Source organism: Chelon labrosus (genome assembly GCF_963514085.1).
Source record: "Chelon labrosus genome assembly, chromosome: 4".
In the NCBI taxonomy this organism is placed as follows: domain Eukaryota; kingdom Metazoa; phylum Chordata; class Actinopteri; order Mugiliformes; family Mugilidae; genus Chelon; species Chelon labrosus.
In genome coordinates, this window is record NC_140340.1 from 8,687,476 (window position 1) to 8,813,609 (window position 126,134).

The 126,134-nt window shown below is 41.9% G+C and overlaps 3 protein-coding genes across 3 annotated transcripts; all 3 read right to left on the reverse strand.

Moving 5' to 3' along the window:
* Positions 1-18,600: 18,600 nt before the first annotated feature.
* On the reverse strand, positions 18,601-21,794 carry LOC311487388 (PAK4-inhibitor inka2-like). Its single transcript, XM_084543643.1, has 3 exons — positions 21,631-21,794; positions 21,476-21,509; positions 18,601-19,940 (listed from the first exon to the last, which is right to left on the reverse strand). The coding sequence occupies exons 2-3, from the start codon at positions 21,476-21,478 to the stop codon at positions 18,948-18,950; spliced, it is 996 nt and encodes a 331-aa protein (XP_084399769.1). The 5' UTR covers positions 21,479-21,509; positions 21,631-21,794; the 3' UTR covers positions 18,601-18,947.
* Positions 21,795-26,797: 5,003 nt separating this feature from the next.
* Positions 26,798-76,574, reverse strand: LOC311486527 (guanine nucleotide-binding protein G(i) subunit alpha-2). Its single transcript, XM_084542400.1, has 10 exons — positions 76,423-76,574; positions 75,724-75,892; positions 39,568-39,610; positions 37,202-37,343; positions 34,140-34,300; positions 31,358-31,486; positions 28,961-29,090; positions 28,657-28,810; positions 27,856-28,080; positions 26,798-27,753 (listed from the first exon to the last, which is right to left on the reverse strand). Exons 2-9 carry the CDS (start codon positions 75,839-75,841, stop codon positions 27,890-27,892), a joined length of 1,068 nt encoding a protein of 355 aa, XP_084398526.1. The 5' UTR covers positions 75,842-75,892; positions 76,423-76,574; the 3' UTR covers positions 26,798-27,753; positions 27,856-27,889.
* A 5,332-nt stretch (positions 76,575-81,906) lies between these two features.
* LOC311486940 (sodium-coupled neutral amino acid transporter 3-like) lies at positions 81,907-97,416 on the reverse strand. The gene is made up of 16 exons (XM_084542965.1): positions 97,274-97,416; positions 95,847-95,879; positions 95,574-95,667; positions 95,366-95,481; positions 91,561-91,634; positions 91,366-91,458; positions 91,092-91,173; positions 87,645-87,727; positions 86,224-86,282; positions 85,759-85,905; positions 84,876-84,955; positions 84,337-84,437; positions 83,886-84,010; positions 83,667-83,811; positions 82,906-83,009; positions 81,907-82,199 (listed from the first exon to the last, which is right to left on the reverse strand). The coding sequence occupies exons 1-16, from the start codon at positions 97,393-97,395 to the stop codon at positions 82,095-82,097; spliced, it is 1,563 nt and encodes a 520-aa protein (XP_084399091.1). The 5' UTR covers positions 97,396-97,416; the 3' UTR covers positions 81,907-82,094.
* Between the last annotated feature and the right edge of the window lie 28,718 nt (positions 97,417-126,134).

Genomic DNA, 126,134 nt, shown 5'->3' on the forward strand with positions numbered 1-126,134 from the left:
GCTGTTCATTAAAGTTGTTCATAGTAGTGGCGTTCACTTTTTCAGTTTCTGTTCACAGTTTAGTTAATTTTTACATTCTCATTTGGATGTTTTCATTACCTACATTATATTTTGTATTATATGTGTATTTTTATATTCTATTTTTAAGATTTTATATTTTTTATATTGTTTTTGATACTGTAGGCATTTGGGTGGACGCAAAAGAAGAATTTCATTGTTTTTTATATTATGCATGTGACAATAAACTCTTTGAATCTTAAATCTTATTCTTATCTGAAACAAAAGACATGACTTAATATAAAGATTACAAGCTGCAGTAACTTCTGACGGAAGGTGACCTAATGTACCAACAAGCCCTAATGCATTTAATCTGTTCAAAACCATAAATATAAAACCTTTATTTCTTTATGGACAGTAAAATGTTGGAATTGGGATATGAATCCCTGGAGTCTTGTCATCACCCACAAGAAATTTCACTCAATCGTGCCCTTGGTACTCAGTGGGCACCAGCCCCTCTATCTCTCATGTGTTGCTGTAGCTTTCATGAACGTGTAATGCACTTTTAATGAAGCTGCTAAAAGCTACTGATTGGTTGATTCAATTATTGCAAATTATCTCAGAAAAATCACTAATAGATTTGGAAGATTTGTGAGTTTATGCACCGAATGCTTTTGTGTAACACACGTGTGTTCACGGTGGCTGGTTTGGTTATTTCCTTCCTCCCCAACCAAGTCTGATTTCCTTAGCGTGTAACATGAAGCACTGTGTGTGTGCACTGGACGTAATGATGAATAAAAGGATTTTGAAGAACACGAGCATGTAGCTGCACGCTGGCGTTAGACGCTTAGTGTCTGTGGTCACATTTCAAAACTTGTGCTTGCAATGTGAAGAGAGGGAAATTATTTTTTAATTTTTTAAGGTCATATCCTTCTTGCGTCTGACTTCCAACAGTCAAAAGTGGACGGGTGACACATGTAAACACAAATATATGTCGAAACAGAGCTGCAGAAATAACGCTCAGCTCTCTTGTAAACATAGGAGAGTATTGATTTAGTGGATGGCAGTACATTCTCTACACCCAGCCGTTCACTAATAAACCCAGAGCCAAAAACCCAAGCTTACCCCTTCTTTTGTAGTTTGCAGTCTGGTGCCAATTATCCTGATTGGAGGGGCGGGGGTTGCTTGTGGGAATGTGATTATGTCCCGCCACCAAAGCCACACACCATCAGGTGTGGGGCCACATGAAAAACCTGAAATAAGAGATGGATAGAGACTGGGAGAGTCGGGGGGCTCCGGGACCTGACCATTGGTGCAGTCCAGCTGTGATGCACTCAGCAAAATTAGAGTTTTGTTCTCTTCCCGGCAAAACTAATTGAAATCGGATTCCTTCACAAAACGGTGCACCATTTTCAAGACTAGAAAACCGCCACTCCCATTTCCCTGATAGTTGTGGCAAAGTTTTACAAGAAGACCCATACAAGAGGTTCCAGAGGCAGAAGTGTTAACCACTCCAAAATATCTGGAATTAAGAGATATTACCACCATCAGACCAAGAAAAGCTATCTTCTCATACGTTTAAAATCATTTCACAAGAGTCTGCTTCAATACTCAACACTCTGAGTGGTGCAGTAGTGCTGATTTAAATTCCATCAGAAACACCATGATAAGCCACAGCTGTCACTTTCATCCAAATATGGTATTGGATACATAATGTAAAACCTTTCCTCTCTATATCCGCCTCACTTGCTATTGTTTAGACAAGCTGCCGTAAACGTCTGGCCATCGGGAGGACTGGCAGAATTTAACTTCGGTGTTTAAACTCAGCAGCTTTCAGCACTTCCCCAGCCCTCTCCTTATATAGACCTGGTAGACCATTGGTTTGCTTGGCTGCAGCATCTCACGTCCTCCAGAGCAGACAGTGGACCCCTGTGAAAGGGCAGCTATAGGGGTCCGGGAGGTCACCATGCGTAGGCGCCTTTTAGTTCCAGTGGACTCTTTGTGTCCCTTGTGCTCTTATTGCCACACTTCCCTCTCATATTAAAGTCCCTGCAGTTGTAAAACAGCAGGCCACACTCAGGACCAGCGTGCCACAACTGACCCTATTGATCTTCCTCGACTGCCATGACATCTGCTCAGGCCTAATTGAGAGAAGTTTCATGTGTACAACTGTCAGCCACTTGTGCCAGAGTGTCGTAAAACCTAATTCTGTGAATGGTGTTAACAAGTCTGTGTCGTTTGCTGACAGGCACCGGCAGGCATCTGAAGGAGTCGTCAAGTCGTCTTTTTCATATGAAAATTCACATTTCTGGTGCTGAATTCACTGGATATCTGTCCGTGCTGATCGTTAGCATCACCTGTGATGCTTCAAGACGAACATGCATGAGCAATAAATGAAGAAATTGTTTTACCTTTCCAGAAATACAACTCCATCAAGAGCCTATGCTACTGAAGGTTGAGACTATTCTCTGTCCGTTAAATGTGAAATTGGACTCAGTGGCTAGTTAGCTTAGCTTAGTATAAAGAGAGATAGAGGAATAGTAGAGTGGTCTTGTTGAGATTAACAAAAAAAAAAACAGTTTCCAGTTGTTAATGCTAAGCTAATGTAGCTAAGCTAATGTAGCTTGTGGTTCTACGCTTACACTGAAGAAAGATATATGACACTGGTACTGATATGTGATTGTGCGATTCCTTTAAAACTCTCCTGCACTTTGCAAAAAAACTATTCACTATTTTATATCGTTCTGTTTTCGCTGCTGCTCACTCTCTCATTATTTGTCTATTGATGCAGTATGCCTTTGCCATGTGAGGGAAAAGCCATATTTAATTCTGTTTCTGTTTTTTTTTAATGGTGAAGAATAACACAGTGGTACTCAAGGAGACTGGAGTATAAACATTGACCACATCACAGTCGACCTGGCCGGGGCACAACCCATTAAATAAGAAGTTTTTGTTAAAAAGAAACAGATCCTACGTAGAACTGACTGAGACACACATTTTCCATTATCCCTCTGACAGCGTATACATGCCATGCACTCACTCCACTGTACTGTACAGCATGCGGGTGTCAGGGGTCCCAGCACAGAGAGCCGACTGAAGGGCACACGTCACCTCAGGGTTCAGGGGTCAAGAGGAGCCACACTTCCTGTTGCCTGCGCCACCGAACCCCCTGCCGACGGCTTTACTGGCGCTCCCATTGTTCAGATTTATCATCCCTGCCACTGATGTGGCCTCTCACAGAGGCCATTAAAGACCAAAGAACATCACCCCAAACCAGATGTTCCACCTAACAAAGTCATCGGCGCGGTCTGTCACTGAAACATACAAAGTGGATGAAAGATGGTCTTGTGAATAATGTTCAGTCGTTGGCAGTCAACGTAAAACACTCCTGAAAATGAAAAGTCCTGTCTAGGTAATACTCTCCTGTTTTTGATTTTAGTGAGCATGTCCTCTATGAGAAGAATCATTTGGCCAGGTTATTATGAACTGAGAGACAATGTGGTTCTACCGCTGTGAGGGGCTCTTTCATCCCTGAATGATGCTTCAGTGTACCGCTTTAGACCTCTAAGTAACAACACAATAAAGTTCAGCAATCACAAAATTAACCAACAACGTAACAGTGACTACATCAGGGAAGAGTGAAAGTTAAATACATGTTCACCGATCAGCCACAACTTTAAAACCACCGACATGAGAAGCAAATAACATTGACCATCTTGTGAGAACTCAGTGTTCTGCTGGGAAACTTTTGGACATGGCATTCATTCATATAGATGTTACTTAGACATGTACCCATCACCTTGACCAGACCAGGCACCCCCACCCCATAGCAATGACACGCCTTGATGACAGCCTGACACATGGATCCAAATATCCCCCACTAACAACATTCTGTTTCCAGACACCACAGGACACCCTCAGACGGCCCATGTCCATTCTCTGATGAGTCACAGCTGTTTTGGAGGCACAAGGGAGACCTACACAATATTAGGAAGGTGGTCATAATGTTATGCCTGGTCGGAGTATGTATACTGTATATTTACATCAATCCAAGGTGGTACAGCGATATTCTTGAGACAAAACGGAGCCAAGAGTGTAGTTCAAAGGATGGTAACTGCTCTTTTGACATTGTGGGAGCTTACAGGGAACATGTCTGTCACCACAGAGTAATCATGGAGCCAAAAAAAAAAACCTCAAAAGAAAAAGATAAATTATTTTTAGGCCACAAATTTGTTGAATTATAAGCCGAAGTCGTATTACCTTTATTACTTTAACCAATAATGTCATTGCATAGAATACTATGTCTGCGATATCCTGCCATTGCCTTTACATTATCTCATGTTTCTACATGATGATAATGTAGAAAAAGTCACCAACATTGCGATGATCATGCTTTTACCGAAAATATAGAACAAAGACGTTAAAAGAATCTGAGACTAGACTGTCAACTTAGACCACCAACGTTCTGAGGAGAAGAACAGAATATAACATGAATTTCACACGTAATTTAGCTGTCGGAAACCAGTTTTGAGTCATTTGGGTGGTTGCATGACGTTCTGTGTGGTAACTTTGTGTCTGTTCTGGGAGAAAGAGAGTCCTCTGAGGTCAGAAGAAAGACAGAGAGGGGAAGATGATGAAAGAGAGAGAGGGAGACGCACAGAGAATGTGACGTTCTGGTGTGGTCTGATGATGTGACATGAAAGCTCTCTGTCGTTCAGAGGGGCGCCTGGAGTCAGAGCTCGGAGGATCACCTCCCCGCTGCTTCCTGCTGGGCCACGGAAGCACAATGCGGCTGCAGAGTCAGGGGGGGCTAATGATCACATCCCCTAACCCTATTAGGAGAGTGCATGTGGAGAAAAGCAGCTTGTACACAAAGGAGCGCAGTGTTCCACATGCACGTCTGATAACGACATTAGCATCTAATCAATGGCAGCACTTCAGGCGCTCTCATTGGAGATGATGCCCATTATACTTAGGATGACTGGGTGGTTTCTAATTTGCCTCGAACAAGGAACGATGCTCTCTAATTCTTTGACTTCCTTTGATGGAAAACAGAAAGTGGTATCCTCTTTTTGAGGGAGAGGCGTTTCAACATTTCGCTGACTTAACATTGAGGCCAATTCCCAAGTTGAAATCTTCACGGTGGGGTAATTGTCAATCAACACCTTGTGGTTTCACAGCTGTGATCTGACAGAGTGTGACTAAGCAAACACGGACGTATGGCCATAAAACAAAACACGATAATCAGCAACAAAGTCCTTGAAGGAATAGTTTAGCCTTTGTCTCTTATGTTGAACATTTCATGAACAGGAAACAGTTAATCTATGATAAGCTAAGCTAAAATATGACAGGATGGTCCTTTACTGATCCCATCAAGGGAAAATGTGCAGTGCTGCAGCAGCCAAAGCAACAGAAAAACAGGACGCATAACCAGTAAATCTACACAAAAGGATTGCTGTATACTGTATGTAAATGTTAGCTTCATATTTAGCATGCAGACACTGAAGCAGTTTTTCTGCTTTGCATCCAAGTCTTGATGCAAAGCAGAAAGACTGAACGGCAACATATCTGAAGCCGGGAGATCCCACACTTATCACCCTTGTAGTAAAAGCGGCAGCATGCTCGGAGGTTTACCACTCAGTAGGAATGTAGGACCGATCTTAATTGCCGCTGAGCCAATGTGTTTGAACTGCGCAAAGCTGCACACATTACTCAGCGCTGCAGAGCGACACGTCACTGAAAGCCAGCCAAGAGCGCCGAGGCGATCTCACTGTGTAAACACGAGCACAATCTGAGGTTTATTTGCTTTATTTTTGGCTGATGTATGTGTTTGTATTCAAATACAGAAGGTGAAAAGGCGGCGCTGATAACAGTAATGGAACAGAAATCGACTCCTGATTAGATCGCACAGACTTCAGTAGTGGTGATAAGATGATGCCAGAGGTGATGCAGCGCTGATTAACCTCCACTGCAACATGTACTGTGCATTTTATTCAGAGCTACTGTATGTGAGAAACAAGAAACAAGTCAGTCCAAGACTTTTACTTTTGTCAAGCATAATAGTGTGTTTGAGGGAGGGGTGGCTGCTGTGCAATGAGTGGGTTGTGGCCAGAAGTCAGGAGGTTCCACAGAGGTGACTGAGCTTCACAGCACAGTAATTAGCAGCACAGTGGTCAGCCTGTGTTGTCAGATGTAAAAGCTGCTGTACTGCTGGACCCTGCAGCTACACAGACGCTGCGGTGCCTTGGGTCACTGCGACTGTCGCAGTCATGGAGAGGTTCACATTACTTGCTGCTTCTGTGTCAGCGTGTGTGTGTGTGCCTTTGTGTCTCAACATCATCAATCACACAAGTCAGTGATTTGTGTGATTGATGTGATAGATAGATAGAGTCTAAACTCCGATCAGGCATATCCTAATATTGCCTCCCTCGTGCCTCCAAAACAGTTGTGACTCACCAGAGAATGGACATGGGTCTTCTGAGGGTGTCCTGTGGTGGCCGGCAACAGGATGTTGTTAGTGGGGGCCTTTTGGTCCTATGGGTTGAGGGGAGGGGCCTCTGTGGATCATCCCGGAGATACTTAATCAGTTTGGGATCTAGTGAATTTGGAGGCCAGGTCAACACCTTGTCCTGTTCTTCATGTTTTTTTTTTAGTTGATCCTAAAGCGTTTTTGTGTGTGTGTCTGTGTCAGGCTGCATCCTGCTGGGAATGGCTGCTGCCATCAAGGAGAGTCATTGCTATGGGGTGGGGGTACCTGGTCGGGTCTAGGTGGGTGCTACATGTCTAAGTAACATCCACATCAATGAATGCCTGGTTCAAAAGTTTCCCAGCAGAACACTGAATTGTCACAAGATAGTCAATGGTATTTACTCCAGTGGTTTTAATGTTATGGCTGATCGGTGTATACAACGGTATACAGATCTCAAAATCTACAAAGTGTGTATATTTGTATATGTTTATGTATATAAATATATATACATATATATAATATACAGTATACTACATACAATATACTAAAATATACTAAAATATACATATATAAATGCAATGATGCATACTTGCATATAGTTATTTTTAAGTCATCTGACGGTTATAACCAGTTTTGACTGAGCTCTTAACTTTCAGTGGGCATGTGACGGCAGCAGTGATACCTGTGACACTATTCCCACGCTACATACTGTTTGTCATTTTCCCCTCAGTCACAGGGCTGGTTCAGCTGGTCTAAACAGATCAAAAGAGTTCCCATATTGCTCCGCTTTGTGTGAAATGGTGATCCATCCCGTTTCCTGACTCATCATCCAAATCAAATCTTCTGTTATCCTGCCATTCAGCTTCTTGTTGAGGGACGGAGGGCGTGGCAGCAGGTAGAGGAAGGACGGATTGTTTTTAAAACTAATCCTTGGCGGCAGTTTTCTTGAGAAGCCTCGAGGCCGATGAATGTCCAAAACGTTCCTGATTTTACCGCCAACAGATGCAGGAAGTTTCATTCCAGCTCATGACTGGATAGTGATGGGACGTTACAACTGAATTAACGACAACTGAATGAAACAGTTTGGACATGTGATAGGCTCGGCCTGGCTAGGCACCGTTTATTGCTGTATTAAAATAGCCCGTAACGAGGAACTGGTTAGGACAAGCACAACCAAAAAATAGCTAGAAACAAAAAAAAAAACACAAAGTGCACTAGGAACAGATTAGAACGTTTCTAACATGGAGCTCAAAGACAAACTGGAAAAGTGAGAAGGAAACACTGAGACTAAATACTGAGGGAACAACGAGGCACAGGTGAGACACATCAAGGCGGGGCAAACAATCAGGCACAGCAACTACACGGGGGAAGTGAAGACATCAGAAATGATAAAATAAAACAGGAAATGCCCAAAACACAGAAACAGTTAAACAGGAAGCCCTGCGATAAACTGGCGAACTGTCCAGGGTGTACCCCGCCTTTTGGCCAATGACAGCTGGGATAGGCTCCTGCCGCCCAGCGATCCTTCACAGGACGAGTGGTTACAGAAGATGAATGAATGAATACAAGTTAAACATGACCAGGTAGAGCTGGATGTGTCATAGACTGCAGGATTCATTGATCACCTCTCAACTACTGCTGTCAGATGACACCAATCAGAAGTTCCAGCAACAAAGGTCACGTCCCAACTGCATGCTCTGCCCTAAAAACACCAAAATGCGACTCTCATTAAAGTGGTTTGATACAACTGACCACTTTTATTCATTTATTCATTCATCTTCTGTAACCGCTTGTCCTGTGAAGGGTCGCAGGGGTTCGGGGGGAGGCTGGAGCCTATCCCAGCTGTCATCGGGCGAGAGGCCTGACCACTTTTAGGGTTGGGCCAAGTCCAGAACTTCAGTTATTGTAACTGTTACGGCGCGTAACAGCTAACGTGACTAATGTGTACAGCTAAGTTGTTTAATTGCGACATGTCACCCGACCTGTCTCGCTTTCTTATGCACCGTTGACTCAGCTAACTGATTGCTGCTAAAGTCAAAGGCTACAGCAGCCGCAGCTTGAAATTCTGGTTATTAAACCGTGAGACGGGTTGATGTCAACGAGCGCTGAGGGCTGTTTTTGTGGTTTTACTTTGACCCTGTTCTGTCTATTAGTTTTCATTTCGGAAATATCTGGAATATTTTTCCCACTGATGCTGCCTATTAAAAGATTAGGCGACAGATTTAAACCACAATTTTTGAAGCTCTATGAAATACTCACGCTATTTATTGGCCAAACATCCTTAAATTCAGTGCTGTTCCCAGGCACTGGGCACTATTTTTGAACTGTTTTACACTGTAAAACAACAAAACACAAAACTAGTAGATGTGAAATTAAACTAATCTTTCTTGCAGCGTTAAAATAACAATATAGTAAAAAGGCTCCAAACCAGTAATCAGTGATTCATTGCATTTCAGGTTGCCCAACATAAAATGAGAAGACAGCCACAAGATTCACTTCTAATTATTCATTGAGTAATAAAGTTTACTATTTTGATCACACCTGAAGTTACACTTAACTAGAATACGTTTCAAGAGGTGCACATCTGCACATCAACAGCTATGACAAAGAAATAAAGAGACTTTAATGTGAATATGTTCAACCAACATGGACAAAAAGTTAGGTGTTAGAGGCCTGAGTCGGGTTTGTTTTGGTTCGATCTCAATAAAGATAATCTACCGATCAGGTTTGCCGAAGGACCAATAGTCACACTCAGCACTGAATCGGTTTAAATGGATGTAAACCTGCTGGAACAAGACAATGTGTGCAGTGTGTGCGTCAGCTGAGTGGGAGTTAGGGGTGGCAGAGGTTGGGGGTTGGGGCGGCTGGAGGGTGGAGGGTGGAGGGTGGTTGAGTCGGTGACAGCGCTAAGTTTAATATTTGACTCCATCAGCCGTGCCGAGGCGTTCACTCGGTCATGCGGTCCGCATTAGGACTGACAGCTTTGTTTAAAATCAACAGTAGTCCAGGTGCGGCGGCAGCCATCTGGTGCCTGCAGTAGCCCACCTCCACTGGGCCGTGTTGACACAGGGGCCATGAGGAGGTGAGCTGCTCTGCCAGGCAGGAGCTTTTACCTCTGCTGCTGCTCAGGATGGTTTAGTGGTGGGTGTGGGCACTCTGTGAGTACATGATTTGAAAACAGCTGATTTTAGGAGTTTAGGGTATATTTGCGTTAAGGTAGCCCATGTGGGTTTGTGGAGTTAAGGTTAGGGTTACAGTTAGGGTTAGGGTTAGATTTAGAGTTAGGTTTAGTGTTAGGGTTAAGGTTAGAGTTACAGGTGGTTTAGGCTTCTCCATCAATTTGACGCCATAGCCACAGCAAAAGCCCAGACCCGACGCGGACCCTAAGCCTGACATGAAATAACGACAACTGAATGAAACAGTGTGGACATGTGATAGGCTCAGCCTGGCTCGGCACGGTTTATTGCTGTATTCAATAGCCTGTAACGAGGAACTGGTTAGGACATGAATAACCAAAAAAAAAAACAGATTAGAACTTTTCTAACATTTCTAACGCCGTAGCCTGACATGCACCTCCCCAGAAATGTGATTACCCGTTGCAGCGACGTAGACCACAGGAGCTGCGATTGGTCCGCTTGGTAGTAGCGTATTTCTGCTTTAGTATTTCCGGCTGCTTCTCCATCTCCACAATTTTCAAATTGATTGTTTTGGATCTATAAAGATTGATCACACTGAGGAGATTAACTTTCAGTTTCAGAAAGTTTCAGTTACCATTGCTGAAAGTTAAGCAGGAAGTAGACAGAAAAATTAACTCAAATGGCAAAAAAGACAAAGCGCCAACTACCATTTGGGTGGCGTTTTTACAGAGTGAGCCAGACTGACGAGCACACAAGTATAACTGGCTTGCACCGGTGTAGGTCACATGCATAAGTTACTGCGGCTAGTCCCGTAGTACTTTGAATGAGCCTTTAGGGTTAGGGGTATAGGTAGGGGTTAGAGTTAGCTGCCAGTTTAGAACGGGTTCTGAATACTTTTTGAGTTTTCCAGTATATCTATATGTAAATAATCCAAAATGTTGGGAAATAGCTTTGACAAGAGATGCGAAGAGTTCATATCTGTACACAAAACTGTGCCTACACTTTCTTTCTGTGCAAAAAAATTGATTCTATTCTATTCTATTCTATTCTATTCTACAACATCATGTTTTCTGATTAATCAGTAGAGATAATGACAAAAGTCATAACAAAAATCCTTCTCTGTCTGACTCTCTATGAGATGATGGTGGCCTCTGAGTTGTTTGTGAATTCCTGTCCATGAACACCTTGTGCATTATTTGATAGACCTCCTGCAGTCAGTCTAAACTGAGCATTCATCATAGTATAAAAGATGTTATTAAGGGGCTTTACTGTTATTGAAAGACTTGAACTGGTACTCTTGGACAGTGCTCACAGCTTTTGAGAGGCTCAAGCTAAAAATTAAATGCAAAAAGGCCGTTTGCGGCCCTGGTTTAAGTCTCGACCAGCTGCACGTTTGCTCCTCCTCCTCTCTTTCACCGCATTTCCTTTCTATTTCCACTGCGCAGTGAGAAAGAAGGCAGAAGAAGCTGAGTTGCAGCTGGTGGTAGCTGTATACACTGGAGAGGAAATAGAGTGGTATTGATGTCTCATTTAACTCGTGTGACTCATAGTGGTTATATAAGAGAGGTTGAATGTTTTTCATGTTGTGCCCAGAGAAAAGGAGTCACGTGTGAAGATACTTTTAGCGTTTCTGTGAAGCATGCGAGGCACAGTGTTCATAATTTCTCGCGTTCTTATTTGTTTTCCCACACTCAAATAATTCTCTTCCTATCCGAGGTTCTGCTCTCTGACGCAATTGTATTGTCTTTACTCGCGTGATGACATGCCCTTCAAACCAAAGTCTCCTCAGCTGATCCTCTGTGACACATTAAATTTGAAATTACACCACACCAGTTTAAGGATCAACCTTTTCAGCTTTCTCTAAATGTCATCTCGCACAAAGTACAAAAGCTTTTATTATTTGACACAGTGGTTGAGCAGGTTCATGCAAAACGGGTGAACCTTGATCAACAGCTGTTTTTAACTGGGCCTGTTGTACAGGAGTCACGTTGGTTATACTGGTCCACGAAGGTCAGAATAGAAATAAGGTCAACGGCAGGATTAATGTAGACTTGTCCGCTTTGTTTCTTTACTCCAGCATTTTAGAAATAAATCTCTGAAAGCGTAAACAAACAACCCACGCAGCGCCATGGCTATAATTTGTGTGCGACTGCACGACCTCCGCAGACACCGTCTCTCATTTTTCTCAGCATTTCTATTTACATTCAGCCAGCTCTGGCATAGATCAGGACAAGAGGTCACTAAATAAGACCAGCCATCGTTACAAACGATCCATAACCAACACGGGTGTGAGAGCAAATCAGCCGTCACCAAGTGGCTCGACAGAACAGCAAAGCAAAGTCAAATAGGGGCAAAGTTGTATTGCATGTGTCTTATTATTATTCTTTTGGGCTGAATTGAGAAGATGGTATAGAAGATGAGATGTCAGCAGGAAGTGAAAATGTCAAAGAAAAAAAGAAGGAGGAGGAGGAAGCGGGAGACTGAGAGATCTTTGAGACCACACAATGTCTGCTTTCTGTCCGACTCATCAGTGCGGCCCGTCTTAGACCAGAGAAGGACTCTATTGTGCGGGCGTCTAGCGAGGGGTTCTCTGTCCGGGGCCGTGGACGGACAGTTAGTGGCGTGACCATGCTGTGGAGCACCGCAGGAAGACAGCTTATCAAGGTCACTCCTCTGACCTCAGTTTCCTGCCCGGCAAGAATGACCAATTGTGTGATCTGGCCTGCATTCTCATGACCCCCCCTCCTCACACTCAGACACTTCCATAACTCTGCTATTAAAATGCTTGTGTATTTTATCCCTCATCAGAATTTGCCCTCTCCTTCTCACAGTGCAGGGTTTATTATGTATCACCCCTCTACCTCTTCTTATCTCCCTTAAGTTTATCCGACCACGAGATGGCCTTCTCTCTCACACACACTGCTCATTCCTACGCCGGTTCTTGTGTTTGGGAAATCTGGGCAAGACACAGTTATCCATTGCTTTCCCACAGTTTGAATGCCACTCACATGGGATGCCCTCGGTCAGCAACGATGGGTCAAAAATGGGCAGCTATTAAACCCATGGACTTTCTCACACAAGTTCACATGCAGGTTACTCTGAGTAAAAGGCTCTTGGATGCTAAAAACCAAAGTGTCTGTTTTGATGTGCACATGCTTTATTTCTGCCCGGTCTGAGTCCGAAGGGACGAGCTCTTCAGAGGAGATGCCGGTTTATTGCCTCCAACCTTCTGTCCCTATTGTATCGAAGCAAACTGCTTGACGGCGTTTGTGTGTACGTAAGTGTGAATAGTTGTGTTTGGCAGCCAAAGTGTGCGTTTGTCTAAGCCGGGCTGTTAGACTTGAGGCCTTGCGGCTGTGTGACCGCTAACACACACACACACACACACACACAACGGGTCACGTGACTGTGAACGGACTCCGAAGGCCCCAGAGACGTTCGCGCACTCGCATCATCCAACTGCAAAGGAATGAAGGAATGCAGGGAATTCGTGGCTTTGGCGTCGTCCAGCGAGCTTTGGAAAGTTTGCGGAATTTATTGGTACCATGTTCAAAAAAAAAAGAAAAAGAAAAATGTATGAGTCTCACGAGCCTCTGTCCCATTGTCTCAAACAGTTGCATTTTCCAGGTGGATCTTGTGGTGCCTCTCCTGATAACTTCCTTCCTTCTTCTCTAAGGAGGTGCTGAAACTTGAGGATATAAATAGAAATTAATTGTTTCCAGAGAAGCTCTCGTGTCTTTTCTGATCTCTTCACTGTTTTTTCTGAGGTATGGGCCGCGGGCGTTGCTCGGGGAACGTGCTCGCCTCGGGCTCTGCAGAGAATCATGTCACTGAGCACGAGCACGAAATGTGGGTGAACCGGGACACAAGCTCGGGCAGGTCTGCACCAGTACATGCAGCAGGTTCGCATTAAGAATAGAAAGAGAAAAAAATTATAATTTAAACTACATTCCAGAGATGGTGGTTGTTCATTCAAGCCTGAAAATCCGCATGACACCAGAGAAGGACTCTTTCCAGTGATCCAACAGAAATCGAGATATGACTTCAGTGCATGTAGATTGTTCACAGTGGATGATAGCAAAGAGTTATGTGATTATTACTGTTATTGATTTTCTGCAGAAGCCATGCTGATTTGCAGAAAGCTGATATGAGTGTTGTCTGCAGTGCTTTTCTCGTGGTTCTCACTGCATCGGCACAGGTTCAGCAGGTATAAAACCCTTGTTTTACTCATGTCAGACCCTTTAAAAAGTTGCACTGATACCGATAAATTATTAAACCGTCGACTCATGACATATGCACAAAAAAAGCCTGCAATTTTATCCTCTAATGAGGCAGTTTTATTTATAGCGCGGGCCTGTGCGTTTGCTTGTAAAGCCGTGTGTTGCACCAAACAGAGGAAGCGTGGTTTGACCCGAGGGGCCTCGTTTGGCCATGAGAACCAAAGCAGAGAACCTCGGGGCTGTTTCGCCTGTGTCATCTCAACTGTTATGATTCCCATGAACCTAACAGTCCAGTTTATGGCAAGCTGAGGAAGAAAGCAGCTGTGAGATTTCTAAATAAAGGCTGACTTATGATTTCCAGATTCTCCTTGTTTAAATCTTATCCACGAGCACGGCAAGGAGGAGGATTAACTGAAGTGACCGTTGTTAAGTTCAGTGGTAGGCTACTGGTAATCAGAGCTGCAAATGTTTGCATAATATCAGGATATCAGAAAAAGAGCAGAATGTCTCGGGGAAGTATTTTTTAATCCTGTCCAGATCCTAACGGAGGAGTTGTGTTCGAGGACGAAAAGCAGGATTTGTCTAATGTAAAGGGAATGTTCTTCTGGTTTTATTTCCCCAGACATTTCAGAGCCAAATGAAGAAAGAAAGGAAACAAAAAAGAACATTAATCACAGTCACTGTTTGTCAAGCTGCAGGCTAAAGACCCGTCTTCACTAAAGGCTGTTCGAAGGTGATGCTCTCTCTCATTCTGTCTGTCTGTCTGCCTGTCTGTCTGTGGTGGAGCATTTTATTGGCTGTTATCTGACTCAGTGACTGATGTGGAAGCCAAATGCTGCAGGGAATTTAAACGTCACATAGTTTCATCGTCACCTGTCTGTAAGGTTTCATTACACAATCCACTCATCCTTTTCCCGAGAGCAGACAACTGTTGCACTTTCGGTTTCTCTTCAACATGGAACCCTTAAGGCACCTTGCTTGCTCTCTCTCTTAAATGGAAACCTGGATTTCTCTGGAAACATCCCGTAACGCCAAGCTGCTTCCAGCTGAGTGACAAACCGGCCGTGTGACGCCATTTAATTCTAACTTGCAAGTGACCGCTTCGGGATGCGTGGAATGAACAGCAGATCCACGTAATCAGAGTCAGCCGCTCTGAGGCAGTAAAGGTTGGAGGAACAAAACAGGGACTCTGTTATTCTTAACTAAATGAAAAAGAAGTCACAAGGCTCTTGTAACTAAACCTTTTTTTTTTTTTTTTTTTATCTAAAACAAGCGTTGAGTCTTGAGATTTTTAGCTTTTTTTCTGTTGTGACTAAACAGGAGTCACCTGGCCCGACAGTGATTTCCGTTTAATGTGGAGCGGGTGAAGAAAGCTGCTGTAGCAAAACAATTTAATGTGATGATTCAGAGTAAACCATGTCTACTTTCCCCCACTTCTGGTTGAGACCAAGCTCATCAACCTCCACACACGTCATACCTTCTCACTTTTCCCAAATTATTGAAGTATAATGTCAAAATAAATGTCAAACAGGAATCTTAAAAGCTCTACAGAAGCACATTTCTGCAGCCTGCAGCGTGAGAAATCAAAGCCACCTGAGAGATGCATTTAATGTCGTTTTTTTTTTAATATATATATATAAGCATGCAGAGAGATAGTCCTGAACACTGACTTTCAAGTGCAGCACGAACTCTAATTAGAGCTTGACTGTCGGTCAACACAAAAAGAATCACAGAGCTGAGGAGCTTGCCAAGCTCTAACACACAGCCCACCTTCTCCTTTTATTTACTAAAGGGATAACTACAGCAGGGGCGATGCGGAGTCAGGGATTAGCGAACATGAGTTCATGCTCAAGGCAGTGTACCAGCCAGGCCCAGAAATAAAATCCCCTGCCAGGCTTTTAATTAACGGGAGAGGTGTTGTGTGTCCGCCACGTTAGGCTGGGCCACCCGGAAACTGCGCGACGCCTCGTCAGACCTGCTCTCGATCATCCTGCGTGCCACGGACGCTGTTTACGGGAAATGATAGTAGCCCAGTCTGGCCTGCTGTAAGCAGACTGTGGGTGGCAGCCATCGTTTATCCTTTATAGTTTGAAAGGCAAGTCATACTAAATGTGCCTTGTATTGGCGGACACGTTGTACCAGAGTCCTCAGGGAAGCGGAGTGTCGGTTTAAAAGCAGTTTGGGATCCATTAACAGCAATGGTTGTGGAAAAGCTGTGAAAGCTGCCTAATTGCCGGCATTTACACTGAAATAGCTTGGCTTTTAGCGAGGACATTTGCATTTTAAATGTTAAGCATTAGGTGAATCACATCTGTGTCACGGGACGCTCAACTCATGTCCACACACCTGATAAATGAGGAGGGCTCTTTGTCAGGAAGAGAACAAAATGATGGCCAGAGGCTTGTGAGAAAGAGCGGGGGGTTTAAGGAGTGAATGAAAAAGTTGGAAAAGAAAATTATTCAGCTGAAGCTGAAGTCACCTGACCTTCAAAGGCTTCAAAAGCAACCTGACATGTCATGAAATTATTTGTAACAGCAGTAAAACTACAACATGTAAATGGGATGTAATATACACTGATCAGGCATAACATTATGACCACCTTTCTAATATTGTGTAGGTCTCCCTTGTGCCTCCAAAACACTTGTGACTCATCAGAGAATGGACATGGGCCTTCTGAGGGTGTCCTGTGGTGTCTGGTAACAGGATGTTGTTAGGGGGGGGGCTTTGAGGTCAATGGCCTCTGTGGATCATCCCACAGATACTTGATCAGTTTGGGATCTAGTGAATTTGGAGGCCAGGTCAACACCTTGTGCTGTTCCTAAACCCTTTTTGTGTGTTTCTGATACAATAAAATTATACTGTATTATTTTAATTTGTCTTTTGTGGTGGAAATACTAAAATACAGCGTACATGGTTAGATGAAGGGACTTAAATAATGAGTATGCAGGTAAACTGAGCAACTTTGCGCTGAAACAACAAGAAGAAAGCACAATGGTAAAAATGAACTGCCAGACAATTTACACTTTGGGAGGATTCCTGCTCCTGGTGGGGCCGCTACGTGACACTTCATAGTACAGGCACCGCAAATCAATGACTGCAGTTGTGGTTTTGTAGTTGAGGTATCATGCGACTGTTACTGTTTTGATAGATCGTGATCCTCTGTTGCGTAAAAGCACCACGGCTCGACACGTCACATCGGTGTTAAAACTCTTAAGCTGTAATCAGATGACTTGTTTGTTAGCTCCAAAACATCAGGCGGTTTGCCTCGAAAAATATTTCATCACTCAGCCACAAGTTGTTGTATCACACTGCTCCCAGATATTTATTTTTTAATTTTTTTTAAGGCTTTGCATAAAAGCCAGCATGGTGAAATCCAAAAAAAGATGATGTTTCCTGCTAAAAGATGCATTTAGGAGATATAATGTGTATTTGTGTCTATTGCTGCTGAATGTTGCTACCATAAATGATGCTTTATCTCACAGGACTCATTTAGTCCTAGAAGAAATCCTCCTTTTTGCACACATAGGCACACACACACATACTGTATGTGTTGGGTTTATTCTGGCAAGCTGCAGGGATGAATTTGAGTAATGGTTTTGATTCACTGCTTTCGATGTCCTCTCCTTCTCATCCCCCCTTCTCTCAGTCAAACCGAGAAGGTGATGTATTGACGCAGTCATCCAGCTGTAGGCTGCTGGGAACGAGCTTGCGCTTAAAAGGAAATCAGTACCAGAGCCGGAGAAAGCTCGGAAAAAAAGGGTCTCGGCTGATTCGCTTTTATGTTGTTGATCGACGCCGATTGTCACATTTTACAAACTCTCGCAGTCGTGTAACTGTTAAACTGTTCGCTGATAAGAGTTCATTAAATCTCGGCGCTGAGCCTCGGTGACATTCCACCAGGAGACTTTGATGAACAGGCCAATGGAGACAAACCAGGGAGAGAAAGACCCATCTCTCTTTTTTTAACCTCCCATGTCCTTGATATCAGACATGATTGGTGAGGCTGGCTGCAGTGGGGAGCATGGGAAATCCCTTTTTTGGGGAAAATATCTTTATCTTAATATACCCCGGCGCTGATTCTCCTGTGAATTGATGAACGAAGCAAATTTGTAAAGGCAAAGGTGAAGTGATCATTAGCTTATCTTGGCGCATACACCACTCCTCCTTTCTATCAGCAGCTTTTTCCTCTCCTCGGTGAGCCCAGTATTAACTGTGCCATTAGCCGAGGTGTGAGTTGTTACCAGCGTTGAAGCCAGACCACAATAAGAGCAGAGACCGGGTTAAATGAGGCAGGGAGTTATGCTTCATGAAGCAGAGGGGAGAGCAAACTTCTGCTCCGTCTGCAACCAGCTGCTTCGCCTCTCCTCCTCGCTTCTTCTTTCTGCACGGACACATGGGGAATTACCTCACTGAGCACACAGCAGTCAGTGTTGACACAGCCTCCGGTTCTGGCCCGTAAATAGATCGGTCGTCTCGTTTAAAGCGCCTCCAAGGGGTTTAACTTTTTTTGTTGAGAAAGCACAAGCAGATTTTTTTTTTTTTATTACTTTAGTAGTCCCTTGGTATCTAACAAAATGTCTAAAACAGACATTCCCTCATTAGTCCTGGAATGACTACAAGTCTGCACATCTCATGTATTATCATGTTTTCAATTAATCTTTTTTATTATACTCCAATTACACCGAGCCATGCATCTCCAGACCCCCCCTCCTCTCGTACATGTGCAGAGTATTACGTTTCTAATGAAAACAAATGAATCCACATTCATTTGCTTCACAGCAGAGACAGTAGAGGCCTCCTTTCACTGCCAGTCTGGCCGTCTCTCTCTCTCTCTCTCTCTCTCTCTCTCTCTCTCTCTCGCTGTAATGAGCTGTAATGAAACTCAGATGACTACGGTGGAGGCTTAATACGGATAAAAAACTAATGTTTAAAATTACATCAGCCCACACACACATCCTGTGTCACATGCATAACGTGATGACTACAAATAAGATCATGTCCAGTTTAAATAATGAGAACATCTTCTTTATTAATAGCTTATTAACAGCATGTAAAGGGTCATATAAAACATTCATATAAAAATAAAGTGACTCTGAGGATTGTCCGGTGTCTACATGAACTGTGTCAGATGTAGCCAATAATATCTTTGCAGATTATGGGCTGCCGGCTTCCCGACTTCATGAGGGCCGTAAAGTGGAAGATGTCCATGTCTAGCTCATTAATGCCCGAGTGGGACTGGTGGAAAAATGGGACTTTGGGCTGTGATGCCACAACTGGGCAGGACAGACGCTTCTCAGCATTGGCAGTTCTGTTAACGTGAGAAGAGTCTGTTGACCTCATCTTCACTTTGTCCTCCACGCTCTTAGACAGTCCAGCGAGTTTCTTCTTCATGTTGACAAATAAGCCTCTGCCCAGTCTCCGCCTGGGATTCGGCTTCAGCTCGGTGGGTTCGGGACACTCTGGCAGGTCCATCCAGTTCTGTATGAGGTCTGCGAAGCTGTTGTCCCCCAGAACCAGGGGTTGGCGGTTTCGCCCCCTGGTCAATAAAGAGTTTGTCCAGTCCTCTGGGTCGCCGACCTCAAACGACGTCCACCTCTCTAGACAGGCGTCGGAGGTGGATTTGGGTCGGATGCGTCCGCTCGGTGCTCTGTGTGTGCGGAGGCAGGCTGAAGATGACACGCGCACGTTCCTCGTCCTCCTGAGAACCACCCCGTCGTCCTGCCACGACGCCTCAGAGTAGCCCGAGTCAAACTCAAAACTCTTCTGACTGCAGGGGGAGCCCAGGCCCAGTCTGAGGCTGATGCCCAGCTGGCTGATGGAGTCGTCCTCCTCCTCCTCCTCTAGAGGGCTCGCCAGGCAGCAGGCAGAGTCGTAGGTGCTGGCCGTGCTGGCGTCGGACATCCGGAGACGTATGCGCTGTTCTCGCTGCAGGGCTCGTTGCTGACAGGCGCGCGCCACCGCGGAGTGGCGCACTAAGGCCGGGAGCTGGGTGCTGAGGGGGGCGAGGGGTTGTCTGGCTGCGGGGCAGGCTTTCCGTAGCTGTTTCAGGTCCTGCAGTGACCTCATCATGTACCGCATCTGCTCCCGCAGGCAGTCACTTGAGTCACGTAAGCAAAGCTGAGGAGACACGAGAGAGGAAGAGTCAAAAGCTGCCCAGTAATCATTTATTATGAAACATCACTTCGTTAAGCCTACAAAGGAAGATGAGTGGAAATGTCCACGCCTTGTTGTAGAAAGGGCTCTAATAATAGCAGTTCACAGAATCCACCTTATGGGCAAGCTCAGGCTTGCTCGGAGTAAAAGACTGAACCTATGAAGGAACACCTTCTCTCTTATTGTAATCCTTGAAGCCAGCTGACCGGCTCTTAAAAGAACACAGCTCCTAAACAAAGCATGTTTACCTGTCCGTTAATTTACTCAACCACGCCAACAACTGAAGTCGACGCCCTGTTTTCACTGACTCAGATGATTCATCTGGAAACCAAGACTGATGTTATTAAAGAGAGATCTGTACTCATGCCTGACCTTGGCTATTTATCTACGCGGGGAGACATCTGCAGTGTGTCAAGGAGAACGTGGGGTCTTGTGGAGCCCGATTTAGCTACAGGGGCCCTGCTTCTTTAAAGGTGCAGTGCGTCTGCCTATGAAATTCACCAGTGACACTGCGTGGAATATAATACTCGTGTTTCCTGCACTGGTTGGCCAACATCAGCCAGTAAACGGCGGTGGCTCATTCTCAAACTCAAACAGGAGATCATGTGACAGTGAGTGTGTGAGAGTTTACGATTAGGAATGAGTCAAAAAGGTGCAGTTTACTTTGCCGCTTGGGTTTAGAACATGTTACATGTACTTAATCCAAACAAGGAGCTCCTGAGTCTTTTAAATGGAAGGGGGGGAGCAACGCTGCAGCTTCCAGACTGTACATGAGACCTCCAGCTAAGTGTGACGCTGCCATAACAAATACGAGACTGGGCTGACAGAGAGGCGAGACATGCAAGCGCAGCCAGCGGAGGATAAAAAGCCTTAACGGCCGTAGAGGTCACATCCAACACCAGCCGACACAGAGGCACACTTATTTCCTGCAGTCTTGTCAGTGCACTAACCTCTGAACCTGCGTGACCCCTCTCCTCTGAATGTGCACTCCCTATTAAAGAATCTGACCCCGCTGCAGGACCTCCTGCCCCCATCGGGGTCCATCACAGCTCTGCTGGATGTTGCAAGAACAACGGAGCAGGAAATGCAGCACGGATTTAAAATAAGACAAAGCGGGGCCCAACCCATGGAGATCAGTGAACGTCCGTTAGACTGTGAAAACATCTCCACGTGCTGCATTCAGTTTGGGGAAACAATGAACTGTCACTGTTCAGGCCAAACGTGTACAAACTCATCACTCCACAGTCTGAAGGCATCTGAGCATCACTGACTGTTCAGGCTTCTGCTGCTGAGCTGCACTGGCAGATGTTGCCTCCATATGTTCAAACTGAAAGCCCCTCAACGTTCACTTCCCAATATGTTGGAAATGAGGCGCCAGATAAACGACAAAGCCACTCAAATAAGCCTCAAATGAAAGAGTTTTGGTCATGAAAATCATTTCATATGCAAAAAAATAAATAATAAAAAAAAGTAAAAAGTAAAAAGTAAAAGTAACTCACCATTTCTTTTCCTTTCAGCTGCACAGTTCAGTTCCTGCCAAACAAATGGTGGATCGGGTTTAAAATAAGATCATGAAGATGTATTACTACCTTCTTGAGGAATCAAAACAGCATAAATAATAATAAAAAAAATACAATGAGTGGGCTGCACTTACAGTTACTCCCAGTGTGGCAGACCCATTAAGATGGAAAACAAGTTTTGTTCGAAGATGTCGCGGGACTCGTGTCACCAGTGGCTCGGATTCAGTTCCTCTCGGCTCCAGCCGCTTGAGCAGAGACAGATGTGCTGACTGACTGAGTGGAGATCTCAGCCCTGTTCGCCTCCTTTTACAGCTCCGCGCTCAGCAGCCAGTTAAAGCGAGCGGAGTCTGAAGGAGCCAATCAGAGCGCAGGAAGCTCTCGCGGCTCGTTTTTTGCAAAACCCGGCAGTTCTGTGCGCAGCCACACCGAACTGCTAAAAAATGTAAATATCAAAATGCATAAAATGGACCTTTTTTCAACTGTTTCCCCCCACCTCGTTAGAATAATTGTATGAAGTCGAGCTATAGAGAATGAACCTACTGCTCAGACAGGATTTGATGCATCTTGCAGCCATTCGTAGTTTGGAAAACTTAAGATTCACTTCATATCGTGCATTTTATGAAAATGGTTATTGGCATCGTGCAAATAGTTTCCAAATATCACGTCACATTAACAGTTTAGTCGAGAAAATGAAAGGAGATGTCTTCACAAGTCTTGCTCCATCAAATCAAAAGATAAAACAAATATGCACAGATGATAGATGCAATTGTTTTTCTGAAAAAAAAGAAAAGAAAAGAAAAGGAGAGGATAACTTGTTTTTTTGTTGTTTCTCAGTTCCATTTGCTACTAAATCTTGTGTGAAATTGCTGACAAAATATCTATTTTACATATTTTTATCCATTTAATCCAAGCATTTACACTCGCTTTTGTCTTCTTGCACTGCCTGCACCCTGACATCCTTCCACTGAGTCTTTGTAAATCACCCGATAAGAGTGTAAACATGCTGGGGCCAAATGTAAATGTGAATGATCCGCAGCCTAACTGAGCGTTGAGCCTGTAACCCCGACGGCCCTTCGACACCTTCCATTCACCTTATTCATGCTGATGCACGTAGGTTCGTTGGGAGTCATCCAGATCTGATTGCCCGCAGTTCAAGTGCAGATTTGTCTCCTCTGCAGGTCCGGCATTAGCATATGAACACCTGTGGCATGCCCTAACCTGCTTTAGTGTGACCTCATTAGCCCAGATGAACAACACGTGAAGCACATCCTCTGACCTCATGATAGGAGAGGCCTCCGTAAACTGGGCAGAGCAACTCCATAAACCTCTTGTCTCCTTTGGGCCATACTTTGTGACATTAAACATCCTCAAAAACACACATTTGATCAAATTGAACCCTTTTCGCTTGTGCTTTATGGATGCATTTCTTCCAGTAAGCTTCCCTGCAGATGAAATTTCCTGCAAACTACAAGCTCTTACGTATACCAACATTATGTCTCCAAAGAAGGACCCCATTAAGGATGTTTTCCTCAAAAAGCCCTTCACCCTGCGGCCCATCAGCGTGCACTCCCTACACTATGAATGAAGTAATTACACAGTGCTCGTAATGGAATTGTGACCTTTATTATGAGCACCCCTGCTTTACTGAATGCCTAATGGATTTAATTATTGCACGCGCTGGTACTTGAACAAATCCGTGTCCATTAGAGGTAAACTGCAAATATTGTAGGGTGTACGGTCACCAGGGCTGAGAGCATAAAAACATAATGAGCTGTGTTTTGTCAGGCCTGGGTCTCTAATCTCTGGATGTGCAGGAGAAGTATTTATTTTCCCAGACGGTAGTGGTGGTTTATTACTGCGGCTCATTCCTAATTATTTTGAGCGCCTCGAACTTTGAGCACGCACACAACTGTTGTCAAACTGCACCGATAACGGAGCATCCTCTCAGCTTGTTTCAGGTTTATTTCAGCTGCTGGACAGTGAGAGTCTTCAGGCGTAGAGCTGCAGTGCCCTCTAGAGAAAGTAAGGCGGAAGAGAAACCGGGTAAAGCTGCAGCTACATATCTGATCATCCAAATAAAAAAAGTCACCACCAAATAATAAGGTCACGCACTCTAATATTTCATTGGACCACCTTTAGCTTGGATTACAGCACGCATTCTCTGTGGCATTGTTTCCATAAGCTTTTGCAATGTCGCCAGATTTATTTCCATCCACTGTTGTATTAATTTTTCACCAAGATCTTGTATTTATGATGGGAGAGTCTGACCACTGAGCAAAGCCTTCTCCAGCACATCCCAAAGATTCTCAATGGGGTTAAGGTCTGGACTCTGTGGTGACCAATCCATGAGTGAAAATGATGTCTCATGCTCCCTGAACCACTCTTTCACAATCTGAGCCCCATGAATCCTGACATTGTCATCTTGGAATATGCCCGTGAACATCAGGGAAGAAAAAAATCCATTGATGGAATAACCTGGTCATACAGTATATTCAGGTAGTCAGCTGACCTCATTCTTTGGACAACATAATGTTGCTGAACCTAGACCTGAGCAACTGCAGCAACCCCAGATCATAGCACTGCCCCCACAGGCTTGTACAGTAGACACGAGGCATGATGGGTGCATCAGTTCATCTGCCTCTCTTCTTACCCTGATGCCCCCATCACTCTGGAACAGGGTAAATCTGGACTCATCAGACCACATGACCCTTCTTCCATTGCTCCAGAGTCCAATCTTTATGCTCCCTAGCAAATAGAACCCTTTCTTTCCGGTTAGCCTCACTGATTAGTGGTTTTCTTAAGGCTACACAGCTGTTCAGTCCCAATCCCTTGAGTTCCCTTCACATTGTACGCGTGGAAATGTTCTTACTTTCACTATTAAACATAGCCCTGAGACCTAATGTTGTTTTTCTTCCATTTGATTTCACCAAACGTTTAAGTGATCGACGATCACCAACAGGATTTTTTTCAGACCACATTTCTTCCTCAAGGACGATGGTTCCCCACCATCCTTCCAGTTTTTAATAATGTGTTGGACAGTTCTTAACCCAGTTTTAGTAGTTTCTTCAATCTCCTTAGAAGTTTTCTCTGCTTGATGCATGCCAATGATTTGACCCTTCTCAAACAGACTAACATCTTTTCGACGACCACATGTGTCTTTAGACATGGTTGTTTAAGAAATGAGAAGCTACTCATTGCATCAGTTGGGGTTAAATAACTTGTTGCCAGCTGAAAGATAATCACCCATGCAGTAATTATCCAATAGGAGGCTCCTACCTATTTGCTTAGTTAAATCCAGGTGGAGACTTTTTTTTGTGTGTTTTTTTTTTGGCCAGGCTGTGTATCTTCTTCATTTTAGAGATGTGCACAACAAGTGATGAACTGTTGTGTACAAGTTTCTGCTGGGTATAAAAAGTAAACCAGACTTTATTATTAATAATACAGATTTTAGAATTATGGTAAAAATATTCCATAAAAATATTCGGTGGTTTATGGGAAATATAAACTTCCTCTACACAAGCAATTTAGTGTTCAAATCTCAGCCCTGGTTTTAAGACCGTTCTGGGAGCTAGTTTAAGTAGTTTCGGGTTCATACTCTGTTCACTCACACCATTACTCTCCACAATGAAAAGCCTGTTGTCAACACTATAAATGTCTCAGGCATTTTTAATGTGCTGGTAAGCCAACATTAACAGCTATGGCAGTCAGAGAATGAAAATCTAACTGATGGAGCGCTGAGCACATTGTAAGTAGAAGACAGACGCACAGGCCTTTGTGGATATGAATAGACTGAATGCACTTTAGGATCTTCGTCTATGATTATGCATGTGAATGCGGACCTAAATAAGAGTAATAAGTCTTTGGCCCAGTTACCCAGTAACAACTGCATTTGCACAGTTATGTTTCTGTATTTTTGCAGAAGCTCCATCTATGTTTCCAAGAAACTCCAAGCTCCAGTAGTGATCAGTCCTTTACATTATTATCCTCAACAATATCACCCTTTTTAATAATCTTTTGCACGGTATAAAATACATATCCAAGTTATAATGCTTCCAGTTCCCACGTCTTATGCCGTTGCAGTTCCAGTTTCATCATCACTTATATTTTATCTGTCTCAGAACAAGCCTTACTAATCTGGAGGACACTTGGGGAGGATAGGCAGGATGGATCTAGGGACAGATTGGTGAGCCTGAAGGCTGTCATTAGGCTAATCATCATTCATTATCCTCCTTATCTGTGTAATAAGTGTTACACCATGAACTCCCTCTCACCTACTTCCTATCTAAGACACGTTGAACTTTGAACATCTGACACACGTGCAGTTATACTTGGGACTGATACTGCGATGGACATGAAGGGACAAGTTGCTTCCTGTATTATGGATACTGTCCATCTCATAGTTTGTTCTTGTCATGACCTCTCTTCAGATGGTCTTCTTTCAGCTTGGATTTGTCCGACTGCCGATACGGGCATGGACGCTGCTAACAGCAATGTGTCCCTCATATCTATTGCCAGCAACTTCATTCAACAAACCTAAGCTCAAGAGCTGGACAACTGCAGGTCAAATGAAAGATAGACATTCGTTTCTGCATCTGGAAAACTTGTTGGCGTCATAGATCTTTAAATTAACTACCAGGATGTAATCTGACAATTTTGTAAGAGAAAACACAAGCATATCTGTGGGTAAAACTGAGGAGGAAGGAACCAATTGAGAATTGGTGCCGTGCCGTTATTAAAGTGTCCACTAGAGGGCAACCTCAGTCTATTTAAAAAGAAAATAAAAATGCGTCCATGAGGAAGTTTAAATCTGTGTGAAATCAAACACTGCATGACAAGCGTTTCAAACAAGACTGCAACTTTCAAACAAGACTGCAACTTTCAAACAAAGACATATCACACTGTTCCTTCTTGGAAATGAAAGCACACACATTTTGCTGCTTTACCTCCAACTTGGTCCGACATCACGGGTAGCTTGCGGAGGCTACTGTTTTTGGCAGCTCTGTACTTGTGCTTCTATTCTTAGTAGCATTTATTGTTTCAATGGAAAAAAGTTGAGGAGCACGACTGCACTATTTTTTGGTTACTCTGGTCCACATCTGACTGAGGATGTGGTGACTGAAATCCTCCAGTGAAGTCCAGTTCAGTGTCAGGCCTCCAGGTTGTTTCAAAATCTGTGGTGTCAGTGTATGTGTATTATGTCTTCAGCTGTAACTTGAACTCAGTTTGAATGTTTCAGGCTCTAAATTAAAAAAATAAAAAAAAAATAAAAAAAAAAACAGAGGAAAAAACAATATGCAAGAGTCAGGTGACGTCTACTTTTATTTAAATTAAATCATATAGGACTTTTAAAGGATTTTAATATTTACCAAAAACACTAACCTTTTTTTCTGAATTAGATTTTCGTCTCTCATTGATAATCACTATATATTCATAGGTGCTAGACAGAAAAATGGAAGAAAGATTTCGGCGCACAATAGTTCAAACGGTACTGAAAGCATATCTAGGAATCGGTTGTAAACAGAAGTCAAGGCACAAACATACTGCAACAGACATGGAAGTGGTACTATAAAAAGTGATAGAATGTTAGGTACACACATACTTTAAATATCGGTTAGAATTTTGCCGCAATTTTCCCCTGCAGGTGAAGCCATTTTTTTATTTTATTATTTTTTTTTTAAATCTTTTTAATTTTTTTTATTTAATTTTTCATTTTGTAGGAATGTTAGATAATTTGTGCAGAATACAGAGCTAATATTCGCCATGTTGAGACATGCAGGACAATATATAGTATGGTTATGAATGATGAAATGATGTAAACATTATAAAAACAAAAAGCACTTTCCTTTTATCATTTTATCATTTTTTGTGTCCATGCCTGTGCTTCATCTCTTAAAAAATAAGCTTCATGTGATTAAAAGTTTAATAATTTGCACATCAGAATCTCTAAAAGTAAAATGAATGCATTTATATAAAACAAGTCATTCCTTTCCCTCCTCTAGTAATTGAAAATGAAGAAAAATAAAAGAACAAAAATACAATAATAAATGTTGATTTTTGTGGTCATAGCCCAAAGAGTTAACAATAGGAGCAACTGGATCAGCAATCGCTGAAAATCTGCAAGGCTCGTCGAGGTTTTCAGTCTCTCTGGTGTCTTTATAAAAAGCAGATCAAAGCAGAAATCGTGGTTGGCCAGTGCAGTCATTCATGATGTGTGTATATTTTCCCGTCTTTATGGTCATCAGAACTGTTCAAGTAATCTATAAAACACACAAACACACAGATCCGTCATTTCCAACAAACTCCATTTTGTAACCTCTCAGAGGCTTGAATCACTTTCCGAATCATTTCTTTTGACTCACCTTGACTCACTCTCGCACTTTTTTTTTTTGTTTTTTAGAAGAGGCCACAGTCCTTCAGGTTGTTCTTGATGATGACGTCAGTAACAGCATCGAACACAAACTGCACGTTCTTGGTGTCGGTGGCGCAGGTGAAGTGGGTGTAGATTTCCTTGGTGTCCTTCTTCTTGTTCAGATCCTCGAATTTGGTCTGGATGTAAGCCTGAGCCTCCTCGTATTTGTTGGGGCCTGAGAGATGAGAGAAACGGGGGAGGTTAGAGGGTATGAAACTCAAGTAAAAGTAATGTGCTAGCATGGTGAGACACTTTCATTTGTTTCTTATTCACATCAACTCATTACAGCAGTTCCTTCAAATGGGTTCATTATGTATAATCATGCCTAGCTCCAGTCTCTGTGATCTCTTGTGGTCTCTGTGAAAGGACAGGCTATTATTGTATTCAAGTTACAGAGATATGCAGCTTTTCTCTAAAAAAAAAAAAAACAAACAACTTTTTCTAGTGATAAAAAAACCTGTCTGTACAGACTCACATAATTAGTTTATTGAAGATTTAGGAGGAATTCAAGTGTTTCTGCAGAACACTGATGTCACAGTGAAGTTGACCTTTTTTTTATACAAAAATGCATGTCATCTGGTTTTGTTTGTCTTTCACAATCCCTTGGTTGATAATAAGTCTAAAACAAGTCTCAAAATTAAACAATCGTTTGACTTTAACTCTCTTTTCAATCTGTAATCAAAAGAGCTGGAAATGACTGAGCTGCTTTTGTACAAAGAGATAAATCAGTTGAGAGACATTCACACAGTACCAGAGTACTCAGGGAAGCAGATGGTCAGAGGGCTGTGGGCGATCTTCTCCTCAAACAGGTCCTTCTTGTTGAGGAACAGAATGATGGACGTCTCCGTGAACCACTTGTTGTTGCAGATGGAGTCAAACAGCTTCATGCTCTCATGCATCCGGTTCTGGGTGGGACGGCCACAAATGTGGAGATAAAGAGATTATTAGTGAACACAACAAGGGCACACAAAGGAAATGAAGCCCCAGCCTCCCTCTTCATTTGAATTTTTTCCTAGGAATGGGTTCTCCTGTGAAACGCTAGATGCTTGACTCACCATCTCCTCATCCTCAGCCAGGACCAGGTCATAGGCGCTCATGGCTACACAGAAGATGATGGCTGTGACTCCTTCAAAGCAGTGGATCCACTTCTTCCTTTCTGACCGCTGGCCTCCAACATCAAACATCCTGCACGGACACACAGGGCACAAGCATGTTGTTTTTATGAGACACACGTCAGATGGAATTAAGCGCAGAAGAAACACTTTTTCAAGGTGACAGACAAGCCAAATGGCTTCAAGGTCTGGCATTCTGCCTCGTCCTCTCTTCAGGACCGAGTATTTGCAGGAGAGGCCTCGGCATTTTCCTGGCTTATGCTGGCATTTTAGTACAGTGCAGTTGCTGTGGTAACGGGAGGACTTCAGACAGGTTGAGGCATTGTGGCGGCAGTTTTTTTTCCCACTAAGATCATATATGACTTATTCATGAAGAATTGAATGGATGAGAAAGGATGTTAGTCTGCGTCAGACTGAAGATTTTCTTCATCCAATATTGAAAAGGGACCTTTACAGCTGAGGGTGGACTGTAACCATGTGTGGCATCTTAAAGTGACACGCCTTTTTCATGACACCTCGTCCCCCCTGCTGAGCAGCTCTCACGTAGCAGAATCTGGTTCATTAGAGCAGTACTTTGACTTCCACGGACAGACAGCTTCAGGCTGACTAAGCAGAGCTCCTTATAACAGTGACACACTTTAGACTGTTTACTTCAACAGTGCGCTCATTTCCACCACTGCTTACATAAGACAGATATATCCTGCAGTCCAGCACAGGAAGAGAGACTGTGGTAGGTAAACATATCTGGATGGATTTGGTTTATGTCCTCCACGAAGAAATATACATATATATGTATGCAATACATCAAGACTTAATAAATAAAATCTGAGTAAAATATTATACACAGCAGACACAGATTTAAAAGCACACAAAGGAACAGTGACACTTGTTTCTAGTTTCAAGTGTTAGTGTGTGGTTTTGCTTTAATAATGAGTATTACACCATTGCCAGCAATCTTAAATGCAATGAAAAAAGCTTGATGTAAAAACAAAATTCAATTCAATTTTATTTATATAGCGTCAATAACAATACAAATCGTCTCAAGACGCTTTACAAAAACCCGGCCTGAAACCCCCAGAGCAAGCCTGAAGGCAACGGTGGCAAGGAAAAACTCCCTTTTAACAGGAAGAAAAAAAACATTTCTGAGAAACATGGGTGAAAACTGGTATCCAGATAGACAAACAGGAATCAGTGTGTATTCCATAAACATATCTTTTCTTGACTAAGAGTGTTTTCCTGCTGAGGTAACTATATAGTCCCTATAAGCCCACACATATGCGTGTCATTGATGTGTTATTAGTGATATTTATCAGTGTGCACGTCACTGAAGGTTTTCCCCTTTGTTTCTGTGTGTGAGCAAGCTGCACAAATATGGAGTTACGTTTACCGTACAGTAATGGATGTGATGAGCTGTTTGGGGTATCTTCAGCTCAGATGCTCCACAAACAAGAAATACTAATGTTTGTCTCTCTGAGAATGTTATGACCTGGAGGAAACAATGTGTGCTGGGATATATATATATATATGAATGCACGATTTAGAAGCAAACAGATACGCGATTTATCAGCACAACTTTCAAATGGCTATCACCACTGTCAGCACACAGTGAAATACTATTTTCCTAACCCTTAACATATGTATGTTTGCATACTTTATAACTGCTTTCATACAGTTTGTACAGTTTAAATTGAGGCTGTCATTATAGTCAAATAAAGATTGATGCCCTGACAAAGAATTGAAGATCAAACTGGATTGCTTTAGTTCAGTTTTATAACTCTCCGATGCTTTTATAAGCATTCTCATTATGGAAATTCAAAATTGGGGAAGCTCATTCATTCATTCATTCATTCACTTTTTATAACCGCTTGTCCTTTGAAGCGGGGCGAGAGCCGGGGTACACCCTGGACAGGTCGCCAGTCTATCGCAGGGCTAACACGGAAAGACAGACAACCATTCACACTCACACTTATGGCCAATTTAGAACCTAACAAGCATGTCTTTGGACGGTGGGAGGAAGCCGGAGTACACAGGGAGAACATGCAATCTCCACACAGTCGGCCTGGAATCGGGGAAGCTATCTGAACAATTCAAATGAATGTGTTGTTTGAGTATCTCATCTCCTGTGCTAAGTTTTCGTCCCTAGGTGACTGTCAAACAAAATCCTGACTCATTAAAATACATGGCTTTTTGCTCAGGGCCACTTGAGCTGCCATGTGAATTATTAAGCCATTGACCTTTCGCAGGTGAAATTAAATGTTGAACTTCCCAATATAACCCGATGTGACGCAGAAGTGTTTCACAAAATGAGCTTAGAGAAGAACTGTAAAACAGGAGGCCTACTTGAAGTGCAGGTCCTTGAAGGTGAAATGTGTCTCCACGATGCCTGTGGTCTTGACTCGGGTCCGCAGCACATCTTGCTGTGTGGGGATGTAGTCTGACTTGGCTATCCTCTCCAGATCATTAAGGTAGCTGGTGGGAGGACATAGACATATTAAACATTAATCAAATTCGGACCACTGTCCTCTAACCTCACAAAGCGTAAATATTACGTTACGTTAATGCAAGGCATGCAGATCTTTCAGATTAAGTTTCACACTTTCCCCTCACAAAGACATGAGGAAACAGTGATGTCTGTTGCTGGAAATCCAGCAGCAATTTACAGAGACATTACATGAGTGGATGTGTCATCATAGAACAAAGCAAGACTTCTTCTTCTCCTACACTGAATTATGTAACGTCTGCAGCCAGCCTGTTTCTTACTTTTTAAATTTGTACCTCAGCTTAAAACGTTTTTAAAGTCACCATGAATACTTTATTAATATGAATATTACTACAAGCATCGTTAACTATTATGCTGTGTTGAATATCAGAAAAATAAATATCTCTGAAACATTATATTTGATGCCTCGCACATGCACAGAGGATTTAAAAGATGAACAAATACTTTACTATCCCAACCTCAAGGAAGGAAGAACGCCAAGTCACGTTTCAGCAACCGTTTTTAGCAAAAGTTTTTAAACCAATAACTACAGATAAAATGATTCTAAACCCAAATCTTTACAAATTATATTCAAAGCCTCTTCTAAACTGCAGCCTGAGGTCAGTCAAACAGATAAGGGATAATAAGGAATAATCCTGGTAGCTGTAGTGATGTCTCACATAATATATATATAAAAGATAGAGGACAAACTTATTTGCTCTCAGTCTTTCGGTTCAGTATTAAACCGCACAAAAAAGACAGTGTTAATGTATAATAAAGAGCTGGTGTAAATGTAATCCCAGACTATCCACAGGCAAAGTGTAAATATTTGAGCCTGAACAGCACTACTTCATACCACGTGCCTGACAGTTTAATCATAATCTCCGTCCCCGCAGTCGGTGACTTAGGCTGCTTTTGTAGCGCAGAGATGAGATTGGGCAGTGCTCAATTTGGTCATTGTCTACATAAACCCTGAAGATTAATTGGATTTGGTTCTCAATGCAATGTGACAGAGAGTCATCGTTTTTTTGACAGGAGATGTTGGAACTATCTCACCATGTTTAAATAGTGTACAACTACTACAACTTCTAGAGAACCAGAGTAGGACTAAAGTAGATCTGAGTCAATATATATATGTAGCTCAGCACAGAGCAATTACAGTACGAGAAAAGGGAAGAAATGTGTGAAAAGGCTAGAGCTTCTTCCTTCAAATAATGACAGCAGGAGCCATTATTTTCAGAGTATACATTTTTTTTGCTCAAACCTATGGTGTGAGAGAAGAGAGGTCTCTGTTAATTTGAGCTGTGCCATTTCTGTTTCTCTTGCCCCACTATCTTTCCCTTCCCTACTCCAGCTCTCAGCAGGTGCTCAAACATGGATTACGGTCTAGTGCCAGACTCATTTAGCCCTCTCTTGTAGCAACGTGCTCCCTCTGTGCTCTGCAAAGCCACGAGGATACACTGTGCATTGTCAACCCTCCCAGTTGCTAAATGTGAGGCCGCCTTAGCAGCATGTTTGCAGGTCCCCTCAGCCTTAACAGCAGCAGTGAAGCAGAGACTGCTGCTGTTATGATTATATTGGCCAACACAAACAATGAACTATAGTACTCCCCCTGCAAGTTAAATACTGCCTTGACTGCGAAGCAATCATTTGCGAAACACTTAACAACCCCCTGACAGTTCACAGCACAATCTGGAGGTGTCATAGTATTATCTAATGCCCTGTGCGTTAAACAGAAGTCAATGCAGTTACTTCCTGCAGCATTTTGCAGGCAGATGGTGGTGAACACGGGCGCATTTTCTCTAGACTTCTATATTAGAGCAGCAATACATCTCTGAGGATCAGAAAGATCTTCACCTCTCACATTCACCTCAGGCTCTCCCTCTTATTATGCTATTAGGTTAGAGCTATGTGGCCAACAAATGGAGCACTCAAGAGATGAGGGTCATTGAGGTTGGTAAGACCTGTGGAGAGGGGATGAGGCTGACTGTGCTGCTGCAGATTTAAACTGCGCAGGCTTTCTCAATGGTTTGCAAGATGATGCTGAGAAATGTTGTAGAATAATATACTTATCGCAATATTGTAAAGGAAATCTGATAAAGGACCTCAAAAGTAGCATTAATGAGCAAAGATAGTTGGGCATTTCTCCAGTGTTTAAAATGTAGATTAAGTGGTATGATGGTTCCTAAACATCCTGCTCCCTACTTAATTGTAGAGGCTCCACATTTGTTCTTGGACATAAACAGATAATGTCCTCTGAGGGTAATTGTTTAGTGGAAAAGTTGAGAAATCTATTTAATATTTTGTTGAAGGGGCATTTTGTAAAAGTGCTTACTTATTGCACATTAAAATCAATGTAAGATTGCTGCATAACAATCAATATCTTTTCAGCTTTGCTTCTGAAATAAAAGAAACCTCATTTCAGTCCCATTTACTGGTTAGATCTTTCATAGAAGAGAGATGAGAGAAGCCAACAACTCACATCCAGTGGTCGGGACAAACGTGTGTGTTAATTTCCGCGTAATTTTAATGTAAGTGTAAATGTATGGAGGAACTGACAGGCTAATCAAAATGTTTTCAAAGCTGAATTATGCAGAATTTTATGTTGAGACACGTTAATGTCTGTGTCAGTGAAGTACGCACTAAGCTGCAGAATCGTTGAGCTGGTACTCTCTGGCCCGTGTGAAGCAGCTCTGGACGCCACCATCAGCCCACAGTCGCTGGATGACGTTGGACAGGTCCTCTGGCAGGATGCCCTGCTCCTCTGCTGCTGCTGACAGTGCAAACAGTTGGCGGGCATCATCCTGAAAAGAAAAAACACACACACGAACAAACACATCATTAGTTACAGCAGGTCTATTTAAGAAACTATTTTTCTTCACTGAGCAGTAAACTGATAAGCATGATACCCCAGGGTTTTGTCTTACATTACTTGACTTTCGCATGGCGGCTCAGAATGCATTTATAATTTCTAATATATGTAATTTATAATGTGCCAGATACTGTGAATTCATAATTATTCATAATTACGGCAGGATGACTGAAACTATGACTACATAGTCCACCGGTAGTGAATTATGTTTTACTGTAGAGTGTATGGTTTTTGTAAAGAAAAAGAATTCAAGCTTTATTTGTGTAGTGTTCTCAAAATTAATCTCCATAACCAAGATATGGCCAAGATAAATCAGCAATGGTGAGTGGTGATCACCGAGCACCCTTGCCAAATTACAAACTTGCTGTTACTCTGGATATCTAGTGTGTGCTTGTGGTCATGTTTTCCTTTTTAAAGCACGGTTATCTTGATATGTTCCACCACTGGGTACTGTTAGTTTCACAATTTGAAGACGTGACAAGGACAAAGAAACCCATGAGTAAACCAAAAAGGGTGAAATGGCGTGACCAAAAATGATGATTAATCAAGCAACTGAATAATCATCCAACTGCACTACAATGAATGAATTTGTTCAAGTGCAGCAGCCTGGAAAAAATAACATCCCGTGGCAGAGAGTTAAAAAGCAAATTTTAAACGGCAAAAATTAATCAGGTCGAACGTGAAGCTACATGAAATAAATCAGAAGGGAGATGTAAACTTAGCTCTGCCACTTAAGTTTTTGGTTCCATACTAATCTGGGAGTACTTTGTATCTTGGCAAAACCTGGTATATTGGAGTTATGATAAAGCTTCTTTAACCACAAGAACTCTTCTTATATTCCTTTAAGGGGCAGTGTCACTGTTTTAACTCTCTGAGCATTTGCTTAGCCAGATGAAGCCGGGCCAGCATGCGGATGAACTATTTATGAAAACAAAATGTTGCTATAAGTGTGTAAATTTATGTGAAAACAATCACGTTTGCGACTACAGCTTACTCACTAGCAGCACGAGAAGACCATCCTCTACATCACCTTCACCGCACCAATCTGACCCTTCGTGTCAGACACTGGACAAGGGCTTACATAAATGTTTGATGTTGGCTATTGACAGCTGACTTCCAGGTATTAGTTAACCATTATCCAATACTATTTCGGCTGTAGGTCACAGTAGGTTAACAGTCGTTTACTGTGTAGCGTGGGGTACTAATTAAATCCCGTAATAACGCAAACTGTTCCACATAGATGTCAGAGGAACACAATGCTGAATACAAGGCCTGTTTGGCACGACGTACCTACACGCTCCTTGGCCCAACCAATAGTCTTGAATCAACATGAAGGCCAAAAACAATACACAACGATATACGTGTAACTGTAACACTACACTGATGCTAGACTGCAGTTGTTGTCTCTGACTTTTAATTCTGCAGTTTACTACTTCGGTCTTTGCACAGAGAAATAAATTCACCTACACATATGTTTTGATGTCTAGAAAAGTAAAAGGGCTAAACATACACGAGTAAATCACAGGAAAAATCTAGAACAGTCACATGCTACAGCCATGAAAATGCCTGAATAATCTTCATGTGCAATTAGTTAGTAATGGGTCAAGACAAATGCTGCAAATAATATAACTGCATAGTACTCCAGTCCTATTTGGTTACCAGTATTTTGCATACATTGCCATGCTTGGCAAATATTGAAAGCAGCATGATTCTTAAATAATAACAAAATAACTATGACTCCACAGCTTCCCGAAAGCATGCCCTCATATTAAGAGTCTCAGACTGAGCTAGCATAAAGAGATGGAGATTTTCTTTTTTAACTGAAATATGTCAAATGTTCCTGCAAACTGAAAGCACTAGGTGCAAAGGTAAAAAGGTGCAATCTGTCCAGTGAGACGTGCACTAGGCAAAAAGAAATCCATGATTAATTATGTACAGAAACTGCAAAGTAAAGAATTGTACTACAGATTTACAAAAATCAGTGTTTCAATGTCTGCATGTTTTTCAAAACATGGATCTGATTTTACAGCCAGAGAAAAATACAAGGTGAGTAGAAATATGAGGCTTTTAGCTTTTTCAACTTTTTTAGTTGTTGGGAGCCATCACAGCTTGACTACATAGCAAATGCCAGTTACCTACAAATTATTGTTGAGAAGATCTCTGAGGAAATATGAATCAAATCTTTTTGGAAGGCTATGTACAAAAACGAAAGGCACTTTCACTTTTCTTGAGAAATGACTCATCTCAAGTTGTGAGATTTTAATCATCTTCCTGGATGGTGCCCCACTCAAAGGTGACTCTTTACTCATATTTCCTTCTACAGAAAACACACACAGGAAGAGAAAATACACGAGACGGCAGGCGTCCATCTACGGCATTGGCTAATTTCCTAGTAAGACACACTCCACTTGAGAGAAACTCTTGATTTGCATAATTTCTGCCGCCTCTAATCCCCAAGGCTAGATAAGGAAGGTAAGTACAGAGGCAGAGTGCTGAATTTGGTTGTGATTAGAGGAGACTGTATCACTGAAATGGTACTATTCTTTAGAAGGTTTTCTGTGGGACTGTTTCTACTTTTAACAGCTTTATACTATTAAACAGAGAGATGTACCACCTTGTGTCTCCATTTAATAAATATATAACTCATATTTATTATGCAAGTACAAAAGAACAAAAAAAAAAAGGCGTATTGGGCATGGTTGGCTGAAGTGTCTTTAAAGTTTTACACTGGCTGATGGAAAAAGCCACAGAAATACTCTCCAGTACCTTTTCTTGTACAATTTCTGTCATTTCTTGCCGTCTGTGTAAAAATGAATGGATTTCAAAGACTCACCGCTCTAGCAGCCTCCTCGTAGTCAATCTTGAGGTTGGCCATGGCTTTGATGATAGCCATAATGGACTGGATTGTGTTGCTGTAGACAACTGCTCTGTACTGCTTACACTCATCTTCTGAGTATCCATCCTCGTGAATAATCCTAAAAACGGGGGGGGGAAAGGGTGATAACAAATATTGCATAATTTATATCTGTTTAAAAACTAAAAAACGTTGATAGCAGTCACCTCTGAGAGATAACCGTAACTGATGAACCTGGTTTGTTTGGTATCCGACAGCAGCTGCTAACACAACAGTAAGAATCTGCTGCCAAATATTTCTCTGAAAACAGCGTCGTCTTTTATTGACATAATAAACTCAAACCATGCAGGTTTAACTGATATTTCATCAGATTGTTAAAGCGGCATTTGTGATACTACTGGGTTGAGTTACTGGGATTTTTTTTTTATTATTATTTATCATTATCTCTTACCTAAAGGACACTAAAACAAATATTTACTTGCTTTGGCTGTAGAGCGAGAAATTACAAGAAAAAAGGCCAATGTTTGAAAAAGCATGAAGATTGACACCGAAGCTGCTGGTCTGGAAACCAAACAGAACCATCTCCCCTGGCCCGTCGCAGCCCAGGGACACAGCCAGGATGCTGAGTTGTTGTGTGGTGTGCTGAATGGGACCTCATTAAAATGCCCACTGTGAAGCGCTGCGAGGCACAGCCAACATTACTGAAAGCCCGTGGTGTTTTCCCCACAACCAAACAACAATGATTTTAAAGGTTTAGCAAAATCACCTTACACGGACTGGATCGTGTAGCAATTTTGAAAGCTAATCTCTTAACTCTATGCATTTGAGAATACCGCAACTTCTACACAACTGGTCTCTAAGCCGATATTGCTCATTTGAATTTATGCAAAGCTCTAAACATGCATCTGTTTCTCGTTTGGATGTTAACACAGTTGCAACTAGGTATCTACTTGCAATCTTCCTGTTCTGTTAGCTGCCACTCAACTTCCAAAGAGTCCATTGCAGACTTGTGTTTGCATCTGATTCTGAATTGTAAATCATGAACTGTGAGATAATAATAATAATAGAAAGAATAATTCCCTCCTAGGCCTGACTTCCAATCAGGCTGAACTGAAATCTTTTAAGAAGTCTGACATATCCTTCGAACTAAAAGACAAACAAAACTAAAGAAGACTTGGCAAAGATAATTATATTGCATGAACTGTGTGAGCTGCTTCCTTTTCATTTAAATATTTAATGACTGTCGGGTTAAAAATAACTTTGACGTCTCGGGGAAAATTTTCAATAGAATTCTAAAACAGGATCAATTGAAATCACATTTTTGAAAGCATAATTATCCTTTCCCCCCCTCACTTGTATGTCTCGTGTCAACCAGAAGGAAGATTTCTTAAGATTTTCTAAACTAGATTAAATTACACCCCCTTCACTAAAGCTATAGTTTTCTGTGACATCATTTGGAGTAAAACAGAACACGACTAGAATGTGAATAATAACATTTCAACCATAAAATTATTTGTCTGTCTTAAAAAGGTAGACGGTGCCTTAGGAGCAAGCTGTTCAGGGGACTGAAAATAAATAAATGAAAGAAAATTAGATTTTCCGATTTAAATTAACGTTCATTTGAAAGAGCCAAAATCAGTTCATAAAATGGTAAAAATTAAATTCTTGCATTCATTTTTTAAAATTTATACCGTTTTACCAGAGAACTCCCTGCGGTCTTAAGAGACTGCTTTTGCATGATTTGTCTCACCACGAGATTAGTCCACGTGTGAGGATCCAAAACACGAGTTACTACTCTGAGCTGATCACCAGCTGATGTGTGGCAGTATTTCAGCTTTAAAGAGTATGATCTGGTTAGCCACTGAAAGCCTGATGCAATATGTAAATATTTTTTGTACCTTAATGTGTTTACTTTAATATAGTTTCTCTTGTCTACCTTATTGTACTGTTGTTCCCTGCCACTGTAACACCTTAATTTCCCCACGGGGATGAATAAAGTCCTATCTTATCTTATCTCTTATCTTATGATTACAAAGAAGAGCTGGACAAAAACAAAGCCATGTACAAGATGTGACAACTAGAGGTAAAATACTATGAAAATACTACAAATCACTGAAAGCAATGACAAGATTAGTTTTGTGAAATATCTCTAAATGAATCAAATCAAGACCTTGCGTATCGGAACCCAATCGATTCAAGAAATCAGTAGCAAAACGTCTGTCCGTATATTATGTACTATTTTTATTTAATATTTAAATATTACTTATAGAATTACTTGTGCTGTTAAAAATATTAAGTTGGCATTCATGATGGGAGGAAAAGCAAAACAATGGGTGGTTACTCACTTCATCTGCTTCACAATGGTGCTCTTCCCTGACTCCCCAGCACCTGCAGAGGGAACAAAAACAGGCAGAGGTTAAAAATACGCTCCTGTTAGCTGAGAAATGTAAACAGGCAGCCAGCAAGGCTGTCTCACATCTGGACCCTTGGCTTATTCCCCTCCCTTTACCCCACAGCTCTGGCTGCAGCTCTGCATCAAATCTCTTCTCTCAGAGTCATCCTGAACCAGTGTGCTGTTCTCGCTCCCCGTAAACCAACTGCTATTCTTCAGCTTTAGCTGTAAGTCAGTCATTTCTGCATGTAGTGTGAGCTCAGAAGGAAACACATGAGCACATCTTACAGCAGGAACACAAAAAAACACCTGCCATCCTATTATGCTCTTTTTTCTTTCAAGATGAGTCACTTTATCACGGTTAATATTTTAATGGAAACATCACTCACTGACAGGATATGGGCTTTTCTTATCGTCCACTATGTTTATTCTAACAGCCTGAGGCGACCAGAGAGGCTCATCTGCCACAAGGAATCCAACACTACACACAAACACAGACACACACACACACACACACACACACACACACACACACACACCCAGGGGTGCCTGTCAGCGCACTCTCCACTCGTACTCGCCTGGGGTGAAGTCTTTCCGGGATGACCCCCAAAATACACTACTACGCAGCATGCAGCACGCACATGCACAGTGAAGCCCCTGGGTAGGAACGGGCCAAGATATTTTCCATGGACAGCTGTCAGCTCCTACTCCTCTACATGAGATCAGACTGGCTAATAGATCAGAACACAGTTTTCCTTGAGATAAACACAGTTTTAAGAAAACACAAAGATTTTGTAACCACGTGTAACTGGATCTAATGACTACAAGACCAAAAGGCAACAAAATTAAAGAGCCTCAGTGTCACAAGACCTACAAGCACATCGGTGACATCAGCCTTATGGTCACACCATGATAAAGCAATGCTTTGCAGTCTGTGGCACACTTAAGAACAAGAAAAAGGAAGTAAGAAATGCTCTCCTTTTCTCTCTCTGCCTCACTTTACTGGGTGTGAAGTGAAAAATGCAAAAAGATTCCGTTTGAGGAATGGGAAACAACTAAGATGCAGGTGGATTTAATAGAAATGGGCAGTGTGCACTCCTTTTAAATCTAGTTATTTTGTCAGGATGCCGATGGAATACTTAGCCATGAATAAATCATTTGTGTTATTACAGACTGCAGCAGTGGTATGAAGAAAAAATAGTATCAAAGCAAAATATTCCCTCAACAAACTCTGTTAAACTGTTATTATTCCACTATTTATTAGGTTTAAGCGCTAGAAATATAAAAATAAACAGAGAATTCATAATCTTGCACTAATCGGGAAATGTCTGAGTTTGTCCCTGGAGCCTCTGTGGCCCAGCTGCAGACATGCAAGTCACTGCCAGAACATACTTTAGAAACCTGTGAGCTCATGGATCTGACTGACCATGGACGAGGTAACACGTGCAGACTCTCCTGACACTTTGGAGTTTGTCCAGTGAAGCTGGAGCTGCTAACAATTAGAAGTGAGTGGCGATGTTTGACACACGCCACCTTGATGACAGTGAAGTCAGTGTGTATCCAAGTTTTCATGCATGTGCGTGTAGGCCCTGTCTGATGTAAAAATAATTTGACTGCAAAATACAGGCAGTGCATTTTGTTTTTGCTTATGTTTCTGTGCAGAAAAGCTGTGACAGGAACTCTGAACGTTGAATTTCCCTATTCATAATGCTGACAGTTAGACTGATACCACTGCTGTAGTCACTTTCACACAGGACACAAAGCTGCATTATCACCACACCTCCCTTGGACCACAGCAGCACAAAAAACAAACACACACGCACAAACACACAGACTTTTTCCACATGCCGTATTGATACTAGTACTTTCCAAAGATTATTTGGAAAACATTTTATGACTCAGCACTGACCAGAGTCTCTACAGTAAGCTGCAACTGGTGGCCTTGGTGACTGAGTACACCATGGACATCATCAAACACAGTGACAAACCAAGTGATGTTTATTTAACACAAACAGTACACAATAAAAAAAAATAAAATAAAAAAAAAAAGCCCTCTGAAAAAAGAAAAGGCCAAAATGAACACACTAAAACATTAATTTTGACCAAGGCAACCAAGAATCACACTACTTGTGCAGAGCACCAGATGCAGAAAAGTTTGTGGGGAAATAAATACTGCCCACTGCCTAGCAACTGGGCAGCGTGTATGCCAGTTGTGGTCGTCTCTGACTCACGTTAGAAAATGAGAGGAAAAAAAACAAAGAGAATGGGCAAAGAGAGGACTTTAAGTCCACTCTCCAAGGTCTCCTTCTTTTAAACGCGCTGGCTTCTGTAGGTCTGTCAAAGTTTTCTCACACATATATGTAAAAATGACCAAAAAAAGAGGAAGAGCATGTGCAAATCATCTGCTCCAACGTGTGCTGTGACAGAAGGTGGTATTAGCATGAAGACACGGTACGCAGCGCTAGGAAAAGCAACAGGGAATTTGTAACTCTCCCAGCAAGACTCAGGAAATTGTCCCGATTACTGATGGGTTACATTGTGACTGGCAGATTCAACGTGGGTACGGTGCCAGGTGAACCAGTGCCAGGGAGCGCACATGATTAACTGGGGTCCAGCTGCAATGGACGGACTGTTGCTGTCATTAACAGTGACAAATTTAGGTCAGTTGACAGTTATGCTGAGTGACTGTTTCTGGACACATTCCCTTCACACGTTAAATCAGCACATACAATGTTACACATGACCAGATTTAATCAAGTCCCAGGTGGCCACAGACTAAAGACCCTGCGCTAATTGCAAAAAGGGAGAGAATACATTAACCCTTCAGGTCAAATAAGATATCAAAAACCTAGTGCGTTGCTGCTCCAGGGTAAATGGTGGTTTTATATTTTTAACTGTTAGAGAGAAAGAGACGATAAAGAAAATTACAAGTGTTTGAATTTATAGACAACATGGGACACCGATTTTGTGTTCTGTACCTTATTATGATGCAAATGAGCACACCTGTAATTGGATATCAACTTCAAGTGAGCAGGTAGCTGCTTAAGCCCATCTGTGAATATAATACAATTACCATTTATTTAGAGCTTGATTTGGATCTCCCTCAGATGTGGAGTAGTCATAATAAACCAGTCTTACAAGGCTGCAGAAGGATTTCTAATGAGAGGATGTAGGAAATAGCATATACTATATATAAAAAAAAAAACATCCAAGGATTTTATAAATCAATATCAGGTCTATCAGGATGGATTTGAATTGGAAAAATCTTTTTTTTTTTTTTTTTTTTTAATGCCAGTCCTAGATTTAAGATTTTAGATTTGCTTGGGTCGAGCTATGCTGTATGCGAGTTAGGCCACAACTTGAAGAAAATATGGACCAAATACCTACAGTCACACACAGTAGCCACAATGCTTGAACAACCTGACCTCACTAACACACACAAATGACTTTCTTGAGTGACCGTTTCGATGCATCATTGGCCTTTAACCCGACCAAAGCCACATGTCCCTTGGTTGGTGAAATGTGATGATAATAAAATGCACAGTCACCTATCCTGGTCTAAAGAACTTGACTTGGCCTTTAGGTGTCATTTGCCACAAACTGGGCAGAATTTCCCAAAAAAATTATTATCTTGGTAAACCAAGATAAGGACTCATTTTTCTCTTTAACCATGAAACTGATGTGCTCATAAGGGTTTTCAGTTTTATGCAGAAACAGGATCTGAGAGGAGTGACAAAGCTCTATCTACTGCCACATTTGACCATTGATGAAACATGACGACAAGGTGCCAGCCATCTCCTCTGAGAGAATTCCTGGCATGCCCACATTGTCTCTTGAGTTTTGTTATTCAGTGAAGCATGATGAAACAGATACGTCTAGACATAATAGTAAAAAGAATGAAACGTACTTCCCACTGCTGTGTTTCAGGACTCAGGATCAACTGCTTGAAAGAGCCAACTTACATTTTCCTGCAATGCCTCAGGATCTTGAAGCCACAGCTTCATCAAGTTTAAAATGTAACGGTTTCAAAGACCTGCCTCCTGAGGTACTAAGGCTTTTACTATGTGTGTGAATAGATGTGCATGTGTTCGGAGCAAGTGTGACCTATCCTGGTGGGACTGGGAGAAGGACACAAAGGCAGCAGTGTGGGCCCCTGCTAGCTGAGAACACAGGCCCGCTGTTGATGTTTAGGCCTGGACCATTCCAATCAGTGCAATAGCTCACACAAGTTACTCACACCGCTCCGCCTCCTTTCAGTCAGCATGACAACTGCCTTCGCCAGTCCCCATAAATCTCTTTATGGGCACTCAGCAAGAGAAAGTGTTTGGGTGGGAAACATGACTGAAGATGTTGAAGATCACTACTGATGAGAGAAACATATGCTGAAGTATGCTGAAATAAGTGCAGACAACGAGCACCTCAAGAGTCAGAATCAGTTTGAGAGCCTTCACTTAATTACTAGCAAGAGTGAAATCCCAGCTAGTTTATTATTTTTATACACTCGTATGGTTTTCGTGTAATGCCTGAAGGTGCACTGGGAGCAGGCAGGAAATTTATCAGTAGATTTGCGAGTTCTTCGGGGAATACAGTAATATCAAGGAGTACTAGATTGTGACAAATGAAAGGTAATTGCTTGTTTAAAGAGGGAAGATGAAGTGAATCCAAAACAACACGGATATAAAACCTATTTAGATGCTTTCTTTTACTTTTAGATGTCCTGTCATAGATGATACTAAGAACTTGTTAGGTTTATGAGAGTTACACTGGGCTGACACTGGGGTAATAAAACAAACACCACTGTGGTATATTGGAGAATGTTCAAAGTGAATATCAGTTCGAATTATTTTTCCTGGCAAAACCTTCTGTGTTGTGTTGTTTTAACCTACATACTGTACTTATGCATGATATTATGTGCACATTTTGTAAGAGTGCTGTTTAATGCTACTCCCCCAATACGTTCACTTAATCGGTTTTTACAAGCTGTTCAAAATACTCAAAATATACTGCTTTTGTGTAATGATGCTGCGCTGTAATTGTGTCAGCCATCTGCATTGAATTCTTAGGCATGCACACTTTTTTACTGAACGTTACGTCAAGCATCTGCTCTGCTGTCCTAAAAGTGAATTTCTCATACTTTAATGAGACAACTGTTTTATTGACTTTGTGACCGTAGTCAAAGTTACAAAGAAAGCAAAGTGGGGCAAGGTTGAATAAAACATTGAAAAAAAGCATACGAATATGTTTTTTTTTTTTAAGACAGGCTCATACGTCTGGTGAATCTATTATGTGATGGTCCTCCGGTCCTTCGTGTTCTCACTTCAGAACAAATCTGTTTAAATTAATCAATATGTGACCCTTTGGTGACAGGCTGACCCGAGAAAATCCTGTGCGCACTGGTTTTAAAGGTCTGAAGGTCTGAAGACCATAGATGCAAAAGCACTGGATGTTATGAGGCTTCAAATCAATATCCATTTAGAGAAACTGAACACGTTTTAGCTTACTTTAATGCAGTTTTTCTTTCTTCCTTATAGTGCAGATAAATACTGGTTGCAGTGCAGGCAGAGCTTGTCTCACGGTTAGACATCACTTCTCACTCACTTGAGACTTCTCACACGCTCTATTCTCACTCTCAACAGCCTGAGACTGAAACATGTAGCACAACAAGATGAATTCACACGATTGCCCCACTAATATACACCATGCTATGCTGTACATGCAGGGTCAAGTCATGAAGAGAAAGAAAAGAGAGCTCAGAGAAGTACAATATATAGAAGAGGGTGGCATGGTTAGAGGGCAAAAAAACCCCCAATGAAATCAATGAGCTGGCAGCTTTAGCCAAGTAGGAACAAGTGAGACGACAATCCCTCACCAAGATATCGCTTATACAACAAAATGACCATCATTACTTTGCCATCTCCCCATGGCTTCACTGTCTTTCTTCCATAATCTAATTAATTTTATTTTCCCAAGCTCTTCCTTCCACTGTCCTCAGCCGCCTACACACCAACCGTGAGCGGCCCAGTGCCGCCTGTTCTCCTCAGCTACATGTTGAGAAATGTGCCAATCCGGACTCGAGAGCAGAGGCCCTCTGAGAGACACATGTGCTACTTCCTATTCTCAGAGCCAATCAAGGAGGAAATGGAAGCAGCTTGCATGAGCACATGTACGCTCGAGAAAAGCAAAGACACACGCGCACACACAGACATATCTGTATGTATGAAAGACAGGGACAGAAAGATTCAGTCTCGTCCAACAGATGGCTACAATGCCTCGGGCAAAGAGCAAGTCTGGACAGCACACTGACAACTGCTGCCAAAGCAGAGAGGGATGAGAGGCGAGAAGACCAATTCCACTTCCTCTATGCATATCGCGTAAATGCGAAGCAAGACTGATCAAGGGGGAGGAAGAAAGTGTTTTGTATTTCACATAAGGCACATGATGACAGTCTTTTGCAAGGACGCAAAGTCCCTTAACTAATTACTTGCCACAGTAACAGGAATAACCCATTAATCATGAAAAGCTTCCACAATAAAAAAATAAACAAATAATAATCTGTCCTATTCCTCAATGATAAAGCAGCTATAATTAGATGGTTTGATTAAGACTTGCAAAAACCACTCTGGGAAAAATGGATTGCGACATGTTTTTTCTGTTATGGAAAACCCCTTGCGCTGTGTCAGCAGCAAGACTCTGATCACGGTTATAGTCGATTAATCATTAACATCACCAATTCTGGAGGCACGATAAAGAAAGGGCAAACACATATAAGTAATGTATTTGATGGTGAAACCATACATTTAAAGAAAGCAATTCAATGGAACATGCGCTCTGTGGTAGCTGTGTTGCAACGCAGATTATTAATCTCAATCAGGAGAACTACGTGAGTAACACAACTGCAGAGCAATTAGGAAGTGTAAAGATCCTCAGAAGATCAAAAGAGCAGAATTCAACCTTTTTAAGGGCGACAGATGAACTCTATATAAATTCTAAGAAGGTAGTCTCCGTATTGTTTGTATATCGGCACAAAAAATATACTGAATACGCTCAAAGCACTATGCTATGACTTCCTTGAATGCAAGGATGCTGCACAGACATCCTCTTCCTTTAATTGAAGGCTGAGTTGTAGAGGCCAGCTGAGGCAGAAAATGCAAATAAAAGAGAGGATAATAAAACTAAGGTACGTGTCTAAGAAAAGAATAATGATGCTCATAGGAACTGTCAGCCTTGAAAGTAGAGGTGAAAATGTTCTCATTGCCTACAGGGACCTGTGAAACAAAATGTTTCCCTCTTTGTTTTTAGGGGATGTTGCAAGCAAAACACTACACCATCTATAATGTCTTAGCTTTTTACGAATGTTGATGAGTGATTAGTGGAGGAGGGAAACACAACACATTCCACACCTTTAACTGGCCATCTCATTTTGTGTAGATATGATTGCGAAAACACTATGTTCAATATTTTAGAAAGATAAGAGGATCTTCAGTAAGGTGAAGCGATGTGTCAGTAGTTTTCTGACAAGACAAGAAATGTGGCAATTTCTCCCACAGCAGAAAATCTCCAGTGTCAGTTCTTAGCCTTTTAGGGACCTTCAAGTTTCGCCCTGTCCTCCAAACTCGCTTTTTATAAGGAATTTTCTCAAATCCCCTAGCAACAGTTTCTCCTCTAACAGCCTGCTCTGCCCATGAAACATGCCCACACACAGACCTGGATAGGTGGAAAAACTGATGTAGAGGAGGTAATATCTCTTAACTACACGGTTTACAATGGGGAGGTTGGGGGCCTCAGGTCTATGTAAGTGCTATGTGAGGTGGAATAAAGCCGGTAGGATTCAATAAAAATCCAGGTGGGACTGTTTGGAAGACATTGATGGGACAGTGAGATGAGTGGTACAGCGAGCCATTAATCATTGGAGACAGCAGAGAGGATCAACTGAGGAGAGTGAAGGGTGGACAGAGGAGAGTAGGAGGAGGGAAAGAAACACAGACAGCCTGTAGAGACCGTGATGAGACACTGAAGTGAGGTCGCACTGCGAGGTGCCAAATTAACTACAGAGTCCAGTGATGGAAACAACCCTGAAATCCTCAAAACTGATCAGAGGACAAGAGTATAAATATCCAGCATGAAATCTCCAGCTGACCGGGCTCCAATCTGAGTCAGACAAAATTTATTGCAAATGACTACAGTCGTGTTTAAGTTGACACAAAAATAAGAATAAATAAGCGAGGTCTGTCCCATTTACGTTTTGGTTTCAATCCAGCGGTGTCTCCCGCCGTATTTCATCAGCTCTGAACTATTTGACAGAGCAGCAAGCAGGAGTGTCTATCGGGCCCCGTTACAGCGCCAGGAGCAGTAATCACGGCGCACCAGATGGAATGAATTCATAATTGATGTTGATTTTCAAACTGTTTGCAGGGACGAAGGAGAGCTGAGCAGAAAGGGTGTTTAAAATCTGCAGGCCTCCAAGATTTGCAACGATGAACTTCTAACTGCTGAGTACGGTAACAAAGCGCCGCAACTGTACAGTGTTTTTACAGCAAATAAAGAGGACAGTCTCAGCTGTTAATATGGTGAAACCCATTTATCCGATTACAGCTTGAATGTGAAGGTCATTGTATTGCAGCTTTGTGTTCTCGGTCTATAGAATTAAGACTAATAGGTACTAGGTACTAATAACTGTGTGCTGTTATTTAAATAAACTTAATACCTTCTTGTAACAATGAATTAGAAACTAAAACCCTTTACAAAGGCAAATTAACCTGTCCAAATATCAATTTTGACACCGGCTTCCACATAATTTAATCAGAGTTAACATCTTGCAGGCATCTGGAGAGGTCAGGGTCGGGGTTGTATTACATGAACTCTGACATATGCTGCTGCCCTAGCTTGATAGAGACCTGGCCAGCAGCAAGGGCACTGAAAGACAATCCCTGTGCACACATAAATACAAGCAGCTAGGAATCATATTCATCACTGAAAGCAGCACCATAAACTACAACCATAGGCAGGTGCTGATTTTACTCAACAGCATGTTATGTAACAAATACACAACACTAAAAACACTTTGCTGTGAAAATGAAGAACTTCACACAAATACACAATGTGACATGATTTCCCGTGCTTTGTACGTCATCTCAATTTTTCACATCAAAGCCTTCAGAATGTGGTCAGTGCAGCACGTCTTCAATTGACATCATAACTTTGCACCAGGTCTTCAGCTATGCATGTGAAAGAAAAGGCAAATGTTTAAACTATACCTGTGAATTGCGTTGCAATATACGCTGCAGAAATATGACTGTTTTATGCGGTCAAAATATATTTCCGTGCCAGCATTTCAAATCTGAGTGACATTCAAACTTCAATAAACATAAACAGAAGCATTTTAAGTGTGAAAATCACACCCTTCCACAGTGCAGTGACTAAAAATCTTCCTACGGTCTGCATTTGGTATAAACAGCTTAGTCACATCAAGTGCTTCATAGTTGATCTCCAACTCCAAATCAACCCGTATCAACAGGGAAGTCAGGACGTGTATTGCTAAATCGACCTCCCTGATAACAACTCTGATCATTTTCTTTCGTTAAACTGGAATATTTCAACCCTGTTAACCTCCAGAATCATTATTTCCCTTCCTTAGTCACCTCTAGAAACAGTCCTGAATTCACAGTGAATACATAAAGGACCACAGTGATGTGTCCTGCCTCATACTTCACTGTTTTGTGTCTCCCAGTAAGCCACTCCTCACTCATGGTACTTTCACAGAATCATTATTTGAGCTTCACTCAGCCAAATGAAGCTTGGAGTATAGCACATCTCACTGCCTTTAGCGGTTCACAGTAACACCCGCTGAAGCCTCATAGTGATGAGACACAAACATTTGAAGGAGTACTAGTATGTGATACAGTTGTATCACAGCACAAATTTCTTCTGACGATCCTTCACACAGAGCCGTACTGTGAGGAAATTGTTATTTTCGTTGAAGGCATACAGGGACACACAGTCTGATGGTCCTGCATCTACTGCATCATGGGCTATGGATAACTTGGAAAAGCACTGCTGATGCATTATACATGCTTCCATTACCAACCCCCCCCCGCACATATGGACACACATACACACTGACATGTGTACAGGCACAGAAATAGAAAAACGAAGGAAAAGGGCTCGATGAATTATGGACTGGTGCGTTGAAATATGAGCAACGAGCTGTGGAAGAACCGTTGTATAAATATTTGTATAGAAACCTGCACAGTAAAAAAAAAGCAGTAAGATAACAAAATTGTAAGCTTTAAACTTTAAAACAATCTCAATTCAAATCAAGTTGCATGGCTAAGAATTAAACAGTAAAGACTGTTTCCACAGTAGCTATATCAGCACATCTAAAACAGTTTCCTCAAGGCGACAAATATATCAGACAGGGTTTATGCTGTATGCTATATTGATGACCAGCCCATTTGTGTTGCAGAGTACACAGGTTTTTACCGTCTGTTGGAGCTTCTGGCACCAAGGTACGAGCTACTGTCTCCTTGCTACTATCAGCTTTGACTTTGCTCTGTACTGTACTTAATAGTACAGTCGCATGGTGCACGCATGATCTAGAAGAATATATATTTTATGAACCTCCAGGAAATGTTGTTTATTTAAGATCGGACTGGCCGATACTGAATATGTTCTTCAATGGTTTTAAAAGAGTAAGGGACAATCACATGTTATAAAACTGATTAACAAAATTATGCCTGCTGAAGTTGTTTCCACTGTGCACAGGGGATCTTCAGAGGCAGCTATTCCCAAATTATGTTTCATAAATGCAAGCATAGCAGAAAGTTATCAAGTATTTTAACAATATTGTATCTGACATTGGTTATTTTCAAAACCATAAGACACAGTGGTTTATTTAACTTCTTTTGTGCAAAATGTGACATTTATAAGCTACAAATAAATCTATGGATTCAGAAATGGAAACAGAAACATGAATCTGTTAAAATGACTAGCTATCAATTCAAATTTTTGGTTATATTTAAGTATAATACAAATTATGATAGAACGCAGAAACTTGTTGCTACTTGTTAGAATGTATGACCATTAACCAGATGACCTTGTTCTATACTACTTTCTTATTTATCTAACAGAGAGAGGCATGTGTTCAGCATTTAAATCATGGCAGTGCATCCTTTGACAGGGATCTTTGAAGTCAGTTCAAGTAATCGGCACATGCACTGAGAATCTTTTAGGTTTATGCACCTTTGTGTGGACATGGCAGCCCACAAAGTCACCCAGGCCTCCAGTCTGGTCGGAGATAATTACTCCAAACTGAAAGGCCATCGATCAAAGAGCAGACGAGGCGACCAAGGCTACCCGTGACGACTGACCCTCTCCCAGCCCTAGAAATCAGAAGCTGCTCTGGCCTTGAAGCCTGCAGACATGAAAGGGCCGACCAGACCATGGCATCTGACACGGGCAGAGCAAACATCATCGCTCAGCGTTTAATCCCAAACTGAAATGAGGAACTGTAACTTTGAGTTCATGTTTGACTGCGAGATAAAAACTGATCTCCTTCAAAATGAACTTTAAAGCCAAATAATAATTTAAATAATTAAAAATATAAATTATCATTCTGATTATACTATGCAGTATGATATGAGCAAAGCCCAACAATCAAGCTGACAAGGTGTTTATCTTGAGTTGAAGCAGAAGTTTGTCAGAATTGTATCTGACAAATTATTTATAAACGCAATATGCTTTTCTTTATAAATTGAAGAAAGCAAAGGTCGTTAAGATTTAAATCATGCAAGACGACTGAAATTTTAAAAACACTGTGTGGTCTTAAAAGTAGGCTTCGAGTGCTGTGGCTAACACAGAAAGTATTAGACCACAGTTTATTAGTATATTTCATGTTGTGAGGTGAGGGTTGACAAATTAGAAAAACTATTTTAACAGCTGAGTAGGAAGATTTAAGGTCTGTTGTACTATGAGACTGGATTTCTTGGTGTGCAACATGATGCTAATCACTTAATGATGTCACTTCAGTCACAAAGCACTCCCGCTGTGTTTCTTCCAGTGCCTTTAGTGAAGTCTTGAAAGATTATTTTGTCATATGAATAACAAAATATTCAACATTTCAAACATGGTGCAATGAAATGTATTTTGCTCATCAAGAAAACTAATAATGTTTTAGGCATCTTCTTATAATACCAAACATAAAATGATGAATAGAATGGTAAATCAGCATATCGGCAGTGTGCGGCAAGAGACTGTGAAGGGAGACAAAAACAAAAATTGGCCAAAAGAAGACCACAGAAAAAAGACAGGAAGTTTATTCCTTCTCTGTCACTGTAGAAACCTTAACTTGCAAGTTGAAAAAAAAGCACAGGAAACGAAAAGAGGAGGGGTAAAATGGGAGGTTCCTCAACAGTTTGCACATTTTCTTAGAGCATACAAGCCGAAACTTGCTTTGCTGAGGTTTGCATTGATGGCAGCGCGCATGGATGCAACGGCCTCTCCGGCTCCTGTGAGCTCTGTGTGACGTATGGTTATCAGATTTCACGCTGATTTGACTCTGGATATGTTGAACTAAAAGTAATGTGTTGTAATGGTGTGGTGAACTAAGGACGCTCTGTTGTACAGTGCTGCTAGGCTTTGGCTGGGAGGCTTAGTCACTGCTACTGAAATTAAGCCTATTTTAAATAACATGGCTACAGTTCATCAGCAGGTTAAATAGTTTATCGACTCTAATAGAGCGTTTAAACTTTTTTTCCGTTTCTCTGGTGACGGTTCCCTGCAATGAAGCAGCAAGCTTGCTCACATTTGCAGATTGACGCCACCCTAGTTTGTGTCTCTTTACTGACAATGTGTTCTGGCACAGGAAATATACATGGTCTGCTCTGTGCATGTTAAACAGTGGACTGGAACAAAATATGCTTGGAAGGACATTACCCTCACACCAAGGAACCTTGCAGCACACAAGCAGGATAACGTGCTAGCAGAAAATGACTTTAATGAATTTAAATCCCCCCAAATCTTTATTTTCACAATAAAAACGACTAGTCCTTGAATAATCTTGAGTTGTCCCCTACCAGCATGAGGAAGCCAAGATGCTACCATGTATCAACAAGACCAAACAGCAGGAAGGACTGCAGAGGACACTGTCTAACCACATCCCCAAATAGTTTCTCTCTCCTGCAGATGTATTAAATGTGTTACGCTCTTTCAGTCATTCAGACAGTTAATAGACAGACACACTTCCTTTTTACCAATTCCCTTGGACAACATGGCTAAGATTATCTCTGTTTGAAATGTCAAACAGACTCTTGCTATTGCTCTGTGCTTCAATTTGCATCCAAATCCTGCGTTGTCAAAAAGTTTGCTGAAACCTGACACAGCCTTTAGAGATTAGTTCGGTGTGAATAAAAGCATCTGTGTCGATGCTTACCACATCTCCGATAGGCCACACTGAAACCAGGGACAGTGCTGATCCGAAATGTGACACTTCAACAAAAGCTATATGCACTCATACTTCAGACCTCTTGTCGTCTTACGGTGAGAAGGATGTAGAGGAAGTATTGAGAGACTGATAGAAAAACCTAAAGATATTTGCTCATAGAAAACGCAGAAAGTGTCCTGTGCTGTTTATGACAGGAGTTTTACGTAATTTAAAAAACACAGAGATAAGCCACCATGCTCAGCCCACACCTAGATAGGGGTGCTGCAGGCAATAACAGTTTGAACTTGTCTAAGGATTACGTCCTTCTAGAATACAGTATGTCTCACTTAACAAAAACCTGCCTTGCAAATGATGTGTGACTCAAAATTTGTGGCGGGAGTGTTGAACTGCTACTGACCCTGTGCCTTAACCTCCTTGTGCATCAGTAAGCAAAGTTGGACTAATTTTGAAGATATTTCTACGAAATTACCTATAAATAACCTGTGTCCTTATCTCAGCACTCACTGTACCGTGATTTGAAACCTGTTTACTCATATGCATAATGAGCATGCCTTTTATTACTACATATGCTATAGATACTGTCTTACAATGTCTGCCCAGCCTCTTGTACCTCGGGCTCTTTCTCTGTAACTGACATTTTCAACCTGTTCCTACCACTTGAATATTTCATGGTTCACTTAAGTCCTGTATTTTCTGTCATAATAAGGGAAAGACCAGGAGATATTTATGTGCCTTGCCTTGTGTTTTACAACACGCATATGCACTTGTGGGACATTTAGAAAAATCTATTATTTGATACTACACACAGAATCATACCAAAATGGGTATGTCCTCATGCACGCCTGTAGTTATTCACTCCAATAAACCCAATAAAATAGGACAGAAATGGCTTTGCAAAAACGCGATCTTGACCCAACACCACTGGTACTAACCTCTTTATTGAAATTATATTAAAGACAACTGTGAACAAGGACGGCAGCAGTTGTATTCAGAGGGAGGAATGCACGAAAGAAAGCAAGAGTTTCATATGCAAAGTGGCACATGTTTTAGCAAAGGATGTGACATGCTCTCTAACTGTGGTACATTTCAACGCCACAACACAAACCTGCAGCAGATAAACTGGTTGCTAAAGTTGCCTAGGAGATTTGAGCCATTGTTAATGATGTTTACATTTGCCTTATGGCCTTATACTGACAGAGATATACAGCAGCAACAGGAGGTTCAGAAAAATAAATCTGTCACATAAATTAGCGGAAGAAGGACCAACAAAGGCGCAGTCATTGGAGGTTGCTAGCTTTAATTCTCATACTGTCTGAATCCCAAGTATTCATTAGGGCTGAGTATTCCTGTGCACAGGGCCTGGCGGTGGCTACAGATATCTAAGGGATGACTCCATAAAAATAAAAATAAAGATTCAAAAAAAATGTGTCATGGCAAATTTATCTCTGTTTACTATGCAGTGTGTGTAATTTTAATCAGAGTGTGTTTGTGTGACTGACTGAATGAATACTCCACAGGAATACGGAGCACTCCCACTCTCACAGAGAGCTCTTTGTGTGTGCACATTGCCCCTGAACTAGCATGTCTACCCAAGGCTCGCTGAAGCTTTGTCTGGCTTGCTTTCCTTTTGTTTATTCCACTTCCTTACAAGTTCCTCTCTCTGCAGCTGACCTGTGATAGCCGCATCCACTGAAAGACCGAAAGAGTGAAAGAGGCTCAGTGAGAGAGAGGTAAATTGATGTTTTGTACAGTGGCTGTTGTTTAGGATGAGCCAGGGCATATCATCACCTGCAGTAAGATTGAATTACCAAGCTTATGGTTAAAATGACAAAGAACACTTCAAAAACAGCACTGAAGTCATTTTGTAAGAGAAGTCCAAACTAATTTCTTTTTCTCACGCACTGTTTTTGCCAATACTCTGGCAGAGGTTTTGTGGCCCCACAGTGGGCTGATTTCATGAGTTCAAAGTTATTATTAGGTCTTTACAGTGAGAGCACATTCTCATACTGGGGGCAGAGTAAAAAAAGGTTACTGGGTCTACAATTAACAGCTGGACGGACGAGTTCGTGCACCATTTCAACTTTAAGCTTTATCTCATATCACTATAGTCCATTTACTTAGAATATGATGCCCTATAAAACTCCACAATATTAAACAAACAGAGCTGTCCAAGTTATTTACACCGGCCAACAATCCCACAATGCAATTTGCCACGTTTTGTGTCTAGTCATATTAGTATTTGAGTCGCAAAGTTTGTGAAACTAGAACGGAAAAAAGGCAATCATTGCAAATGTTTACCATAATTGTATTGCACATCCCCAAATCACAATGACGGATATTACTCATGACATAAACTGTGACAATACAAATCAGATATTTTCTATAAAACCAGACATCTGTACACACACAGGAAAAGTCACCTTCATTGCTGTCAGTGACATCCCTGCAGCAGGTTATACAGCCAAAACCGACCTGTTTGCTTTCAAAACACACTCTGCTCCAGTGATAATCGCCATAGTAACCAGAGCGCTGAACCCTAAGCTATCTGGATCTTTCCACACGTTAACAATTACGGTTCACTGGAACTGACATGCACAAGACTGCCATCAAATGTTGGGTCAATGATGACCAGACAAAGCAGATTAATTCATTAACACTGGTACTCTGGGAGTTGAACAATAGTAACATTTCCTTGACAACGCACACCGATGACAGGGCCCTCTGGCTTCATCCAGGAGATGGAGAAAAGAAGAGGTGGAGATATGGTCTCTTTGCTGAGTGCATGCAGCTGTTATTCAACCCTTACTTATCCAGGGCAGATTCCCTGTGCTTGACTGCTCATTTACTGAAACATCCGGCTCCTCAACCACAGTCTAATCTAATGTCCACCAAATGGCATGTGTGGAGAAGCCAAGGCTTAGATGTCTTGTTCAAGAACACCTCCACATTGGTAAAGTTAAAAGAGCTGCTCTTTCACTTCAGGGCCTATATCAATCAAAACCTTTCGATCACAAGCTCTCTTTTGGACACTACTGCCTGTGATGCTTTATCTGTAAGTAAGCAATTGTTTCACATTCACAGCCGGTCCTTTTTTAACAACAGTGTTTAGTTGTTTATTGTCCTTTACCCCAGAGGCAGAAAAAAAACTGCTTACTGCTTAAGAGGAAGTTTCTGTTAAACTAAAAACAAGAAACAGAGGAGAAAAAACAACAACAAAAAAACATATTCTCTACCCTAAACTCTCTTCTCTTGCTGACACATTCTTACTGGAAGTCAAAGCAAACTGCAGAAGTTGACCTTGTGAGAGTCAGACTGGGGCAGAAAGTCACAGGGCTTGAAAAAATTCATAGAATTTATGTTTCAGTTTATATTTTTAGGCCAGCCTAACCCTTTGTAAAACCTCAGCACAAACGTCGTGAGTAAGAAAGGAGGACTGGAAGTACTGTATGAAATTTAGTAATTTAAATGTAAGATGCAGAGACAGGTCTGGATTTGATAGATCCAATATGGTTTTATAAAATTGTTGTGCCATTTCTTCGATTCAAATTTTGCTGTATAATGTAAACTGAACCGATCCATGAAATCGTATATAAATACCCAGTAACACCAAGCCCTACTACCACCTTTCCTTTATTTCCACTTGTCCTAATATTTGTTGATTCTCTGAAGCTGTTCTTTAATTTTTCATGTCATGTTCCTCTTTTATTCCCATCCCCGTGTTTTAGTTTTTTGCTCAGTCATCCTCTTGTGATGTGTTGATGGTTTGTGTTTCCTGAAGCAGATCTGCATGTTGATGCAAATACAGGACCAATGTCGCCTTAAAACCCTGAAGGTACATTTGGGAACTGTACTGGTAAAAAGCATTGTAAGGAAAACTAATAATAACATGTTTGTTGGCACTGAACACATAAGTGAGTCCCTGCTTTACACGGGGTTTCTCTTCATTCTGACATTGTATTAGAAACATGCCAGTGAAACTGGCAGAAACAGACAGACATTATGAGGAGCGCCTTAAGGCACAAACTGGGGCAGAGTCAACCCATAAAGAAGCAAATACATTGGTTTCCCTATTGTTCTTAATCTGAGTAACATTCCAGTACCATCACTAATTAGAAAGTGATGATTTGTATGAACTGTCTGGTTTCACATGATTGTCTATTGTCTGTAAACTAAGCAAGAATACAGTAATAACGGTTCAAAATGAAACCTTTAAATGAAGGTGGAATTTGTACAAATGTGAGTGAAGCTGGAGTGTAAAAGCTGACTTTGTGTGTAAAAAGACTTGTGTAATGGTGCATAAGGTGAGCGATTTATGACCAGTACTCAGTGTTTGACAACAACCCATTTGCTGTGAAACTGAATTTAAAGGCTGTCAACTTTGTGATTTAAATTTCTTGTTAGAGAAACAGTACTTCAAGGTTCAGTTCAGTCACTGTCGAGGTGCCACATTTGTAGCAGAAGTCTTTGCTTTGTGGGAATAAAAAAAAAAAAAAAGGGAAATTAGACAGTTTAAAATTATGTCACACGTCTCTAATAATGTTTGGTGTTGTCAGTTGGGTTTATAAATAGTGAGTAATGCGAGTAATTTCGTGGTGTGTGTTTTTTAAGAGAACATTATATACAGTCCCAAAAGATGTTCAGCACGCTCCACTCCAATCTTGAAATACAAAATGGGCAAAGCATACATCCAGTGCAGTAGTTAATGTCAGCATAAACAGACTAGACTCAAACAGCTTAGTCATCCGTCTCTCTGCTCCTTTAATTCTCATCTCTTTTCATGTGAAAGGTCACGGTTTGATCCTCAGACGAATGCCGGGTTTCTATCATCCCTCATACTGCATTACTGATGCTATTAGTAATTCTGCTGTTGCTGTTGGACAGTGACCTTCAGAAACTTTCTTCAGCAACCTGTACACAGGTCATTTAAATGTATATGGGACGAGAAATCTGAGTGTTTCTTTGCAATTCAATAATCTGTAATAGTCAGTCTGTCAATTGCAAGATGTGGAAAACATAGGAAAGAGTCGGTCAGTTTTCTCCATATAGAAACATTGCTGAATGGTCAACAAACTGAACAGAGTAAGCTGAATGTAGCAGTCTAATCAGAATAAAGGATCAGATCAGAGGGAAAAGGGAAGCAGCTATGGGCTGTTTATTTTGGAATCTGGCAGCAGCAGCTCAGGGTAATAACTCACAGTGCTTCTGCGGTCTGACCCTGCTCACTTCCTGCCTCACAGGAAACACGCTGCACAGCTCCGCCCTGCCCTTCCTGTTCCCTACGCCTGTATTTATACACACAAACAGTTTGCACTGTTTGACGTTGGTTTCTTCTTTACTGTAAAGTAGTTCAGCTACCACCGCCTCACCCAAGTAACTGTCACATACAGCAAGTGATTTTATCTCACATTTTATCTAGTAAATGCAAAAAGCGTCAAAATTGAAGACTTCACATCTTGTAACAAACGCTAGTCTGCCTGGCTCTTCCCATACTGCAAACCTAAACTACCACGTCTTTGCTCCTGCACCACAACGTAAGACTGAGCCAATGAAAGCAAAGAGACTCACTGCTTCAAAAACACAAGGATTACACATGTGTCTGGGCAAAGGTGGGCTGTAATTGAGAAGTGACAGTGTTAAAAACAGTTCTCCTGTATAGACGGGAATGTTGTATTTAAGTTCCCTTGGAGAAAGCAGCAGGCCTTCCCCAGAATCCTCCAATGTCTGGATGCCTCATTTCCCCACAGTCTTTAATCAGACTGGAGTGGAAAGGGCAGTACATTTTTCAGCACTGGCCCAGGCCCACCATTGAAGTTGCTAAAAAATGGAGATCTCCCTCAACAGACTGTGTCATACTTGTGTGAATCTATAAACAAATCAAATCAAAGTCAAATCTGAACTGGAAACATTCAAGGGATTATTCCCCCCCCCCCCCCCACACACACTTCTTTTGAGCCTAACTGGTTTCTTTGTATGTGAATGCACAAAGTTGCAAGTCTGAATCCGCACAGTGTTTCACGGAGGCGAAAGAAGAAGGCAGAAAAACAGGAAATCAACCTGCTGCAACTGGCAGCAGTTGTGGGCAGGTTTGAGTCAGTACATGTCCTCCTGCCTTCAGCTCAGTCTGCTGAGACCGAAAGAAGACTGATCAATTAGCAGAAAAACAGACAAGCTTTGAATGATGAATCAACATCAAATTAACAAACTATGAACACTTCCTTAAGATAATTTACAATTTAAAACATTCAGCCTTCCTAAAATGCAGATCAAAACAAAACAGATCACACCAACCAAAGACTATTTCAAATATGCAGCCTATAGTAGTAAGTGTCTGGCGGTGCAGGCACTCCAATTAAAGTGGCACGCAGGCGTGACACGTCATCTCAGTGCAGTTGTCTGCTCTCTTCAGCTTCACCCACCGGCTGACAGCAAAATATGCAACACAGCCATTCAACACCCCAACACTTTGTTATCACCTCTGCTCTCCCTTTAAGCTCCTTCCTTCACCATAATGTCCATCATTCTCTTAATTTCTATTCATGCTCAGTTGGAGGATTCCTAAATTTGTGTCTTCCCGTCTATTTCTCCTTCCCTGTATTGCGTTTATTTCTTTCGCACATTTAAATAGAGACCCTACATCAATCTCCAGAGGCTGCCGAGATTCAGGTCTCAGTCAGCACATGTCTGACAAGGAAGACCTCCATCACTCATTCAAATACATACAACTGGCTGACAGCACTTCAGACGCTACCAGCTTATATTGATCTAAAAATAAATCAATAAATGAATGAATGATGATACCTGCGCAAAGTTCTGCCCACCATTACTTACACTGCCATGCCAGGTGTGAGCAGCACGACCAGTAATTTAATCACGGCCTAGAACATTTTAGGTAAACGACACCGCTGATGATCATATTTAGATTCGCTGTGCATGCATGCAGATGCATTCAAATGAGAGCAGAATCTAAATGTGATTTGTGGTTCACTTTCTTGCTCTGCTCATTTTTTAACCGTACCTTTTTACTGGTATTTATCTACTTAAGGATGTCACAAGCCCGGATACTTCAGTACCAAGTCGTTGGCAAAATACACGACTTGTTTTTCTAAGTTAGTAAATATACTGTAGGTACCGTGGACACCACTGTTGACACAACACTCAAAAAGGCTGATGCTATCTTGTTTTAATCCAACATAGCAATAACTCGCAAAGTGAGCCTTTAATAGACTACCATTAAGTCTGTCACAATACACTGTTGTGTTTGTGTGATAGCACAGTGTGCAGAAAGGGAAAGTTTTGTTTGTTGTTTTTTAACCTATCATGTTTAGTGTTAAGGACAGTGGGTATTCAGTGTTGAAGCTACCGACAACCCAGTTTCTGAGACTTCCCTATTGTGACAACATAAACACATCATTCCATCTATTTATATTCAGCTGATCCAGGCAGGCACATTTTTCCATTCTTGTCATCTCCTCCTCTTGTTGTTTAATCTTGGATTCTACAAATGTATAGTTTTCAAGTTCAAACATCATGCTAACCACACTGATTCCAGAAAGGAAATGGTGAGTGAAAGGAAAGCTGTCCCTTTTCCAACAAGTCGAGTCTATATTTAAATATAAATTAGTTTCCCAGTCCGGATTCGTGTGTGACTTCAGTCCAACACTCAGATCCTGCAGAGCATGAGCCATGTCTGCTCATTCTTGGTTTAACAGAAATAGTTAGCAGTGACCCTGGTCCCACCCTCTCTCTGTTCTCCTACTCAGTATTCCCCTTGCTAAAAAGAGCCCCAGTGTGGGAGCACACCAAACTGAGGCCCCTCAGAAAACCACATAATTACAAATCACAATAAAGCCTTCAGTGCTGTGTTCCAGCCAGAAGCTCAGCTGCACCCTGCTCTGCTCCAACTCGAGGTTTTTGCTTACAGCTACATGCCCCCACCCCCACCCCACCCCCACTACCCTCTCGACACTTTCTTTCAGTTTGCTTACCCGTGTACCCTTCCCTCCCCCATCTCTCTCTTTCTCTTGTCCCTGTACTGAAGCCTAGTTTCCACCCAATGTACCTGGAATTTTCCTAGTCCTATAAACTTTTTTCAACAAAATAAAAGGTTCCCCGAAGTCCTAAGACCTGCAAAGATAAGGCAAATGAAAAATGTATTTGCATAAAGCCATACAGCTGTCCCAGCTTTCTGAATCCATGTATAATATCTCCTTACTCTCTGCCCCCCCCCCCCCCCCCCCAAGTCTGCCAAAACTGGACAAACTATACCATAATTATCATGACTAGAATTCATTCATTCATCCCCAAAATGGTATCATTTCGGATTTGAATGCAAGAGGTGCAGCGTGCCTCAGCTCGATGCAGAGAAGAGATCGTTTGTCTGGTGCAGCATCCAGGTTTGTCATCAACAGACAATGTTTCTGCTCAAGAGCCTTGGGCAATGAATTCCTACTAGCTCTAGAAGTGTTCATCTGCAACTGATCCTCACCTTGACACCTGATAAAATTCAGTATGGGGATTAATAAAGCATCACACGGTAAATTCTGCTCCCGTTGAAATCTGAAAGTATAAAATTGGTCAGGACACCAGTGCCAACCAGTATTGTTTAAATCATTTCACCTGCTGTTTGTAATTTAATTTTATGTGTAGGGCAGAACTCTGTAGTAATCATTTTATAATTGCTCTGACTCCAAACCGTTGACACAGACGCACATCAAAATAATAAAATGTATATAAGCTATGTATAACACATGAATACATCTTCTGATTGAGCAACAAACTAAAAACACAAAATAATGCTTTTACTAGCTAAGGATTGGTGCCATGGAAATAAAGACCCAATACAGTGTAATAAAAAGCTAAAGCTCCAGCTTTGAGCAAACAAAACTAAGCCAATCATTAAGCCGTATTCAAGTACAAGAGGCAAATCTCTTCAGCGAGTCACAGGGTAATTATGGTTCAATTATTGCTACAGGCCATCAGTGGTGGTCTGACATCAGGGTCACCTTAAAAGATAGTCGCTTGTTTAAAGCAGACGTGCTTGTTAATGCGAGACGAAGGCAAGGGCAGAATAATCATTGTTCTAAACGATAAAGTGTTAATGTATTCAGTTTAGAGACTTAGCACAAGAAACTGCAGCGGAGACACACAGGGAAGCTACACAACAACTACCTGCGTTGACATCTGTGCTGAGTCCCCACAGCTGCAGTGGAAATACTAATAAAATCCAGCATAAAAACGTCATGTTATAAAAACCTGCTTGAAAAAAGGGTCAAATTAAAACAAAGACAAAAGAATTCAAAATGCTTATTCTGACTAACTAAGGCTGTAAGTCCTTACAGAAGGAGTCATATCATGTTAATTCAACTGGGTACGTTTAACTCTAGCAATATAACAATACTGTATACATGGATTTGAATGCAAATTTTATCTACAAAACCAACAACAGCTGCCTCGTATGTGTTGTGAAAGAAAAAGTCAAAGGCATTCAGTGTATGCATGATACCTGAGAAAATGCACTTTGCTAACATCCATCTTTGCCAGGAGAGAGCAATAAGCAAGCATCCAAAATACTGAACTGAAGACAGAACCAAATCTGACAGCATATAGCAAGTAGCCAAAGTCACTTTGTTTGACTGTCAGCTCTACTTGTGCACTCATTTTCCTCTTGTACGCAGCCACTGTTCCATTTCACTATCTGGCCATTCAGTGCCTGGATACAGCCCACATGCCTGATGGGTTCAAAGGTTGAAAATGAGAGTAGGGGATCATAAAAAAAAACAGATAGTCGTGATTTTTATCAGGCCATACCTAGAAACCTGAGAGTATTCTCAAAAATAGAGTCAGCCGTTGTTGTTGTTTATGTTTGTAGTTGGGAAAAGCAGGTAAGTACGGCTTTATTCGACACCTCCTCTCCCTGCAGCATTAGGCCCTCACCAAATGGTGGGCGCATATCTACTGATATCTCCTTGGCTGCTGTTGTTATTTTGCTTCAGTCATGGTGTAATATCTATGATTACACTGAAACAAACATCATTTGAGTCACACCAAACTCCTGTGTCTATGGGAGATAATGCTGTACTTATTGGTTTTCGTAACCTCCGGCTGACTGAGTAGGAATGGAAGACACACAGCAACTTGAGCCATAAGCTTGAGTCATTTAGCTGGAAAGTATAAAACATGATCTTGAGTGGACATTATAATAGAATGTAGTAGGAATTGTGCAAACTCATTTTTAATATTTTAAAACAAGATCCAAATTACTACCCGGCATATCAAAGCTGAGGGAAAGCAGTCATATTTCAGTTGACATGTTAAGAAAGCATTCGACATTATTGGTGACATTGAGTTTTACAGACACTAACCCTGCTTAAAAAGAAACAATAAACTGATTCCCTGGGAACTTCCCACACTTATGAGCTCTTCACCTTCAAGTCACGACTAATGTTTGAGCATCTCTTTAGAGGTGAACACGAAGAAGCGCAAGAAGAAAATGGGAATACATACATTTGCATTTGGCCTTAGGATAAAGTTATTTTTACTATGAGCCCTATAAGGCGCATTCCTTCCCCCATAAACAACAACATAAACACACAAATGCAGCCTATGAACACCCTAACTTGAACACACTAACCTGTACACACTGTGATCATAATAAAATCTATAAGATGAGCCGAGCTTCTGGCCTCAAGAGACTCACTTCTTACACACAAACACAGGCACTGCCAGCAGCAGCGCAATGAAAGCAGCCCCGAGGCTGTCAGCAGGTTAGATTAGAACCCTCCTGGAGGACATAATCCCTGTCAATGAGCGAGCCTCCGAAAGGCAGCAGCTGAGTCAGCTTTTTCTCCTTACTCTATTGAACATGAAAACTCAGGTGGTAAAAAGCAATTCTTCCAGCCTTCCTTCATAAAACCTCTCTCTCCCTCTCTCTTGCTCTCTCTCTCTCTGTGAATATGTGTTATTTTGCATCTGGGGATGAGATGCTATGGTCTAAAGAAATATCGCTGACAATATTTCTGAGGCACCAAAGATGCAAGTTTCACATACATTTTTACAGTCTGTCTAAGGCCTTAGGAAATAGCTGATAATTAAGAACCCAGTATTATTATTATTACGTGAATATGTGCCTGGTGTTATTAGTTGTACGCCAAATTGTTCACCACTTACCTTAGTCTGGGTTTCTTGTGTAATGTTCCATAAACAAACATTCAGACCACATGCTTTAAATAGATACACCAGCAACTGTTCCATTAGTGTAATGTCTCCACATGCAGAGTCTTTGTGGGGACGAGATGCAGCAACATGCTTTGACATGCAAGACTCATAAATCATCATTCCAAACAGACTCGATGTGTCACAGCCAGGGAGAATATAATCTTAAAGGCTAAGCCACTGAGCAGTGAACGGTTCTATTGTTTCTGTCCTGTGCTCACGATTATAATATTAGGTTGAATACTAGTTCTAGTGGCGTATTTGCTTCCCAAATTACACACCAGCACAGAAAACGCTCTCCAGGACACACGCATACACACAACTTGTAATTACAAGTGGCACAGCCCAACTTGTGCTGCCAGAGATTTTTCTTTAAAAGTTAGAGAGCCTGGTATGGAGTCTCACTCACATTTCTCAACTGTGCCCTGCTGCTTTAAGAGGGGTGGAAAACATAACAACACACCAAAGTACAAACATATTTTATGGCCCCTCCACACTCTTTCCAAAAATCTCTTTTACTGTAAATAGAGGGGTGTGTTCAGTCTAATGTTGATGACTGAACATTGTGTGTAAAAGATGAGTTACAGCAGTCCCCAAGTATCACAGCTGACGCTGAAAATCTCCACACACACCATGCTATTGGCCAATTAAGGGGTGTGTAAAACATATGTCACTGCCGCTTGCATTGTGTAATTTACACATTGGCAAATGATTACAGTCAGTGGAGAGAGTGTCTGAAAAAAAGAAGGGGTGGCTGCTTTTCGTCTTCATAGTTCAGCCCATAGTTAGGAAAGAAAAAAATAAAATAGAACACAGGAAACTCTTCACTGTTACTTGGTTAAGCCTCAGCAACAGACAGTCATGCCTATACACTGTAGACTAGGCAGCCCACACAGGATGGGTGTGCTAGTTTCCTCAACCAGTCAAACAAAAGGCGCTCATCTACTTCTCTCTTACTTGAAGGAGGAAGTGACAGATGGGGGGGTGGGGGGTGGGGGTAGAGGGCTGAAGCAGGAAATGACATCAACTGCATCCGCAACACAGTTTTTAACCGTGATCAAAAATGGCAAAGGAAATAGAGGGGGGGGAGAGACAGGGCAACCAAAAGCAAAAGGGAAAATGACAGTTGGGGGCAGAAAATTCAATCATGAAAATGAGCTTAACGTTATGGCCTCGACTTCTTCTCAAAACCGCTTATATAGCCACACAGAGGCATAATTAGAAGAGCAGGTGAAAGCTCCGATTGATATTGGAAGATGGACACAGTGTTTTTGATGTCAAGGAAAAATCTCATTTTCTTCAGACATTTATTCTAAAATCAATTTCACAAAACCAGCTCGAGGCTTTTGGTTGCATTAATATTGCTGAACTGATTCTGCTGTAAATGTGACAGGAGCTAACAACCGCCTGGTCCGGAGAGGGTATGACTGTGTTAGAGGTTATAGCTACTGGTAGGTTTGTAACAGTACACTGCTTCTGATTAATACATCCATTATATATATTATATTTAAAAAAAAAAAAAAAAAGAACATGACAGTCGCTACCAGATGCTCATGTGGGCAATATTTTTAAGCTGACGCAGAGTAATTGTCTCTTCCTATTGCTATTTCACAAATCCAAACCACAGAAATGTAGCCACATTATGGGTTAATTTCAGTGACCTAATAAGTGTCTGCCGCTAACCGCATGCAGGCAGAGTTTTAGGCAGAACCATGTAAGACTTTTCATGACGTACTCATTGTTGTACATCACTATGGAGACCCTATGTTAACTGTGATAAAACAAATCCTCCTAAAATTATCCACTTATCCACAGTTTAGTTTCGTCATTCTGAACATTTAGCTTATGTTTGACAGAAAGTATAATTGGAGAATACACATTCAATTACAGACCAATGTTGAGAATAAACCAGATATTCTGGTGACTTGTATTTGTTCAGCTGACAGAAATAACAGTGCCATAAATTGACCTTTCAGTTACAGTCTCGACAGTTCAGCTGTCACAACATTATCACTGGACCCCCTGGGGGGAAAAACACAACCCTCGCCCAGTGTGACATCTAAACTATACCTACCATCTATCACCCTCACATTGGCCCCTGTTGCTACGGTTATGTTAGGCACCTCACTTGATGCACTTTTCACCAAAGACCAATCAGAAGAACCAACAGTAGCTGAAAGCCTGTGACATTACAGATAAAGTGAGGAGGTAAAACCATCATGCGATACTGGAAAACTCTACAGAATTTAAGCAGCACAGAGATTAGTTTTCAGTTTCAATGTGTACTTCTGACAACTCCTCTGTCCTCTGCTGTCTGGTTTCTGACAACCTCACTACATCACCATTTTACTTCACAGAAACACTGACACTCAGTACAAAAAAAAAAACAGAGATATGGTCACACCAATTGTTGGTGACATTTTGAAGATTACATCTCTGGTGCAGCTAATATTCTCCATAGCTTGAAACAGTCCCCATGTTTTTTCTTCCAACACTTTTTTGCTTGTCCTCTGCCACTTGGAACACAATTACACTAAATGAGAGATGAAGAGGTCTGGAGGATAAAACCATGAGTGCACTGTGAACAAGCGCAGCGGTGATATTTGTGGTTGAGTGAAGCCGCCATGATGATCACACAGACATGCTTGAGCTTCCACTTGGTTGCATGTGAATTACGGCCCACCCTCTGACTTGTTCTCTCGTGAGATGTTCCACAATGATTTTGTCCCACACTAAATTCAGACGTCTTCTCTGTTCATCCCATCTCACCACAAATCCAAGACAATTAGGAAACAATTTTCCTTCTTTCAAGTTTCAAGTTCGACATTTGGCTGTTTAATTGACCTTTAGCTGTTCCAACATATATAAGCTCAGAGTGCAGGCTAGCCCCTGGGGGCTCCAGACTTTCCAGTGCAGAAAAATGACAGGATAACCCTATGTAGAAAGGAACTGAAGTGAGCTCATTTCCTATAATGGAAAAAAAAAGGAAATGGATTGTGGGAGGGAAGAGAAGCAATAATGGTTTACTCAATGTGCGCTTAATGGCATCGTCAGACAAAGAAAGCCCCGACCCCCGGTTACCGGTTGCCCAAAGGCACTTGAAAATGTAAGCAACATAAAGAGGGGAACTTTGACATTTCTGGTGTGGCTATGGGGAGGGGTCATGAACTTAGAGAGTTAATTGTGTTTTTTTCAGGTCCCTAACAAAATAAACAGAATCACAGGGAGTACCGTCATGGATGTCAGTCAGGGTTTGGGTGGAAAATGGATGGTTGTTTTGGAAAAAAGTAGCTGAACAGTTGCATAAAACCTTCCCATAATGCAACAGATAGAACAAACAGTAACTTCACTCAAGATGTCAATTATAATGTTTTCGTATTTGGTGTACCATTCATAAGCTTACAGTACTGCCTGAGCCAAGACTCAGTTTCTCTAACAGAGGTAGTAAAAATTTCCTCCATGTTTTTCAAACAGCAAAGCTTTCAGTTGTTATCCCATAAAAATAAAAAAATTTTGAGTTAGCCAAAAAAAAAAAAATCCCCCGTATACTTTAGAGTTGATAATTCCATCAATAAATACAACCTCAGCTGAGTTACTGTAAGTCAAGAAAAACAGTTCCAGTACCACTTCAACATTTTCACCTCCATGTTTGACTGTACCCTGAGTGCAGCCCAGTTTGAGTTCCTTCTATTGGCTTTCTCCACACATACTTTCCACCACTAGATATACATACTTGCTCTTCCACACATCAAATGTTCTGTTAACTAAGTTGTATAATACTGTTGCTGGTTTTTCTGAGCTCACAATAATGTGGTCTACTCTGGCTGCCGGTCTTCCTGGGTTAGCCTGTGCACCTTCAGTTATAAGTCACAAGTCAAGTCATCCATTTTTTTGACATTTTACCATATTACTCAACTGTTGAGGATGAAACCTTATGATTAGAATTGTGTCCTGCGTGCAAACAACTAATGCTTGACCGTTTCTCTGAGCTCGCTTCACTTGTCTTTTCAATTTTAGAATTTCTTTTTACCAAGCAGTTGGAAGGTTTACAGTGGGTTTATACAGTTTACCACCCTTTAGTTCAGAGCACAAGGCAGAATATCAGGTTTAGCTCATCACTTCAACGGTGGACATGTTCCAAACAAGTCCATCAGTCGCGACTTGTTCAAATACTCTTTGTTCCTTTTTGTTTTTTAGGTTAAAAACATGCCATTTTTCTTTTTCACATACTGTGTATATATTAGTTTGATTTTGGCTATACTAGGTGTGTTTTTCTACTGCTCAGATTAAAGCTCATAGAAGTTTAGGTGTTCAAATACTAGTATTAATTAAATCAAATAAAATTTTGTTTGCTGATGATCATGAACAGGTCATTTCAAATTTTTCCCTTCCCCTTAGTGGTCAAGCAGATAAATGTTGTTTCAAGTATCCAGGTTTTGTTTGTTCGTAGTTCTAACAATTGAAAACATCTAAATTACTGATCAGCAGCACGTTTATCCTCAAACAGTGTTTGCACTGTTGACACCAACAACCATTTCAGGCATTTTTGTCTCTGGTAAAATAAACTGGACTGAGAGGTGTGCTGATTGAATGGTCAGCCTAAATGACAACATTTAGTTGTCCTTTGGACACTTTAAACTTCAAAAAGCAAAATTCATTCACCTTCATTGTAGTCTCACCTACCGACTGTAATTGCATGACTATATATCTTTCGATTAAAATGTCTGTTTTATTTGTTAACCGATGGTTTGAAAAAAAAAAAAAAAAAAAAAAACAACATCTGCAGATGATGTATTTGTACATTATTTATTGTAGCTGTTGTGCTTCTCAGTTGGGGAACTGTTGCAAAATGTTGAATTCCTGTGGCTGTCTGCAGGCCTACATGTTGCAGTATCTACTTCCCTCTCCTGCACAATCTGTCTGAGGAAGCCAGTGCACAGAATATTAGACATGTGATCTGGTTATGTGTCTTCACACCATGTGGTGCCCAGAACTAAGGCAAATCTAGAGGGATAGACTAAAAACAAAACAGTTGCTACTTAAACACACAGACACAAAAAGTCCCCATGCTGCCTTCCTTTCCACACTAAAATATTGACCTCTGTATTACTGTGATGTTTTGATAAATAGTCAGAAATGGTGCAAGGATAAAGCAAAGACATGAGGTGTAGACAGAGGTATAGACTGAGGTAGTGGTGGAGGATTTTCTAAGCTATCAGTGGAGGATAGTGTAGCCTGGTCCCTGTGGACCTGCACTGAGACACACAGTCTGCAGGAGCAGGCTTTATCTTCAGAGCTCCCTGTAATTGCAGGATATTCAGCCTCTTCACATACACATTCAGAGATCTGCCATCCAGTGCGTCATATGTCTTAACTGGGCAGCACTATGGAGCAGACTGTTAAGTAAACAAGGTCATGTCACCCAAAAACATAGAGCAGTAGCTCATTTCATATAGCTCACAGTACTGGCACATTTCTCTGTTGCAATACAGCTGACAGGAAGAGGATGTTCTGATGAGATTTTTCAGAGAGCTGTGAAAGTGTAATGTGCTGTCAGAGGAACCACTGTGAAGATCTGTTTACTCCCATGGATCAGGTCAGTGTGACTCAATTTCGCCAAGGAAACTCAGGTCTCTATAATGAGTCAACTGTAATTACACCTGACACCCACTAAAGCTCTTGCCACTGACTTTAATAAGAGGGAGGTGCTCAGTGTCTGTGCAGTGCTGACCACATGGGCTGACCAGCAGTAGAACGTGTCACCTTGTGCAGTCATGACTATCTACAGTAAATAGGGATGGCACTGAAGACTCAGGTTTGGGCTACAATGTGGTGCTAAAACTTAACTCTTGAATTCAGCACAAAATTCTCTAATATAAAAGCTCCTTCTGTGAGCTTTAAAGGTTTTGAACATGCTGCAGTATTTTTTCATAATTACTCAAACGCACTGATCACTAACTAACAAAAAAGTGATAATGTGGTCAGATCAGATCAGCGAGAGGCTACCTGTCTCTGCTTTCACGAATAGTAGCCTCGCTCTATGATCACCAACGTGCCTGCATTGCCAAGCTTCGAGAAAGTTAAAGTATCTTCAAGAATGAACTGTCTTAGATCTAGTAAAATCTTCATTCCTCTCATTGCAAAAGGGAATAACATATGAACATTACATTTAATTCCCAAAAGGGAAAATGTAAGAAGATGTGTGTGTATATAAAAGCTTATATTTGATTGTACACTTTACAGTATTACAGTATACACAGCTAAATAGATTTCTCATTTCCTTAATGTTCTTTAAAGTGAAATGAAAGATATTGGTTTAAAAGCAGAAAAACATGAGCTTTGATCATTTCCATACCAGAAGGTTATCTGATGAGCTCTGTGGTCAAATCTCGGCGCAGGTGATGCGACACCAACTGTAAGACCAGATAAACACGTCCAGGAAAATCTATTTGTGACTTGAAGGAGAGAATCTAATTTCAAACATCTTTATGGCCATCATACTAATCAGTCTGGCATACAACACACCTAAAATGGCTCCATATTCAAGTTTAGCCCTGCAGTGACACACCTAAACACACCTAAACCCAGCATTTGAATGAAATATGCAAATTTAAGTGTTTTCCTAACTGTCAGAACAGATCACACCGTGCAGAATAAAACTTAGATTAATATTATTTAATATTGTTAAAGCTCATGAAAATGACTAATGTGCAAATGAGCAATATACTGCAGTAAGAGAGAGAATAAATTAATTCATCTTGGCTCAGTTCCATTAAATGATCCCAGCAAACCAACATAATACGAGTACCCATTACGTGGAATGCGGTCGTCATTAATATTATTAATTACACCCATGCTTTTCCAATTATGAAAATATCAAAATGTGTAAAGACGAACATCCGTTAGCATTTGTTTAAAACCTATAAATGCACCACAATTACGTTGGCAAACTCTTTTTAGGTATCGGTCACAGTTAAGGTAATACATTTTAATAGCAGCGTGACGCTTACGGTTAGCATAGTTTGTTTTGTTCAGGCTTGACACACAAAATAAAGTGTTAACAGTTATGATAACAGTGCTGTTGATCAAAGTATTATTTGCAAGTAAGAAGTGGTATTTGCCGGTTGATCACGAGTGACAAGCTGTTTATGCCAGTGTATTAGCACAGGTGTTAAAGCCAACAGCGTTCAAAGGAAGTCAAGTGCAGACTAATGAGCAACAGTCCTCACTGACACGACATAGTCTAAACCAAAAAAGAGGAAGAGTAAATGGCCGGTCTCATATCATGTGCTTTCTTCTTTGTTTTTGTGGCTAAATAAATGTGTTCGACCACAGTGCAGAAAACTTTTATTTTCTGAACTGTGGTCAATATTCAGAAACTTAGCCTGTAGTCGCTGACTGCAAATCTTTTATGTTATGTGGCTGTCGCATTTATTTTAGGATTTCCCATTTGATAGTTTGATCATGAATAAAAACCAGCAGCGGGTCAAAGTGTACATCAGCCTTACTTTGTTACATGTGACAATGTTGTTGTGACGAGGAGCCATGTGTCGGAATTCGTGCCAAGGAACGAGGAACGATCGTTAACCGAGTCTGTAATGTGAGTTGCAGCCCATGCCTTAAATACTGTTCCGTAAAGCAACATGCCTGATACAGTCCTCAGTGGAAATGAATGATGCTGCCATCAGTATTCAAGACCAGATTGTTTCTCTTCTAACAGCACGGTTTCTAACCCCATTTTGATTTATTTATCACTTCTATTCTGTCAAGCTGTGTATGGGGGGGAGATAGGGTGTAAAAGAGTGTGCTGTACACATATGGAAGATATTTTTAGTACAGTGTCTATATGTTTGTGTTAGATTCCTCTCCTCGGTGCCCACAGGCTGCATGCATGCATGCATTAAGTATGCCAATGTATTTACATAACAGCACTGCCTGTCGAGCCTCTGAGCAAATGTGTTTATGTACAATTAAGATTATTAAAACTGAAGCGCGTGTGTGTGTGTGTGTATATATATATATATATTTAAATGTAAAGTTAATCATGTGGAGTTATTTCTTACTTCCATGCTGCTGTCTCACCGTTTAAACAGAACACACTGCCAAGAGGAACTTTTCATTTGTGCTGAGCTTAAAAAAAAGGTTAGTATGCCAAAGAATGGGGGAAAATTAACTGAGGTGATCAGCAACATTTTTGCTGAGAACGAGGCGGAGATTAAATGTCAATCAAAGACCAGAATCAGCGGGGAAGCCAGCGAGTGAGTGCTTCCTGTTAATGAAGGCTTAAGCCTCAACGGCATGAAGTCCTCTCTCCGCTACATTAACTAATGGCTCTCTCTGGGAACACGACAAAACAATCTAACACGGCCTCCTTTTTGGAAGAGCATAATTAGAGATAGCGGTTACCATGGAAATGTCTAATTGCATTTGTCTGCTTACACCAGGTAAGATACACTTTAGTGAAAACATTTTGATTAGGCTTTTTGTGAGCAGACTTCCTTTGCTTGTTGCACGGAGGCAGTGATTCAGAGTCGATTCAAAAAGAGATTCATCATTTCCGTCTTCAGGCTGCAAGCAGAAACGAGGCTCATCCTTGAACCTAAACTCAGCTCATCTCAAGAGCCTCTGGAGTTTGCTCAAGCTACAGAGGAGGCAGTGAGACCTTTCACAGACACTCCAACAGATATTATTGTAATAGAGTGATAAAAAGCAACCTGAAAGTGTGATGTGACACCTTTAGAAAGACATCACACCTCTGTCTCACATCTGTCTACTCAACAGACACACGATTATTACAGTTACAAAAGCATGCTGCAACAATGCATCCTTTAGTCAATGAAATACTCCAAGAAAGATTTAAGCTTAAGTCCGTTAATATGATCACAAGAAACAAGTGGACACTGTATGAGCACAAAAACACTACCACACAGAGTTTTGTTCATTTACGCTTCAGACACTTGGAACGTAAATTTCACTTTTTCTGGAAAAAAACAAACACTTCTCTGCAACACATTCCAGGTTTATGCCTTCACATGCTGCGACATGTTTTCCAAAATGCTCAGGCGACAGCAACAGACAACAGTGTTTGAATGACGCAGTCTTTAGGCGCAGATTCATGAACCCTCGGCTCAGATTCAGACCTCTCCTATAATTCCTCTCAACCCTCAACACACTCCACCAGATGGTAATTACTGATATGAAACCTGCTGTACAGAGCACAGTATGTAATTAGCCTTCCAACCAGGGGCACGACTTAAAAACCAGCCGTGTCTCTTCAAAGATGCAGGAGAGAAAAAAAAAACCCCCAAGAAACAGAACATTCGTCGAAGGGATGACAAATTAACGTTGCAATTCAGTGATTCTGTGATCAACAAACTGTTAAAATGCACTAGATGTATCAAGCACACTAAATAGATTATTTCAGATTGCAATAATCTTTAGGAAAAGGAACGTTTGAGAGTGGTGCAAAATTGAACTGGATAAAAAATACACTCACTTCCCAATTCATTAGGTAAACCATTGAAAACGAGTGCATTCTACTGTAACAGTCCTGCACTTAATCCCCTTTCATGACTGTTATAATATTCAGTTCATGCATGAAACAGCATTAGAAAGGTGGTAATTCAACTGTATGATAAATGTGGAGCATGTAATTTATTGTGCCGTTAAACTGTATTGAATTAAAACGAAAGTGTTTCTGTGTTAGTCTTGCTGAATGACTAAAATGGGGTTGTCAAAATAATAGAAACATGCGTCAGTTCAGCACAGTACCAGTCAATAGTTGTACAAACCACCGCCTCCAGTATGAGAACACAGTTGAATGAACAGCTCACATTTATTTTAAACAAAAGCTGAATACTATAAACTTCATGAAGATAAAATGCATTTGTTTTCACTAGTGTTACCCAATGAATTGGCAAAGTGAGTGTATGTTACACTTGTCAAGTAGTGACATTTATCACTGGGTAACTGCACCAAACAGGGCATCCTCGAAGAAACGTTGCTGGAAGTGTATCACTGGCACAATCATATATTAGTAGAGTGATTTTAGTCTAAGAACAATATCAGGTGTAAATCTGAGCATGGTGCCTTCAGCTGAGGATACAACTGGAGTCATATCTGTACACATTCATGCCCCATGTGAGCAGCCATTACAAAACTGCTACTTCCTCCTGCTTCCTGCCTCTCTGGGCTTCCTGCTAAGTAAGGTTTTAAGAATATGTGGTACAGGCGGGTAGCTGAAGATGGCACAGGTGTAGGAAGTAAAAGGCAAGGATTACGCATGGGTAACAATAATATATAATGACTAAAGCACTGAAGTCTTCATGCCTTAAGTGGGAAAGTTGGGTTTTTATGACTGATAAAAAAAAGATAATTGTGGTGTTTTTCTTTCTTTTCCAAGGGCTTAAAAAAAAAAAAGTATTGATAGTATTTATTTATAGTATTTAGATGAATGAGTGTATGCAATGAATGTAATGAGGCAAAAAATATGTAGTGATGCAGACCTAAGTGGGCTACACCCACAGATGTTCCTATTTGTTTTGGAACAAACATTAAGTTGGACCATCGGAAACTTCCAATGAGTACCTGAAGGCACCGCCAACCTCTACAGTGAAATTAAATAAAGTAAGGCTTTAGTTGTTAATATATCTTAAACGTTGGCAATCCACATAGGTTTCTGCAACCGTCTTAGTGTCCCATTGTTGTTTGACGAGTTAGACGTAAAGCTGTTTTTTTTTTGACCATCAAGATAAAAGATTCGACATGGGTAAACATGTCTGGCAGACGAGGGCTAAAACAACCATGGAGACATTTTAAAGCATGGGAGGAAAAAAAAAAAAATGGAAAAAAATTTATTAAGTCATCCTCTGAATCACTTGTTTTGTTGTATGTCAGCGCTGGGAACAAGGCAGGGCAGTGGAGCTTCAATCCAAACACCAGCCCCACTCATTATCAGCCACGTCTGACCTCTCCTGCTGAGAGGACACCATCCAAACTTTAGAGCCGACCATCACAACAGACAGTTGCTTGCCCTCAGCACATTGTGCAACTGTCAAGAGAAAAAAAAAAAAAAATAGCGCACTACTGGGTACTGTTTCCACTCCAAACTTTCCTCAGTAAAGCCCCTATGCTGGAGTCAAAGTACAGAAGGACGTGAACTTGGCAGAGGAAGTTTGCACACAAGCGTCTCTTGTGCCATTACTGCTGCCACGTTTGTGTCTTGAGGACTACAAAAAGTCGCTCGCGAGTGTGTTGCTAAGGTGTGTAGGTAGCATTAGCTGAAATCATAACGGACTTCACACTACGTTCCGCTACGTATTTGTCAAAGACCTCCTTCCGTGCAGTTGCATAATTCGCCTGCAGCCATTATCTTGGCACTTTTGCAACCCAACCCCCCCCCCCCCCCCGAGCCCCCCGCGCCCCCCTCCCGGGGTCAGTGTGTTGTGACAGACTACTCACCAAGCAGCAGCAGTTTCACTTCTCTCGCCGCCTTCTCTCCATCTTCTCTCAGGTTCTTGTCAATCATTTTAGACCTCTCGGCCGCGGCTTTATCTTCCTGACTAACCGTACAACCCATGGTTCCCAGTGCTCGCTTCAGGTCTGCTGTTTAGTGGGGGGGAAATATCACCTGAGAAAAATAAATTCAATTAACGGCTGAGTCCGAAACTCCCCCTTGGTTTTCTTTTTCTTTCTTTTTTTTTTTTTCTTTAACAGAAACAAGGGTTGAAGTTGAGCGAAGGCGACTTCCCCTTTTTTGGCGACAAAACGTCACAGAGTCGGTTCATCCGCGACAAGGAGTGAAAATCATAAGAAAAAAAAACAAAACACAGAACTGTTTCTTCAGGGAAGTCAACTGGGGTTTCTAGCTGGTGTACGGAATTCCCAAACACTCGTTGCTGGCCGTTAAAGTCAGTCGGTCAGCATTGGTTGCCTTCTTTATATTTTCTCCGAGTGAAGTTGTTCAGCAAAAACTTTTATTTTCGTTGACTTTTAGCTAGTTCCTACAAGCAGGTCATTACAGCAGGTTAAACATGCGAAAAATCAGCCACGAAGTTCAGCCAAAAAAAAAAAAAAAAAAAAAAAGTATTCCAGCTGTTGGAGAGAGAAAAAAAAACGGTCACAGAGATTTCTGCTGCCAGCTACCGGACACAAACTCACCACTTTTCAGATGATATTTATCTCGGCATAAATATATAGACTGGTTTAGTCCGCGCTGCCGCTGCGCATTCTTTGCCCCGCGTTGAGATTTATCACGTTTGAAGCCACACCCGGAGCCGCCGTGAAGTTCCCCTCCGCCCGACAAACAGCGAGACAGCGCCGTCACCTCCCCAACGCAACAGCAGAAGGAGCAGGGACAACCTTCTAAAGAAAACAACGCCCACTCCCAGTGCTTCATGGGAAATGTAGTCAATGTCGGAGAGGCCCGTTTCCTTTAAAAGCTGTAATGGTATTATGGTAAACTAAATACGAAAGTAAGTTTGAAAAAGGTTAACTGAAATAAAATTAAAAAAAGAAAGAAAATGCCCGTATAAAAAGTTGTATGTTATTTCATAAATAAATACACAAATAATAAGAAAACCATATATATATATATATATATATATATTATGAAAAACAAAAATGAAATTAAAAAAGTGCAAAGCAACTATGGAAACCACCTTAAAAACCACACAAAAAATAAATATAATAACTTAAGCCTTTATGTCTTTGTGCCTTAATTGCCTTTTTTTTATATAAATTATATATATTGTTTAAAAAATGTTGCAGCTAGCAGCAAGGATTATCATTAATTTTAAAAGTGATGGAAAATATTTAGAAGAATGAGTGTACATCAGTGTGTACAGTGAATGTACTGAGGTAAAAAAAAACAAAAGTAGTAGTGAAGACATAAGTAGCGTACAAATACCTGAGTCAAGTGGAAATTTGTACTAAAATGCGTTCAATTTCAGCAACAAAAACGTAACTTTACTTTAAAGGTTTAAGCTCATTATTTGTTTCAGTTTGTTTTTGAATAACTGAGGAAAATCTCCAATCAGTACGTGAAGGCGCCACCGGCTACTAGAATGAAATTAAATAAAATAAGGCTTTAGTTGTGATTATTTTAAATGTTACCATTTCATGCTGGTTTCCGCAGCTAGCTGATGGTGCCATTGTTGTTTGAAGTTTGTTAGACTTAAAGCCGTTTTTGGCCATAAAGATAAGCTCTGGCTGTATAAAATATCCAAACTAAGCCTCTTAATATACCCAATACCAATTAGATCAACAATAATTCAATCGTTTCTCCATAAAACCCTCACATCATGTTCCAGGACATTGATGGCAGGCACAACCTCCAGAGTACACTCTTACCACGGCTCTGTAGTGTCACCTTGTGGACTGTCTCTTTTTCTGCTCTACGCACTTGTTGGAGGATAGATGTCAGCTGTTTCATTAACATGAAACAAACATTCCATGCATTTGTTGAAAAGAAAAATCGAAAAATGACAAAGCCCAGTGGTTGATTTAAAGCTGTTGCTTAGTCGCTTAAAAAAATCAGTGATTCATAATTTCTTCTTCTTTTTTTTTGTCAGATGTACACTGACAGGCCCATCAGAAGCATTACTCCACTGCATTGACACTATAGCTATCATATTCCAAACGTCTTCATTTGATTTGATTTTAAATAAATAACTAGTTTTACAGTGCATTTTCATACATCTGATTACTACTATTTGGATGTTTTAGCCATGTAATAATTAATTGGAATACTTAATAATTTCCCATAACCTATGGATACTTCGACAGTTTATACACCATTTTAGCATTTTATCTATTACTCACTGTTACATTCCTTAAAGCATTACATTTTATCTACCTATCTGTTTTGACCATTTATCCATATTTAGCTTCATATTTTATCTGCTCCATTCAGCTCTCTATTTCTTACATTTAGGAATCTAATTTCAGGTATTTATTGTTTTTCACTTTTCTTTTTAAGTAAAAAAAAAAATATTTTAAAGAGGAATTACTGTTTTTTACAACCTGGACCTTATTTCTGGCATAAAATACGATCATTTACTCACCCATATAACTTTGGTGTCATTTGGAGTCGTTCGGACGATATTTAGATCCGAGTATATCCATATAGTGGGAGTAAATGGGGCACCGAAACGCAGCCTCTAAATAATGCATTATCTGACGCGAAACTCGTTCATATCACCAATATTTTGTTTTGATACGCTAGTGCTACTCCCCGTTGACTCGGTGCCCCAGTCACTCCCACTATATGGATATACGTGAATCTAAACATCGTCCAAACAACTCCAAATGACACCAAAGTTATATGGGTGAGTAAAGGTTCATATTTTATGCCAGAAATAAGGTCCAGGTTGTAAAAAACGATAGTTCCCCTTTAATTCTTGAAACAAATCCTTTTGTATACTGCTCAGAAACAGCAGACTTGCCACCTGGGCAATCACTAATCTATAGTGGACTGAAATATGCATCAAGTCAAGGAATATTAGCATTCAAGTTACATATGAATGATAATGTAGTCCAGTGACTGAAAAAAGTGTGCTAATGCATTTTGACAGTGGAGGAGAGAAAAAGTAGTTTCCTGATCATTACAACCCGAAAGACGTCAAAAGATCAACATCATTGTTACCCCATTATTTTTATTGCAACATTGTTTACAGTACAATAACTGCCAGCAACATATTAAAATATATAGAGATACAAGAAAATAGACATGAATCAAAGGACAAAAAGGTTTAAAAGCACTTTAAAAATGATTACACTGATATTTTTAATCGGACTAAAACTTTAATTGCTATTTACATTATACAAACTAGATTTGAATATAGAATATAAAGGGTATACATTTATATACAGTATTTATAAATGCTGGCCGATGTCAATATTTAATATGTTACTGTTCGATCACACACATGTGCGTTAATCACAGAAAGAGGGAGACTAGCAACACGGAGACCTAAGCAGAGGTCCTCAGAGATCATCTCTCTAACACAGCCACTAAAACAGAGTATCTCCTCATGTTTGCTTGTGTTTTTTTGCATGTTGTGAGGTTGTGTGTGAGTGTGCGTCTCCTTTAGAAACCCTTTATGTTATTTAAAACTCTTGGTCATACATACAGCCCAAAACTATGTTAAAAGAAGGATCAGGACCCTCAAACACTAAGATATGCCCCAGTGGCTTATTCAGATGATTCCTCTGCATACAGATACATAAAGACAACCAAATATCGAGATACAATGAAATAAAAAGGGATTAGGAGAGGTTCGTTGTGCGACAAACAGACAAAAGGACAATATTCAGTTACCCATACAGCACTTATGGAAGTCTGGCGTAAGAGAATTTATCATTAAAAATAATGAAACGCAGGCAGGAACACCAGCTCACTAACAAGTTAGTAGGTTACTGTCTGCCAAGAAGCAGCAAGGAAGTCGTCACCACAGATGATATACCAATGACTAGAAAAGACAGATGTAAGAAAAACACAATCATCTTGCATTTCGTCCACCGACGCGCTCGGATAAACACTGAACATGACATTTAAACCAGTTAATCTATCAATGGTAGAAAACAAACACTTGGGTTATACTTCTCGTCAGAGCGTAGGTTCAGGTTACACGACATGAATGCATATAGGTACTACATCTCAAATACAGTGGAGCCATGTTTTCTTCTTTTTTTTTTTGTTTAAAACAACACAGACACTTCAAAACCTCCGACAGTACATCCAGCTAATTAGTATCTAAGGAACAGACCAGAAATGATGATCACGGGGGGGGGGAAAGCTAACTTTAATGTAATTATTTCAAGTAACGTCTGACAAGCATCGATACGTTAGTACTGGAATTCATCAACTACATTAGATCGAGCGACTCAGCAAAGATCTCGTTTGAAAAAAAGAAAAAGAAAAGGGACGTGCCCTTTGAGTCACACCTATTGATTATACTTCACTTTACTAATGGCTACCAGAGGTTGTGCTTATCAAAGAAAAGTGCTATTGCTAACCGCGGATTTTTCTCAGATTGTTAAAGAGACGGAGATCCCACCGTCTGTCATTTCTGTTAGGGATCAGGCTTGTGCTGGACTCGGAAATATTTACAGACGCCGCACTGTTGCTAACCACTTCAGGAAGTGACCCTGTTGTTGTTGCTGTTGTTTTGGTTATCTGTGATTACTTCCAGGAAATGTTCAGAAACAACACGTCCGATCCTCCGGGTAAAAATCATCCCTGCCTAAAGATGACCCTATAGGCTGGCCTTCTGATGGGTCTGCTGAGCACCATCCAGAGGGCTCATAACCCTAAGCCTAACCCTGTGTCAAGTCCCGACTTTGTATCTTACTATTGCTAGGTTAGACAAGTATAGGGGGTACCTCCCCGTGAAAAATAGCTGAAAACCTGTAGACTTAGTTAGCATTAAAACTCACATTAGCTTTCTATGGTGCAGGACCCTCACATTGCTATTGTCTGTCTAACCTAGCAACAGTAACACAGGAAACTGAGACTCGAAAGAAGACAGGAGCCGTCTGGTTGGTGGTCAGCAGAGCGGTCAGAAGGCCAGTGAAGGGTCAGTTATCACTGTGATCTATACAATCCAACAGGTGAGGTCTCCAGTACCATTTATCAGTGTCATTTACACAGTAATACTGAGAAACTCTTTGCGCATTAAAGGCATTCTTTTACATAGTGTGTAATCCGTCCCTGACTCCCTCACACTGACGGCCTCAGCTTGCAAGAGCTGAGGATCGCCCCGTCAGTCCGTACTGCATCTTCTGAGGTCTTCATCAAGCAGCGATTAATAATAAAAATATACATCTGCATCTTTATTGTGTAGGAATGTTATGATAAATGTGCTCGGTACGCCACGCGCGTCGCAAATTTGCACCCTGCTCTGTCGGAGGCGAGAGTGTTAACGCCTCCAAAATGGGAAATAAACAGCAGCAGCAGCAGCAGCAGCACAAGTTAGTGGAGGATAAGCTGAAGGCAGCTTAAAGGAATAGTTCGACTGGTTTTTAGGCTTCATGTCTGGCTGAGCTAACTGTGCGCTGGATGCATTTGCTGCACAGACATGAATGTGCTGTTCACATTTTCATCCAGCGCTGAAATGCTCAACTATTCCTTTAACTCATCCTGCCATCTGTGCAGTAGCTTTTTCTATGACTTTCCTCTGCAGGTGCACATAATAGACAATATGTAGTTATTCAAATAACTTAGAATAATAATATTAATAATAATAATAATAGTAGTAATAATGATAGACATTAAAATCATAAAATAGTTGTCTGTCAATAAATTTCACTGGGCAGTTGAAAGGGCAGTGCTTCAGATTGCGTCTTACAATCTAAGTAGCAGTCTATAGATCAACACATAAATGATGGATAGTGAGAGGAGGAAGATGCTCATGATCAACAAAGGTACAGGTGTATAGAGACGGCAGCTTTCCACATTGTTGCTTCACATCCTCCTCCCAAGGCGCAGCCTCGACTCGTCACTATCAATCTTTATGCACCTGGCCTCTCAGTTTATTCACTATCGGCTTTCCATGGAAGTTCACTGGCCTGGATCTGCAGTCACTGTTTGGCAGGATGTACAGTACAACGCGAGCGAGAGAAAGAGAAAGAGAGAGAGAGAGAGAGAGAGAGAGAGAGAGAGCCTTCTCGAACTCCAGACTCTGTGGCCAATATTCTCAAATGGAAACGATAGGGCGTCTTCAACACCGAATGTGATTCGAAAACAAACAAAAAAAAAAAACGGTACAACACAGAGAACTAAATCGACAATATAAAACCTGAAAGAAAACAAAAACAACGGGAGGTGGTGCCTAGTGGCCGCTGCTGGCTTTACTGCTGCCCGATGTCCAGTCAATGATGATGAAGCTCAGGCTCATTATCATGAACAGGAAACCGATCCCAGCGAAGCAGGCGGCCTGAAGAGGAAGAGAGAGAGCGAGTGCATCATGTTCAAGACGAAACATGCATTACATACACTGAAGAAGCGGAACATACTCTATAAGGCACAAACACAACTCTACATGTGTCTCTTTATTGGGATGACTCCCTTTAGACTTCCAGCTTTATTTTTTGTTCTGTCTTCTTCATGCGTTTTAGTTCGTTCGCTTCCTGTCTTTCTCAATTTCCCTCGACTTTTTTGCATCTCCTGTGTTCGGTCAGTCTCACCCACCAGCGTATACTCATTTGTCTTGTTGTTCTTGATGGTTTATTTATTTATTTATTGCTGGATCCCTAGTAATTTTGCCTGCTGTGTATTTTTACAGCCTGTTTTGCCCCTAGCCTTACGGACTGCCTACCTGCATATGGATATTAGCTTGTTGTTATAAACTCTGGATTTTGTATGCAGTGTTTTTTGACTCTCTGACTCTCTAACACGGCTATACAGATTCAAAAGATTCTAGTTTTGTACAGCACTACATTTCCCATTTTTTGTCAAATACAAAAAGACCATTTATTTCTACCTTTGTGTTTTTAGTCATTTTGTTTACTATGTTAATTAATGCCACACCTCAAGGGAGTTAAGGTTTGCGTCGATAGATTCGTTTAACCTCACCTCACCTATAAATGTTTTAATAAACTTAAATAGACTGAAATGCTCTCTGTTATTCTGAGGAGGCTCACCAGGATTTTGGGGACCGAGCGCAGCGGCTCCTCTTCTTTGGGTACGATACGAATGTAGAAGACAGCGGGGAAGATGAAGATGAGACAAGGGGCGGATGTGGCGCCTGGAAAACACAGAAAATTATTCACTCTCATTAAGTCCTGCAGGAAATCAGAATAAAAATGGTGGAAAAAAGCAAAGAGAGACTAAGCCACGCTTCTACAGTAGATAGACAAATTAAACAATGGACAAACCAAACGCTGGCTCTAAAAAGGGTTGTGTTTTTACGTTAAACAGATGCCCGTCGTAGGTTTAGATACTATTCATTTGGTTGCTATCTTAAACGTAAATTAATTAAAGCTACTCAAGATTTTAGCAGCATGTCTCTTCTAGAAACAAACTCATTTTACTTCAGGGGCCACATACAACCCAGTTTGGTGTCAAACGGGCCGTAACAGTAATATATTAGCATAATATTATAAATAATTACAGAGGTTTGCCTTTGTTTTAGTGCAAAGAAGTACACTTGCATCACGACAAAGTTCACATTTAATGAACTATGCTTTTACAAAACATTTTATAAACAACATAAATTCTTTTAAGAAAAATAAGTTTTGGTTCCCAGTGTTGTGTCATGTCTGCACTTCTTACTAAAACAGACCAACTCTTAGTGGTCTTAGGTGGCAATTTTATTGAAAAATTGCAGGTAATATCTCTCGCTGGTCTTGGCCTGCATGTTTGACACCCCTGCTTTAAAGTGCCAACCCCTCCTCTAACCTACCGATGATCCCAAAGATCCCCAGGATGTTGGGCGCAAAGATGACCAGCAGGTTGATGAAAGTGAGCAGGATGAAGGCGATGGCGATGTGCCGAGGCCAGTTGAAGGTCTTGTTGGGAAACACCATCTGCTGGATTGCTCTCCGCACCTGATCGGGAAGAAACAGACGCTGTTTTCACTGCGTTTCGAAACACCTCAGAGGGCGTCGCAACTTGTACTCACGGGAAAGAGCACGATCGGCACGGTGAGTGTGACGGCGGTGAGCACAGCCACGCGCACGCACAGAATCAGAGTGTCGTACGGGTCGATGCGGCTGTAGGTGTGGAGCAGCTCTGCTTCCACTTCACCTGGAAGAGACAGAAAGAGACAGAGCAGGCCTGAGGATGACCAATTGTGACCTATACACATCTTTAAGAAGCATAGTATCATCCGTAATAAGAAAAATAAAAATAAAATATGTACTGGATGTAAATCAATATGACTGTAGCCTGATGTGCCTTTAAAAATCATATTTAGATTTACAGTCTGACCACTAGAGGGCATGGATGTACTGCAATGCTTTTCAGTATACAACAGATGGATAGATAGATAGATAGATAGATAGATAGATAGATAGATAGATAGATAGATAGATAGCATAATATTCTGCAATGGGAGGAGGACCGGGCCTCACCATAGAAAGTTAGGTATCCGAAAAGAGCAGCCAGGAAGTACATGCTGTACATAACTGCAATGGAGATGTTGGCCACATGCTGCATCTTTTTCTTGTTGGGACTGAAATCAGAAAATATTGCCATGTGATGTCGCACACGCACAAACACACACACACACACACACACACACACACAAAAAAAAACACACGCACCCGCAACATCAGGGCATCCACTGTCAAATACATAAAGCATGTAACCCAGTTACTGTAAAATACCATCCTCAGCTCCGGGGCTCTTGAAGGAAAGAGTCGATAACACTTCCAAATTTAATCTTAGAAAAACACGCAACAGTGGTTCAAAGCAGGATGACATATTTAAACTAACACCATGCTCCACAATACAAGCAGCGGCAACACATTTCAAAATAAAGGGGGAAGCAGTGCACGTGACTAAGGTCGTGATCAGCCAAGCGTAAAGCAGACACTGTAGCTTTCCTCTTGTGCAACTGATTCCGTATCCAAGACAAACTTAGCGGGAGTTTTCCACCATGAGAACATACTTGCGCAGCTCTGTGTAGATGGGCAGGACCTCCGGGTGGCACACAAAGGCGAACGCCAGGATGGGGATGGTGTAGGCCGTCTGAAAATGAACCCCAACAGGTCACCATAGATACAGCAGCGCCATCCCAGACGTCTAACCACCAACCTCGCTCTTTACTGCCCATTACTCCCTCGGACACATCACAGAGAGCTAATTGTTTCTCTGTGATTAACTTGGGTCTGGCTGCAGATCAGCTTTAGCCTATTTAAGAATGCCTTACTCGTAAGCTGCTGAGCAGCCTGAGTAAGGAAAATCTCATCCATCTTCTAGGGATGCTAGTAAAAGCTTGATAGAATTTCCTAGAAGCAGGAACATGGAGTCAGTATTTGCTAACGCTCTGGAAAGTAAAATTGTTTCAATAAAATTGTGCAACGTTACAGTCAAACACATTTAAGCATCTAGCTGTGATTAATGGGTCTTTAAAGACTGTCCTGTTGTGAAGGTATGTACTGTGTAAGAAAACAAGGGTACTTAGAAAATGTCAAGCCTTTCCCATTTCAGTCATCAGCATGTCTCTCTGGCCTACAAAGGTTAAACATGATGATCTCACTGCAAGACACCAAATGCCAAAGCACTTTTTACACCTCTCCAGACAGCTCTGGGGTCACTGTCCATCTTTGAGCCTTGCTTTAATCACAGACTGCAGTGTACTATTAACAGCTTGATGGCTCCTTCTCTCTTTTTCAGTGCAGCCGAGTGCTTCAAACCAAAACGTCCATGCTCGGGTTGTGAAGTGGCACTGGCAACATGCTGATGATGACTCTAACATAAGTGGGTGGCTGTCAGTGGCCATGACAGTGCAAGGGGATTTGCTGAGTGAGTAGCATGCGTTAAAACCTTACTTGTGAGTTGAGATTGGCCATTTTGGGAACACAGGCAGGGTTATCCTCCCCGCCGGGATACATGGCACTGATATTCACCCCGCCGCCAGTGCTGTTGAACGCAAAGTCCACGAATGGACAAGGGATATTGAACTTCTTGTAGATAACCTGTGCAGTGCAGAGAGGAACAGAGGCTGTGGGACACGGTCAGTATACAGACAGTCAGAAAATATGTCACTGAGGGAGCCAGAGAAAAAGAGAGGGAGCAACGAGTGGATTACAGCCCGCACAGCCAAAACTAGGTCAGAGAAAAACAGAGAACCAACACAGCCTGGAACTGCAGCATGCAAACATTAGTCCATGGCAATGAGTAGAGAGAGTATGGAATACTAAAGAGGCGTTGGGGGGGGTCCTAAGGCATCTGAATATACTATCAGCCAATAGACAAGAAGCACACATAATTTACACTGAGATCAGGGGACTTACAGAAATGAGGAAGAAAACCATGCAGCTCAGCGAGAAGCCACTGGTGTATCCCAGGTATCCTGAAACACAAAGGCTTCATTAGCATTGTTCTCATCTTGGATTGCAAAGCAGAATTTTCCTTAAAACTGTTTATGTGCAGAGAGCTCATTACAGGGCTCTGACTGCACTGGCTGGCTCCGTTGTTCTTGGTGTCTCTGCAGGAGACAGGCTTCTTACTAGAGGTCAGCCAACACAGTCTCCCTTTCTCATTTCCAAACTGGCTTCCCCTGCTTTTCTCTCCTTTCCATTTATATCGTTTTGTGCCCTTGTTGCATCACGCTCACAAGAACCCAGTGGAACTGTGAGCGTTAGCAACGGAGACTTATTATTTTAAAACAAGCGGACGCTTCTCAGTCTTGTCAGTTATGAAGCGTGTCTGCACATGGACACCGAAGCAAGGGCACGAGACACGTAACACATCGTGAGGAAAGACAGTGGAAAAGATAAAGGAACAGCAAAAGAGCGAAGGAGAAGTAATAATAATAATAATACACCAATCAGGCATAACATTATGACCACCTTCCTAATATTGTGCAGGTCTGTCTGGCAACAGAATGTTGTTAATGTGGGCCTTTGGGTCCTATGGGTTGAGAGGAGGGGCCTCTGTGGATCATCCCACAGATACTTGATCAGTTTGGGATCTAGTGAATTTGGAGGCCAGGTCAACACCTTGTGCTGTTCTTCCTGTTTTTTTTTAGTTGTTCCTAAAGTGTTTTTGTGTGTGTGTGTGTGTGTCTGTGTCAGGCTGCATCCTGGGGATGGCTGCTGCCATCAAGGGGTGTCATTGCTATTGGGTGGGGGTGCCTGGTCTGGTCTAGGTGGGTGCTACATGTCTAAGTAACATCCACATGAATGAATGCCAGGTCCAAAAGTTTCCCAGCAGAACACTGTCACAAGATGGTCAATGTTATTCACTTGTCCTGTCAGTGGGTTTAATGTTGTGGCTGATCGTGTAAGTTGAGGCAGGAAAACTGACTGTCCCTCGAATAAAACGCCAACAAATGGGGCTAAAATCTTGGCAATACTCCCCTGAAGATATCTAACTATAAGGTAGGAGATCAGTTTAAATGTGACCAGGAAGCCAGCAAGGCTTACGTATGAGTTACAGTAATTCTTCCATGAGCAAAAGGCCAAGGACAAATGTTCTCTTAGAGGAAGTGTCCTTGAGTTGGTTGCCATGCACAGTTCGAGAGATGAAACAACACATTCTCACACTCCCACTGAATCTTCTCGATTCGGTGCATTCAGCGGTATTGATTCAGCTGCTTTATTTACCCTAGTAATTAACATAATTGTGGTCGCGGCGTGCCTCTAGCTCAGACTGGAGGGCAGGTGAAACGAGAGTCCTGCTGAAAAAAAGGGTCACGACATTACGCACTCACCTAGCTGTTTCATGAGAGCCAGCGGCAAAATCACTGCGACAGACACAATGATCACAAGGTAGTTTCCGTTCAGGTACCATTCGCTGTGGAGAGGCAGAAGGACACAGAGAATTAAACGTATTGATTTGGAATTATGACGCTTAAACGCTCCTCTCAATACCACTTCTGTTAAGAGTTTGCTCTGTGTCAGATATTGATCGCGTGGATGCAGGAAAAAGGTGTGAACAGCAAAAAATAAATAAATAAAAATAAGGCTGACAAGAAGGAAGAAATTTAAAATTCGATGTCGCTACAACTGTGCCGTGTCGTTTTGAGATCTAGTGAATTTGGAGGCCAGGTCAACACCTTGTGCTGTTTTTCATGTTTTTTAAGTTGTTCCTAAAGCGTTTTTGTGTGTGTGCCTGTGTCAAGCTGCATCCTGCTGGGGATGGCTGCTGCCATCAAGGAGTGTCATTGCTATGGGGTGGGGGTGCCTGGTCTGGTCTAGGTGGGTGCTACATGTCTAAGTAACATCCACACAAAAGGTCCAAAAGTTTCCCAGGAGAACACTGAATTGTCACAAGATGGCCAATGTGGTTTTAATGTTGTGGCTGATCGGTGTATGTATACATAACCTGTTTTATAATTTGGTTTCATTAAACTGCCGGTGCTTGTATTAGACTGTATTACAGTGATGTGGGGTTCACTGACCGATTGCAGAAGTGGAATACTAAATGTATAAACACTGAGTATGACTAAATATTGTGCAAAAACAGCGAGGTCATGTTCCATTGGAAACTTACAAAAAAAACAACAACAACAAAAAAAACATGCTTTTTGACTAAATGGAAGAGAAACTCATCAAAACATGTGACGATCAGATTCCAATGACATAAACACCTCCGTGTCACCGTCACATGCATGGCCATGTCTAGGCAGTAAATCTCTGAGAGTTATTTTTAGAAAGACACAGTGAGGGTGATTAATTTCTTGTCTTGTGTGAGGTGGGAGACGTTGCAACATCTGTCACACAACACACACACACACACACTTAAAAAAAAAGAAAAAAAAAAGAGGAGGCTCATCTATCCCGTTGTCATCCTAGCCTTGTGGCCATCTGGCCCATGGACGCAATCTCTCGCTGATACGCACCAACAGTATTTTCCCTAAACACATAGAAATAGGCAGATGCACAACAATCACTATGAAAACCCCGATAAGCAAATATACATACGGCGCTCTCCGCACTGACATATCAGCAGCGTTCTGATAAGCTGACTGGTTCAGCAAGCATGTAAACAAACACACAGAGCCTCAGGTGTTCATTAATTGTGCATGTGGGCTGACCAGGGTCAGATTGGTTTAAACCCAACACACATCCAGAGGCACAAGCAGAATCACAATTATGTGTGCTCACACATGCAGACAATGGACTAAACAACAGTGCAAACACCGACCAGGCATAACATTATGACCACCTTCCTAATATTGTGTAGGTCTCCCTTGTGCCTCCAAAACAGTTGTGACTCAGAGAATGGACATGGGTCTTCTGAGGGTGTCCTGTGGTGTCTGGCAACAGGATGTTGTTAGTGGGGGGCTGTGGGTCCTATGGGTTGAGGGGAGGAGACTCTGTGGATCATCCCTTGTGCTGTTCTTTATGTTTTTGTGAGTTGTTCCTAAAGCGTTTTTGTGCGTGTGTCTGTGTCAGGCTGCATCCTGCTGGGGATGGCTGCTGCCATCAAGGCATGTCATTGCTATGGGGTGGGGGTTCCTGGTCTGGTCTGGTCTAGGTGGGTGGTACATGTCTAAGTAACATCCACATGAATGAATGCCAGGTCCAGAAGTTTCCCAGCAGAACACTGAATAGTCACAAGATGGTCAATGTTATTTACTTCTCCTGTCAGTGGTCATAATGTTATGCCTGATTGACAACATAATACTCGTTACACACATTGTACACATGATCTAATGTAAATGACTCCAATAAATCATCACTGTACAGTGTTTGCTCTTCAAACTGTTTGTGTTACCTGTTCTTCTTATTGCATTATTTAAATGAACAAACTATTGTTTTTCCAAAATACGGATAAATAAATGCTAAATTCTTCAATAAAATCGAAACACAACCAGCATTATCGCCCATAGTTCACTGCAATTCTATCGTCACGCTGTAATTCCATTCCGTTTCATGTACGGTAGTATCTGTCACAGCGTTATTGTGTCTGACTGTATCTGATTGTAAGGAGTCTCTGTTATTTTGCCCACATCCCGTACAGTTTAACAATGCAAACACACACCCACTGACAGGATGAAATGCCATCGGGACAGTCTAGTCTGTCATTTCAAATAAACGGTGATTGTTGACCATGGCCCACAGCGCGCACACACTGCTGCACGGAACAAAACAGAGCTGACACTAGCAGACAACGTGGGCATGTTGTCACTCTATATCACTTCTATTGTGGCTGCTTATAGTGGGACACGTGAATCTAAACATTTATGAGCAAATGTGGTAGCGGTAGTGGTGGTGGTCTTCATTCTCCTCGTTATAGGTTGAAACCGGCACAGAGCATGCATTTGCTCCTTTAGTGAAATTATCAGTGTTAAAATTTCCATGCCTATTTTATTCCGGGTTGTGCACAACTGTTATTTTCCATATCCTTGCACCGCTCCCCCTCCTCATCAACCACTACCCTGAAAAAAAAGTAGGTGAGGAGAGGCTCTAACTGGGGTAAGGAGTTTTGTTTGTCTCCGAGGCCACCTGCACCAGAGAGCGATATCCCATGGTTTACGTTTTCAGCTGTGGAGTCTAGCTGTGTTTTGATGTGAGAGTTCTCGGTGGCCGCGCTGCTCTCCTCTTCCTCTGGGGTCACTATCGCAGCTGTTTCTCACGGCAGGTGCTCGGCGCATCCAGAGCGGCACCGGGGCCCGATGACTGGCCCAGCTTGGCGCCGGCTCTTCCGTTAACGCTAAAAGTCGTTGCGTGCGTGAGGAGTGAGGGGGATAACGGACTGGGGTGGTGTGGCAAGGTCTATATGTTTCACTCTGAACCGGCAGGATATTTTATTTAATATAATTTTGTGCAAAATATATGCTTCCTGCTCAAAAACCCAATGTAATTGCTGTTTGTTTTGAGTAGACCTATTACCTTGGTCCTGCTGAGGAGTGACGGGATAATGTACTGCTGTACTGTAGCATGATTTGATTACTCTTATTTACAGTTTCAGCTTTTGGAGGCACAGCAATGCCTTTTTGCTATTTGCTTTTAGCACAGTCAGACCTATTGCCTTGCATTATGATACTGGATATAATACTGGATCAGTTTAACAGTAAATTTCAACAAGAAATTTTCTATTAACATAAACTTTACTGCTGTTTTCCACGTGCCACATGTGTTCCCTGCACCTGATATCACTCATATCGCCAATCTGTGCACAAATAATACCGCGTCGCACTTTAAACACTCACCCTGCCGGCTTGTCCACCTTCAGAAAGGCCTGGATGACCAGAGGAAACTCATACTTGACTATGTAGAGGTAACTGGACATGGCTGCGGAGGAGAAATATACGAGTTAACACGCTCCCACACACATAAACACACACGCAGAGCGCTTATTATTAATCTCACCCGACAAATCACACTGCTCTACCGACATTATTCCAGAAATACAAGGTGGGAATTTAAAAAAAAAAGAAAAAAGAATGTGTACGTGCGAGGACAGATGGCGGCGTGTGACCTCACCTCCGATGTTCTGCAACGTGATGGCAATACCTGCCGCCATCTTCCCCGGGGTCCCAAAGGCCCTGTAGCCGAGCTGCTCGTATGCACGGATACCTGAGCCGCAAACACAGACAGGTGAAAGAAATTTATGCATGTGTTGAATCCACACTAAATTAAATTAAATGCAATGGTATGATAATGGTTAATGGTACATACCTACAATACCAGAGGACTTTAGCAGTAAATGGATGGAATATGATGAAAGGACTGCTACCACTGTAAGGAGAACCCTGAAACAAATACATAGCCGCACATTAAAAACCCAAATATTCACTATTCTTTCACAAAACCCTTTTATTTTTCACTGGCAACGAAGAAATTGTGCTTTTATACGTTTCATGTTCTGCACTGTATATCACCCCCCGTAGGCTGTTTATGCAGCTGCAGCAGAGGCATACATTTTCTGGATGCCTTGTACATAGATTGAGTGGGAAAAACCAGAGTCCCTGTGGCTCCACTTTACACCGGACTGTTAGTGCAGCTGAGCCAAGGAGGATGCCCCGTCGGTCCCTCTGCCCTCTGCCACGATAAATAACCACACGCACATCACATGGACTGTTTCAAAAGGATGACACTTTCGATGCAATTGGCAGAACGAGGAAAATCTCCTTGTGACCAGTAATCATCTTTCCCTTTGTTCCTCTGCGGTGGAATAACCCACTTCATCCACAACAAGTGATTGCCTCCGTTTTTTATTGATTTCCTCGAGAGGAACTTGACATGATTCATATTCGCCATCATAGAGCAGACAGAATATATACATGCATTTTCTTGTTGAAGACGGACGATGGTACTGCTCCTCAAAAGTGAAGCCAAAGCAAGTAGAGCTCCCCCTGGTGGTTGGCTGCAGTATAGAGGTCATAAGCTCCACCCCCTCCATGTTAGTGGATGGGACTTGGGCCGAACTAAAATAATAAAATAGGATGGTTTCTGTCATTTTATGTAGTTAATATAACGTTGATGCATACTCAAATGTCCATTTTTCTGAGAAGTTTTGTTTCAGATAGTTATTTGACAGTACAGAAACAGGATGTGACAACATGAAGACTACCAGTTGCCATGCCAACCGCTCTGTGAAGTGGTCTCATAGTCTGGAGGTCTGGAGTCTGGAGGTCCGTGTGTTTCCACTCTTGGACTGTGCTGCAGAGACTCTAGTATCAATTTGATCAATGCAAGGAAGTGGGGGCGTGTTGTCCATATTTATATACAGTCTATGGTCTTCTCCTTTCATAATTTGTCAGGGTTTAATCAGGGTCAGGGTTGATATTTTAGTATTTTTCAGGGAAATGTTCAAAAACGCGTGGTAATCGTAAGATTTTTCTTAGAATTCCACTCCTGGGACGAGTCCTTGGCATGTGGAAGTTTTGTGAATGGACCACTAATCTACTGACTTTCTGGATCCACCTCATTCCAACTCTGTTTGCTCTTTTGTTGCTACTGTTGGCAACATTAACTTTGACACCTTTCACACAAACACACTCTCCTCATTCCTCGCTCCTTTTTGGAAAAGGCCAGTCTGCCCGTCTTTCACCTCGACTTCAGCTCTTGGCCACTTAACAGTTTTGTGTTTGTTTGGCTTTTTTTCTCTCTTTTTTTTTTTTTTATCTCAGACTAAGTGGAAGAATGCAGGGCTGACTTGCGGGCGAGGATTTAGTCAGTCAAGTGGCAGTGGGAGGACAGATCTGATGACTGTCACACTCGGGTCACTGTAGCTCTGCTCACAGCTTTCCGCCCCGCTGCATTCCTACCGAGACCAGCGCCGCTGACCTGCTGAAGCCTCTGCAGCCGCCAACTAAATTCTCAGTGCTATGAAAAAATCAGGCCATGAGGGAAACAAAGGGCATCACCAAACATGTATTAGATAATTCCAATTGTCTACATACAGTACAGTTTAATAGTGTACATGCTATAATCTTAACATTTCAAGTTGTAAAACTTCAAATAGGATTGAATACTCACCGCTGTATACACCATAAACATGTCTATTGTTCGCCTAATCCCTAACAATAAGCCAGCTACAATACATTTGACTCCTGCTAGGCTATTTATCAGTCAGCGTTAACATACGTGGCGCTAACTGATGCCTCAGTGTGATACACTATTGCCGGCAGCAATTTTCTCTTTCCTTTGCTTTCCTCCCTTTGTTTGAAAAACATCGCCAAGTCAACCCGTTTCTGACCTTCTGTATCCGAACGCTGTGTCTCTCAGAGTGACACAGTACAAAAAGATAAAATGTGCATTTTGAGGCGATTATCAGCCGGGAGTCCAACGCGAAACACGAAGAGCTGCCAGTATTCCCCTCGCCAAATATGTCACCGACCCTGCCCGGGTTTCTCTGCTGCTACTCTATTGTTCGATGCAAGATCATGCAGATACGCGCACAAAGCCACGGCCTTTCATCTATAATGGGACGGATAAATACACATCATTTGTTGCACTCGGTCACGTACTATCAATCTGCACGCGATTGTGTGTCTACATCAGAGTGAAATAGAGTAGACTAATCGACTACGGAGTTAATCTCAACTCCTGTCCAGTCAGAGACTCTCGGCGTTCGGTGGCGGAGAGTTCAGTCAGAAAAACCACAGTCACACAACTCAGATCAAAATAAGGAGCTTTCTCTACCACGAGGGAAAATCCTCCAGACATGACTGCCTTGGAAAAGAGGTCAAATAACATTCTTGAATAACGTTTCAGGCTGACGGCAGCAACGGAACATAAAAATACCTCAAATATCTCCCCGACTGATTTGAATCTTGAACGCTGACATGAACACGCTACCGGATTTCTGCAGCAGAGTTCATTTTGAGGTTTTGACATCGAACCACCAACAAACAGGAGAGAACATCTAGTTTTCTGCGCTCGGGGACGGCTCGCTGAATCAACAGCTCTGCCTCAATTCAGTCAGAAACGTAGCGCCACTTCGCCTCTCACAAAAATATGCTCCGCCGGCACCAGCCGCCTCACACTCCAGCACCACCGGGAAGAGGTGTCAAAACAACACGAGGAAGGAGATGAGTGAAAGTGTCGGCGCTGCCAGCACTATCGAGTGAGACTTCACGGGAGGCACATGCTTGATTACTTCTGTGAACCGTGCAAACAAAACAGATCAGAAAGAAAAGAGACCTCGCAAACAAAGAGGACATAGATGTTGGGACGTAAATGAGCGCGCAGAGCTTTGACAGCGCGTCAGCCCAGTAACACAGAGCTGCTTTGAATGTTATAGCATGCAGTAGTGATATATTGCAAACCAGAGAACAAATATGCGTTTGTGGGATTCAGTCTTATAAATCAAGAGTAGCGTTACTGAAATAATGTGAAAATACAGGAGATTCAGAATAAAACTGGTAAAACTGCTGCTGATGATGCCAGCACAAGAAAATTAAATACTAATACAGGTGAATTTCTCAAAAATAAGCTAGTTTTAAAGGATAAATCTGTGTTGTCAACAAACACAATGTAAAAGGCTACATCTAACAAGCAATAGATGCTGGTAGCAAGGTACTCTAGTAGCTGAAAGGTCAAAAAGCCTCCAGTGAAACGCATAGAAACAAAAAAAAAAAAAAGCAGCTGCAGTCGACTGTGACGTCATCAACCTGACAGAAAACGCTGCTGCGGAGACTTCTAAATGTTAAACCGGTCATACGCTCAGCACCCTGGATGGTTGGTGGCGAGAAACTGTGCGAATATTTGCCGCATCTGTGATCGCAATTGGATGTGTCCATAGCCCAAGCAAATGATTTCCAGTACGCTATTAATCTGAGTCGCTACTTAGCACACAAATAAGCCCAGTGTCATTAGTTCCTCTGTCATAAACAAGGTCTGCTGCTGGGTTAATGCAAGACAATTACAATACAATTAGGGGCTATTTATGTGTTTATGAAGACGCCCGCGCTGGAAAACAAAATCTGTGAGCTGCAATCTGTGAGTTCATTGTGTTAGGTGCGCATGAGCAACTTACAAAAACAGGACGACCCCCGTGTTGGCCATGGCGTATGCAAGTCCTAGAATTCCACTTCCCATGATGGCGTTGCCCAGGTTGAAGACAGACATCCCAAATGAGGTTTTTCCTTCAAACTACAAAGAAAGAAGAGAGGAATCGGTGCGTTAACTCTCCTGCAGTTATTACGCTCGTAATTCCTTTAAAACTCAGCCGCGGTTGAACTCACATCTGTAAAGCGCGTCGTCTTCTTGTCCTCCATGCCTGATAAGAACTCCTGGCTCTCCGGGAGGTTGGCCTCTGTGTTTTCAGTTCTGTGAGGGCTAATGATTAGAAGCGCAATCATGAGAACACAAAGTGAAACACACTCAGGATCCATCACCAAACCGGCTTTTGTCTGAAACAAGCTACTGTTTTTTTTTTTTATCTGAGCTAAATTCCACACAAGACACACACAAGTGAAACAGAAAGCACAAAATCTTCTGTACTGTATCATACGTACCTAGCGTTCTGGGCACTATTGGCTACAGATTCCCTACATCAGTGTAGAGAGAGATCATCCATCACCCAACGAGAGCACAAAGTGGAAAAACAACACCCACAGTCATAATACAATAAGAGCAACAACAGTACATCATTCGTTTCCTGGAGAGAGAGGCTTTAATTAAGCCATCCATTACGCGAGGACACAACAAATATTACTAAACGAGCACTGACGTGATAATTAGGCGCTGCTCCATTATCCAGCACAAACATTAATTCCGCAGCTAGGTAGGTTGCTCAAAGGCACTTCAAAATACACTTCGGTTCTGAGGTGGTTCGCTCTAGTGGCTAGCCTACAGTGTCGCCTCGGGTAGCAGGGCGAACATAATAAGTTTCATAATCAGTCACATCACAACGCACAAAATTATCTGCACCTAATATGTCGTGGGCATGGAGTCTTTTCAGCGAGATGACAGTTGACTAATCCCTGAGACTGAATTAAATCCCAGTCAAATACAGCTTATCGCATCGTGTAAGGTGAAGGTCAGGTCTCTTGATGTTGATGGAGCTAACCTTTCGGTTTGGCAGAGAAACATGCACACGGGAAACTGCACATGCATGCGACGTGATGCATGAGGAAGTAAGACCTTTATCAAGTGGGAGGTTTGGAGTTCGAGTCAAGCATCCAGTAGCTGTAACGGGAATCAAATCACCTTGCTTAATTAGCCCTAATTGGACTCTTTTTTTGTGACTAGCCACTTGTGGTTTCTTTTCAAAATACTTTCATTTTTAGACTAAATATCTTCCAAAGGACTCCAAATGACACCAAAGTTATATGGGTGAGCAAACGATCGTATTTTATGCCAGAAATAAGGTCCAGGTTGTAAAAAACAGTAGTTCCCCTTTAATTCAGACCTCTAAGGAGATGTTTATGACTCAGTTTTACTAGGGGAGTTTTGTAATAACAATCCAGTCTGATTATCAAGTTAAGATTCAAGGTTACTTCGTCATTATGAACAAGGAAAAACATGAAAACAACAAAATGCAAAAAATGAATAAGACTTATTTATTCACGACCTTTAGGTTTTCATCCTCCACACACTATCACACTATCAGGGAGGCGTCTGATCAGTATTACTTCAAATATATAGTCATAAAGAGCCATCTGAAGAGACAAGAAGAACAAGGAGTCCTGCACCACGTGGTATGATCCCCCAGAGCCTTGATCACAACATCATGGAGTCATGAAAATATCAAAAGAAACGACTCACAGAGGATCTGTGACAAGTTCTCCACTTTTACTCAACCTGCCTGACAAATACAATAAAAGCTGTACGCGTGTACCCAGCAGAAGTCATTATTTGTAAAAGCATCCTCTAAAGGTACTGGAACAATTAATTTCTCGTGCGAACCCGTAAATGAAACTATTGGTCGCGGTGTACTCACTTTTCACCGTCCTCTGCTGATGGCGTTTTGGCCGATGCTGTGATCTCCTCCCCGGCCTCGTGGCCTTTCCCATTGGGAATAGCGTTCGCCTCCATCGTCTCGGCTGGCGTGTCCTCGCTCATATCTGCTCGGCTCAATCACAATGCGTCGACGTGCGAGGCTGCGCGAAGGTTCGATGGACGCTCCGAGATTAATGCTTCTACTTCCCTCTTGGGACCTGTGGGAGAAGAAATGCAAGCAATTGGCGTCCCAGCTTTGGCAGGTACGAGACGAGAATCTATAGGACATGCGACACACCGCAGTCAATTCATGACTCATTTAGTGATGACACATACGTACAATGAAAATTGTACATTTCTTACTGTACAAGAGCTAGTACAGAGGCATGAAACAGGACAGAACAGGGGATAATAGTATATTATTAGACATCATTTGATGGTCAAGTGAAAATCCAGGTAAATGAATAATGTGCAAAATTCACTTTGTCATAATTAAGTGGGTCATAAGATTTAACAAAATACAACCTAATAAGGGGCTGATTAAGACCCCAGCTGGTTTTAAAAGTGTATATTTGGACCTCTTTGATTTTGTTAATAGCCACACTCCCTTATTTTCACCAGGAATGGTCATCAGCAGCTGATTTGCAGTTAAAGCCACAGACACTGAAACGACCTGTTGGAAAAAGGATTAAAACCTGGAGTTTACAGTCATGGTAGAATAAGCGATGTGTGCGAAATTTTTTGTTTAAACTTAAAGGAAACATTCTGGGGAAACGGGTGACAATACAATGCTCTTCTGGGAAACTTTTGGACCTAGCATTCATTCATGTGGATGTTACTTAGACATGTAGCACCCACCTAGACCAGACCAGGCACCCCCACCCCATAGCAATGACACTCCTTGATGGCAGCAGCCATCCCCAGCAAGATGCAACCTGACACAGGAACACACACAACATGAAGAACAGCACAAGGTGTTGACCTGGCCTCCAAATTCACTAGATCCCAAACTGATCAAGGATCTGTGGGTTGATCCACAGAGGCCCCTCCCCTCAACCCATAGGACCCAAAGGCCCCCCAATTAACAATATCCTGTTGAGACACAACTGTTTTGGAGGCACAAGGGGGCACAATATTAGGAAGGTGATTATAATGTTATGCCTGATCCGTGTACGTTAACATGTTAAAAGGGGTGTGACATTGGCAAACAGACAGAAACAGAATAGATATATCTGCTTTTGTTGAATAAAATAGGGAGTAAGAAATTGCCAGACTAGTGCAATGGTTCTAGTGATGATTCCAAGTTTCCAACAAATCCAGACGCATGGGAAGATAAAGGAGGACACCCTGGGGGCAAATGGGTCTTTAAAACCCTTTCTATGAATGCTGACAGAGAGGATGAGAACAGGGATGGAGCAATTTTGGAGTTTAATAAACTTTTTTAATAAACTATTTATTAAACCAACTGGATTTCCTCTCCTGTAGCCTACATCAAAAACAGAGCAACCCCCTCAAAATATAGAGCTGACAAAGAATAGATGTTTTGGCAAAACCCATGAATAATTGACACGTCAACTGACAGGTCCACAGACGGAACAGAGCTTTTAGTCGGTCGTGACCCACTGGGCTTTGCGTCAGGCCTCTATTTCCTGGGTATCCTGTTGTGTTGTCTTAGTTGACCAGCTGGCTTGTGGGGCCCAGAAAGGCCCCCGGTGACATGTATCTCCTGGATGCCGTTGACTAAAGCCCCCTATCTGGCTGGCCCTGAATGATCTCCTTTGCCTCGCCACACAAACAGCGATGGAGGCCACAATGGCGACCACGTTGGGGGCCATAATAGAGGAGCGCACAAATGGTTGAGACCCGAGCATTGAGATAAAAAGAGAAGAACCAGTCAGGACCAGCTACTAACCAGTTCTAGCCGTCTTTGTGCCTCCATTTTTCTGCTTGTCACTTTTTTCTTGGTTTCCTCTTTCATTGAGGAGAGTTCAACACAGCCACAATGCTCAGGGTCTTCTGTACTACCATTCCTGGCAACCACTCAGCTGCCTTTGTTCCCTCAGGCCTCTTCCGCTTCACAGGCTGCTCTTTTAAATGTAGCTTCCTGTAGAAATATTTTAGCACATCAAATATTGTGTGAGGTGAAAAAGCCCTGGTTTTCACCAAAGCAGTCCTCTGAACCTGTCCTACCAACCACATTGCTGTGAGCTTCACTGCACAGCCAGGCCTCTCGGTGTCTCTGGCTAAAGCCAGGCAACGTGGTTGGGCAGCAAAGCACTGTGCACAATGGCACATGTTGTGCGGTTTCCTGGGAACGGGTTGGATAACAGTGGTACTATTGTGCCAGGCATCATTATACTGCCGGGGCCCCCTTGGCTGCAGTTCGCCAGGCCACTCGAGAGGCTGAAAAGGTATTTCACTGGGCTCTAATTGAAAAGACGCCACCTTGAATTCAACAAATGCCAGTGTGCTGTATTCATGCGTGGTTGTAGCAGAGTTGCTGACGGTAGCAATGGCAGAGGCAGGGCCACTCTCATGGGACAAATCACTGCACATAGCCACATTGCCACTCAGATAGTCCACAAATCACGAAGAGGTTGGGGGAGCCATTCAGACAGAATGCACGATGGGCCGTCCAGTTACAAGGGTTCCTCCTCAATGGCCTCAAGCAGTGGAGCATGAAGGAGCAGGGTTGATTGGCCTGAGTTGTGTCTTCCACAATCATTATGGTCAATAGCAAAGGAAATACATGACATCCCTGAAAATAGAGGAGTGAAAACCCATTCAGTCAGAACAGCTTATTTTTAGAAGGGTTGTTCTCCAGTCTTTTAAGTTTGAGGCAAATGAAGGCGACACAGAAAGAGGAAGAAATGTGGTGGCACAAGGTTTGGCTGCAGGAGCAATTTAAACATATGAGGGGTTGTACCGACTAGTAGACTAGTCGACTTTACTGCTGTGCCGTGGCGCTTCAAGCAGGAAGTCAACTAGTCGCCGATCACGTGACAATAACAACATGGATGCCTTGGAGAAGACAGGTGAGGAGCCCAGTGGGTCGTTGCAGCAAACTAGCAGCGGTTCATCAAGTGTGTGGAAATACTTCACTGAAGATGAAGCCCTACTACTGTGACATGTAAAATATGAAAGTCAGTCCTGAAATACAACAAAAGTACGACTGCAATGCACACTCATCTGAAAAGACATCCGCTAACGCTCGCAGAGGAACGGTCCAAATCCTCTCAACAGCAGTCAATTAACAACATCACCTGTGGTAACAGAGAGAAGGAGGCTGCACATCAACAATTTGCTGGTGAATTTCATTATCTAATGTTATTAGGCCTTTAGTTGCTGTACACAGAAAGGGCTTCGGAGACATACCGTTTGGCTCCAATATATTATCTACAACACGTTGTGAAGTACTATTAAATGGTATTGGCTAAACATATCTGCAGCTCACAGCATTTCTAAGCGTTTATGTTCAGTTCTGCTGTGTTGTATTAGTTGACATTGTTGCTATGGTTGTAGAGCAGGTTTTTTTTTTGCAGAGCAAGAAGTGTCAGACTGACGGTGTCTAGATTTCATTGCTGCAAAGCATCACTTTCTACTGTGTTTTTATGTGTGGCGTCATCAACTGGTCGACGTCGACTCGACTTTCACCGCATATCAGTCGACTTTAAAGAGTCGTCCAACCCCTAAAACATGTATTCATCCTGAAAGGTCCCTGAAGGCATTAACATCACGGACAAGGTATCCAATGCAAAGCCATTAGATGCATGATTATTGTCGAACTATAACGTTGAAATAACCAAGTTCATCAAACTAATTCAGACCATGTGGATTGCCATAAATCACAAGCAAAAAACACCACTGCTAGGATCAAATTTGTCCACAAGCCACAACAAATAGAACTAGCACAACAACAACAGCTGAGTTTAGGCCCCACAGACCTTTGTCCTGTGAAACAGAGGAAGGCTTGTATGTATGCAATGAAACCCGTTGTGCTCTGTAGACACTATGTCATGCTAGACCATGTGTAAATCCGTCTGCATGAGGACTTGTAGAATAACCCTTAGAGGAACCCTGTATTACAGATAAAATAATGATTAAAAAAACACATGCATATGTGCAGAACACACACAAGAACAGATATTAGAACAACCACTACTAGATATGTAAGCACAATATAATAACGCTTTAATAAATTACACTGCTAATTTAAGAAAAAAGGGGGTTACAGAACATGGAATACAAAACAGACAAGCCAAGGACTAGATGGGAAGAAAACGAACAATTATCTTTGGAAAACCAGCCTTTCCTCACTGCCACATCCAAACATCCGAATCCTATGCAAGAGTTAATGCCACATTGTGATGCTCTTGGTGGGAGTAAATGAGTCTTTTCACAGCAACAGCCGAGGCTATGTTTATTCAAGTCCTGATTCAAAACATCACCTCCGTTTGCCAACACACAGCGAGTGCATGCGCCTTCAGTTCCCCGGCTCTGACGTCAGCAGCCCCGCTGAGGGACGTCATCCCTCTGGAGGGAAACGGAGCCGGGCTGTTTCACTGATTGTTGTTCCTGAACCAATACCTGAAGCAAACGGCGCTGTGCGCGCTGATTCATCCGCACATACTGCCGCGCATGTGTGCGTCTGTGTTTGTCGATCATTCAGTGAACGCGGTAATTAAACAGGAAGCTTTGTGTGTGTGTGGGGGCAGTTTATGTAATGAATAATCTCAAACTGTAATGCTGCCTCTTCTGCCACTACTTGATGACAGTGTAATGGGCCTGTGGCCGTATAAGCTTTCTTAATTGAGTCCCAAGTGTAATTTTCAGACACACTTAATCGGTTGAAGAGCATGTGATTGTTTTTTGCATCCAAATCCATGGATGCAGCAGAAGCAGCAGCTAAAATGTTTGATGAATTCTCCTTAAAATTATCCACAGCATCAACATGCAGGACACATACAGTATAATCTCACTACAGCAATTTGGGGAAAAAAGAGAACTTGCTCAGTAAAGCATGTTTTATAGCACTGTAGCTGCCAAAACTGAGAGATGAGATGGGATTAAGAGATTACGCACAGCCAGTGTTTCACTGATGAGCAGTTAATAAATCTATCAGCGCATATTTTGTTATAAAACAGTGAGTTCAGATTTGAGACCTCTGACAATCAGGATGATAGAGCAGATCAGATTAGGGCCCATCTCACTGAGGCAGGAAATCAGGATCAAACCGCTCAGGTCACTCCTGCTCCCGTTCAAAAATAGCTGCAGAGGAGTGAATAGCCTCGGCTGTAACCCCACGTCATGTCACACACCAAGCTGTGTTTAAGTGCATCTGCAAGTGCCGCTGAACACAGCAGCTGTCTGAAATAAGCTGTAAACACTCAATGAATTCGCCCGGCTACCATCTGCTTGTGTTCTGGTCCTTCACACATGGGTGAACATGTACATAATAGACATAAGACAAATGCCGTGCAATTATGAGAGAACATCATGCAGCTGTTGAATGAATGACAGAAGAGATGCCTGAAGAGATGCCACCGCATTTTTTTTTTCCAACTTGTGTTATTAAACAACTTCTAGAATTTAGCAATTTAATATTTTTAAATGAATGTTGCTTTTTAAAATATTCAACCTTATCTCTATTTATCCCCTGATAAATTACTGATACAGTACACAATGTTTAGCTTCAAATTCAGCTTTTCTTCCTGGAACCAGTGACATCATTGGTGTATGGTGGAGCTACAAGCAGTTTGGGCCAGATGTCACTAAATTAGCAGTCAGACTCTTCAACATCAGCATTTCTTAGCACTGCTGCTGAGCTTCTTTTCTTGGACATACAAGAGCATAATACATACGTATGTATACCAACTCATCCCTGTCATTACCTCGTGTCTTTTTCGTGCAATACTTGGTGCAGCTCCTATTGGAGTTTGTTTTTATTCATGATATTCAAGAATGTCACTATGTACTGTATATTCAGCCTCCCTACCAACTCAACCCTCTCTTTACACTTGTTGTTTTTTTCAACTTTTGGTTAGCTACTTAAGGAGGAATTACCGTTTTTTTCTACAACCTAGACCTTATTTTTGGCATAAAATACGATATATATTATATTATATAATATCTATTTGCGGACGTGCAGTGGTTTGTTGTTCTTTGGCCAGCTGTTCCTCTCTCTGCCTCCGCATCCTCCTTTCCACGAGCTCCTCATCCGTATACTCTGGCTCAAAACGGTAAGGACGTCCATCATAAACAAAGTCGTCGTCCACAACCTCAGAATCGGAAAAATATTCAGCCATGTTGCAAAAAACTAGCAGTAGCAAATTACAGGTAAACAAGCCGACCGTCGCGGGTGCACGCAGTGCTCAGAGATGACATCATCCAGGTCAGAAGTTAGTAGGTCAATCTACAGACCCTGGATGATGATAACAGGTATCATAACAAAATATTCGTGAAATGAATGCGCTTTGCGGCAGATAATGCGTTATTTACGGCTGCGTTTCGGTGCCCCAATCACTCCCACTATATGGATATACGCAGCGCTCCACTGGATCTAAATATCGTTCAAACGACTCCAAATGACACCAAAGTTATATGGGTGAACGATCGTATTTTTTGCCAGAAATAAGGTCCAGGTTGTAAAAAACGGTAGTTCCCCTTTAACTTTTTTATATAGTTTCTCATGTCTACCTTATTCTATTTTTCTTTTTGTATCTTTTTGTATTTTGCACTGTTGTTACCTGCCGCTGTAACACCCTAATTTCCCCACAGGGATAAATAAAGTCCAATCTTATCTTATCTTATCTTAAATGTCTGCCGCTTGCTCATATTTCAAACTAATAACATTTCAAGCAGCAAAAGTGGCATCTTTTGAAATGAGTGCAGAGGATGTTATTGACTCGGATAGGCTGCCGGGGTATTTATTTAATGTAGTGGACGGAGAAGGAAACAATCCAGCAAAGAGAGACAGAGGCTGCATTAGCCTAGCAAGCGGATAGAGCGGGCTGGGGTGCCTCCAGAAGCTGAACTGCTGGGAGCAAACAGCAGCTAATGGTGCATTAGCTCAAATTCATCTCTGATGCAGACTTAAATGGATTCCTTCTCCTGGCAATGCATGAACCTTTTACTCGTCACTTGGACAGAGGTGTGCCGGAGATCTTCTTCAAGGACCCTAAGATAAATTGGAGAAGGCAACCAAGTGCTGCAGGACCGAGAGGGCAGAAGATCACTGAGTGTGATTTGATATTTCTGTCTTATCAAGCCGCGTCAGGCGAGGAAATTAAAGGCTACTGGCAAAGGTGTTGATACATGACCACTCAAACATGTATACAACATACGCCATTTTTTTTCAGAGTTTCTGTCTGAAAGTTTGCTTTTTGTAAACTTAGAGACAGCCAGGTATAAAATGTTCCACAAAATGGTTCCTTGCATGAAAGGCGATACGAAGGAATTTATTGAACTACAGTTCACACAAACGGTTTCTACGTTCCTGAAGGGTTCCTAAAAGTGGTCAGGATGAGAAACCATTTGTACAAATTAACACCCACTGCTGAAACCCGGGATCGAACCAGGAACCTTTCGATCTTCAGTCTAACGCTCTCCCAACTGAGGTATTTCAGCACATTGACCTGGTAAACGCAACAGTTCTCACGTGCAGTAGGTGAGCACTTAACTGCAATAGTTGTCAGTTCAAAAGCCCCACCTATAAATGTGGATGTGTGTTTCCAGCTTTAAGAAACAATCAGTGTAGTCCATGCAAAAGGATCAACACCAAGACTTTCAACTTCAAATGAAACCAGAAATAGAACAAACAGGAAAAGGGGCGGTCCAAGGTCAACATGGTTACTTTCCCTGTCTACAAGAAGATTCTGTGTCGGAGACAGTGTCGGTTAACTTACAAGGGAAAAAATCAATTACATTACTCATTTAAAAAGTATTTACCTTACTTTACTAATTACATAACTGCAATTCCACAGTCTCCATAGTCTCCACATCTGCATTTGAGTTAATACATGGTTCAACAAGATACCACATGTTTTGGAGGTCTTTATTGACCATTTCCATTTCAGAACACAGTTGAGGTGACCCATCCTTACAGTCAAGTTACAGGGTTTACACAACAACTACCACCAACTCTAAGGCAATTCCTAAACATTAAGAAGCAACAATTAAGTAAATACAGAACTATCAAAAATTCAAAAATGACAGTGTATTGACAGTCAAAAATTAGCAGTTTAGTCTCTGCACTAAGCTAGCACGTCCATTAGTGCTAATGATTCGGATTTAGGACAGTCTGCTTCCCATATACCCCCCCTTAAGGAGCAAAAAAGACATTGGAATTGGTACTACAACAATACCAAATTTCAAATTGCAGTCCCTCTTTGTTGTCTGGAAATGAAAATTTCCATTTTCAAATATCTACTCTTAACTCTCTTGGTTCAACTGGATATAAAAACTCAAAATGTCTGCACTTATAGGTTGACTGTGTTGTTTTACAGTTAAACAGTCATCCTAATAAGACATAAAATGACAGCATTAGAACTTTCTGTCAGTTCTACTTTTTTAAGTCCAACCTGAAAACCTCCCCTAAAACCATTTTTCCTCACTGCTTCTGTAGTTACTGGACTCTGCCTTTGTAGGACAGCACAGCTTCTATGTTACTCTATTATAATAAGCAGAGTAAGATTTATGTTCTACGCACAGACTGTATATAAATATGGACAACATGGTATCGATGACCCGTCCACACTTCTGCCAGACTCACTCACGTTTTTGTTTAATTAATACTACACTCTGCTCTACCTGCTGCTACCTCCACCTGTTACAGCGCAGTGTTGGATTATACATTGTACTGATTTATTTATTCACCTTTTGTTCCAACTCTCACGGTCCTAAGAGACCACATCACAAAGGGGTTGGTTTCTATAACGTAAAATAACTAACTAAAACGAAAATTGTCAGAAAAATGGACACTTGAGTATGCATCATTATTATATTAACAACCTGAAATGACACAAACTTTACTTGAAAAAAAATATTTGATGTGTACTTAGGTGTTCTAGTTTGGCCCAAGTCCCATCCACTTACATAGAGGGGGTGGAGCTTATGACCTATACTGCAGGCAACCACCAGGGGGAGCTGTATTTGCTGTGGCTTCACTTTTGAGGAGCAGTTCCGCCGTCCATCTTTGTACTGTCTACGGTTCTGCACATCACATATTAAGAGTCTTGTGACTTTGAGGCTGGCATTGAGACTTAAATGAAATAAATGCTTATAACATCCAAACATGAGGACAATGCTCCCTTAACTGTCTTAAGGTCTCTCATTAGTCACTACTTTCCCCATGGGCCTGTGTACCCTCTGTTTCCTGACAGCGTTGTCCTGCCATCTCTCTCTCACTCTCTCTCTCTCCTTCTCTGCTGCAGGCCATGAAGTACCACTGTGATTAGCCAGCAGGGAGAATAGGAGATTAACTTCCGGCTAAGAGATTTGTATGGCAGCTTCAGAAATGCTCCTCATCTCCAGGATTCCTATAAGCGGCTGTGAGATACATACGTCAGAGACTGTAATGCCATACAGGATGTAGTCTCAGCTTGGCAGTGCATTTAAATATTCACCATGAGGAGGAGGAGGGTATTATCTCACAGCATGTGTTTCAGACGTGATTGTTCTGTATGTTCAAAGCAAGAAAAAATAGACCGCAATCATTCTCCCTCTAATCCCCACCGATGATTTGGCATTAAACATTTCTTTGCAAATGCATGAACGTTGGCGTTATGTACAGAATCCTACGGCCAAATCGTGCAAAATTAAAAACAATATCATGTGGCAGGTTTTGTGAAATATTACATTTAGAAATGCATTTCCTAGCTAAAATTAAATGTTTCATGGCAACGTTTAATATTTATTGCTGTGTTTGGCTGACTGTGTTCATGGACCTAAAACATAGCTTAATTTATCTTGTGGAGTTGCTCAGATGGTAAAATGTTATTACATTAAAAAAGTGAAAAGAACCTACATTATGGCACTGTTCATGTTTGGCTCACACCTAACTGAATGTGAATCACACTCTGCCAAAGTTTGAAACCATAGACTGTATAAAGATAGACAACGGAATAGCTCCTGAAAAGTGAAGCCAAAGCAAGAAGAGCTCCCCCTGGTGTCTGCCTGCAGGATAGGTCATAAGCTCCACCCCCTCCATGTTAGTGGATGGGACTTGGGTCAAACTAAAACACTAAAATACACGACAAATACATATATATTTTTTGACGGTTTCTGTCATTTTAGGTAGTTAATTTTATCGCTGATGCATACTCAAGTGTCCATTCTTCTGATAAGTTTCGTTTTAGTTATTTGACGGATGTGACATCATCAAGTTGCCACATTAACCGCTCCGTGAAGCAGTCCCGTAGGGCCATGAGAGTTGGAACTGGTCGAGGTAGAGCAGAACGTAGTATTAATTAAACTAAAATGTGCAGACTCCGGCTCCAAACTCGCAAATCCCGGAAAATAGCATCACCAATGCGAGGAATTGGGGATGTCTTGTCCATATTTATATACAGTCTATGTTTGAAACACAAACCTATATTTTTTATTATTTCATCCACTATAAACCATTGGCCAGATAACAGGCTACACTTTGTCTCTTCCTATTGCTATGTGAAATTATGTGATCGACAACAAAGCACGATTCATATGTCATATCTACACCTTTCATTTTACAGCCTTAAATCTCCAATCCAAGCTCCAATTTATTCTATTCAGCATTTCTGGTGACTCAAATTTGTGCATTTACTCCATGATAAGTGACCATATGCCTGCTATTTTGCCTCGTGGCCTGACTGGCATGCTGCACCTCGAAGGGGCGATGGATGTCCTCATCACAAGATTGGGCCCAGGAAACGAGCGATGCATGTGGAAGCGTGAATTGTCTTTGGCGTCTTGTGATTTGCCTACGTAGGGAGCACCAGGCTGGTGACTCACTGTAAATGAGATTTATTTATAGAATTGCACTTCCTGTCACTCTGGCTCAACTTAAACACTGGACACCCCGCAGACAGGGAGAGACAGTATAATGGCAGCATAACCACACACAGAAGCTCAGTGAGCATTAAAACAATGCAGGCAGGACGGATGGGGATGGATTTGAGGCATAGACTACATATAAACATGCACAACATGGCATTACTTCCTCCCACTCCTTACATGGAAAGACAAACTATCAAGTAACATCCTAATGATGACTGGAAGATGAAAATGTGGTAAATCTTGCCTCCTGCTGGACCACATGTTAGCAAACATAGCACAAACATCTTGAACTTTACCTAACTCTGGACCTGCAATCTTATCTTGGACTTTCATTGTAAACATTGTATATTTTACCCAGAGGTGGGCCTTGTTTGAGCCACTGGGCGTTGTGAACACAAGATGGAAATGCCCATTTCTGAGATATTTTGGCTTTACTTATGGGGGTTGTCCATCATTATCACACCCTGTAGTATTACAGAGCCCGTTGAAGTAGAACAAGACATGAGTAGTGAGATGTAAGACTACAAGAATAAATACAATACAAAGGTCAGGTTTCTTGCATAGCTGTGTGAAGCCTGGGCCTTCCTTCAGCAAGGATGCTGAGCGTCATGCACCTTCTGGGGTTCTTCAAATATTTGACGTGTTAATGAGTTTCTGAAAAACCTCATATTCTGTGCTGTTGAACAAAATGTTCACTTTATATTGGATGCGATCTCAGCACCAGTGGCTCTTTGGCTCACACACTACTTGCATCATTGCTGTGCTGTACACAGTAAAGATGCGCTGGGCTGGTTTAACTGCCAACACCGCAAATGAACAACGTATAAGCAACATTGACCCACACGTCATTTGCACACATATTTTTTTACAGGGGAATCATGAAGTTAGTGGAAAATCAAAACCAGGAATGTTGCATTCTTATATTAATTTGAATACCAGCATTACTTTTCCTCTGATCTGATCATGTAAAGGAGTGCTGGCTTGGACCATAACTTAATGCTGGCGTGGAGATGCTTCACTCCAAACTAAATCAAAATTTTCTGTATCTGTGAGACTGCTACACCACTAGAAGCATACGCTGCAAGACGGAAACGCTTGCCAGTCACGTTAAGATCAAACACAAGTTGCACCCTCGTCAAACCAAGAAAATTTTTAACGCAACTACTGCGTAATAATCTAAACCAATAATATTGCCACGCAGCTGGCATTGTATTGACAGTGAGGGTTGCAAACATTTCAAACAGTTCTACTGGCTAGTGTGTTACTGGAGACAAACATGTTCTATTCCAAGGCTGTAATTTTGGTTATACACTACCATATTTGAATTTGGAACACAACGGGTCAAGATAAAAAAAACTTTACAGGACACAAAAAACACAGAATTACCAAAATGAAACACTTCCCTTTTCTCTCATCTACTATTTTATCTTTGAGGATCTAAATAAAGCGTTGTAATTGTATGAAAGAGGCTGTGGTTATGCTGATAAAAGCTCACATGTGAAGTGTGTAGAGCCTTCAAACCATTCAATCATCTGCCTGGGCACAAAAGAGATTTTTCATTATCAATGTGCCTGATTAGATTACGTAGGTTAGGAAATTCCAAATTCTACTATTCAGCCCAGATACCGATAATATCACAAGAAAGGAACTTGTTGAAGGAGGGAGCCATTATCCTAATTTCCAGCTTTCTATTATTATTATTATTCATGGACTCCATTAGAGTAATTTTGCATGAGCCAGCGTTTAAATACATACACCTTTTTGCTATTGAAGTTGGAATAATTTTGTTTTAAGCGACATTTCTCTTTTTACTCCTATTCATAAAAGCCACTTCTTCACTGACGCTACCAAAAACCTGTCCTGTAAAACCTAGTAGCTTGCTCCCTCATATACTAAAGTCAGATTTTTGAATTTCGTTTACACAATCCATGCACAACATAATAAACATTTTAATACGAGTTCTTCTGCATTGTGAATATGTTTTTCTTATTTATTTTTCAGTGCTGGACAAGTGGAAAAACATTAACACTGCCCCCTGGTGGACACATTTCAAAATTGTGACTTTAATTTTTAAAAATACCTCTGTCTTGTGATACAGATACATCTGGACTAGTCTACACTCACTTGAAAACAAATGCATTCCACTAACAGTCTGTGATAAACTGGTTTGGGCTGCCGACCGGGACTGCTAGCGCTAACAGCTCTTAGAGGGTACCATAGGGTTGAAGTGCTTCGGTGGTATGCAAACTCCATTTTGGTAGCCGTTAGCCACATAGACATATACATATATACTGTATATATGTCTATGGTTAGCCGAGCTCTGACGTGTGCATCAGTTTAATCGGTGTACCAGGAAATTGTGCACTGACAAAAGTTCCGCGATGTTTGGAATGCACCCCACCAAGTTCGGGGTGTGAATTGCAATCTGTCAAAATGACAGATGGCCTTCAGATTTTTCCGTCACAGTTTAAAAAAAAAAAAACGGTCAATGACGAAAAATATTCGGTTAACGCAACACCAGCTGTCAGTACAACACAGTACGGTTCATTAGTGCTACAAACCACAGCCTCAGAAATGAAAACACAGCTGAATGAACGGCACCCCCAGAACCTTCACGAAGATAAGATTAAGTGCAGGACTACCTAATGAACTGGCAAGTGTATATATCGGCCTGTCTCTACTGGAAATGTCTAACGTGTTACAAGTCGGCACTAATGAAGGAATTTTTTTAGCTCTGTTGTGGAAACTAGACGTGTTTAGATCCAACTACACCTTGACATTTCATGTAAAACTGGGACAAAAAGTTTTTATATAGAGCTATTACTGCTGTTAGAGCAACATATTTTTACATCAACCATGATTATTTTTTACTTAAAAAGGGATTTTGTTCATTAACTGGCTATCAAGCTAGTTTAAAAAAACTAATAAATATAGGATCTAGGACACAGTAGGGGACTTTTTGTCTTTTCCTGGTAGCCACCCATGTTAAAGTTGCACTATGACTCTGAAAGCAGACTGTCAAGGGACTGAACACTGAGGACAGTACTCGCAAAGTCAAGGACACTGCACCCATCAGAGAGCTGTACAGTCAGGAGAAGAGTACGGAAACTGGGCTTCCATCCACACCTTCCGTCCTTCCTCGTCACCACCACCACACTCTTCAATGCCAGCTCTGTGTCCTCTCAATCATGTGCCCCCCAAAACAAAGTCGGCGTCTGCTGCCCGTCTCTCTCCTGATTCCTCCTCATCACGTGGGCGATGGAAGGGGAGTGCATCATGGGGGACGAAGGCATTCATTCAGCTGGAAGCGTAGCTCACGCAGAGTGTGGCCAACGCGGTGGAGACTGTACTCCTGACTCTGTCACATGCGCTATAGTAGTCCAAGTCCCGGTCCGCTGACAGAGAGCTTCCGAGCTCAGCAGGGACCCGATGTAAGCAGATCAATGTAAAGCTTAACAATCAAATCTCTTGGAACTAAGAAACGGTCCGAGTACAATAGCCAGGGATGGATAATGAGTGAAAAGACGGTTTAAGCTGAAGCTTGGGGGAATGTCTTCAGACTCGGGGGTCTCTAAACTGGACTAATGGAGAGAGATTTTTTTTCAGTCTGGTAATTCAATCAAAGTCTACGAGGGCCCATGCTCTACCCCCTGGCAGTGGCAAATTCCATTACCCTCTGGCAAAATCCTATTGTACAAAAGCTTTTTCTTATTAAACACATACCGTACACTTACATAATACCCATTTTCAGCTACTACTGAGGGATGTCAGCCAGTAATACAGATAATAGTATACATGCAGTCACGCCTGTTTAATACAGGGTATGAATATTGTCCAGTAATTAGTCTCAATTAAACAGGCTGCTCATGAACAGCAGACTCTTCTCAATCTACTGCAAGACAGCTCACTGATCCAGTAGGCTGGCATTTATCATAAGTGCTGCGACCTTATGCAAGCTGCACTCCGTCTATGATATTCCTCAGTGTGGAGTAATTAGATAAAACTGTGATATGGCTGGTGGCAACACCTCTGTGAAGAACCTGACAGAAACTAATAATACGTTCAAACTGGTGGTTTAACAGGTGAGTTTACAAAGACTAGACATATCGATGCTATAGTTCCAGTACATAACATATGATTAAGACGTTGTCAAGACCATCTTTGCATGTTTTTAATGAAAGTGTTTAATGTTGACCATGCAAATGCAACAGTTCGGCATTTTTTTGTGCCTGTAGAGATGAAAGGGTTAAATCAATTTTGCTTCTTTCTGGGAACAAAAATCTAATCCGTGCAAAACCTAGAGTCCAGACAGCAGCTCACGTCCTTCCATAGTTTTTAATACCGTGGACAAAGTCCCAGCGTGGGGGTTCCTTTCTCCTCACAGGGAACTGCACTGAGCTCTAAGGCTGAGAAATCCCTTCATGTTTTCTTTTCATTCGCGCAAAGGTAAAACAATACCGCCGCGGGATCAGAATGCAGCATCTCTCATGGACGCGGAGCTTTGATCGAATTAAACGAGAACTTGTGTCGACGTCAACTCCAATACTAAAGGCAGGAGAAGCAGGAGAAGGAATCATCGACAATTAGTATCTGCTTAACAGAAGCTGACAGAGAAAAAAAAAGTCTTCAGAGGGATATTGATGGCTCGTTTGGTGGTAGGTGTAGGACTGAAATAAGTTGTGACTTGATTACTTTATATATTAGATAGTTGTGAATGGATGCAAGGAACATTTTCCAAAATGTCTCACCAGTCTGTACAAGCGATGACATCTGTCTCTGTTCCACTAATCAGCGTCGTGCATGTATCCATGTGCATGGCCATGCATACACACGCATGTACCGCAGAGACTGAAAGCTGTAATCACGCAGCAGATTGAAAGCAAGGCACACACAGGGTTAGGACGGGTCAGTCTGTGATTTCATTCTGGGACGAGGTTGAAAACTGGCAGCAGAGAGTGAAGTCGGTCAGTTGTAGCAGCAGAGGCCATGGGGGCAAGAAATGAGCTCTTGTCTGCTCCGGCCCGTCACATCCAGCAGTTACGGTCTCCCCTGCTGCCCACAAGTCCTTCAAGTGACTTATCAAGCAGGAGAGGATGACTGGAGACTTTTCATGCTGCAGGTCACTGCAGAAACCCTGCAGCTGCTAACAGTTCCACAAAGTCAGCAGGATTAGTTGCACCTAATCTACCTGGACAATTACATTTGCAACACGTTATTTCAGGCCTTGAGTACTCTAGTAAACTGTGTGAATGTTCAAAAAAATAATAATAATCTGCACCTTAAACATTTCCTCCTATATAGAGCACATGTCTGTATATGATGTGCCATATGCCATGCTCCCCGGTCCCGAGTTAGACTTGGCATCTGACAAGAAGCCTGAATATGTTTATCACCAACACCAGGACCAGATGGCACCTGTAGCCACACTGTGCAGTGGTGTGAGCCAGCTGTGGATGTCGCGCCAGTTTTGGCTTAAATAATAAAAAAAATCAAAGCGTGAGAAACCAAACATGGTCGAAAATCTGTCACTAAATGCATCAAATCAATTTTTTATTTTTTTTTAAATAAAGCATCACAAATCCAATCCTAATCCCGAGCCTCACATATGCAGCAAAAATAGAAAAATGATCAGTGCGTTTGGGATTAAAGCAAAGCCGTGAAAAAGAAAAATAGCATTAATAAGCAGTGGTTCACAAAGAGATCAAGATATGTCAGAATAAGATACATGGAGAAAGAGCTCTCTAATGCTCAAGTTTGCTCTCAATAATAAGCTGCTGGTCAAGGCAGTGAGAAGATGACACTGAGATAACTCACCAGATTTTTCTATTTGTTCAAATAATCACTGCAAATGTGCAGATAAGCCCAAAGAAAAAGAGAAAGTGATTAGAGAAGGAGTCGGTCCAAAAGAGGGGGGGCACTGGATCTCAACACTAGGGTAGGTACACTTGAAGATCAAGTGCAGCGCGTTTGTAATGTCACCTCTCTGCACCTAGCACCCTGAGGTGAAGCATCCTCGCAGCGTTGTGTCGACTTTTACTTCGCACGGATCCCCATTGTGTCAGGGTTGCACGCTTGATGCTGCACATACAAAGCGCGTCGTTGCGTTTTCATTGAAACAACTCGACTATTTAGGTCACCGTAGCACAATAGAGAGAGAGAAAAAAAACGTGTTTGCTGATGAGTTCAGTGCATTATAAGGTCGACGTGTCGAGGCTAAAACGTAGCGACGGCGTCTTACCGGACTAGTACCAGCGTCCTCTCTCCCAACTCCAAATATCTCCACACGGACCCTGCTGCTGCCTCCGCTCGCTGCTCGGCTCTGCCTCGACCACCGTGGCGCGTCGTCCTGCCTCTGTCCCGCTACGTCCGGGCCAGCTGAATGTCATGTGTTTCTCGGTAAATTGTAATCTCCTCAAAAGTGGGATGTGAAGAGTGTTCGGGGTCCGCCTACCGCACGCACGGCGAGTCAAATCAAATTATTGCTCTGTGCGGGGGTATACGAAGCCGGAGCGCACGGGGACGCGAGATCCCCCCTCTTCTCTATTTGGCACCCTCCTTTTTAAATCGACGATAAATATGACTAGATTGATATTATATCAGAGTGTGTTGTCACACGGTGGTGTAGCTATTTCAGGTCCGCGTTTTAATCGTCGTGTTTCACAGTGAGACAAAGAGACAGTGAATGAGCGCGACGAGAAAAGAATTAATCTCGTTTACTCGATGGCTTCCCCTTTAATTGCTCCCGGAAAAAAAAAAAATTATATATATATATATATATATATAACTCTGACAGCCCTTTAATTAAAAGCGATCCAATCGTAGTGTCTTTCTTTTGACACGCAATCAAGAACGTAAACAGCAGCCTGAGCCATGTGCCACCGTCGCCGCCGCCGTCGCCGCTGATGCTTACGCACGTAAAGATAGACTATACGCACGCTCCATTTCTAGGTCATCCGCGGTAGCGCGTTTTGATGTCACGCCGCTCCGGGGACCGTCTCTTCCCTCTCTCCTCTAGCTCATGTTCACCGAGAGAGACACACGCACCTGCAGTAAAACTAGAAAGGGTTCCACCGTTCCACTGTGCACGATTCAGACCCGAGCACATCCTACAAAAATATATTTTTTCATTAAACCTGCATAAACTTTTAACAGTTCGTTGTTTTCTGTGCATGACAAATGCCTCCAATAGTTGCCTTTGAGGCTGTCACAGTGAGTCTGACCTTGTGGAAAGCGGGGGACATTTGACCCCTGGGTCTTACGGGGCCAAGCATGTGCTCTGAGGTGGACCCAGTGGGGAACGGCTACCCATGGAGGCGAGGGCCAGAGATGCTGAGAACGTGGCTTGTGCGTCCCAGAGGTCACCGGAAGAGCTCAACAGATGCATGCTGTAGCACGAAGAGTGTGTCTCTCGAGTGCATGAAGGTATGCGCTTTAATGTGCGCTTCGGCTCCGAGGCACTTCTCCTCTGGCGGCTCCCATTCGCAAATAACATGTTAGCTAATTTAAGTCAGCTAATGAGGAGGAGAGGGCGAACGCAAAGGGCATCTGGCAGCTGCTTTGGGAGGGGCCGCAATTTCATTCGGCTGTGTGAACTCCCCCTGTTCTTTCTCCTTTTAATGATGCGAGTCTCACCTTGCCTCGCCGACATGTCAGCTTAACAGAAGATGCATGTCTGCTCGTACTCCTGAGGACTTTCAGGCTGCCAAGAGCTTTGCACGGCCAGGTGTAACCATAGAAACTGGGTGTAGCAGAGCTCTGCATCACATATTAGATGACCACTGAGCAGAGGTGCTAACTGTAAAGCAGGGGTGTCAAACTCATTTTAGTTCAGGGGCCACATACAGTACAGCCCAGTCTGATGTCAAGGGGGCCGGACCAATAACACGATACTGTATTTACCTATAAATAACGACAACTCCAAATCTTTCCTTCCAAATGTTTCCCTAAACCCCACATTCCTTAAGAAAAAGAAATGCTATTTCTGTTTAGTTCTAGGTCTCAGTTGTTATGTCCACAAATATGTGTGAACCCTTGGAACAGCAGTTACTTTTACTGGAAAAATTGCCGTTAATGTCTTCAATGTAATTTTTGCACTTTGCAAATTTATCCCGCGGGCCAGATTAGACCCTCTGGCAGGCCGGTTTTGGCTCCCGGGCCGTATGTTTGACATATACGCTGTAAAGTATGATAGCATAATGCATTTGACTCACAAATAACAATCATTGGCCTAAAAACCCCAGTGAGGCACAATCCACAGGATACTGAGCCAAATAACTGTGTCGGAATGACACGTTACGTAGCTGAATATAAGAGAAAGAAACATAAAATATCTTTATGGGATAATATCTCTTTGGGATAGCTAACACTAACCCTTCTGCTAAATCCTAACATTAGCATGCCAAGTGTCTAGCATGTTAACCACCTCTGTTTAGAGTGGTACCATTTGTAGCCACGACCTCCGGAGCTGAAATATTAACGTAGAAGTGCCAACGAGTGCAGTTCCTTGAATGGCCACTTGAGGCAAAAGCGAGTCAGTCAGTATCCACATCCACGTTAAAATGCTCAAATTTACAGAAGAAATATTTGCTCACAATGTTTAAAACCTGATATGTATGAAACACTTTTGTCTCTACGGCTCGACAGCTGTACAGGGGTGAATTTTTAGATAACTCGCCTTAGTAAATTGTATTCAAGTTTACATTACTAATAATTAAATGTGCGGCTTCTTTGAGCGAGTGCCATAACAGGTCACTAGCGGCCCACCAAGGTGTCTCCTACCTGCCTCAGCTCAAATCCACTGCTTTCACCTTTGTCTGTTTTCAGATTGGCTGGGAATTAGGCGGAGTCAGACATCGCAAAGATGGCGGCTGCCAGAGGGATCTGTCTCACTATAAATTCAATATCTATATACAATCCATGGTATGTAACTGAAATTGTACCTGTTGCTGGCACTAATAAGTTCATCCAATAGAATAAGCTAGTTGAAACATTTTAGTGGGAACCAGAGCAGCCAACAGAGCCACAATGCCAATTCAAGTTAGAATGATAAGGAAAAACAACACCCCCCTTTAGGCTATGAGTTTCTAGGCAGGGATGGTATGTTCCACCTTGGTGAGGGGAGATTGTAGCCAGAAGGCCCTCATCATGTACTGTCTGCTGCTGCCTATTCTTACTTTTTTACTTTTTTAACAGATGTGTTATTACATTATAAGGTTGTTAATTCAAACAAACAAAAATGATTTAACTTCACTAAAACACAAATGGCATGTACAAAAACTGCCTTCTTTCAGTCTTTGTGCAGAAATCACAGATGAACACTGACCAACAAGCATGGAGCAGTTTGAGAGAATAGCATTTTTACAATAATAACAAAATAAAGTGTGTATTTTAGTTAGTTAGGACTGCACAAATATTATATAAGTAATGCATACAGATCAGAGAAATTGTTCTTTTACTCTATGAAAAGAACATCCTACCGTACGGATCAATGCAAACTGTTCTAACCAGGAAATTCTCATCACCAAGTGTATTATTTCTGGTTTAAATGCATTTGATTTAACTCTTTAAATGTAGTTAGGGCAATCTTTGCGTGGGCACCACACTTATTTTGTCATGAAACTGAGGATGATAAGTCTAAAGCTAGTTTTACTTTTAGACGTATCCAGTTTCTTTCAGATGTCTTAACAATCTGGCTGTTGCATGGAGTTTATTATGATTATTGAAATGTAGGTTTAGTTATTTTTTATCATTATAGTCATTTTGTTCCAAAAATTGATTTGTTGGTCAAAGGTTGCAAAACACAAAAACAAAAAAAAAAACTTCATTATTGTGAAAAATGCAGTAAACACACTATTCAACCGATTATATCATCAACAAAGCACACAGACTTCTGAAGAGCTTTGAAAGGATTTTCTGAGAACAATGGATGTCTGTGACTTCTGGGTGGGGGGGGGGGGGGGGGGGGGTTCAGGCAAACGTGAAACAGTGTAACCGCTTATTACTTTGGTAACTGGAGTAAATACATAAGTGGATTTGGAATTTTCAAAGGCAGGTCTAGAAAAAATATGTACAGATATATATTTAAATAGAAAACTGGCTTTGTTAAGACTTAGAGGGCTGAGGTCTTTCCCAAGGAGCCCCACACACAAGTCTGGTCTGGAGCTTGATCTGTGTCTCCTGTCTACCCTCCCCAGCCCCCACCGCATGTTGCGCATAATTAGGAGAAACGGGATGAAAAGACCTCATCACAGACCACTAAACCCATTCATATCAGTTTTGCTGCAAAGATGCTGCGATTGCAGTCAATTAAGGTCAATCTCGCGTTCATCATTTGGGGAAGACATGCCGTTCATTGTGATCGCCTCTGCAGCGAGGGACCGGTCATTGGCGGGCGATAACCAGCTGGGGAAATGATCTGGTTATGCAATTACCTGGTAGCTGGTTTCTGGTGAGGTTTTGTTGAAGTGCGATGGTGATTCACGCTGCGTGAGCCTCGGCTAACGCTGACATCACTTGACGTGGTGCTTTGGGGGACACAAGGATGAGTCACTTTGGAGGTGTCAAGGAAAATGACAAGCCTACTCAGTTGATCAGGGTTATTTACATGAATAAAATCAGTGACTAAAAAGGAGGAAAAACCTTTTTCTGAATATATCAGCTTTGATTGAATATTTCATTTATTTGTGACAGCAACCAAATTGAGATTATAATTAAATCCCGATGTTTTAACAGAGGGTCTACATTCGTTTTGGTTCAGTTTTGGTTGGAGCATAAAATGTATTTCTTCTATTTGGGAACAACTCACTCGCTACGGTTTGCAGCAGCCTTCAACCATATTATCTTCAGGACAGAATTGGTTTAGTCGTCATAGAAACCGAATCCTTTGACATACAAATCATCACTTTGCTGAAGATGACTGGAGACGTCATTGAACTTCGGCGAAATTAAGGCTCGTGAGTTAAAAACAAAACTGCGCGTTCCACACAGCAACCGTAAATGTTAAATAATGACACAGTGAGCTAGAATAATCAAAGAGGTTCAGAAGCATTTATCGAGAGGAGACATCTGTCATATCAGAGGACCGCTGTTTGTTATTCTCTGCAGACTTCAATCATCCGAGAAAGTTTTTATAGAAGAAGTTCACAAAGTGTCCCCTCTCCTACACACATAAACACACGCCTGGGCCACCTGCCTATCCTCTCTCTTGCCATCAAAGAGACTGTACTGTAGTACAGAGACACAGACACACACAGAGACATCACTCTGCAGGACAGAGTGATGTCCTGAGCATTATTCCTCTCTGCGGGAGGAATTCCCTGAAGGAGTAGTCTGGCTTTTCCAGGAGGAGCTGAAACATCGAGGCCCAAACAGGGAGGAATGTCAGTGAATAAAAGAGATTATAGGTCGCAGCGATGTAGGCACGTTCTTGGATAAAAGCTTTGAAAACACCTTTTTGATTTTAGCTGGTTTGCAATTAAAATCTTTCTCCAAATATTTAGATTTCAGAATATGTTCCAGTTTTGTGTTACAGAGCTCTGTCAAAATCAGCCACAAAATTAAAACCACTGACAGGTAAAGTAAATAATTCGTTACAGTACAAGGTTTGGCTTGGAAACCGTTGGTCTTGCCGTTCATGTAGCTGTACCTCACCACGCACCACCCACCGTTGACCAGGCAACCCCACTCTATAGCAACGATACTCCCCCAACAGTAGCGAGACGACGCACCCTGCCACGCTATAAAAGCTGATCTAGAATCTGCAGGATGCCCTGGAACAATCCCCTCCCCTCAACCCACACGACCCAAAGGCTCCCATTACCAAAGTACCATCAGACACCACAGGACACTCTGAAAAGGCCAATGTTCATTCCCCAATGAGTCTGAATAGTTTTGAAGGCACAAGGTGGTTATAATGTTTTGGTGTATGTGTTTTAGTGTCCCTAGCACAAGGCTACAGTCCATCACTTTGCTCCAGACTTGGTGTAACTTCAAACATTCAGACCAGTTACCTCCAGAACCTTTGATATTTCCATTAGCCTTCGGTGTACCTTGCGTTCGTTGCTAAATTCAGCAACATTTAGCATCATAGGAGGTTAATGTTACGATCTGCACTATATTGCCAAAATAATTCACTCACCCATCCAAATAATTGAATTCAGGTGTTCCAATCACTTCCATAGCCGCAGGTGTATAAAAACAAGCACCTAGGCGTGCAGACTGCTTCTACAAACATTTGTGAAAGAATGCGTCGCTCTCAGGAGCTCAGTGAATTCCAGCGTGGTACCGTGATAGGATGCCACAAGTCCAGTTGTGAAATTTCCTCGCTACAAAATATTCCACAGTCAACTGTCAGTGGTATTATAACAAAGTGGAAGTGATTGGGAACGACAGCAGCTCAGCCACAAAGTGGCAGGCCACGTAAAATGACAGAACGGGGTCAGCGGATGTTGAGGCGCATATTGCACAGAGGTCGCCAACTTTCTGCAGAGTGAATCGCTACAGACCTCCAAACTTCGTGTGGTCTTCAGATTAGCTCAAGAACAGTACGTAGAGAGCTTCATGGAATAGGTTTCCATGGCCAAGTGCAATGCAAAGCGTTGGATGCAGTGGTGTAAAGCACGCCGCCACTGGACCCTAGAGCAGTGGAGACACGTTCTCTGGAGTGATGAATCACGCTTCTCCATCTGGCAATCTGATGGATGAATCTGGGTTTGGCGGTTGCCAGGAGAACGGTACTTGTCTGACTGCATTGTGCCAAGTGTGAAGTTTGGTGGAGGGAAGATTATGGCGTGGGGTTGTTTGTCAGGAGCTGGGCTTGGCTCCTTAGTTCCAGTGAAACGAACCCCCGAATGTTTCAGCATACCAAGAGATTTTGGACGATTCCATGCTCCGAACTTTGTGGGAACAGTTTGGGGACGGTCCCTTCCTGTTCCAACATGACAAAGCAAGGTCCATAAAGACATGGATGAGCAAGTTTGGTGTGGAAGAACTTGACTGGCCTGCACAGAGTCCTGACCTCAACCTGATAGAACACCTTTGGGATGAATTAGAGCGAAGACTGCGAGCCAGGCCTTCTCGTCCAACATCAGTGTCAGACCTCATAAATGCGCTTCTGGAAGAATGGTCAAAAATTTCCATAAACACATTCCTAAAACCTTGTGGAAAGCCTTCCCAGAAGAGTTGGAGCTGTTATAGCTGTAAAGGGTGGGCCGAAGTCATATTAAACCCTATGGATTAAGAATGGGCAGATGCTTTTGGCAATATAGTGTATCTTATGGGCTGTGATTAATTAGTCCTAAAACATCTAAGGGTGGAAAAGACTAAGTAACCAAGAGCACAATGAGCTCCAGCTGCAAAAGACAGGTGGTCATGCAGGCCTGTCCAGACTTGCCTTTCATCCACATAGGTGACAGTTAAGACAATGAAGCCCACGCACAGAGGGGCGTAACACGAGTCTAAGGTGGCGACATGACCACTGAGCTTGTTAGTCTGTTAGAGATACAAACATGTCTTCAGATGCTTGTTTAACGTTTCCCTATTTTTAACCCGTCAGTTTCTCTGGCAACTACAATCATAGCCAACACCTCTGGCAATATGATTACAGACTAATTGGACTGCGCTCAGCGAACGTCTCCACTATCACAGAGTTTCTCACCGTGTGTCACCTTCTCTCCAAGTTCATCAAATTTTTACCGACCACTCATCAAATTTCACTCCTTTGCCAGCTGCTTGCTTTAGCCTCAGGGAACCACTTCAACAGCCACAAACCCGAGGTGGCTTCAGTAAAAATGAAAGGCTCAAGTGACACGGTTCCAGACAGTGCTGCTACGGGGACGGGCATCATGTGACTGGCCGTCCACTTTCATTTACTAAGACATGATTAAATATAATGCTTAAACATAAAGTGAAATATTCAATGTACGTTAGATGGTAATGGCAATACTTAGTGAGAGAATAAGAGAAACATGTGACTGGACTGTCGTTGCAGTACAACACAAACCTCTGGTACATTTTTAAAGCAGGAGGAACTGGGCCCAAGATGTCCTAAGGTTCCCACGGGAGTAATATCCAAAACATTCGCGCTGTAATGAGTAAATAATAAAGCAGAAATGCCTCATTTTATGAATGCTACGGTTCAATAATACATCTAAACTCTTTCTAAATGAATGCGGGGATCATGAGTTCCTCAGATATTGAATTTAGTGTTTCTCTGTTTGGACAGCTGGCCTGGAGTCTTAAACCACTTGCCTGCATGAGACAAGTGTATTACCAGTGTGGCTTCTTCTGTTTGAAAGTCATTTGTTCTGAGTGTAGCCTTAGATGTATTTCCTTTTAGATCCCCGAGGGCAGGAACACAAACATTTCAGACGTAGACAAACACGACTTTGTACAGTATGTCCGTAGGATCAATGTGGCTTCACAGTAGTCCACCTAACAACGTGAACACAAAGCTTCCCTGGCTGAACGCACAGCCCTGACTTAATTGACAGCATCTTCCTGTGTACACACACAGTTAGTGCGAGATTTTAGAGTTATTCACCCGAGACTAAACAACGAGCTACTAACAGTCTAGACTTTTTAGAAAGGTTTTCATTATAACAAGTCTCAATCAACAATGACTTCTACAACAAATTAATAGTGAAGTGTGAATGACAGACTGAGGTGCAAATCAAATTTAAAGCCCCGGTTCTCTCATACGCAATAAAAAAAACTGTACATTATTGATAGTCACATTTTTCATTTAGGGTAATATATTCACGGCAAATAAACCCATTTTACTGGATAATAGTAGGCTATAATGTACTGCAACTCCAAATAGCCTTCAGCCAGAAGCTAGGTTGCCCAGATGTTCCCCAGATACTTGCACAAATAAGAAAATAAGAGCTTTGAGTGCTCTCAGCAGACAGAGCACAGGGTTTAAGTTCTTATTTCTGCAGCTGAAAAGTACAATAAGATATTACCAAAGAAAAAAAAATGTGAATATTGATCATAAGTGCATTAATCTGAACGACGTTTAGTGATGACATAATCAATGAGAAGACTTATTCTAGATCAAACACTGAGGCTATGCTTTCATAGAAAGGGGCTCTAAATGATTGTGTCACTCATGTTGTGAGCACCTGTCTCACTATTTGGGGCCATAAAGTCACAAATAATGTAAAATCATTACAGTTTAGGTTAAAGGTGTTAACGTTAGGCCAAGGTTAGGTTCAGTTTAAGGTTAGAGTGGGGCAGTTTTGTTGATATGTTATCCCGGAAACGAATGTATCTCAGCGTAATGTCCTCTGAGGCGTGCGTTTCCACATCTCTGCCAGCTCAAATTCATGTCGTCTTCCAGCCCAGATAAATCCCGGGTGCACCACTTCCCACTTCTATTGCAACAGAAATGCTAAAACACCTCAAATTTATATGATTTACCATTATTTTAAGATGCAGTTTATTCCCATTGCACGACAAGTACCTTACTGTCACGTTACTAACAGACTGACCGACTGCTGCGCCTAGACAACTGTTAATTAAATGAGGAATAACCGGCCTATTGTTCGTCTGTGGTTAATAGTTTGATCCTCAGTACATGGACCACATGCCAAAGTGTCCTCAAGCAAGGCACTGGACCACTTTTGTGAGAATATGACAACAGTTCTTAGCACTGCAGTCTGTTATGAAAGACAAGGCTGCACAGTGAGGAAAACACCATTATTTGGGTCATCCAAAGCAGGGCAGTAATACATGCCAAAAACAAAGATGCGAGGTCTGTGAAACCACCAACTAACAAGTCTGCATCTTCAGTATCCACATCTGATTTCAGACGAACATGTGCATTGCACATCTGTGAATATTCTACAGTTCTCTAGAACATTTAGGCCTTGCATAAGAGGACAGGCCACCCACATCCTCCACACATTTGGAACATGAGGTACATATGCCGGCTTCATCCTCTCTTCAATTTCATTAAGGAACAAACGTGGCCACTGACTGTGTTATGCAAAACGGCTTAGTCAACTGACACAGATTCTGGTAAGCTGAGCCAGAGCCATGCTGGAAATTGAGTAGGCATTCACAAGTGTCCCCGCGAGACAGTGAGCACAGTTCATTCTGTGCTGCAGCGTTAATCAACGGGGCCATCAAAGTTGTCATTCCGCTACTACTGGGTTAGTTAATCGGCACTGTTTTGCTGTCACACAAAAGGAGACCTGGGTAAGATCTGGCGTCCTTCCCTTTCTACCACACACGGCGTGACACATGGACTCCTGATTGCGGCGGCAGTGGCGTCGAGCGTGTGGGTGGGGATTTCTTCTTGTCGTTTCAACTGCACCTCCGTTTCCATCGCTGTGACTGTGTTATGACATAACATCAACATCATCATGAGGGAGCTTAATCCCCGGCTCTGCACCGTAACCCGTGCCCAGCAGTGGGTTGAGGGCAACATGTCACTGTGATAGACAGTGAACCAGGCAGCTGGTGTAAACACATACACCATGACAATCAAAAACAGAGAAGCAATTATCTATTAAACAGTGGTCAGCTGATCATCATAAAAGCATTTTTTGTATTTGATACAAGCGAAGGTAGAACGGAAAGATTTGGAAAGAAAAAAATAAACCACATTTTCAAATGTGTATAATTCTATTGGATTTGGGGATTTGTGGTTTTATTACATTTAATGACTGGTTGAAGAATTTCCTTCTAAAACTGACACTGCCCTCTAGTGCTGGGAATGAATGTTTGTATTTTTTTCACACTCCAAACATGCAAATAAAAAAGGCCATCAGCATTTAAAAAAGTGCATAAATGATCTGGATGACAGCCACAAAAAAGCAGCTAAATTATTTTCTGCACTTAAAAATCCATTTGAGCAATCATTATTAAAAGGCAAATACAAAGAACAAGCAGAGGGCTATTTCAGTAAGGAAAGATAATTTGAAATAAAAAGGAGCACAGTTCAATGAAGTAAGAAGCGCTTGAGAGAATAAATGTGACCTCAAAAAAGTGGAAGGTGGTGGCGGAAACTTCAGATGAGACCTAAAGGAAAACCAGGATGAAGTGGAGACGGGGGTGGGGGGTGAGAACACGGACACACAGATAACTGGACGTCGAGCGGTGATGTTCAAGTTTAGAATAAGAGCAGGAGAAACGTCCCAAATCGACAGTTTAAAGAACAGAGACAGAACGAGTGAGCAAGATCTTCCTCGTTGAAAAGTGAAGCTTCTGCCTCCTTCTGGCTTGTGTTCTGTTTTTCTTTCAGGGAATTTTTAAAGATGTGGACGGAGTAAGACAATTAAAGAATCAAAAGAATATTTGAGTCACCTGTAAAGGGGAACTACTGTTTTTTTACAACCTGGACCTTATTTCTGGCATAAAGTACGGTCGTTTACTCACCCATATAACTTTTGTGCAATTCGTATTCCTTCAGGAGATATTTAGATCTGCGTATATCCATGTAGTGGGAGTGACTGGGGCACCGAAACGCAGCCTCTAAATAACGCCTCTGACGTCTCTGACCGCCGCACGCACCTGCAAAGGTCGGTTGTTTACCTGTAGTTTGCTACTGCTAGTTTTTTGCAACATGGCTGAATATTTTTACAACTCTGAGGTTGTGGACGAACCATAGCAGTAGCAAATTACAGGTAAACAAGCCGACCGTCACGGGTGTGCACTGCGCTCAGAGATGACATCATCCAGGTCACAAGACATCATCCGGAGTCTGTAGGTCAATCTACAGACCCCGGATGATGATGACAGGTAACTTCGGACTCAACAGGGAATAGCACTAGCGTACGATAACAAAATATTGGTGAAATGAACGAGTTTTGTGGCAGATAATGCGT

What these genes read in the sequence shown, in the direction of transcription:
- LOC311486940 (XM_084542965.1), bottom strand. Translation starts at nt 97,395, where the DNA reads ATGAGCGAGGACACGCCAGCCGAGACGATGGAGGCGAACGCTATTCCC. An exon ending in AGACGACGCGCTTTACAGAT is followed by an intron (nt 95,482 to 95,573) that starts GTGAGTTCAACC and finishes CTTTCTTTGTAG; the next exon opens with TTTGAAGGAAAAACCTCATT. An exon ending in GGCTCTCATGAAACAGCTAG is followed by an intron (nt 86,283 to 87,644) that starts GTGAGTGCGTAA and finishes TTTGTGTTTCAG; the next exon opens with GATACCTGGGATACACCAGT.
- LOC311486527 (XM_084542400.1), bottom strand. Translation starts at nt 75,841, where the DNA reads ATGGGTTGTACGGTTAGTCAGGAAGATAAAGCCGCGGCCGAGAGGTCT. An exon ending in AGTGAAACTGCTGCTGCTTG is followed by an intron (nt 39,611 to 75,723) that starts GTGAGTAGTCTG and finishes TTCCCTCTGCAG; the next exon opens with GTGCTGGGGAGTCAGGGAAG. An exon ending in ACGAGGAGGCTGCTAGAGCG is followed by an intron (nt 34,301 to 37,201) that starts GTGAGTCTTTGA and finishes TTTTCTTTTCAG; the next exon opens with GATGATGCCCGCCAACTGTT.